Source organism: Vipera berus (assembly GCF_964194415.1).
Source record: "Vipera berus genome assembly, chromosome: Z".
In the NCBI taxonomy this organism is placed as follows: domain Eukaryota; kingdom Metazoa; phylum Chordata; class Lepidosauria; order Squamata; family Viperidae; genus Vipera; species Vipera berus.
In genome coordinates, this window is record NC_138205.1 from 13,039,647 (window position 1) to 13,164,802 (window position 125,156).

At 42.5% G+C, this 125,156-nt stretch overlaps 6 protein-coding genes across 6 annotated transcripts; all 6 read right to left on the reverse strand.

Moving 5' to 3' along the window:
* Positions 1-32,426: 32,426 nt before the first annotated feature.
* On the reverse strand, positions 32,427-33,362 carry LOC308678647 (olfactory receptor 10P1-like; the record flags this gene model as incomplete). Its single annotated transcript, XM_081345876.1, has 1 exon — positions 32,427-33,362. One exon carries the CDS (start codon positions 33,360-33,362, stop codon positions 32,427-32,429), a length of 936 nt encoding a protein of 311 aa, XP_081202002.1.
* Positions 33,363-39,933: 6,571 nt separating this feature from the next.
* Positions 39,934-40,875, reverse strand: LOC308676956 (olfactory receptor 10AG1-like; the record flags this gene model as incomplete). The annotated part of the gene is made up of 1 exon (XM_081343030.1): positions 39,934-40,875. The coding sequence occupies one exon, from the start codon at positions 40,873-40,875 to the stop codon at positions 39,934-39,936; it is 942 nt and encodes a 313-aa protein (XP_081199156.1).
* A 16,744-nt stretch (positions 40,876-57,619) lies between these two features.
* Positions 57,620-59,719, reverse strand: LOC308678648 (olfactory receptor 10AG1-like; the record flags this gene model as incomplete). Its single annotated transcript, XM_081345877.1, has 2 exons — positions 57,620-57,675; positions 58,783-59,719. 2 exons carry the CDS (start codon positions 59,717-59,719, stop codon positions 57,620-57,622), a joined length of 993 nt encoding a protein of 330 aa, XP_081202003.1.
* A 6,769-nt stretch (positions 59,720-66,488) lies between these two features.
* LOC308678649 (olfactory receptor 10P1-like) lies at positions 66,489-67,433 on the reverse strand (the record flags this gene model as incomplete). Its single annotated transcript, XM_081345878.1, has 1 exon — positions 66,489-67,433. The coding sequence occupies one exon, from the start codon at positions 67,431-67,433 to the stop codon at positions 66,489-66,491; it is 945 nt and encodes a 314-aa protein (XP_081202004.1).
* A 10,685-nt stretch (positions 67,434-78,118) lies between these two features.
* Positions 78,119-78,880, reverse strand: LOC308678650 (olfactory receptor 10AG1-like; the record flags this gene model as incomplete). The annotated part of the gene is made up of 1 exon (XM_081345879.1): positions 78,119-78,880. One exon carries the CDS (start codon positions 78,878-78,880, stop codon positions 78,119-78,121), a length of 762 nt encoding a protein of 253 aa, XP_081202005.1.
* A 9,317-nt stretch (positions 78,881-88,197) lies between these two features.
* Positions 88,198-118,727, reverse strand: LOC308678651 (uncharacterized protein; the record flags this gene model as incomplete). The annotated part of the gene is made up of 7 exons (XM_081345880.1): positions 88,198-89,159; positions 94,759-94,934; positions 99,911-100,127; positions 100,317-100,438; positions 108,095-108,366; positions 114,562-115,497; positions 118,704-118,727. The coding sequence occupies 7 exons, from the start codon at positions 118,725-118,727 to the stop codon at positions 88,198-88,200; spliced, it is 2,709 nt and encodes a 902-aa protein (XP_081202006.1).
* Positions 118,728-125,156: the final 6,429 nt, after the last annotated feature.

Sequence of the window (125,156 nt, forward strand, 5' to 3'; positions counted from 1 at the left end):
AACTATTTAACTCGTTTTTTTGCATCTGTCTTTACACAAAGGGAAAAAACAGTCCAACCTACCCAAACTAGTGCCATAAAAAAAAGAATAGAAACGCAAGTTAAGATAGGCAAAAAAATGGTAAGTGAACACCTGTCCAGCCTAGACGAGTTCAAATCACCAGGACCAGATGGATTATACCCCAAAGTTCTCAAGGAACTGGCAGACATGATCTCAGAACCACTGAGCTATATTTTTCATAGATCCTGGAGCACTGGGGAACTACCAGAGGAATGGAAGAGAGCTGATGTAGTTCCCATCTTCAAAAAAGGGGAAAAATAGATCCAGGAAACTACAGACCTATCAGCCTGACCTCAATACCTGGGAAGATTCTGGAAAAGATAATCAAACAACAAATCAGCGAACACCTTGATGCAAACAAAGTCATCACTAAAAGTCAACATGGGTTTGTCCAAAAAAACAGATCATGCCAGACAAATCTTATTACATTCTTTGACCAAGTGACAAAATTAGTGGACCAGAGGAATGCTGTAGATATAATTTACTTGGACTTCAATAAGGCATTTGATAAAGTAGATCACAACCTACTACTTGATAAGATAGAAAAATGTGGGTTAGATAGCATCACCACCAGATGGATTCGTAGCTGGCTGACAGGCCATACTCAGCGTGTGGTCCTCAATGGAACTGCATCTACATGGAAGGAAGTGTGTAGTGGGGTGCCCCAGGGCTCTGTTCTGGGCCCAGTGCTCTTCAATATCTTCATTAACAATTTGGATGAGGGGATAGATGGGGAACTCATCAAATTTGCAGACGACACCAAGCTGGCAGGAATAGCCAATACTCCAGAAGATAGGCTTAAGATACAGAAGGATCTGGACAGATTCGAACACTGGGCATTATCTAACAAAATGAAATTCAATGGTGAAAAAAGTAAGGTTCTACATTTAGGCAGGAAAAATCAAATGCACAGGTATAGTATAGGTGGTACCTTGCTCAATAGTAGTAACTGTGAGAGGGATCTCGGAGTCCTAGTAGACAATCACTTCAATATGAGCCAGCAGTGTGCTGCAGCTGCCAAAAAAGCCAACACAATGCTAGGCTGCATTAACAGAGGGATAGAATCAAGATCAAGTGAAGTACTAATACCACTTTACAATGCTTTGGTAAGGCCACACCTGGAATACTGCATCCAGTTTTGGTCACCACGATGTAAAAAAGATGTTGAGACTCTAGAAAGGGTACAGAGAAGAGCAACAAAGATGATTAGGGGGCTGGAGGCTAAAACATATAGGGAACGGTTGCTGGAATTGGGTATGTGTAGTTTAATGAAGAGAAGAGTGAGGGGTGACATGACAGCAGTGTTCCAATATCTCAGGGGCTGCCACAAAGAAGAGGGAGTCAAGCTATTCTCCAAAGCACCTGAAAGCAGGACAAGAAGCAACGGATGGAAACTAGTCAAGGAGAGAAGCAACCTAGAACTAAGGAGAAACTTCCTGACAGTTAGAACAATTAACCAGTGGAACAACCTGCCTCCAGAGGTGGTGAATGCTCCAACACTGGAGGTTTTTAAGAAGAGACTGGACAGCCATTTGCCTGAAATGGTATAGGGTTTCCTGCCTGAGCAGGGGGTTGGACTAGATGACCTCCAAGGTCCCTTCCAACTTATTATTATTATTATTATTATTATTATTATTATTATTATTATTATTATTATTATTATTATTATTATTATTATTAGTATTATTATTATTATTATTATTATTATTATTATTATTATTATTATTATTATTATTATTATTATTATTCCATTGCCTCTAAACTATGTAAGATAACAGAAAGGATTTTTTCCTTTTACCTGAGAAACTACAAGTCTGCCACTCAAATTCATTTCCCAGACTCATTTCTCCCATGTTTGATTGACGTGGATAAAAATTTTCTTTCAAAGAAATTAGGCTATAGTCAGTTTATCACTTTTTTATTTCTACCTAAATCCTAACTAACTAACACCTTTTCTGGAGCACTCCAGCTAGAAGCAATTTAGGCCTTTTTACTCATTTGGGAGAAGGAGTGAGTCCTTATTGTTTATTCCTCTTCTGATAGTGGGATTAAATATCTGGTTTGAGAAGGAGCCAAACCAGGATGGATTAAATTATCCATTTTCCCCACGGTGTTAAATTTAGCATCAATCTTCAATCAGTATCTCATTGGTGCATCTGGACTCTCAATTTCTAATTCACTTTAAATATTTGTATAAGGTATCTCCATTCTCTCAACATTCTTCTAAAAACATTCACTTGCTTTTCTTTGCAGTTTCAAAAGCTTATTGTGTTTACTAGTTTACCTCTCTTGTTATATCATGTATACTTTTGTTTTAGTTCTATTTTGGTTTTCTAAATTGTTTTGGTTTTAATGAATTGACCAATTTACTTGTGAGTACCTGCCAGGGAGGAACTTTTTGGAGATTCCATTGGCCTTGATTTCTGCTTCCCCTCTGTTTGTTCCTCCAGGAATACAAAGCATGGAGAGAATGTGCCACAAGATAAACAGCATTGTAGATGCTGTAACTCCAACCAGACATCCCCATCTCAAAGATAAAATCAGGAAGGCTATCCAGCTTCTCTTCCCCAGTGCAATTCTTCATGTTCTCTCCATAAGCTGCATGGACATTGAGTGAGCACAAGAATGTTGATGTCCAGAATTGAGACAGGAAATAAAATGTAGACTTCAGAGGATTTATTTTCTCAAGAAAATTCTGAAATCCTGACACAACTTTGGTATGGAGTGAGAATGATAGGGTTCCATTGAAGGATTTTTTGCTAAATCGTCCGGCAGCATTCCGAGCAGTGAAATCCCATTCACACGTTGTGATCCACACCTTCTCCAGAGGCTTCTTACGGCCAAATTCCATTGAGTATAAAACCAACTGTAATCCCTCCAGAGACTGACCATTTCCATATACAAGGAACACATTGATTTTACTTTGGGACATAACAGATTGCATTTGAAAGATTTTTTTCTCAAGTACCTCTCTTAATAAATATAGTGACACAATTGGGATCATCTGTATCCCAGCTATGCAAATATTATTTTGTAGAAGCTTCGGTCTCAGAGTTCGAAGAAAGTTTTCACCACTTTCATCGTCTGAAACAATTAGACTAACCCAGTTCCATCCAAAATATTTCAGAAGTTGAACTATCCCCATGTATTGCAAAGCTTCATTGGGAATCATACGGTAGAAAGAAGGAAAACCAATTTTGTCTCTTAACATGGGGTCAGAGGAGCCATAACTTAACTGGGGAAAAACATTTTAAGACACAGAAAAGCATTCAATTTTGTATACACACTTTTTAAATGGCTCCTAATATTAGATACAAATTTACTGGATATTCTTAAAAATCCACTTTACTGTATTGTTTGGTGGGTAGATGGACTCACATTGCCCATGGGTGGTCCTTTTGAAGTTGAGAAATACCAGTTAAGTAGCTTTCATATTTATGTGGTCACTAAGAATCAACATCAGCTTGATGGCACATAGTCAGATAATCAATCAATCAGTGTATTTAATTTGAAACTTGTGAAAAGGATGTGAAAGAAATTTGATTTCTCTAGTTTACATTTTAAGCTTGCAGCAAGCTAGGTCCTCAAGTAGAAATCACCACAGATGTAAAATGACATTTCAAACAATAGAAGAATTTACCTTTACCACTGAGACTTAACAGTTATTCTCCTTTCCCTTCTATATACTTATTTCCAAAAATTTACCTGAGGAATCTTGTAAGTACTTAAAATGTTGGCCATGTGGATAGAATTTTCAGAGGTGAGTCCCCCAATGTTGGCCATGACTTCCTCTTCAGTGTTACAGTAATAATTGAGTGGATCCCCTTGTCTTAGAAAGAGAAGATCAAAAGTGGTCCAAGTGGTTCTCCATGAATTGTAAGCATTGTCATAAATCTGGGACCCCAATGTGTTGTTGGGCAACAGATCAGGATTATTATTGATTTCTTTAATGGCAAAAAGAAAAGCGAGGACATGCTGGTAGTTTTTAGGGATTAGACTGCCAAGAGAATTTTGAATGTTAGATCTTCAGGGCTAATAGTTAAGTGACATACAGCTTATCATTGCTTGCCCATAGAGCTTGACTAAATATTGTTCTCTATATGATGGGAAATTCTTTCTGAAATAAATGGTTCAGATATTCCCTTAAAGCAAACTGAATAAGTTTCTTCCTTCTGTCATTAATGCACATTCAGTATATCTGTCTATATATTTTAAGTTTCTTTTTCAAAATTAATACTCTTTTCTTTTGTACTTTATTATATATCTCAATGGTGTGATTCATACAAGTTACAGATGTCATAAAGAAACTATTCTCTTAAATCAGAGAGATAGGGGAGACAGACAAAGGGACAGAGAGGATCTAATCTTCCTGGTAAGGTATATAAGGATATACAAAATTTTGGATGTATACTTTGGATATCCAAAATTGCTTCTCTCTTTACTCATCCAAAGTACATTATTAAATATCATATTGCCATAGACATACTTTGTCAGGGTTTCTAATGAGAAGTCTTGAAAGGAATTAGGGATGTAAGAATTCCTAATTACTCTCATTCAACTTGCCCAAGTTACTGTACCCTGCAAATGAAACAGTATCTTAGAATTAACATTTTTTTAAATCTTATTTATTCCCTATTGTCTACCAGGAGGTCTAAATTGTACAGAGAGAACTATTAGGGCTCTTAGCAAATCCATCTTCACACACAGTTCAGTATATATTTTTAGTCAAAAATTAATAGCTGAAACCTACCCCCCAACTCAATCTCTGGTATAAGTGTGCTTCACATCTAAAATGTCAAAACATGGAGAAAATTAGAAGACAGAATAAGAGATCTATCATTACTTAGAAATAGTCACTTAGGTGGGGAAAGTAAGAATGACCATCAGACCCAAACAGAATCTTCCAAGAATGAAAAACCACTGAAGGTTTTTTAAGGAAAGAATGCTTTGGGGTCAGAGACACCTTAGATAAAAATGAAGAATTACTTACTAAGATACTGCTGATGAAGAAATTGGTTCCCTAAACGTCTTTTCCGTATAATTAGCAAGTGTCATGGATACAAATTCTCCAATTATAATTTCATCTGAAGGATCTGAAGGATGGGTGGAAACTTTTCCCTGATAAGGATCTTTTAGGTTGAATTTTTTTCTGAAGGAATGATTAAGCTTTACAAGCAGGAAGATTAGAAAAAGAGCCAGGAGCTCTTGAGATAAGCCCCATCCCAATCTTACCACCATGATCAACAAGCACCCAGCACCTTGATCAAGAATTCAGGCAATAAAAGTGCATAATTGTGCTGTGGTCAAATGCAGATCAAAGAGTGATGTAAAAAAAACACCCTTTTGGCAGGGCTTTTATGCAGTAAGCACAACTTGTCTGAGCTGAACTGGCTTTGCAGTCATCAATATTCTACCTCTCACAATTTTCTTCCATTAATCACTATCATTATGGCAGTTGTAGGGCATCAAATCCCTGTTGACAAAGAAAATGATCTCAGCATAAACTCTGTACTGTATACCACCCAAAGTCACTTTGTTTGACTTAGGTGGCATTTATTTATTTGTACCATATATTTATAACTTTTATCATAAACAACTCAAGGGGGAAACATATACAACATACCTTCATCCTCCTATTTTCCCTGCAACCCTGTGATGTGACAGGTTGATAAAGAGCAACTTGCCCAAGATCATCCAGCTGGCTTTAACAGCTAAGTCTGGACTAGAACTCATGGTCTTCTGATTTCTAGCCTGATGCCTTAACCGTTAGACCAGGGGTTTTCAAACATGGCCCTTTTATGACTTGTGGACTTCAACTCCCAGAATTTCTCAGCCAGGCACACTGACTGAGGAATTCTGGGAGTTGAAGTCCACAAGTCATAAAAGGGCCAAGTTTGGAGACCTGTGCACTAGACCACACTGGCTGTTATAAATTAAGTAAATAAATAAGCAATGAGATGCTTCTCTTTTTTTTTATTGAAAAGTTTTAACATACAATTTTTCTTTAAAAAACCCCCTCCCCCTCCCTTCACCCTCCCCCCCTACCTCTCCCCCCTCCCCCCTCCCCCCCCGACTTCCCAGAGCTAAATACAAGGTATATATAAAAAAAACCAATCATAAACAATCATATACTAACAACTATAAACTCTAAAATCCATCACTCTCTAGCTTATATAGGATAAAACAAAGCTTAGTAATATTAAATATATATATAAAAAAAACTAAAAGAAAAAAAGAAGAAAAAAGAAAGAAGACTTATTCAAATGCTACATAAAACTTCTTAACCCTATACTTATTCTGGATAAACTCAATCCATTTTCTCCATTCCATAATATAGCGTTCTTGCGAGTGATCTTTCAGATAGGCCGAAATCTTCGCCATCTCTGCCAGGTCGGAAACCTTTAAAGTCCACTCTTCTATAGACGGCAATTCCTCTTTCTTCCAATACTGACCTATCAAGAGTCTTGCTGCCGTAATTAAATTCAACATCAACTTAGTGTCCACAACTGTAGCATCTGTAATTATTCCCAACAAAAAAAGTTGCGGACAAAACTTTATCCTCTGTTTAAAAATCTTCTGCATGTTCCACCAAACTTTTATCCAAAAGGCCTTAACCTTTTTACATGTCCACCATATATGAAAATATGTTGCATCTTCATCACCGCACCTCCAACATTTAGGCTGATAATTTGGATACATACTTGCAAGCTTTTTGGGATCTAAATGCCATCTATAAAACATTTTGTAAAAGTTTTCTCTTAAATTTTGAGCTTGTGTAAATTTTACATTCCTCACCCAAATCTTTTCCCACGTATCCATTGTAATAACTTCCTGGATGTTTTGGGCCCATTTTATCATACAATCCTTAACAAGTTCTGTTTCTGAATCAATCTCTATCAATGCAAGATATATCCGTTTAATATGTGCCGGTCCCTGATTTCTAATTTGCTTTATCAAATTTTCATCAGTCATTGTAAAACCATTTTTCTGATCTTCTTTCCACCTGGCCCGTAACTGAGTATATTGGAACCAGTTTTGAACAACCTTCTCTTCTCGCAAGAGACTATATGATTTCAAACACCATACATTTCTTTCCAAACTTAGGATCTCCTTGTACGTAGTCACATCATGTTTAAAACCAGCATGTATATTTTCTATTGCGTGTTTTGGAATTGCCCACAGTGGTATCTTGCAATCTAGCTTATGTCTGTACTTCTTCCAAACTCTCAGCAATGCCTGTCTTAAAATATGCACTCTAAACACATTATCTACCTTCTTGTCATACAACAAATATGCATGCCAGCCAAACAACAAATCATGGCCCTCAAGATTTAATAATCTCTTCTGTGTCAAATTAATCCAATCACTTATTCCTACTAATGCAGCAGCTTCATAATATAGTTTAAGATTGGGCATTTTAAGCCCGCCTCTCTCACGAGTATCCTGCATAATCTTAAGTTTAACTCGTGGCTTTTTCCCTGCCCACACAAATTTATTGATACCTCGCTGCCATTCCTCCAAATTAGAATCTTTCTTAAGAATCGGTATCATTTGAAATAGAAATAAAAATTTAGGCAGGACATTCATTTTCACTGCTGCAATCCGTCCCAACAAAGACAATTGCAATTTTTCCCAATTCTCCAATTCTTTTTGAATTTTCCCCCATAGTTTTTCATAATTATTTTTATATAACTTTGTATTAGAGGGCGACAAAAACACCCCCAAATATTTAACCCTTTTAGCAATCTCAAATCCAGTTAGTCCTTCTAAAAGAGCCTTTTGCGAAACTGTCATATTTCTGACCAAAATTTTGGTTTTCTGTGTATTAACTTTAAATCCAGAAACCTTCCCATATTGTGTTATTATCTCCATCAGGTCCACAACAGAGTTCTCTGGCTGGGTCACTGTAACAACCAGATCATCTGCGAATGCTCTCAATCTATAATCCTGATCTCTAATTTGTATCCCCTTAATTTTTTCCGAATTCCGTATTTTAACCAATAATATCTCTAATGTTAACACAAATAACAAGGGCGATAATGGACAGCCTTGCCTTGTGCCCTTCTCAATATTACATGCTTCTGTCAAGCTATTATTAACTATAATTCGGGCAGTTTGTTTTTGATATAATGCCCTAATCGGTTGCAAAAAATTTTCCCCAAAATCTATTTTGTCTAAAACTTTCAACAAAAATTGCCAATTCAATTGATCAAAAGCTTTTTCAGCATCTAAGAAAATTAGCGCCGCAGAAATCTGGTTGTTCCTTTCCAAAAACTCTAACACATCAACTATATGCCTCACATTATTTTTCATTTGCCTACCACTAATAAACCCCGTTTGGTCCCCATGAATCACCTGTTGCAGAACCCTCATCAATCTATTAGCCAAAACCTTAGCAAATATCTTGTAATCTGTATTTAAAAGCGATATCGGTCTATAATTTTTAACTTGAGTAGCATCTTGGTCTACCTTCGGAATCAAGGAAATAAAAGCTGTTCTCCAAGACGGTGGCACCTTTCCCCCCCTCTGGATTGTCTGGAACAGTTCCTTTAACGGTTTTATCATCTCTATTTGTAGATTTTTGTAATAGGCCACAGTCAAACCATCCGTACCTGGTGCTTTATCCACCTTCAATTCCTTAATTGCTGTAACAATTTCCTCTTCTGTAATCAATTGATTAATCCCTTCTTTTTGTACTTGCGTAAGAACCGGGATGCTAGCATTTTCCAAATATATATCAATGTCTTTTTCATTAATTTTCTCCTTAGCATATAATTTAGAATAAAAATCCACAAAAGCGTCCTTGATAAGGTCCTGTTGAAACACAACCCTTCCTTTATGCTCAATCTTGTCTATATTAGAAGCCCTTTGTTTTTTCCTCAATCTATAAGCTAACCATCTTCCTGGTTTATTAGCGTTGCAAAAAGTATTATGCCTGGCAAACCGCAAATTGGTTGCCACTTGGTCAGCCATTAATTTATCAAATTGTCCTCTTAACAATTTAATAGCCTCCTTAGTTTTCACATCCTTTGAGTTCAAAATCAAAGCCTTTTCTTTTTCCTTTATTTCATTCTCCAGTTCTTTCCTCCTAGCTTCCACAGCACGTCTATGTTTATTATTCATATATATCAACACCCCTCTCATGTAGGCCTTGCTAGCATCCCACACCATATCCATAGAGGTACCTTTGTTCATATTAGTTTCAAAAAAATCCTTCATCCGCTGTTTACATTCTTCCACATTTCTCTGATTTCTAAACAAATTCTCATTTACGCGCCACGAGCGCCTGTCTCTTTTCTCCTTATCAATCTCTAACCAAACTGGACTATGATCAGAGATAGCTCTTGCACAAATCTTCACCTTTTTAGTCCTCAAAAAAAAAGTCATTAGTCACCAAAATAAAATCAATCCTCGAAAAAGATTGATGTCTATCAGAATAAAAAGTATAATCCTTTTCCTGCAAGTGTCTCTCACGCCAAATATCTCGCAGTTCCAAGTCATCCTTCATTTCAAAAAAAGATTTAGGCAGTCTAGCATGACTTGGAATGTGCTTAAAAGCTCCAGCCTTATCCATCTGTACATCCAAAACACCATTCCAGTCCCCCATAAAAATAAAAGATTTATAATCCAACTGGGTAAGCTTTGTATGAAGTAAACTAAAAAAGTCAGCCTGTTGTTGTTGTTGATTAGGGGCGTACAGTCCAACTAAGAGCGTCTTTTTGCCTTCTAGCAACAAGTCTATCAGTACATATCTTCCATGCTTGTCTGCTTCAATTAAGTCCGCTGTTATGGCACTTTTAATATAAACAACCACTCCATTTTTCTTATTCATTGCAGAGGCAACAAAGTGCGTACCCAGTCTTGAGTTCAATAAAAGCTTTTGGTCCGTAGCCCTAATATGCGTTTCTTGCAAACATATAACATCTATCTTGAATTGTTTTAAATATTGAAAAACTTTCTTTCTCTTCTGTGGTGAATTTAGTCCATTAACGTTCCAAGTCAAAAATTTAGTTGCCATGCATATCCTCCCAAAGCTCTTGAAGCACTGCTTTGATAGGACTATCTTCTTTAGGCCGTGCTCCTCCCACTGCTTGGCTATGAGTACATTGTGAAGATTCCGAAGACTTTTGCTGGTCTTGTTCTTTTATTTTCTTTGCTCGTTTTAAAGCAGCACGCGTTACCCTTTGCTCTCTAGGATCATCCAAAGAAGCTATAGCTTGATCTCCTCCAGCACCGTTTTCCTCTACTTCAACCTCTTGATGTTCTCCCTCTCCAGATCCCTTTGCAGCTTCCAGAAGTGTTAATGAGGTTGCTTTTAAAACGTTATTATAGAAATCACGCGCTTGCTTCACAGTAATCAGCCGGTACCTTTTGCCTTCATACATCACCATCAGCCCATCTGGAATCTCCCATCTGAACCTTATATCTCATTGCTTAAGCTCTTGCACAAGAAATGTGAAGTCTTTCCTTTTCCTTAAAATCTTTGGAGGAATTTCTTTTAAAACCAAGACTTCTTGATCAGCAATCACAACTTTAGCATCATAGGCAGCTTGTATAACTTCATCTCTAATTTCTCTTTTTGCAAAGTAGACCACCACATCTCTAGGCAGCTTTCTCTGTCTAGCAATCCATGAATTCACACGGAACACTTTATCCATAGCTCCTCTTATTTCAGATGCTGGCTGATTCAATACCACTTCGAGAGCCTCAGAAATCAGCTGCTTTAAATCTTCCTTAATATTCTCTTTTAAGCCTCTGATTCTAACAGCAAACTGCATCTGGTAATATTGAGCAAGACTTAATTCCCTTTCCATTTTATCTCTTAAATCTTCATTCTCCCGTACTTTTGCTTCTAATATAGCATTCTTTTGAGTCAAATCATCCACTTTTTCATCCAAATCATCCACACATTCCGCCACTTTATGCACTGAAGACAAAATGTCTACCTTCATCACGCTGAGCTTCTGTTCCATCCTCTCTTCTATTCTCTCCTCCAGTTTCTCCAATTTCTCCTCCATCTGTGCAAATTTATCACCCATTGATTGATTAATTGATTCCAGAAGTTTATCCAAAGCATCTCGTAAGTCCTTCGGTGTCAATACATCAGGAGGGTGCAACGCCTGTAATAATGATTGTTGCACCGGAGAAGATCCACCACTCCGAAGAGTTTTAGGGGGAGGTTTAGCCGCCATCTTTTACTTTCAATTGTGACGCACTTTCACTTAGTTTAAAAAGTCCATCAAGCTCTAGAGTAAAATAAAATAATCCTCTTCACCTTTCCCTCTTGTACCGCTCTGCCTGCTCCTTTTAATCCATAGTCCTCTCTTCAGGCAGGGGTGGTCGCAGACGCCTGGCTCTGCTCCAAGAAATCCGGAGCAGAGACGCCGGCCAGCTGGGAGCAACCCAGGCTTCGGGGGAGTTCAATCCTTCAGCCGCCCAAGCTCCAAGCTCGGGCGGCCCCGGAGAACTCTACCCCTACCTGGGGCCTCACCCCCTCCTCTTCTCCCGAGGAGGGGGCTTCAAATTCGCCCGAACAGCTGATCGGCGCTGTTTCGGGCGAAAAAAACACTCAGCTGAGCCGCGGGCAGCCCGGGAAGGCTGTCTCCGTCGCCGCGGAGCCACCGGAAGTCGCAATGAGATGCTTCTCTTCCCTCATTCTTCCACTGTGGAAACTAACAAGCCTTTCCATTTTTGCCCATATAGGATTCTTGCTGCTGTCAACATATGTAATAAACTTCCTTTTTTTTTTTAAATTCTACATCCAATAGTTCTAAAACAGTGGTGTCAAACTTTAGGCCCACGAGCTGGATATTTCATCCCAAAACCACACCCACCCCATTGCTGGCAATGGTGAAAAAGCTCTGCTATGTTGTGCAATGTCACATGACATCGTGAGTTTGACATACCTGTTCTAAAAGAAAATCTTCTGGTTTCAATTTTATACAGTGGTACCTTGGTACTTATCCTTAATTGGTTCCAGTGAATACCAAACAATGAGTAACAAACAAATTTGGAATAATATAGTGAGTCACAAAGCAGCTGACACCAACAACTTTTAGCTCAATGAGTACTGAGGCAAGATTTTCACATCAAAATGTGTAGAGTACCAAATTCAATGAGTTTCAAAGCAGTTGAGTTTCATGGCACCACTGTATTTGTTTTAGGAATCGTGTGAATTAAAACAAAGATCTGGTCCCAATATTTCTTTGCTTTAACACAAGTCCACCAAAGATGATAAGGAATTCCATTTTTATTGTTACATTTTCAACAAACATTTGAAACATCTTTATACATCGTTGACAGTTTCCCAAGTATTATGTACCAATGATGCATCATTTTATAAAAGTTTCTTTCAGAATAAATTCAATGTAAATTTTAATCCACATATATTCCCATGGCTCAAGCATTACATTATAACCACTTTTTGACCCCTTGAATTTAACATATTCATTTTCCAGATTCAATTTCAACAACATTTTATAAACCTTTGAAATAATGTTTTCATCATCAGCATACAGTGAAATTTCAAATTCATTTTTTGTAAACTATAACTTTTCTTATCCAAAGTACTCCAAGTCTTTTGTCTTAAAATTAAGTTTACTTTGAATAAAAGATTATTTTACCAGAGATTCACTAAATTGGCTTCACCATCCTTTCTTTTCTAAAAAAAGGTTCCTGTAGCGACAACCAAAGAGATATTTTAGGAATGAGCCTTATTTTACATTTATTTCAAATTCTTAGGATGGCATTCCTAACAAAATGATTCTTGAAATCTATATTTATTTTATTTTAGTGTATCACATATGGGTATGCCATTCAAATCTCAATTCATGGTCCACATTTATTTTTTTCTTTGTACAACCCTGTAACCCCTTTTATCGGGGTGAGGTTGGAGTGACTAGATGGAGCTTAACATTTACTGCCCAGATGCCCTTCCTGATGCCAATGTGGAAGTAGATATTTTCTCTTCACAATCTGATAGAGAAACATCTGTCACTGCCTAGGGTTGAACTCTCAATCTTCCAAGTGGGAAGTGAGCAACAGCAGCCTATAATTTTTCATCGAACTAATAACTTGATTTTCTTTTGTCCATAAGACAATATTGGCTTCTTTCTAAAACAGGGTTATCCTAGATCCCTGCTATATGGAATTCATTATATCTTTCAGTGACTGTAGAAGTTGGTCTCCAAAACATTCATAATATTAAAAAGACCATTTGGACTTGATGCTTTGCCTATTTTTATCATTTTATTTGGTAGCATGCCAAACAATGATTAAGTCCATACCTTTTTCCAAATTATTATCAAAGCATTCATTGAGCTTCTTTTCTTATCATCTATAAATGTTTCCTTCTCATAAGAAGCCTCCCAGAAACCAACAGAAGAAAAGGCTGGCTAACTCCATGTCCAGTCATAGCCGAAAACAACAGAAGTCATAAGCTTTTAAACTAAGCGGATTTTAAACAGCTTGCTTGAATCTGGATAAGATTATTGATTTTCTCTATCCTACCTATTTTCCTGAAGAAGAAAGTTCCAAAAATAAGAGATCTCGGGGGGGGGGGGGAAGGAGGGGGATTTTACTCCCTCCTTTTGGTTACCAGAAGAGGCAAAACTTACCCTTTAGAGAGAGAGAAAAAGACTAGAAAGACCTGAAAAATGAGCAAACACTACTGGTGGGTGAGGATTTTTTTTTTCTCTGACCCTCAAAGTTCTTAAAAAATGCAGCTGTGTAAACAAAGTGAGAGTAACAAATCTGAAGCAATGAATACTTTACAAAAGGAAACGTATGATAAGCAGCAACAATTTCAAAGGACAATGATTTTAAACCACAAAGAAATACAGAACAACCTTGAGAGTATGAATCAACTTATCTCCAACTTAATTTCACTCCAAGAAATTTCCCAGGAAAATACAGTAGAGATGACTGAACATAATTCTGAGGATAGAGACTTAAAGATGGAACCGTATAAAATAAAAAAATCATGATTTAATTCAAATGGGAAATATTTCAACACATCCAAGCAACTTTGAAAAAAAGGAAAAGAATGAGAAAAAATACTTTACAGGGAAATGCAGCAAAACATAATGATTAAGAAAGGCAATGGCCAGAGAAAAAAGATTATAATAGATGATGGGACCTATCAGAGAGAATACTTTAAAAAGAAACATTTGTTATAATATGGCTAAAAATAGAAAAACTTTGGAATATATTACTCTTAGAGAGATGATTTTTTTTGTTAACTAATACAATAAGAAACATTTGTTTGAATATGGCTAAAGAAATGGAAAAACTTTGGAATATATTACTCTTAGAGGGATGAATATTTTTTAATTAATACAATATTTTTTTCTTTTTCCTTTCTGTAAAAAAAAAAGTTGAAATGATTTAAACAAAGTAAACGTTTTAGTTATTTAAATGTGACAATAAGAAAAGCAAAAAAAAATGTGTTTTGAATGAGAGTTAAAGGATTAGATGCAGTGCTTTTTTTGTAAAAGACAAAGATGCCGGAACTCACACATGTTATACAACATGCCTTGCCTACCCTACAAGGTTCCAACCAAAAAAGGTACCAGAACTCTGTTCTGAGCATTCTATGAGAAAAAAAGCCCTGATTAGATGATTAGATCTACTGAATGGAATGCTTAAAGTAAATAGATTAAATACATTCTCAGCTATGGTCAAAAAGAATAAAAAAAATTGAGGTAATAAATATATATTAATTTAGGAGGAATACATATTTTAAGTCATATATTTTTGTATCTCAGTGCTTTTGTCTTTTGTCTTTTTTCTTTCTTCTTTTTTTCCTCTTTTTTGTCTCTCTCCTCTTTTCTTTTCTCTTTCTACTTTTTTAGTTATTGATTAAGAAATATAAAAGTATGAGAAGGCTTATATGGAAAAAATAGAATTAAATCCACCAAGATAAATGTAGTGTCACTAGTAAGAATATTTAGAATTTGGAGGGAGAAATAAGCTGAAATAAGCATGGTAACAGGATTTACAATAAGGCAATTAAAATAACAAATAGGATTATTGGAAAAACTATATACTTAATTGTTTTTTATCAAAATAATGAGAATTGTCTTAATCTAATGTTTTGCAAAGAAAGATAGTTTGGGGAAAGGGGAAATCAAATGAAATTAACATATAGTATATAGTTTATACAAATCAATTGTTAAAGATTATCTTATAAATGTTATCCAGACAACATACTGTTTACAAATTACTGAATGATTTATGTTATGTTAAAAAATACCAATAAAATATATACAAAAAAAAGAAAAGAAAAAGAAAAATTGGTATTGAATTCTACAAAAAGTCATTTAAAAGTATGAATCTGTTCTGTACCAGCCTGCTACCGGCCTTGCAGAAAAGGCAACCCCTTTACAGACGGCAAGAGGCTGGAATACGTCTGCCTAATTTATTACAAAAACAAACAAAACACGAACCAAGATACCGGAGCTTTGAAACACTATCTGAGCGGTTGCTTTCAGCAAACCAGCCCTCCCCACACAAGTCCTTTATAAAGAGTTCAGGGCGTGGCTTCTCTCTCCCTCCTTCCGAGAAGCCCCATTGCCTTCCTCTGTTTACTCCTACTTGACTGCCTCCTGCGTCGGGCGTCCTTGAACAGGGCCAGCTGTGGGTCATCTTCATCCACGCTGTCAGGCTCACACAGCTGGGTCTCCACCAGGTGGGAGGGGCCTGGCTGGGGGCTCTGTGGAGCCTCAAAGCCATCATCAGCAAGTTCTTCAACACCCCCCTCCTCCCCCTCATCTGAGTCATCCGACCCAACTGCCGAACCCACAGGCTGACCCTGAATCACAACACTATCCCGCACTGCAGGGCCCTTCCCCCGGGTCTGCCGATCCGGATGCGGTTGAGATGGAAATTGTTCATGAAAAGCGGTCACCAACGCCGGGGCATGAACGGCGGTCGCGTCTTCCCAGGTGAAGTCCTCTGGTCCGTAACCTTTCCATTCAATCAGGTACTGGAAACTACCTTTCAGCCAACGGGAATCCCTGATGCTGGCGACCTCGTACTCGGGGGTGCTGCCTCCATCACGAGTTCCTGATGGGGGAGGTTCCGCTCGGCGGAGTGGACAGGCCGGTTGCTCGGGGACCAACAGAGACCGATGAAAGACTGGGTGCACGCGCAGGGAACGTGGCAGAGTTAAGCGATAGGCGACCGGATTGATGACAGCCTCGACTGGGAACGGTCCTAAATATCGGTGATCTAACTTTCTCACCGGCCGTGTTGACGGTAGGTTCCTGGTGGACAACCAGACCCGATCTCCCACCGATAGTGGAGGCGTATCCCATCTTGACCGATCAGCAAACCTTTTGTAATCGGCCTTGGCCTTCTCTAACTGATGTCACACCAATCGATGGATCGCCTGTAACTCTGCCATGAACTCGTTCGCTGCCGGCTCCGGTGAGTCCACGGGAGAAAGGGGAAAAAACCGGGGGTGATATCCCACATTGGCCAAGAACGGTGTCATCTGTGTGGAGGTGTGCTGCGAATTGTTAAATGCAAACTCAGCTATGGCCAGATAGTCCACCCAATTGTTTTGCTGCAGATTGATGTAGCAGCGCAGATATTGTTCCAGGATACCGATGACCTTCTCGGTTCCCCCGTCAGTTTGAGGATGATGCGCAGACGAGAGGCAAATCTTGATATCCAACGCATGCATCAACTCCTGCCAGAAGCGAGCTGTAAACTGGGGCCCCCTATCAGAGACGACTCTATCAAGGAGACCATGCAGCCGAAACACCTGCTGAATGAACATACGACTAGTGGCGCGGGCTGACGGTAAGCCGCGACAGGGGATGAAGTGCGCCATCTTGGTCAGCATGTCCACCACCACATACACTGTCGTAAAACCAGAGGATGGGGGTAAATCCATCAGAAAGTCCATGGACACAGCCCCCCAGGGTCTTTTGGGTGTCGGCAAGGGCTGCAGTAATCCAGGCGGGGCCCCTGTCACTGACTTGGCCTGCCTGCATGGGATGCAGGAGGTAACATAGGACTGGACGTCGTGTCGGACTCGGGGCCACCAGAAAGTACGGGAAACCAGGTTCAGGGTCTTGAACAGACCAAAATGCCCCGCCGCCGGGTTATCGTGACACTGGCTAAGGATGAGTCCCCTGAGTGGCCCTCCCGGAACGTAGAGCCGGTCACGATAATACAAGAGTCCATCCGTGACTGTCCAAGGAGAATCTGGCCCCACCTCCTCCTTCCGCTGAGCCACCCACACCTCCTGCTGCTGTGCCTCCCGGATCCGAGCCCGTATATCAACCGGCTCCTGCACCGCAGCAAAAGACTCGACGGGGATCACTGTCCTAGGCAGAAGCTTGTCTTCCACTCGGGAATATTCGGGCTTCCTGGACAGAGCATCCGCTCTTTGATTGTGCCCGCTAGGTATGTACCGAACCCAGAAGTCAAACCTCGCAAAGAAAAGAGACCACCGGATCTGGCGTTGGTTCAAATTCCGAGCGGTCTGCAGGCTTTCCAAATTCTTATGGTCCGTCCGGACCTCGATTTGATGCCGCGCTCCCTCCAGATGATGCCTCCAGGCCTCGAACGCCGCTTTGATGGCCAGCAGCTCCTTCTCCCAGATTGTATAATTGTGCTCCGAAGGGTTCAGTTTTCGTGAATGGTACGCGCAAGGGAAGAGGGTACTGCTGGGCGTCGTTGCCTGGAGTAACACCACCCCAATGGCAATGTTGGAGGCATCCGCCTCCACGACAAACGGCCGTTGCGGGTCAGGATGCTTCAAGATGGGCTCCTTCATGAAGGCTTCCTTCAAAGTCTGGAAAGCCCGTTGTTCTGGAGCGTTCCACTGGAACCGAGTCTTCTTCTGCAGGAGCCGGGTGAGGGGGGCTGTCAAGGTAACAAACCCAGGGATGAAAGTTCGGTAATAGTTGGCGAACCCAAGAAGACGCTGAACATCCTTCACGCGACGCGGGGGTTGCCAACTCTGCAAAGATTCAACCTTACTCGGCTCCATGGCGATGCCCTCAGGAGAAATGCGGTGACCCAGGAAATCGATGGTCACCCGGTAGAACTGGCACTTCTCCAACTTGTCAAACAGCCGATGTTCTCGGAGTCGCTGCAGGACCTGATGGAGATGCTGATGGTGCACCTCACGCGACGGGGAGTAGATCAGGATGTCATCCAAGTAGATCACGACAAACTGATCCAACAAATCCCGGAAAATGTCATTCATGAAATGCTGAAACACGGCGTGGGCGTTGGTCAGGCCAAATGGCATCACCGTGTACTCAAAATGTCCATAGCGAGTACCAAATGCCGTCTTCCACTCATCACCCGGCCGAACCCTGACGAGGTTGTAAGCTCCACGCAGGTCCAGTTTCGTGAAGATCTTAGCCTCCCGGAGTCGGTCCAAGAGTTCGGGGATGAGGGGCAGCGGGTAACGGTTGCGCACCGTGATGGCGTTGAGTTTCCGATAATCGCAGCAAAGCCGCAATTCGCCCGACTTCTTTTTGACGAAGAGCACGGGTGCAGACACTGGCGAGGACGAGGGCCGGATGAAACCGCGAGCCAAATTCTTCTCCAGAAAGTCCCGCAATGCAGCCAACTCGGGGTCCGACATGGAGTACAAACGCCCCACTGGGAGAGGCGCATCAGGGACTAAATCAATGGGGCAGTCATAGGGCCTGTGCGGGGGTAATTGATCCGCCTCTATCTCGCTGAACACATCAGCAAAGTCGGACAGTTCGGGAGGCAAGGAAACCCCTGGGGAACCCTCCACCTGGCCGGCACAGATATGGCGGGAGTGGTCCACGCACTGCAAGCTTGGGAAGGTGACCAGGTTCTGTGACCAATAGATCTGTGGGTCATGCGCCCGGAGCCACGCCAGTCCCAAGACCACGGGGAAATGCAGATCTGAGGTGATATAGAACTGGATGGCCTCCACATGGGAACTGATGGCCATACATAATGGTTGCGTGGCGGCCGTAATTGGCCCAGACAGGAGCACTCGACCATCGATAGTCTCCACTAACATGGGCGGATCCACCGGGCACTGGGGAACAGCCCATTTGGCTACAAATGCTGAGTCCATAAAATTTGTGGTGGCCCCAGAGTCAATTAAGACATGGACTGGAATCCCCTCTGGCTTGCCAGGAAGGATCAGACGTGCCTCCAAAATCAAATGCCGTGGAGGTCCACAGGCAGCATCGGAAAGACGTCGCTCAGTGTTGTTGTGGGACGCCCGATCTATCACACCGTCTAGATCGGGCTCGGGGCATTTCCCGACAGAAAAGTAGGAGACTTTCTCGGGGCAGGCTCGGTCACTGATGCCCGCTGTCGCTTCTTTGGGCAAAAAGCAGCCAAATGCACAGTAAAAACACAACCCCCCCCCCGATCATTGTCTGTTCATTTCAGTCACCGATAGACGAGACCTGGCGGCACCCAGCTCCATTGGCTCCTCCCTTTGAACTGGGGGCTCACGCACAACAGGGGCTGCAGGGGTCTGTGGGGTGGCACGGCGACTCCTTCGCTGCTGCAACCGAGCATCGATCTGCAGGCAGAGATGGACCAGCCCATTCAGGTCTGAGGAAATATCCACACGGGCCAGCTCATCCAGCATCTCCTTTGACAATCCATCCTGGAAGGCATCCACGAGCGCAGCCTCATTCCAGGCGGAATCCTGGCTAAGCAGCCGGAAATCGCTGATATAGCCCTGTAGGGGGCGTTGACCCTGCCTCAGAGCTTTCAGACGTCGAGTAGCAGTCTGCGTCTTAATAGGGTCCTCATACATCATACGCATATGATCACAAAACCCCACAAAGTTGTCCAACAATGGGCTTGGTTGAGCCAGCAGAGGCGTGCCCCAATGAGCTGCATCACCCGAAAGAAGGCTTAACACAAACCCCACCTTATCCCGGTCAGTGGGGAAATCAGCTGCTCTCACGCTGATAAAGAGCTGGCATTGTCCCAGGAAAGCAGGAAACAGTTCTGGAGTGCCTGTAAATTTATCCGGCATTGCAACTTGGCATTTTCTCCTGGGTGGGGGTGATGGTGGGGGTGCAGCATGAACCTGAGCTTGCAGTTGAGCCACCTGAGCTGCCAGCAAAGTGAGTTGCTGGGTGAGCTGGGCATTCTCAGCACATAGCTGCTCCATAATATTAGTAAGGGGTGGGAGGCTGAAAGCAAACTGTTCTGTACCAGCCTGGTACCGGCCTTGCAGAAAAGGCAACCCCTTTACAGACGGCAAGAGGCTGGAATACGTCTGCCAAATTTATTACAAAAACAAACAAAACACGAACCAAGATACCGGAGCTTTGAAACACTATCTGAGCGGTTGCTTTCAGCAAACCAGCCCTCCCCACACAAGTCCTTTATAAAGAGTTCAGGGCGTGGCTTCTCTCTCCCTCTTTCCGAGAAGCCCCATTGCCTTCCTCTGTTTACTCCTACTTGACTGCCTCCTGCGTTGGGCGTCCTTGAACAGGGCCAGCTGTGGGTCATCTTCATCCACACTGTCAGGCTCACACAGCTGGGTCTCCACCAGGTGGGAGGGGCCTGGCTGGGGGCTCTGCGGAGCCTCAAAGCCATCATCAGCAAGTTCTTCAACACCCCCCTCCTCCCCCTCATCTGAGTCATCCGACCCAACTGCCGAACCCACAGGCTGACCCTGAATCACAACAGAATCAGTATAAATGTAGCTTTTGAAAACACTATTCAAGAACAGCAGCCCTTCAGCTCGATCTGGGACAGCCTTCCAAACTGTCAGAGGAAAGACCAGCCATAGTAATATGGCCCGTCACAAGGCTGCAGACAGCCGAAATCAAACTCAGCACCAAGCAGTTCAAAAGCAATGCAGATGAAACTGGGTGAGATCTGACCTTCTCTTTACCCTAAGTACTTTCTCTTTCTGTAAAAGCTGCCTGAAGTATCTTTCTCCCTGTCAGGAGAAAGGGAAGGGAATTCTATCTCACCCTCTAAAAATAGCGGCATCTGACTACCCAGGACAATTAAAGCATTAAAAGAACAACTTTAATCTAATTGGATTTACCGGTATATGTTCCTGAAACTTGGGGACCAAAAATTTTCCTATTTTTCTTGAAGACTCTTGTTTTTATCTACAAAAAGAAACAGAATTGGAAAAAGGATTAAAAAAAATTTGGGAGTTAAAAAACCTTAAATGGAATCTTGAGGTGAAGTTTGTTATTACAACTTGTTATTTTATAAAAGAGTCTTGGCTTGAAGCCCAGACTTTAGATAAGACTTTTCTGACCTTGGCACCACCTGTGAGAGACTTAGCTGTAAGATAATAACTGGCCTACTTGAACTGTGAATGTAAACCTTTACTGACTCTCAGAGTTATATGTGGGAAATTGCTTTCTCTTTATTTGAGGAATATTGGTCACTATATGAGATGTTGAAATACCTTGGACTATAAAGTCTTGCTTGACAAACAACTTCTATTAGAAAGACTATTTATAAACATGTGAAAGAGATGGATAAAGACCAGGAAAAGATCCTTTCCATGTTGAAAGCAATACATGAAACCATTCTTTCAGCTTGTGATAAAATAAGACCTAACATAAAAGATCAAGACGCCAGCTTAGATACACAAACCCAAACTTTGACTACAACCAAATAAAAAACAATGCAGAAGAAAACAGAAGAAGTAGGACAATATTAAGACAGAGGACTCAATTGACCAACAATGGGAAATCCAGAAAAGGAAGTGACAACACTGAAAATGGAAATGACTTTCTATATAAATTAGAAGAAATTTGAGAAAGAAGAACAGATTGAATGGAAGACAAAAATATCAGGGCAAGCATGGGGAATTGAAATAACAGGGAGACAACAAATACAAATGGGCTAGTTCTTCTAAAAAAAGATGACAATTAAATGCTCTCCTTTATTTCAAATAACATATATAATAATAGAGGGAGATCTAGTTGACAATCTAAAAGCACTAATATGGAAGCGTAGTTGGCAAAGGAAGAAAGCCAGAATAAAGTTAAAGAAAATTGGGGTTTTGACTTATTAGAGGGGATTTCATATTATTAATTAGAGGGTTAAAGGGACAAGTTGACATAAGGAGAATTCTGGTCATTAGATATAAAATACTTGGAAATTAGTCGAAAATAAGGACTATCTGTTTAATGTTTAAAAAATAGACCTAAAAGAAAAAAGAAAATTAATTATTATGAATATGTTTGATTATTGATTAACCCAAGTAATATACATAATGGTTTTGATTTATTAAAGGGGATATTGTATTATTAAGTAGATGATTTAATATGGTGGGAAATAGATAACTCTTAGGAAATAGAACAAGATTACATTCAAATAGATAAAATATGTATTTTGGATATTATATTTTGTTATGAATTGAGACAAGGGAAAACTTGGTTACCTAAAGCCTGAAAATTATAAATATCAAAGGTTAAATTGGAATATTGATGAGAAACTAAGAATTGGGTAAAAATTAATAACAGGATATGGATTGTTTATGTAGATTGAATGTAATTAAGATATGTATAAGCTAAACATTTATTGATAAATGTAATAGTGATGTTTTTACTGAGCTGATATAATAAGAACTGTACTAGCTTGAATATAAGACAGTAAATGTTAAGGGAAAAAGAGAAGAAATATCTGATGTTGTAACTTGAGATTTGTACTAAAGATATTGTTATCGAACTAATAATAATAATAATAATAATAATAATAATAATAATAATAATAATAATAATAATAATAATAATAATAATAATAATAATAATTTAATTTCTATACCCAGTCATCATGTTGCTTTTTAAATACTTAAAAGGAAAATTGGAAAATTAATAAAATATTATTTAAAAAAGAACATAAATAGAAAAATTTATTGGTTAAGTGTGATTAGATACAAAAGAAATTTTTCTCTGGTGTAGAAGCACTCAGTGTACATGCAAAACAACAAATAATTTCAATCATAATAACAAAGGATACTAATCATAGAAGTGATACCAATAGAGAAAGTAGTGGAACAGAAGAGAAGGATAAAAGTAATACAGCCATACTACATACTACCTTTCCAGTTTCCACTTCAGAAAACCAAGCCGAAAAGGGACTGCATCCAATGGGAAGAAAGAACAGGGATGTGTGGTCCCATGCTGTGGATTGGCTGGGAACAAGTATCCTTTGGCAAATTTCCCAGGAGAAGAGTGCATTAGAGGAGTGCCAGCAAACTATTGGTGGGGGAGAAGCGCTGGCAGAGGGCCAGCTGATGATAAATGCCCACAATGGGTCAGCTGTGGTGGGAGACCCATGATGGAGTGGGTGGAGACATGTGCCTGTCTGAGGGACTGTCTTCTCCCACTTGTTTCTATCTGTCCAATCTGGTCCAGCAGGATTGGCATCATCACTCCCCTCAGCCAAAGTAAGTCAGCTGGCAGGGACTACGAGACATGCCTTTTCTGTCATAGTGCCTGCCCTCTGAATCTCAGCAGTTGCTGAGGTTCAGCTGGTTTGCCTGGTCAGGGGTCCCATGTTGCACTTCTGAGCTGCCTTGTTCCTCCTCGGAATCAAGTTCCACTGAGAAAGGAAAACCCTGGTGGTTCTGGTGTGGGCTGGCTTGGGCACCAGTTTGAGGACTTCGGGAGGGACTTGTGCCATAGTCCTCACTTAGTGACCATTCTGGAAACCTTTTCCTAAGTTGGTCAATGTGTCTTCTGACCAGTCACCCTCCCTCCAATCCCACTTTATAAGATAGGGGTCCAGATTCTTTGATCACCTCACCAGGAACCCACAAGTTTCCAAGCCCATAGTTTCTGGCCAAACCCAATCACCTATTTGCAGCCCCCTTGGGGGTTTTGGTTTAGAGGCTTTGGATGCCACTCTGTCTGGATGCAACCTGTCCAGTTTAGTAATTAAGCGCCTTCCCCAACAAAGCTCAGCAGTACTTTTACCTGTAGCTGTGCAGGGTGTAGAGTGTTGACAGGGCAAGAAATCTGCCAGTCTATAATGCCAGTCACCTGTGATGATGCGCTTGAGCGCCTCCTTCATTGTCCTCACCATGCATTCAGTTTGTCCATTCAAAGAGGGGTGAAATGGTGCAGATGTAGCATGTCTGATGAGGTTAGCTCTGAGAAAAGCCTGAAACTCAGCAGCAGTGAATTGAGCCCCATTATCAGAAACCAAAACATCAGGCAACCCATGTGTTGCAAAGAGTTTTCTCAGCACCTGGATGGTCCTAGCAGTAGTCATATTAGGGACTGGAACTACTTCCAGCCATTTTGAGTCGCTATCCACTTCTACCATAAGAAGCTGTCCATGAAAAGGCCCAGAGTAGACTTCCGGGTGGCACGCCTCCGTCGATGGCGGCCGTTTCGACCGTCAGCCCCGTTGCTCTCCGTTGAACTGCGAAAACAGCGACAATCAGCTGTTTAGCGGTTTGGAACACACACCCCTTGGGAAAAGAGGGGAGGGGAGCATTCAGGTAGGGGTAGAGCTCCCTTAGACCCCTAGAATTGTTATTCTGGGGGTTGAAGGGTGAGAGGCCCCCCCCCCCGCATCCTGAATTAGCTCCGGACTCGGGGACTCCTCTGCTCCAAGGCTTTGGAACAGAGCAAGACGCTACAACCATCCCTGCAATGAACATTGTATTTTGGATTACTTGGATGCAGGCAGAGCTGTGCAGGAGAATTTTGAAACAGCAAGTATATGATCTTTAACTCCGGTTTATACTAAAAGAAAGGAAGAAAGATGGTGCAGGAGTGAATTGTTAGTGAAAAATAAAAGGACAAAAGGACAAGGAATATATTATAAAATATAAAGACTGAGAAGGAAGAAATTAGTTTTTTTAAAGTCACTCTGCGCAAAATATTTGAAATTGGTTTAAAAGTGAACTTAAGGACTTGTACATTTAATAGGGGAGAAACAAAGTTGCAAGCTGAGTGGAAAAGTGAAAGTGCACAACGAAGATTAATTGGGTGTTAAAATGGCCTCTAAATCAGCTAAAGCTTCTGCTCCTAGAAGTACTGGTGCATCACCAGTTCAACATTCTTCATTACAGGCACTGATGCCACCCCCTGTGGTACCTGCACCTGCATTAACATTAAAAGATTTACAAGATGCTAGTTCGAAAGCACGTAAAAATGCAAGTAGAAAAATAGGGACCACTACGGTGGGAAGGTAACAGCGTTCCGTGCGCCTTTGGCGTCTAGTCATGCCGGCCACATGACCACGGAGACGTCCTCGGACAAGCGCTGGCTCTTCGGCTTTGAAACGGAGATGAGCACCGGCCCCTAGAGTTGGAAACGACTAGCACACATGTGCGGGGGAACCTTTACCTTTACCTTTACTTAAAAAATCAATCTCAGCAAATATCTGAACTTATCAATGAGAAGAATAATGTAATATGAGAGGACATTTTACTGGCCTTTCAGGGGCTGGCAGTTTGTATTGAGTGTTTGGATGAATGTGTGGAAGAGGTGAATCAAAATAATTTGAGATTGGATGCTAAAATGTCAGAAGCTGAGAATAAAATAGATAAGACTGAGGACAAGGTGGTTATGATACAATATAGAGATATGGAGTTTGCTTTGAGGATAAGAGGATTGAAAGAGGATCCAAAGGAAAACTTGAAAGTGTTACTGGCAGAAGCCCTGGAACCGGTTTTGGGCTGTCAAGCGGAAGAAATTATAAGGGATATAGATAAAATATTTCGTGTTAACTCTTGGATTGCCAGGCAAAGAAAACTACCTAGAGATGTGGTTGTTTATTTTACAAAGAGATCGATCAGAAATGTGATTATCCAAGCTTTTTATCACAATAGATTTAAAGTTGCTGATCAAGATGTTTTAATTTTGAAAGAAATTCCACCAAGAATTTTAAGGAGAAGGAAAGAATTTACTTTTTTGGCAGATGAATTAAAGAAACGTCAGCTTCAATTCAGATGGGAGGTACCAATAGGCTTGGTGGTGAATTATTCAGGTACGAGATACTGTCTCAACACAGTTTTGAAGGCACGAGATTTTTATTCTAATATATTGAAAGCAGGTTCTCTGCCATCCCCAGAATTTAAAGGAAGGAAGGAAGACGGAGGGCGACAGATACAAATGGAGAGTACACAGGGAGATGAAGAAGTCATCTCGTGGATGGTTAAAGAACTTCAGCAAACTTTGGAAACTGTGCAGCCCCAGGCATCGTTAGAAGAGGTTAAGGAACAAAGAATGACGCGGGCTGCAACCAGACGAATAAGACAAGAACAAGAAGAACAGAAATCCACAATTATATCTCAAGAGTCTACTTATAGTGAAGCAGTGGGAGGAGCGAGACTGAAGAGGCAGGTGCTTGTGGTTTTGCAAGATGCGCTCCGAAAGCTTCAGGTCGCAAAAGATGGTGACAAAGTTTCTAACCTGGAATGTTAATGGATTAAACTCCCCGCAAAAGAGAAGGAAAGTATTTCAGTATTTGAAACAATTTTAAAATGATGTTGTGTGCTTACAGGAAACGCATATTCGTGTATCAGACCAAAAATATTTGATAAATTCCAGACTGGGTGTACAGTTTAGTGCGTCTGCTTCAGATAAGAAAAATGGAATAGTTATTTATGTAAAGAAGAATTTAACAGCCAATTTAATTGAAGCTGATAAACAAGGAAGATATGTTATAATTGAACTTTTAATAGAAGGCAAGAAAATACTTTTAGTTGGACTATATGCACCTAATCAACAAGAAGGAGAATTTTATAAATTTTTACATAATAAAATAATTCAATGGGATTATAAATCATGTATTTTGATGGGAGATTGGAATGGAGTCCTGGACGCACAGAAAGACAAAAAAGGTCTTTTTAAAAGTACTCCAAATCATGCCAGATTGCCTAAATCCTTTTTTTGAGATGAAAGATGATTTGGAATTGAGAGATGTTTGGAGAGAACGAAATCTGGAAGAAAAAGATTTTACCTTTTTTTCTGATCGACATCAATCCTTTTCTAGGATTGACTTTGTATTAACTACTAATGATTTTTTTTTAGGGTTAAGAAGATTAAGATATGTCCAAGAACTTTATCAGATCATAGTCCAGTATGGTTGGAATTAGATAAGGAGAGGAAAGATAGAAGATCTTGGAGAATAAATGAAAATTTGTTTAGATATCAAGAGAATGTGGATGAATGTAAAAAACAGATGACAGAATTTTTTAATACAAATATGTATATGGGTACTCCTATTGAAATGGTTTGGGATGCAAGTAAAGCCTATATTTATTTATTTATTTATTTATTTATTTATTTATTTATTTAATTTGTATACCGCCCTTCTCCCGAAGGACTCAGGACGGTGAACAGGGCAATACATAATAAAAACAAGATACAAAAATTAAAAATTATTAAAAAGTAATTAAACAGTGATGCCCAGAATAAGTATAGGGTCAAGAAGTTTTATCTAGCATTTGAATAAGTCTTCTTTCGTTTTCTTTTTTCTTTTTTTATTTTGTCTTCTATATATATTTAATAATGCTAAGTTTTGTTTGATCCTATATAAGTTAGAGAGTGATGGATTTTAGAATTTATAGTTGTTAGTATATGGTTGTTTATGATTGCCTTTTTATATATATATACCTTGTATTTAGCTCTGGGAAGTCCGGGGGGGAGAGGGGGGTTAGGGGGAGGTGGGGGGGAGGAGGGAGGGGGGGAGGGGGGGGAAGGGGGGAGGTAGGGAGGGGAGGTAGGGAGGGGGAAGGGGGTTTTTTAAAGGAAAACTGTATTTTTAAAACTTTTCAATAAAAAAAAAAAAAAAAAAAAAACAGTGATGCCCGTAATAAATTAGTACAGATTAAAAGTTAAGGCCAATTTATAAAACCCAACCCCATCCCATCAGGTCAGGCCGGCTTGTTCAAAAAGGTGGGTTTTAAGATCACGCCGGAAGAAGCGAAGGTCGGGAGCCATCCGGAGCTCCACCGGTAAACGGTTCCACAGGTCTGGTGCGCCCACAGAGAACGCCCTCCCCCTGGGGGCCGCCAGTCGACACTCTTTGACCGACAGCACCCTAAGGAGGCCCTCTCTGTGGGAGCGCACTCGACGAAGGGAAGTTGATGCCGGCCGCAGGTGCTCCCGTAAGTAACCCAGACCCATGCCATTTAGGGCTTTATGAAGATTAAATAGAACTAAACATCAACTGCTTACATGTGTGTCATACAGGGGCTACTTTTTGAATAAGGTTTCAGACAATGTTGAAATAAATGATAAATACTGACTGAGTTACAAGCAATAGAAATTTTGCAGGATTCCTGAGAAAATCAATGGGTGAAACCTCTTGTACCATAAAAGATGTTTAATTAATTTGTATCTCCAAGAAATGTATTGATTGATGTCCTTTACTGTCTGTTGATACTGTGCTCTTTGCTTTTAAAATCCACAGCCAAGAACCTCTTTGCATAAATGTATCTTGTACAACATTTGCAGTCATTGTTGGTTTGGTAGGCAGTGCTCATGATCACCTGCTTTAGTCATTTCTCAGTTGGACAACTGCAATGAATTCTAATAATGGCTGATCAGAGAACATACATGGTCTCTTGCATCTCACCTTGTTTCTTCTGACCTTCATACCACCTCCTTCTTCTTCCCCTCTCTACATTGCTCTGAACTGTCTGGCAGCCTTCATTGTAAGAAAATGGCCAGTGAATTCTTTACTTTACTTACATATCACCAGAATAATCAACTTCAGTTCTCCTTGTTTTAAGCAAATCAATTCCCAGCTCTGTGTTATTCCAGAGTTGAGAGGAACACTTGCTCTGGTATTTTCTAAGGTTTATTCTATGAATATCTGTTGGACAACTGTAACCTTCCTTGTAATCCTTTACTTATATACTGCCAGAATAATCCATTACAGTTCACTTTCATTTAAGGAAATCTCTTCCAAGCTCTGTGTTACTCCAGACTTAAGAGGAACACCTGCAGTGGTAGCTTCTAAGGTTTTCTCTACAAATATATGTGGGAGAACTGTAACCTGATGAAACCAATTGATACAATTCAATTATTACCTTAGGAAGACTATTTCTTTCTTATTGATTTCATGAAGGCACCTTTTATCTCTTTATTCCTCAAGCTGTAGATGATGCGGTTCAAGCTTCGGGTCACTACTGTGTACAGCAGGGCAAATATCCTGTTACTGTCCGGAGAATCTGCTGAGTTGGGACGAAGGTAAGTAAAAAATGATAGTTCCATAGAAAATGCAGACAACCGTGAGATGTGAGGAACAAGTGGGAAATGCTTTGTGCCTATTCTTGGCTACTGGCATCAAGAGAATAGTGGAGATGATGAGGATGTAGGAATAGAGGATTAGCAAAAAGAGTATCAGGTTACTTAGTGCTGTTAATGTAGAAATGACCACCTCATTTTTGTGCGTATACGTAGAGGCCAGCCTCAGAACAGGCATAAGATCAAAGAAAAAATGGCTAATTTGATTTGACCCACAGAAGGGAAAGGTAAAGATTAAAACTGAGTACCGTATTTTCCAGCGTATAAGACGACTGGGCATATAAGACGACCCCCCAACTTTTGAGATGATTTTCAAGATTTTTCGTCTTATACGCCGGAAAATCAGCAAGCCCGGGAAGGCATGCCCTCCCCTCTCACTGTGGAGGAAGCAGGGCAGGCTGGCGTCTGGCGGGAGCCGGCAGGGCAGTCCTGCGCACGCGCGTGCTCCCCGGCTCCTAAGGAGTCCTCGGGGAGCCATGGCAGGCGCCTCACGCTCTTCCCTCTTGAGGCAGCATCGGCTGAGCCATCCGGCGTCGGGCGGGAGCCGGCAGGGCAGTCCTGCACACGCGCGCACTCCCTGGCTGCTAAGGAGTGCTCCTTAGCAGCCGGGGAGTGTGCGCGTGTGCAGGACTGCCCTGCCAGCTCCCGCCTGACGCTCTTCCCTCTTGAGGCAGCATCGCTCCCCGGCTCCTAAGAAGTCCTCAGGGATGCTGCCTCAAGAGGGAAGAGCGTGAGGCGCCTGCCATGAGCCCAAAATTTCTGTTGCTAAGAGAGACAGTTGTTAAGTGAATTTTGCCCCATTTTACAACCTTTCTTGCCACAGTGAATAACTGCACTTGTTAAGTTAGTAACATGGCTGTTTAGTGAATCTGGCTTCCCCATTGATTTTGCTTGTCAGAAGGTCACAAAAGGTTATCAGGTAACCACAGGACACTGCAACCGTCATAAATATGAGTCAGGTACCAAGCATCTGGCTTTTGATCATGTGACCATGGGGATGCTGCAATGGTTGTAAGTGTGAAAAACAGTCATATGTCACTTTTTTCACTGCTGTTGTAACTTTGAATGGTCATTAAATGAAATGTTGTAAGTCGAGCATTACCTGTATTAATCAGTCTTGGCTTTGTAATTTTGAAAGTGGATGAACTGCTGTCACAGTGAGAACTGATTTATCATGTTATTACATGGCAGGTGGCTGAGAAAGGATCCTGGCATAAGAAGCACTAATTGATATTGTACACTCCTCTAAATTTAACAAGAGCCCTCATCTAGCCAAGGTTCCAGGTAGCTTATATCACAAAACAAGATTATCAGAAATATCCATGAATGTATTTCCCATTGTTCATCATTAATCAATCCTGTTCACAAACACCAAAACCTTCCAGTCAGCTGAAAATGAGACAACAATGGACAGTAGTCTTCAGACACCTGTTATCTTTTGTCCTGAAAGCACTATAGAAAAGAAACATTTAATGATCTTGAATTATGAGATGACAGGACCATCCTGACTGAATGGGATAAGGTATATCCAGAGGGAAGAGGCATTATTATTTTGGACTCCCTAAGAATAAAGAGAACCATGGAATATGCTCTTGGCTCATATGTCCCATGCAAGCTGAATCATCTTGACAATGGTTTCTTCTAACACAGGGGTGTCAAACTCAATTTCATTGAGGGCCGCATCAGCATTGCGGTTGCCCTCAGGGGGCCGGGTGGGTGTGGCTTGGGTGGGCATGGCCTACTGGGTGGGCGTGGTTAGAGTGCGTATGGCCTACTGGGTGGGCGTGGTCAGCTCTACATCGTTCGCATCAAGGGTGCCTATGGGGGCCTGGGCAGGAGTGGGACAGATCTGGGGGTCTCTGGCAGGAGGAGGGTCTCTGGGCCAGGGCCAAGGCAGTGGGGGCCATTCCCTCACTGTTTCCAGGATGGCTTCGCGGGCCGCATGAAATCACTTCGCGGGCTGGATCCGGCCCCCAGGCCTTGTGTTTGACATGTCTGTTCTAACACATCAGGAGGACAAGAATTTCAAAGACGTTGATTGGGGGAAGAACCTGCTGTCATCTCATTCATCATAATTGAAGCACATTGCTTCTTTTTAATAATCAGGGGGAAAATATTCTTATCCATCTACCAAACACAGTAGAATTTCAGGAATTATGTGTTCTGCCTTTTAGAGAACTTGGTGACTCAGTAGCTTCTAAAGCAACACTAAAAATCTGCAGAAGATTTTCTAGAGAAAAGGGTAAAATTGAACTATTATCTTTCTTTTATCACATTTATATACCGCCCTTTCCCGAAGGACTCAGGGCGGTTTACAGGGTGATTAAAAAACCAAAATACAAAAGTTAACAACAAATTTTAAAAAAATTATATTTGTCCCTGCATAAATAAAACCCCAGTTAAAATAAGATTAATCCTCAGCCTGGGCCAGAGAGCTCGAAGAGCCAGGTCTTCAGCTAACTAACTAACCCATTTACATAGAGTATGGCATATTTTTTCAATAAGGTTTCAGATAGTTGAAATAAATTAAAAATGCTGAATGAGTTACAAACAATGGAAATTTTGCAACATTCCTGGGAAAGATAATGAGTGAAGATTCTTGTACCATAGAAGATGCTTAATTTGTTTTTATCTCCAAGGAAGAAAGTTATTGGTTGAGTTCCTTGACTATCTGTCAGCACCATGATGCGTGCTTTTAAAATTCTACAGCCAGTATAATGTACTCTGTGCACCATTATTGCTGATTTGGGAAGCAAGCTTATGATAACTTAGGCTTTAGACCCTTCCCAGTTGAACCACAACAATGGGTTCTGCATGCAGCTGATCAATGAACCTGTATGCTACCTTCTAGCATCTCATCTTGATCCTTCTGCCCTATGTCCTTCTTCTCAACCCCCACCTGAGCCCTTTTTCTCTACATTTCTCTGAACAACCTGGCAGCCTTCCTTGTAATCCTTTACTTATATACTGCCAGAATAATCCATTACAGTTCACTTTCATTTAAGGAAATCTATTCCAAGCTCTGTGTTAGTCCAGACTTAAGAGGAACACCTGCAGTGGTAGCTTCTAAGGTTTTCTCTACAAATATATGTGGGACAACTGTAACCTGATAAAACTAATTGATACAATTCAATTGTTACCTTAGAAGGTCTGTTTCTTTTGTAATGATTTCATGAAAGCAGCTTTTATCTCTTTATTCCTCAAGCTGTAAATGATGGGGTTCAAGCTTGGGGTCACTACCGTGTAAAGCAGCGCAAACATCCTGTTATTTTCTACAGAATAGGCTGAGTTGGGACGAAGGTAAGTAAAAATAATAGTTCCGTAGAAAATGAAGACAACCGTGAGATGTGAGGAACAAGTGGAGAATGCTTTACGCCTGTCCTTGGCCAGTGGCATCATGAGAATAGTGGAGATGATGAGGATGTAGGAATAGAGGATTAGCAAAAAGAGTATCACGTCAGCTACCACTGTCAATGTAGAAATGGTCACCTCATTTTTGTAGGTATAGGTGGAGGCCAGCCTCAGAACAGGCATAAGGTCACAGAAGAAATGGCTAATTTGATTTGACCTACAGAAGGGAAAGGTAAAGATTAAAACTGAGTACCCCAAGCTTACAAAAACACCAGTGGCCCATGACACAGCAGCAAGCATAGCACATTCCCTGAGGTTCATGATATATGGGTACTGCAAGGGTTTGCAAATGGCAACATAGCGGTCATATGCCATGACACAAAGAAGACAACACTCAGTGACACCAAAGAGAAGGAAGAAATACATTTGACATCCACAGCCCCAAAAGGATATAGTCTGCTTCTCTGATAATAAGTTCACTAACATCTTTGGGCTGATGGAGGAGGTGTAGCCAATTTCCAAAAAGGACAAGTTCCAGAGGAAGAAGTACATTGGGGTGTGAAGTGTGGGACTGACAATGGTGAGGAGTAAAACCAAACCATTGCCCATCAAGGCTATGAGGTAGAATATGAGAATGAGGGAAAACAGAAGTTCCTGCCAAGTCTGGAAATCTGAGAAGCCCAACAGGACAATTTCGGTGAGACAGGACTGGTTGTGTTTTTTCATGGTATCATTCATGTTAAAACCTGGGAACAAAAGAAGACTGTTAATAAAGAATTAAAGAATTATTCTTAACAATTCAATAGGATTCTCACACTAAAAACCTGTCTCTTGTTTCCTTCATTTTTATTCGTAAGGAGCAAATTGGATCAAATCTTTAGAATTGAGGACAACTGCAATTAAATTCTGTTTTTAAATTTATTTCATATCCACTTTGCATTTGATTATATCATGCTAGTCAACCATTCAAGGAACCTTTTCTGACAACTCATTTATGGATATTTTCAGAACTGAACCTGCTTTGAGATTATGACTAGCAATTGTAAAATCCTCAGGTACCTGGAAGATTGCAATTCCAAGGAAACCAATTTATGATAAAGCCAGCTCAATTTCCCATTAAACACAATTAGTTTTAATCATTTATCACCCATTGTAATCCATTCATGTTATATAAAGAATGTCCTTTTCCATCTAGACAGGAACATAAAAATCTGCAGAAATTTCAGGCATCATCTCTCTCTGGTTCAAAAGAATTAAATGCTAATGCATGGGCAAAAAATTTTAAGCTAAAACTCTCATAGCATTCTACTTAGCATCATTTAAAAATTAAATTCTCTGTCTTCAATATGCATAGTATCAGGAATCAAACTACCAAACCTGACCTTTGGTAAATTATGAGATTTGATCTTACTTTGTGAATGTTTTTCTGATGATTTCAAATAGATGAGATATTTCTTCTTAAAGAGAATTCAGAATGCTGTAGTATTTAGTGGCAATTTGAGGCTTTGAAGATTTGTCTGTCATACCTAAGTCTTTATGCAATCTGTCCTCTGGAAAAAAAATATTTGATACTTTAGGCTACATACATCGACTGACATCAATGACTCTGAAAGAGCCACTAGATTCCAAGAGGATCCCAAACTCCAGGGAGACTGGGGAACTTTTTCTCTAACAATGTCCCATGAGAGAAGCCCAAGGATTCATCCTGGGGATTTGGTAAAAGAATACCAGAGGGCAATCTAAACCTGGGTAAAATCATTCCTTTCAGCAGAGTTAATAAATCCTTTGGCCTCAGACACTGGATAGTTTTATGTCCAATTTCAATGGTTCTGTTTGCCATGTTTGCTTATATCAGGGGTCTTCCAACTTGGCCCTTTTATGACTTGTGGACTTCAACTAGAGCCTTGGTGGAGCAGTGGGCTAATGCCTCCTTAAGTAACACCAGCTGCCTGCAATTAGTGCAGGTTCGCATCCCACCAGGCTCAAGGTTGACTCAGCCTTCCATCCTTCCGAGGTAGGTAAAATGAGGACCCAGATTGTTGGGGGCAATAAGCTGACTTTGTAATAATGCCGCTTGGGGTGTGTGTGAAAGCCCTAACAAGCAGGCATATACATAGAATGAAGGCTACTGCTAAGCTTGTAAGCCGCCCTGAGTCTTCAGAGAAGGGCGGGATATAAATGTAATAAAAATAAATAAATAAAATAAATAAACTCCCAGAATTCCTCAGCCAGTGTGCCTGGCTGAGGAATTTTGGGAGTTGAAGTCCACAAGTCATAAAAGGGCCAAGTTGGAAGACCCTGGCTTATATGAACTGGAATGTCAGTTTGGTGTAGTAGTTAAGGCATCAGTCTACTGTAGATATGGAGAGACTGTGAATTCTTGTCCCATCTTAGGTATGATGTAAGATGGGTAACCTTGGACCAGCTGCTCTCTCTCAGGTGTAAGAAATAGACAATGGCAGCTTGTTTCAGAAAACTTACCAAGAAAAGTGCAGGGACATGTCCTGATAATCACCAAGAGCCAACACAAGTCCAAAGGATAATGCCTTGAGTGGCATAATTAATATTGTTGCTATATTTCCTGCCATAGACATGAATAACCACATAGAAGCTATTTGCACAAAACACTACTGTCTCACCTTCTTCCCAGAACTACAGATACAGTATGCCTATTAATTTAGTTCCATTCATATTTCTCCCATACTCATTGATACACTATTTTTGAATCTCAAATGCCGTGTTTCATCCTTCATAAATTAAACTGTTCCATCTTGCTGGTTTTAACAATAGTGTGTTACCAAAATTGTAAATGAGGAGCTGGCATTCATTTTAACCATCAGTCTTGACTTTTGCACTTGGGAATGCATGAACTGCTGTTCTCATAATAGCAGACTTATCATGTTAATACATATCAAGTGTTTCAGAGAGAATCTCAGCATAGGAAGTGTTTATTAATGTTATGCATGCATCTAAATTTGAAAAGTGGCCTCACCCAGCCAAGACTTTATATGGCTCATGTCGTAAAAGAAGACTGATTGAATGAACCTTTATTGTCAAAGTACAACCATGTATACATTGAGATTGGCTGAGCCTCCCTTCGTGCCCCCACCCCCAACTTACAGTGACACAAACTCTCCATCTTACTACACCATGTGAGCTAATTGCACAACACACCGGCCTTGCAAGTCAATCATACATAAGGTTTATAAAATTATATCCCGTTCAAAAGCCTAACAGCCCATGGATAAAAGCTGTTCTATATTCCTATATCTCCTACCGGATGGTAGGAGAGTAAAGAGATACCGTCCAGGGTGTGAGACATCCCTGAGAATCTTCCTCACTCTTCCAAGGCAACGAGCCCTGGCGATGTCATCCAGTGGTGTCAGGGAACAGCCCACAATGTCTTGTGCTGTACTCATCACCCTCTGTAATGCTTTCCTATCCGTGGCTGTCAGACCAGCATACCAAACCACAATACAATACGAGAGGACGGTCTCTATAGTAGACCAGTAAAAGAGGGTCATTAGCTGTTTTTCTACCCTGTTCTTCCACAAGTCCCTGAGAAAGTGAAGTCTCTGTTGGGCCTTTCTGGCCACCTGGGTTGTATTAACTTTCCAGGTAAGATCTTTGCAGAGATAGACTCCCAGAAATTTAAAGGAGGAAACTCTCTCCACACAGTCCTCCTCGATGTAAAGTGGGGCGGGTTCCTCCTTTTTCCTCCGGAAGTCTAGCACCATCTGTTTCATCTTGCCGATGTTCAGGTGCAAGTTGTTGTTACAACACCATATGGATAGTTTTTGTACCTTCTCCCTGTATGATATCTTCTGCCCTGAAAGTATTAATTAAAAGAAGCATCATAATGATCTTTATAAACATTGACAAGGACGTTCCTGACTGGATGAGACCAGGTCTCCAGAGGGAGAGCGAGCAGCCTGTTTCAGAGTCCCTACTATGAAGGAGAACTATAGCATATCTTCCTGGCTCATATGCTCCTGGCCAAAGTCTCTTGCAGATGATATCTTCTAACACGTCAGGAGGAATAAAACTTCAAGGGAGCTGATTCAGGGTAAAAAAAAAATCTGTTATCATCCCATTTATTGCAGATGGAACCTATTCTGCCTTTTCAATAGTCAGAAGATAAATACTTTTATCCATCTGTCCATCACTCAGGTTGACTCAGCCTTCCATCCTTCCGATGTCGGTAAAATGAGGACCCAGATTGTTGGGGGCAATAGGCTGACTTTGTAAACTGCTTAGAGAGGGCTGTAAAGCACTGTGAAGTCTAAGTGCCATTGCTAAATGCTGTCACAGCATAATTTCATGGATTATGTGTTCCACCCTTCAGAGAAGTAGGTGATTCAGTAGATTCTAAAATGACAATAAAAAAATCTCCAATTTTGTAAAATCATTTTTAAAAATGGCTTTTTAGACAAACATCTATGAGGGCAAAATGGAACTCATTGCTCAACACTCAATGCAACTAAACCCCCACCTGTTTACATAACTTATGGCACTCAATGATTAGATTTTGGGTCATGATTCAGATAAATTATAAATACTGATTGAGTTACAAAGAATGGAACATTTCCAGTATTCCTGGGAAACTCAGTTGGTAAATATTACTGTATCACAGAATATGTTTAATTCAATCTTATCTCAAAGGAAATTATTGATCAAGATCCTGTGCTGTCTGTTGACACCTTAATATTTACTTTGAAAATCCATGACATAAATCTGTAGTGGTAGTACTCGACGTACGATTACAATTGAGCCCAAAATTTCAGCTGTTAAGTGAGACATTTGTTAAGTAAGTTTTACCCCATTTTACAACCTTTCTTGCCAGAGTTGTTAAGTGAATCACAGCAGTTGATAAGTTAGTAACATTGCTGTTAAGTGAATCTGGCTTCCCCATTGACTTTGCTTGTCAGAAGGTCGCAAAAGGGGATCACATGACCTTGGGACACAGCAAAGGTCATAAATGTGAACCAGTTGCAAAGCATCTGGAATTTGATCACATGATCATGGGGGTTCTGCAAAGCTCATATCTGTGAAAAACGGTCATAAGTCACAATTTTCGGTTCCATTCTAACTTTGAACTGTCACTAAATGAACTGTTGTAAGTCGAGGACTACCTGTATTGTACACTATTTGCAGTCATTGCTGGTTTAGGAGGCACTGTCCATGATCACCCAAGCTTTACTCTCTTCCCAGCTGGAGTACCACAATGGAGTCTATATGCGGCTGCCCTTGAAAAGTGTCAATCTTGAAGTTCGCTTTGCTGGTGCAACAATTATTGTTTCTTAGCTTGCCAATGAACTTGGGGGGAGGATGAGGAAATGGAATACAGGCTACAGAGATAAAGAAGGCAGACCGTGAGAATCAAGGATGATTCACCAAGTGCCTGACCCGACTCAGAGACATTTTCTCATAACAATATAATTGCACCTAATTGGGCAATGTGACCTGTTCATCGATGGGAGGGGGAATTCTATTCGTTTAATTCTAAGGGTTTGGGCTGGCATTTGCTACAGCTGGTTTTGCTTTCATACATGCCGAAATGATATACACAATAAAGTTTTACATTAAGAGATCGGAATGTCTCAAAGGTGTTTGCTTGGTTGGGTTCATCAGTCGGAACCATGACAAAAAAGTTCTGTCTGGCCCACAATGTGGGACTCAGTGTAAATTTTCAGTACACAATGGGATGCCCAGATAAAATCCTTCTATGTGAGGTGCGCTTGCTCCCTGCATGACACAGGTCAGTAGCAAAATGGGTGGTGGGACAGAAAGCTTATTACTTTTTATTCCCTTTAATTTTTGTCATTCAACTCATAAATTTCTGCTTTAAAAAGTGTAATCAAACTGAGATTTGATTCTCTAAGGCATCAAATTCTTTTCTTTTTCTTCTCTGATTGCTTATACGTATGTGGCGATTCTATTGTATTCCATTAATAAATTCCTAATTGCAAATGTAGCAAATTTATAATTTATAATTCTTTCTTTTTTTATTCCACTCATCTGGCATATTCATTCCCCTCATAACTGTTTTATGAATATCCCAGTTTGTTCATACAAGTGGTCCTTGATATTCAGCAACAGCTGAGTCCAAAATTTCCATTAAGTTAGTAACATGATTATGGAGTGAATCTGATTTCACCATTGACTGCTTGTCAGAAGATTACATAATCCCAGGACACTGCAATCGTCATAAATACATGCCAGTTGTTGAGAATTTTGATCACATGACCATGGGGATGCTGCAACAGTTATACATGTGAAAAACAGCCATGTCACTTTTTTCAATACTGTTGTAACTTCGAATGGTCAGTAAACAAATGGTTGGAAGTCAAGGACTACCTGTAGAGACATTTGTATTATATCATTTTCCTGAAAAAGGTATTGAAAGATTGGAATATGTTGCTTAGCTGATGCCATACATTACAAAGCGGTAAGGGTTTAAAACCACCTATGGTAGAGGAATGTGGTTTAGTCCTCCATTTTAAAGTTACAAGCATAGGCACAATTTCTCCTCTCTGTAAATATTTTAGAGAAGTTTTATATACTCAGACATAATCTATTGTTAAATGACTGCCAGTGTAAAAAGCAAGCTCATCTGCTAAAAAGCACTCATGATTTCCACAACAGCTACAAAATCACATTTACACATTGAATTCTGAAATTTCTTAATTCCCATTCATTTTTTTTTATTTTGGGTAGGAAATAGACTGATACCTATAGATACTTTCACTATATTAATCTTAACATTATCTTCTCAGAGTGGACTTTAATATAACTGGTCCAAGTCCTTCGGGAGATAGGGCGGCACATAAGTCCCAATAATAAATAAAATAAATAAATAATAAATATATATATATTTAAAAATACACTTGTAATGGACAAAGAGTTATCAGTTCCTCAATAGGAAAGGATGTTGACATTGTTCTTGCAATGAGCCTGTATGATCTCAAGCTTCTTGTTGCCTACCTTGGTCCTTCTGCCCTAAACACTACCTCCTTCTTCCTCTCACCCTTTTTTCCTCTACATTTTTCAAGCTGTCTAGCAGCATTCCTTGTAAGGAAATAGCCAGTGAATCCTTTACTTACACACCACCAGAATAATCAAGTTGCATTTCCAGTCAGGGTTCTCTTCTTGTTTTGAGTAACTCTGTTCCCAGCTCCATGTTATTACATAGTTATTACACAGCTCTGGTATCTCCTAAGCTTTATTCTACCCATACATACATGTGACAAAAATGTAATCTCATGAAGTGACAAAACTAACCGATACAATTTGATTATTACCTCATGAAGACTGTTTTCTTGATTACTAATTTCATGAAAGCAACTTTTATCTCTTTGTTCCTCAAGCTATAAATGATGGGGTTCAAGCTTGGGGTCACTACTGTGTAGAGCAGGGCAAGAAATCTGTTAGTGTCCACAGAATATTCTGAATTTGGACGAATGTAAGTAAAAATGACAGTTCCGTAGAAAATGAAGACAACAGTGAGATGTGAGGAACAAGTGGAAAATGCTTTGCGCCTATTCTTAGCCACTGGCATTCTGAGAATAGTAAAGATAATGAGGATGTAAGAAACAAGAATGAGCAAAAAAGGTGTCAGGTCAACTACCACAGTTAAAATGGCAATGGCCACCTCATTTTTGTAGGTATTGGTGGAAGCCAGTCTCAGAACAGGCATAAGATCACAAAAGAAATGGCTGATTCTATTTGATCCACAGAAGGGAAGGGTGAAGATTGAAATTGAATGCCCCAAACCCAAAGATATACCAATGGCCCATGACACAGCAGCAAGCTTAGCACATTCCCTGTAGTTCATGATATATGGGTACTGCAAGGGTTTGCAAATGGCTACATAGCGGTCATACGCCATGACACAAAGAAGACAACACTCAGTGACACCGAAGAGAAGGAAAAAACACATTTGACAGCCACAGCCCCAAAAGGATATAGTTTGCTTCTTTGATAATAAGTTCACTAGCATCTTTGGGCTGATGGAGGAAGTGTAGCCAATTTCCAAAAAGGACAAGTTCCAGAGGAAGAAGTACATGGGCGTGTGAAGGGTAGGACTGAGAAAGATGAGGAGCAAGATGAAACTGTTGCCTACCAAGGCCATAAAATAGAACATTAGGACCAGGCAGAAAAGAAGTTCTCGCATAGACTGGAAATCTGAGAAGCCTAGAAGGATAATCTCGGTGAGACAAGACTGGTTGCCTTTTTTCATGGTGTCATCCAGATCAAAGGCTAAAAACAAGAAGAATATTAAATAATGAATTCAACAATTATTCTTTACAGTCGCTAACAATCAAATGTGTTTCTCACATTAGAGACCTATACATTGCTTCCTTTAGTCTCCTTCCTTCCTTTACTTTGTTTCCTCAGAAATAATAACTTGGATGGTGTCCTACATAAAAGGGAAACTACAGTTTTAATTTAGCACCATGTCTATTTTGGCTACGATGAATTCATCCTAATGAGTCATCTAAACAATTCTAGGATCTTGGACCAACCTAGATTGGATCATTCTAGGCTCCTTTCTCAGAAGTGATTTGTCAAAATTGTCAATCTTAAGACTTTTCAACTGATCTTCTTTTAGTTATTTAATTGAAGGTGCCACCCTTTTACATTTTCTTTTGTTGGTTGGTTGGTTTCAGTCCAAATTTTAGACTGTTTATGGAGATTCTGGCTGGAAATGCTGAATCCTGGAGTAGATGGAGTATTGGAGAAAACTGATTTAGATCAAAATCAGCTTCATTTTCCATCAAATGCAATTTGTACCCATGTGATCACTGGGTACATGTTATCATCAGTGATCAGCCATTCCTGTTAGATAAAGACTGCTTTTTTTCTATCTAGACTGAGCATCAAAATGTGCAGAAATATCAGTCATCATCTTTCCCAGGTTCAAAAGTATTAAATGACAATGCATGAGCAAACAGTTGAGAATAAAACTCTTGCAATATTTCACTCATTTAAAAGCAAAATTTCTTATCTTGAGCATGCTCCATATAAGGAATCAAACCACCAAACACAATCTTTGATAAAATATGAAGTATTAATCTTATGGCAAACTGCTTCTGAAAAACCTTGCCAAGAAAACAGCAGAAACCTGTCCAGACAGAGTCAAAGAATCAGACAGGATTGAACAGAAGAGAGATATTTATGTGGATTTCTAGAAGATCTGAAATCCCAGAGAAACTGGAGGACTTTTTCTTTAACAAGGTTTCAGAACAGAAGTACAAGGAGACTTCCTGGGGATTTGGTAAATGAATTACCAGAGGACAACGTGGATCTTGGGGAACATCTTACAGCAGAATAATGAAACCCTGTGGCCTCAAATGCTGGATGTTTTGTCCTAAAGTTGCTTTTCACAAGGCAACTGGACTTTCTTGTTTTTCTTTGTTTTGCTTCTCATCCAATAAGCTTCTTCAGTTCTGACTGGATGGTGAGGAATGGAAGCTCCATTCCTCACCATCCAGTCAGAGCTGAAGAAGCTTCTTGAATGAGAAACGAAACATCTTCAAAGAAAAACAAGGAAGTCCAGTTGCCTCATAAAAAGGCCTCTTTAGGATAACTATGACCTGGATGACTGAGAATCTCCATAGATATTCAGCTGGATATTTTGGTTTACAGTTACCTGATCATTTGCCATGTGGCTGGTCATACAGAAATTGTATTCCCAAAAAAATAAAACTTACCAGTGGCATAATTTATATTGTCCCACCACGGGGATCAAAAACCACATAGAAAATCTTCGGGCAGAGCATCATTTTTAATTTGTCTCATCCTGTTTCCTACAGAAACACCATATATTTTCAACTCCATTCATATTTCTTCACAATGGGAATCTTAAAATGTGTGGTTTGTTCTTCCTACTTCAATTATTCATAGTGTTGATTTTAACCCTGGTGAGTCACCCAGAATTGCCCTGTCACAGATCTTGAACCTCTGTCAATCAGTCATGGCTTTTGTAACCTTGAAAGTGCATGAACAGCTCTTTTTAAGATAGCAGAAGTTGAAAGAGGATCTTGGCAAAAAAAAGCATTTATTGATAATATGAAGTCATCTAAATTTAAAAAGCTATTCTTTTTTTAAAAAAATGTATTGGTTTTTATAGGGTTGGGAAAGGGAGTGAAAGGGTGGGGATTAGGGTTAGGGTACAGGGAAGGTTGGGGTGAGGGTTGGGGTTTCCCCCAATAACATTGAATATTTGGCAAACAGCATATTGTCTGGGTAAAGAGTAAAAAGAGCCTTGGTGGAGCAGTGGGCTAATGCCTCCTTAAGTAACACCAGCTGCCTGCAATTAGTGCAGGTTCGCGTCCCACCAGGCTCAAGGTTGACTCAGCCTTCCATCCTTCCGAGGTAGGTAAAATGAGGACCCAGATTGTTGGGGGCAATAAGCTGACTTTGTAATAATGCCGCTTGAGGGTGTGTGAAAGCCCTAATAAGCAGGCATATACATAGAATGAAGGCTACTGCTAAGCTTGTAAGCTGCCCTGAGTCTTCGGAGAAGGGCGGGATATAAATGGAATTAAAATAAAATAAAAATAAATAAAAATAAAGATATATATGAATAAGAATAATAAAACTAATGATTGATAACAATAATAGTTATAGTAAGTTATCATAAACAATGTTAAGTTTTCAATCCATAGTATTTTTCTTACTAAAATAAAGTCAAAATTACATATCACATTCCTTTCCCTCTAATGCTTTTATCTAGCCATTGATAAAATTTATTCCAAGTTCTATAATAAACTGAATGCTCTTTCTCTTTAATCTCTAAATTTAATCTATCCATTTCTGCACAATCTAATATTTTCTTAATTACTACTTCTTCATTCGGTAAATTTTCATTTTTCCAATATTGGGCATACATAATTCTCGCTGCTGTTAGTACAAGTAATATTATATATCCGCTCTCCTTATCATAGTTGAGACCTATCATTCCTAACAAAAACAATTTTGGTTTAAATTCTATTTGTTTTTTAATCATCTTCTCCAACCATAATTGTATCTTAAGCCAGAACCTCTTAGCTTTAGGACCAGGTATGATAATAAGTACCTGGTCTTTGATTGCATTTCCAACAAATATTTGAAGTATTTTTAAACATTTTTGCTAATCTCACTAGTGTCATGTGCCATCTATAAAACATTTTATACAAATTTTCTTTATATGATACAGCTTTACTTAATCTAATATTTCTGTCCTATATTTTTTCCCATTCTTCAAACTCTACAGTATGTCCAGGGCTTTTTTTCTCATAGAACGCTCAGAACGGAGTTCCGGCACCTTTTTTGGATGGAACCTTGTAGAGTAGGCAAGGCGGGTTGTATGACATGTGTGAGTTCCGGCACCTTTTTCTTTTACAAAAAAAGCACTGACTATGTCCAACATTTTTTGCCCATGTTATCAATGTTTCTTTGACTTGTTCTTCCTCCATCTTTAAATTAAGCAGGAATCTATAGAGTTTTTTAATCAGCTTTTCATCTGTTTTTAACAATAACAAGTGGGGCCCACTGCTTCTTTGCAATAATCAAGGGACGAATATTCTTTATCATCTACCCACTACAGCAGAATTTCAGAAATTATCCATTCCACCCTTCCTTCAAAGAACAACATGGAAGTAAACAGTAATAAAGCTCTGCAAATAAAACTCCCATTTCCTAACCAAAGAAACATTTTAAAAATGACTTTTAGACAAAAGACTATAAGGGAAAGATCTGACCAACCAAGCATGTAGAAATAATGTGTAGCACACGGTGGTTACTTATTTTTATTGTTTACAGTAATGTTCAAATAAATGATGCCTGTTGACCAAATTAAAAACAATGGAGATTTTTCAGCATTCTTTGGATATAGAATGCTGCATATGAAAGCATTGTAGAAGAGACTTAATTCAATCTTATCTCAAAGAATGTTATTGATCAAGATCTTTTGCTATATGTTGACAACTTGCTGTTTGCTTTTAAAATCAGTTAGTCCTACAAGATGAGTATTTTCAGAGAGATGACATGACTGTGACTTATAGGATTCAGGGATTCTGCCTAAAGAAGAGATGGCAAGTAGCAGCCATGGCCAGGACAACTTGTGTATAAATCCATCTTGTGTACCACTACTGGCCATTGTTGAATTAGGAGCCATTGCTCATTAGTACTCATGCCTTAGTCGCTTCTTGAAGGGACTACTTCAGGGGTCTTCAAACCTGGTCCTTTTACAACTTGTGGACTTCAACTCCCAGAATTCCTCAGCCAGCATGCCTGGCTGAGGAATTCTGGGATTTGAAGTCCACAAGTCATAAAACGGCCAGGTTTGAAGACCCCTGGACTACTACATGTGGCTGCCTTTCAGAAAACCTTCAGAAGCTTTTTTTTTCCCAAGATGGCGACGGCCGCAACCTAAGCTTCGGGCGCTCTTTAAGGGCTCCAAAGGAACTAGCTCAGGGAGGCCCATGGTATGCTGAGGCGACTCCGGGGGCTGGGGGATCTAAAAACAGCTGCTGGGCGCTGTATTTTCGTGGCGCTGAGCCCCCCCCCCCCGAATCTAGCGGCGTTGAGAACTGCCGGCCTGCCGACCTGCTGAGCTCCGCTATAACGCCGAGCCAAAGGAACTAGCTCAGGGAGGCCTACGGTATGCTGAGGCGACTCCGGGGGTTGGGGGATCTAAAAACAGCTGCTGGGCGCTCTTTTTCGCGGCGCTGAGCACCCCCCCTCCGAACTAGCGGTGTTGAGAACTGCCGGCCTGCTGACCTGCTGAGCTCCGCTACAACGCCGAGCACTGCTACAGCGCCGTGAAGTCCGGGACGCCCTGCCCTGCCTTCCCTTCTCTGCCTGCTCGCCGTGGACACCCTCTGCTTGTCGGAGGGGCAGCGGCGACGATCCCACCGGCTGGAGACCTATCTTTGGCCATCAATTGGCTGGCGCCGTTTTCGGCGGCGCGGAGCCCTCTTCTCCTCCCGGATGGTGGCTGCGGACTGCGGGCCTGATCATCGGCCTCGACGGACATGTTGGCGTATGGAAGATCGCTTGGACTGGCGGACGGGCGTTGGGGAGAGAATGCTTCTGTCCTCCCCCCCCAGACTGGCGGCGTTGGCCGGCGATGCGAGGATCGACGGAGGCCTGGCCTGTCTGTTCTTTACTTTCTCTGTTGACAGGCAGGCATTATGGCTAGCTCCATGCCTGATGGGAATTAAGATCCCCCTATTGACAGTCCAGTGTGGCTGGGACCTGACCGTGGTGGGAGGATGGTTTTGGACTGGTCAGCGACCACCTCACTGGTGTGAGAGACCAGCTGGGGTGGGCTTGGCTCAGGACCCCCCTTTCTCTCTCTGCTCCAGATTGGACTCCTCAGCCGGAGTGAGAGGACGACTGAGGTTGTCCCTTGGATTACCATCTCAGGTGAGAGCTGAGATGGCCTTGCGGACTAAGAGATATGCCTACTGGACTTCTTTTTCCAGCTATATACCATCATTGAGCGATTCTTTGGACATATTTATAACATCTGCCCTAAGAGACTATCCTAGCGCTGTATGGTTTACCGTTACTCCGAAGCGGACTTGTATGCCCTTAGGGGGGTCCCTGCCTCATGGGCGCGACCTGTCGCCTGTTTCCATACTCCCCTTAATGACGAGCCCAAGCTCTGGGACTCCAAGAGGTGGCTGGGCTTAGATAGGGGCCTCGAGTTAAGACGTGCTAAGAGGCCCCTGATAAAATTTTTAGCCGGTTATTTTAAAAGGTTAGGGAGGGGGAGGGAGGGGGGGTGGGGAGGGAATCTTTAACCGGCACTCAGTCTGGTCCTGTTAGAGGTCCTGACGGGACGGGGTCGGGGGAGGTGGCTGCTGGTTCTGGGAATGGGGGGGTGGGGCTTCAAATCCCCACGGCGATAGGGAATGGCAGCAGGTGTTTGCGCGGAGGGCCATATCAACATCTGGGATCGCGCCCCCGCTATCTCCGAGCAGTGGCGCGCTCTGACCCTCCGGTTAGCACCCTCTTACCCGGGGATGAGGGTGATCAGTCCCCTGAGCTCAGGCTGGTCTATTTTAACGCTAGATCCGTAGTTAACAAAGCTCCCCTCATCCATGAACTGATCGAGGAGGAAGGTGCGGATCTAGCGTGCATCACGGAAACTTGGTTGGGTTCGGAGGGAGGGGTGCCTCTCACCGAGTTATGCCCGCCAGGTTTCCGGGTGCTGCACCAGCCACGGGCTCAGGGCAGGGGTGGTGGGGTGGCAGTGGTTATTCGGGAGACTTTGTGTCCCCGGGAGGCCACCATTGTCCAGATGGCCGGGAGTGAATCCCTCCTCTTGAGATGTGGTCCTCGGGTTCAGTTGGGCTTGTTGCTTACATACCTGGCGCCCAGCTGTGTGGCAACAGCCCTGCCTGAGCTGCTTGACACCCTCTCAGAGTTGGCGGTGGAGTTCCCCAGGCTTATAGTCCTGGGTGACTTCAACCTGCCGTCACTGGGAGGGTCGTCGGAGTTAGCTCAGGAGTTCATGGCTTCCATGACAACCATGGGCCTGACCCAGGTTATTGAGGGCCCGACTCATGTGGGGGATCATACTCTCGACCTGGTATTCCTGTCTGGACAGTGGTTGGATGACCTGGGAGGGGGTTCCCCGTCCATCACCCCTCTGTCATGGTCAGATCACCACCTCCTGAGGCTGGTTTTCCGTCATGCCACACCCCGCCGCTGGGTGGCGGAACCGACCAGGTGGTTTCGCCCCAGGCGCCTAATGGACCCGGATCGGTTCCAGAGGGCACTTGGGCCTATACCTATCACCCTTACCCACAGCCCAGTCGATGCTCTGGTGGAGGCCTGGGAAACGGCTGCCACCAGGGCACTTGACTGTGTTGTACTCGTGCGACCTCTGACCCGGTGCAGATCCCGTTGGGCCCCATGGTTCTCTGTGGAGCTCCGGGAGATGAAGCGTCGGAGACGAGGTCTAGAGAGCGGTTGGAGATCCAGCCGATCCGAATCCGACCGATTGCAGTTAAGAACCTTTATAAGGTCTTATCTTGCAGCGATAAGGACGGCGAAGTCTAACTACTTTGCCGCCCTTGTCGCGTCCGCAGATAATCGCCCGGCCGCCCTGTTTAGGGTGACTCGCTCCCTCCTTAATCAGGAGGTGAGAGAGGATCCCTTGCAGGGACGAGCCGAGGAGTTTAGTCATCATCTGACGGACAAAATCGCTCGGATCCGGACCGGCCTGGACTCTGACTGGGCAGAGTCTGATGTGGAGGAATCAGGCGGTCTTGAGCACGTTATCTGGACTGAGTTCGACCCTGTTTCCCCTGATGATGTGGACAGGATCATGGGGAGACTGAGCACCACCACCTGTTTGTTGGATCCGTGCCCCTCCTGGCTAGTGTCGAGCCCTTCTGGCTCGACATGCTCACCGGGAGGGGGTTCCGGTCGCCGCCCGCAGCCCGCAGCCACAGCCGCAGCCGTGCCCGACAGCTGCTCAGCGGCCGATGAGGATCCCAGGCGCCCACACTGGGCCCGTATGGCAGCCGCGCCCAACAGCTGATTCGCGGCCGAAGGAAGCCCCGGGCGCCCACGCTGGAGCCGCGTCTCGATCAGCTGCTCGGCGGCCGACGAAGATCCCGGGCGTCAACACTGAGGCCGCGCTTGCTCGCACAGCTGATCGGCGGCCGGCAGCGCGGGGCAAAGGACCTGCCCCTGCCCGAACGGTTGTTGAGCAGCTAACAGCGGGTCTCGTCACACATGGGGAAGCCGCGCCAGCCTTAACAGCTGTGCGGTGGCCTGAAACGGGTGTGAGCCGGAACACCGGGTTGGTGGAGGGGAGCACGTTAGAGAATCCAGGGGGTGAGAGAGGGGGATGTTGGACTTACGCCTTCCTGCGCTCAGTATGGACTTCGGCGCCAGAGGCGGAAGCAGGGCATGGGGCGGCAGGATAGAGGGGTGGGGTTTTACGTGGTTCAGGCAGATGCTGGTCTGCGTGGGGGAGGGTGGGGCTGACGGGTGGGGCTGACGGGTGGGGCTAGTACTCAATTAGTAGTTACATTTAAAAGAAGCGTTGGGACGAGTGGTTCCCAACGCTGACTTTATTAATGCTTGGAGATCCTGATATTAAAGGTGCTCTCTGCAGTCATCCGTGCTTCGTCGTGGTTTTTCCTGAGTGCCTGTTATTCCCGGCGGAGACGAGGTTTTGACAGTAAGTCAGCGTTCAAACAGCACAGCGCTCCTTTCGCTGGGCTCTGGTTTTTGCCTGCCACCATGGCTGAGGGGACCCAGGGCGGTGTGCCCGTGGCAGGAGGGGAGGAACCAGCTGGGGTTGCTGTGCCCCTTGAGGTGGGGGAATTGGCAGAGGCCCCACCAGTGGTTCGGCCTAAGGTCCGGGACCTTGGACCAGCACCAAAGGGAGCTGAGGCTTCAGAACCGGCTGTCCAGGAGAAGCCTGGGGAATGGTGGCTCAGCCCTGTCTTGAGCCAGCCAGTGGCTGGACAAAATCAACCATCTAGAGGGAAGGGGTCCCTCTGGGAGTGGAGAGAGCGTCGTGCCACCGATGAGGGCGGAGAGGAGTGAAGCTACACCACGGCTCCTGGCAGTTATACTATGGACGTCCTGAGGGACCATTTTGGAGAACCCCGGCCGTGGACCCCTACTGATGCCAACCTGGAGACCGGTAGATGGACACAAACCAGGACCAACCCAGAGCGTAGGAGTCAAACCCGGTTCCGTTTGGCGAGTCCCCGCTTCCGGGCCCCGCAGGCCCCTGGTACCCCGCAGGTCCCAGGCCTTCCACCGCCGGGACCGGCGGCTGCTCCTGACTTGGGCCCCGCAGGACCTGGTGGAAAAAGGCCGGGGGGTACTGTACCAGCAGGGGTGCTGGGGTGGCAACAACCAGGGGTTGCACAGAGGCTGGGAGGCCCGGCGGGTCCTTGGGGAGGGCCTGCAGTTTGGGGCCCACCACTGCTGCCTGTGACCTTTGACGGCAACCCCGATCGTTTGGCCCTGTTCCTCGGACAAGCCATCCACCATCTGGACCAGTACGGTCCTTTGTATACTTCCCAGTGGGGAATGGTGATGGCTGTCACAACGGCCTTACAAGGGGAGGCAGCAGCCTGGGTGGCGAACCTCTACGGTGACCGTGCCCGTGAACTGGGGGACGTGGGCCTTCTCCTCGAAGCTCTGCGTACACGATTCGAGGATGTGACGCGCACGCACCGAGCGGAGGCTGAGATCGTTGGCTTGCGGCAGAACGGCCGTCCAGTTACAGCCTATGTGCAGGACTTTCGTGAAGTGGCCAGCAGGCTCAGTTCCTGGCCAGAGAGGATGCTGGTTCACCATTTCCGGGCCGGACTGGACGATTATCTCCTACGAGCTTGTATCGTCCGGGGGATCCCTCCTAGGCTCCAAGAGTGGCTGCGGGTCGCGGTCGAGCTGGATGTGGCCTTACGGGTTTGTCAACGGCATGTGCGGCCCGTAGGAGACTCCCGTCAGGTCCCGCCAAGATCGCATGGCCAAGTGCAGAAGCCGCCACCATCGTCGCTGGGTCCTGCCATCCAGCCACCACGGTCCGTTCTGCGTTGCTTCAGGTGCGATCAGCCAGGGCACCGCGTGGCCGCCTGCCCTATACCTGCATCCCGGGTGGTTGCAGCAGCAATCCCAGCAAGGAGCACAACCCCCGGGCGCTTTGCAGAGCGTTCCCGGGCTTCTCGGCAGGCTGTGGAGTCAACACCAGGGGGAAGCGGCCAGATGGAGGGGGACAGCGCCATCGATGTGAACGTGGAGTATTACGAGCATGGTGATAGGCCAGAGGAGGACCCCATGGTAAGTGCCCCGGTTAGCCCATTTTCAGTCCTGGTTATGTTAACAAACCCCGCCACAGGGGAGGTGATGGAGTTTAAGGCTTTAATTGATTCAGGTAGCACGAGGTGTCTCATTAGCCGGAAGGTGGTGGCCAAACTGGGTGTTGGGGTGGTACGGCTGAGGAATCCAATACGTTTCCAGCAGGTGGATGGGTCTCTTCTGGGGGGGGGGTGCCTATCACCCATGTCACAGAACTCGTGCGGCTGGATATGGGGGAGCACTGGGAATGGTTGCGGTTCATCGTGGTGCCCTCCATGACGGAGGAGGTGATTCTGGGGTTAACGTGGCTAGACAGGTGGGGGCCAACCATTTGGTGGGAGGGGGGTTGTCGACACCTGCGTTTAGGGATTGGGCCACAGCCCCCTGATCATGAACAGCCAGGCACGACTGGCCCACCAGGGAAGCCGGAGGAGAGTTGCAGGGCTGGGGCAGAAGTACACGTGCCGCCAGAGTACACCGAATTCCTCGAGGTTTTCAGTGAGCAAGAATGTGATCTCCTGCCTCCCCATCGACCAACAGACTGCGCAATTGAGCTGGAGCCGGGGGTCAAACTTCCTAAGCCCTGGATGTATGCCATGACCCCGCGGGAGATGACAGAACTCCGGAATTACATCGACAAGAATCTTGCACGGGGGTTTATACAACCAGCTCGCTCGCGGATGGCAGCACCAGTTCTTTTTAGGGAGAAGAAAGATGGGGGGCTGCGTCTTTGTGTGGACTACCGGGGGGTCAACGCAGTGTGTGTTGAACATTTGTATCCACTGCCCTTGATGAAAGACATGTTGTCCCACCTGGCTAAGGGGAGGGTGTTTACCCGCTTGGACTTACGCGAAGCCTATTATCGGGTGCGTATCAAGAGAGGAGACGAGTGGAAAACGGCGTTTAACTGCCCATTGGGCAGCTACCAATTTCGTGTAATGCCATTCGGACTCCAGGGGGCCCCCGCCGTGTTCATGCAACTAATAAATCAAGTTTTGCATGAACATTTATACAGGGGGGTGCTCGTGTATCTTGACGACATCCTTATATACATGGAGACAATGGACCAGCACGTTGCCCTTGTGCGCCAGGTTCTGCGGAAACTCCTAGAGGCACGGTTGTATGTGAAATTATCAAAATGTGAATTTCACGCATCCCGACTGTACTACTTGGGCTATCGGGTCTCAGCGGCCGGGATTGCTATGGATCCAAAGAAAGTGGAGGCTATATTGCAGTGGTAAGCCCCGGGGACCAGACGACAGCTACAGAGCTTCCTGGGGTTTGCCAATTTTTACCGCCAATTCATACCATCTTTTGCTGCTGTAGCTCTTCCATTAACAGACTTACTAAAAACCAAGAAATTAGCGGTGAAACCACGGCCAGGGTTGCGTGTAACGTGGACCATAGAATGTCAACGGGCCTTCGAGACCTTGAAGGGTTTGTTCACCCGAGAGCCCATACTTTTGCATCCCGACCCAGCAGCGCCATATGTTGTACAAGCAGATGCTAGCGACGTGGCGGTCGGAGCTGTCCTATTGCAACACAACAGTAAAGGCGCATTGCAACCTTGTGCTTATGCGTCCAAAAAGCTATCGACCACCGAACGCGCCTGGGCCATCTGGGAAAAGGAGGCCTACGCCGTTCGGTGGGCATTGGAGACGTGGCGGCATCTCCTAGAGGGGGCAGAGAAGCCCTTCGAAGTATGGATGGACCATAGGAACTTAGAAGCCCTACAATCCCCACGTAAGTTGGCCCCTAAGCATGTGCGGTGGGCTCTGTATTTCAGGCGGTTCAGGTTTACCCTGAAATACGTCCCAGGGGGGAAGAATTTCCTGGCGGATGCCCTCTCGCGGCTCCCGCAGTATGATAACCAGCAGGAGGAGGTGGTGCAAGCTCTTATCCCTCCTCTCGGCCCAGAGATGGTACGGGCTGTACAGAACAAGGTTGTGGATGACCTTGTACAGTGGCTAAAAAAGGCTCTGGTGGGAGATGACTGGCTACAGCTGCACCCGCGGCTCCTGACCCGGCGAGACGACCTGGCCTGGTATGGGAGTAAGATGTACATGCCGCAAACCCTGCGGGAGACCGTACTTTATAGGTGTCATGATTCCAAGCAGGCCGGACACCTCGGGTTCCTGAAAACCCTGCACCTTGCTAGACGTCAGTTCTGGTGGCCCGGGATGAGGCGGCAGGTCAAAGATTATGTTCAGCGTTGCCGCACGTGTGCTATGGCCAAACCCCAGCCCGGGAAGCCAGCGGGGCTTTTACAGACAGTGGCGGACCCCAGCCGGCCATGGCAGGACATCGGGATGGATTTCATCGTAGACCTACCGGAGAGCCGAGGGTACACTGTTATCTGGACCATAGTTGACCTGTTTTCTAAACAGGCCCATTTTGTTCCGTTGAGGGGCTTGCCCTCGGCCCGGCGTCTGGCCTGGCTCTTTATTACCCACGTGTACCGCTTACACGGGGCACCTAGACGTGTTATCTCGGACCGAGGAGTACAGTTTACCGCCAGGTTTTGGCGTGAATTCCTCCAGTTCGTCGGGTCATCACAGGGATTAAGCTCGGGGTATCATCCCTGCACGAACGGTGCTGCTGAACGGGCTAACGCGGCAGTAGAGCAATACCTACGCAGTTATGTCTCGTACCAGCAGGCAGACTGGGCTGACCTATTGGTGTTTGCAGAAATCGCCCACAACAACGCTGTGCACAGTAGTACTGGTCTCCCGCCGTACACAGTGGTGTCTGGCTACGACTTCCCTCCTGTTCCCGAGTGCGACCAGGGATCGGCTTCCCCTTGTCAGCCCCAGGAGTGGATGCTACAAGTCAGAAAGGCATGGGCAGCAACCAAGAAGGCCCTGAACAAGCAAGCCAGTATCGTAAAGGCCCAAGCAGATAAGAAGCGCCAACCGTTTTATACTCCAGGGGTTGGGGACTGGGTGTACTTATCTACAAAATACTTGAGGTTACAAATACCTAGCAAGAAGCTCGGCCCTAAATATATAGGCCCCTTTCAGGTCACCCACATCATCAACCCGGTCACGGTGCACCTCCGGCTGCCGAAATTTCTGGGCAAGGTGCATCCAGTGTTTCACGGCAGCTTGCTAAAACCAGCCCCTGTTCCTGTCCGGGGGGAGCCAGTAGGGCCGGGGCCTGTGAGTGATGGACAATATGAGATTCAGGAGATTCTAGACTCCAGGAGGCGGAGAGGGCGACTGCAATACCTAGTGCTCTGGAAAGGGTATCCGATTACTGAGGCATCCTGGGTGGCGGAATCGAATGTTCAGGCCCCTAGACTAGTTAAGGCGTTCCACCGGAGACATCCTGGTAAACCCTCGGGGGAGGGTAGAGGGGAAACCGCTGCTCTCCTTGATGCTTGTTTGACTTCTACGTCTTGCCTTCCAGGAGGAGCCTTGGTAGGAGGCGCCAACTGTCGAGCCCTTCGGGCTCGACATGCTCACCGGGAGGGGGTTCCGGTCGCCGCCCGCAGCCCGCAGCCACAGCCGCAGCCGCGCCCGACAGCTGCTCAGCGGCCGATGAGGATCCCGGGCGCCCACGCTGGGCCCGTATGGCAGCCGCGCCCAACAGCTGATTCGCGGCCGAAGGAAGCCCCGGGCGCCCACGCTGGAGCCGCAACGTCTCGATCAGCTGCTCGGTGGCCGACGAAGATCCCGGGCGTCAACACCGAGGCCGCGCTTGCTCGCACAGCTGATCGGCAGCCGGCAGCGCAGGGCAAAGGACCTGCCCCTGCCCGAACGGTTGTTGAGCAGCTAACAGCGGGTCTCGTCACACATGGGGAAGCCGCGCCAGCCTTAACAGCTGTGCGGTGGCCTGAAACGGGTGTGAGCCGGAACACCGGGTTGGTGGAGGGGAGCACGTTAGAGAATCCAGGGGGTGAGAGAGGGGGATGTTGGACTTACGCCTTCCTGCGCTCAGTATGGACTTCGGCGCCAGAGGCGGAAGCAGGGCATGGGGCGGCAGGATAGAGGGGTGGGGTTTTACGTGGTTCAGGCAGATGCTGGTCTGCGTGGGGGAGGGTGGGGCTGACGGGTGGGGCTGACGGGTGGGGCTAGTACTCAATTAGTAGTTACATTTAAAAGAAGCGTTGGGACGAGTGGTTCCCAACGCTGACTTTATTAATGCTTGGAGATCCTGATATTAAAGGCGCTCTCTGCAGTCATCCGTGCTTCGTCGTGGTTTTTCCTGAGTGCCTGTTATTCCCGGCGGAGACGAGGTTTTGACAGTAAGTCAGCGTTCAAACAGCACAGCGCTCCTTTCGCTGGGCTCTGGTTTTTGCCTGCCACCATGGCTGAGGGGACCCAGGGCGGTGTGCCCGTGGCAGGAGGGGAGGAACCAGCTGGGGTTGCTGTGCCCCTTGAGGTGGGGGAATTGGCAGAGGCCCCACCAGTGGTTCGGCCTGAGTGCCTGTTATTCCCGGTGGAGACGAGGTTTTGACAGCTAGCTTATGCGGCTCGGGAGGGAACACGAGGCTGGTTCCATGCAGTAATAATTGCTTCTTTGAAGGAGGGTGTCTTCCCTGCCACCTTGAAGGAGGCGGTGGTGAGACCCCTTCTCAAGAAGCCTGCTTTGGACCCGGCTGCTTTAGACAACTATCGTCCAGTCTCCAACCTTCGCTTTTTGGCGAAGGTTGTTGAGAGTGTGGTGGCACATCAGCTCCCTCTGTTCCTGGAGGAAACTGATTATCTGGACCCGTACCAATCGGGTTTCAGGCCCGGACACAGCACAGAGACGGCATTGATCGCGCTGGTGAATGATCTCTGGAGGGCAAGGGACAGGGGTTGCTCCTCTGTCCTGGTCCTATTAGATCTCTCAGCAGCTTTCAATACCATCGACCATGGTATCCTGCTGCAGCGTCTCAGGGGGTTGGGAGTGGGAGGCACTGTTCTACGGTGGTTCTCCTCCTACCTCCAGGGCCGCTCGCAGTCGGTGTTGATGGGAGGGCAGAGATCCGCCTCGAGGCCTCTCATTTGTGGAGTCCCTCAGGGGTCGGTTCTCTCGCCTCTCCTGTTCAACATCTATATGAAGCCGCTGGGCGAGATCATTCGTGGCTTCGGGGTGGGGTATCACCAGTACGCTGATGATACCCAACTTTTTCTTTCCACCCCGAACCAACCCAGTGATGCCCTCTCCGTGATGTCCCGGTGCCTGGAGGCGGTTCAGGTCTGGATGGGGAGAAACAGGCTTCGTCTCAATCTCGCCAAGACTGAGTGGCTGTGCATATCGGCATCTCGGGTTAACCAAGTTATTCCACCTCTAACGATGGGGGGTGAGGTGTTACCCCCCGTTGATAGAGCTCGCAACCTGGGCGTCCTCCTGGATTCACGGCTCAATTTTGAAGACCACATAGGAGCCGTGACCAGGGGGGCTTTTGCACAGGTTCGCCTGGTGCGCCAGTTGCGTCCCTATCTGGACCGAGACGCCCTACGCACAGTTACTCATGCGCTTGTGACCTCCCGTTTGGACTACTGTAACACTCTCTACATGGGGCTGCCCTTGAAAACCACTCGGAGGCTTCAACTGGTGCAGAATGCGGCCGCGCGAGTTGTAATGGGGGTCTCCCGATACTCCCATGTAACACCTCTACTCCGCGAGCTGCATTGGCTTCCGGTTGCCCTCCGGGTGAAATTCAAGGTGCTGGTTATCACCTATAAAGCCCTACATGGCCTGGGTCCGGGGTATTTGAGGGAACACCTGCTGCTGGCATCAAACGCCCTTCGCCCAGTACGCTCCCACAGGGAGGGTCTGCTCAGGGTCCCGCCGGTAAGAGATTGCCGGCGGGTGACACCCAGGGATAGGGCCTTCTCAGTGGGAGCGCCTGCCCTCTGGAACCAGCTGCCGGTGGAGCTGAGGACTGCTCCCGACCTCCGATCATTCCGCCGGGGCCTGAAGACCTGGCTCTTTGAGCTCTCGGGCCCAGGCTGAGGAGACATTCATTTTAATTGGGATTTTTAATAGTACAGGGTTGATTTAATATTTTTTAAATTGGGTTTTAACTTTTGTATGGATCTGATTTTTAACTCCCTGTAAACCGCCCTGAGTCCTCAGGGAAAGGGCGGTATATAAATGCAATAAAATAAATAAATAAATAAATAAATAAATAAATAAATAAATAAATAAATAAATAAATAAATAAATAAATAAATAAATAAATCAGTTCAGAAAAACTTTGTGCAATTTTCTGGTCCATTAAGGAACATCCACATAAAACCATTACTGTGTGAACCAGTCTGGCTCAGAAGGCTTCAGGTGCAGTTCAAATGCTGATTATCACCTTTTAATCCCTGCATGGCACAGAGATAAGTTACTTATAAGACCAAATGTCTCCAGTAGTTTGTGCTGGTCCCACCAGATCCAGCAGGACAGGCATACTATGAGTCCCTTCTGTGTAGCCATGATACTTTATTTTTATTTATTTTTTTTATTTTAATCCCATTTATATCCCGCCCTTCTCCGAAGACTCAGGGCGGCTTACAAGCTTAGCAGCAGCCTTCATCCTATGCATATGCCTGCTTATTAGGGCTTTCACACACACACACCCAAGCGGCATTATTACAAAGTCAGCTTAATTGCCCCCAACAATCTGGGTCCTCATTTGACCTACCTCGGAAGGATGGAAGGCTGAGTCAACCTTGAGCCTGGTGGGACTCGAACCTGCACTAATTGCAGGCAGCTGGTGTTACTTAAGGAGGCATTAGCCCACTGCTCCACCAAGGCTCTTTATGGGATACAGAAGGCATATCTTCTGCGCAGTGAGTGTGTCCTATGGAACAGCCTCACTTTGATGGTCAATGACACCATTGGCCTTCCTAAATTCCTGGGTTTTCCCTCACTCCTTAGGGAAGTATGTTGGTAGAGTCCCATGGGAGGGGTGTGTTTTATCTTGTAAGAATAGGTATACTTAGTGTGGCAGTTTTTTCTAATTACCTTGATTTCCTAGATCATTTAGGAATGCATGATGCCTTATATCAGCTATCATCCAGTAAATAACAAGCAGATGAGCATGTTGTGTGGAATTATTATTCCCATGTTTAACCATCTGATCTACATCAGACATGTCAAACTCGCAATGTCACATGACGTCGCGCAACGTATTGGAGCTTTTTGGCCATTGCCGTTAATAGGGTAGGCGTGGCTTACCGATGACGCAACCCGCCCACGGGCTGGCAGTTTGACACCCCTGATCTACATCCTTTGGAACAAGAAAGTGAAAAGGGCCTAACTGTTCACCAGCTTCAATAGAAGAGAATGTAGATAGCTTGGAGTCCTTGGTGCTCTCTGGCTTTGGGTATTGCTTGCAGATGTTTTATTACCCAACTAGGTAACATCACAAAAGCTGGTGAATGGGAGGTTTATTCCCTATTTATACACAGTAGCTTCCCCTGCCAGTGTTGGAGGAGATATGTTTTTTTCCATAATAGTTCCTTGATCAGGGCATTGTTTTCTACTTGATTGTTTGTCAAGTGTTAATTCCTGCTTATCTGGGTTGTTGGCGAGGATGTGCCCTAGTCTTAACACCAGGGATGTTAACTTTGTGAAGTAAATAAGCAAGTGGCAAAGAAAACATGAGTTCAACAACATGCATGCTCACAGCAGAGTCACCAAAAGTCAAGTAAGTTTAACTTAGGTGGGTTCTAATCCAAAACAGGAGGCACAAGACTGGTCAAACAAAGTCCAAGGATCCAAATGCAGAAGGTTCAAAAGCCATTCCTGGTCTAGAGTCAAAGTCCTGAGGTTTCAAGTTGGGAGACAAGGCATACAGTACAGAATCTGGGTAAACAAACAGTTGTTGCCAACAGAGACGCTGGACCTTGCTGTTCTTAAATGGAAGCAACCCCAATGTTTCTCCTTTGGAAGGGGAAGGTTCCTTTCTTGCATGGAGCCTTAAAAATGCTTTCACTCTCCTCTATGAGTCCTTGCTTTGGGAAGTGATGAATCCTCATTTTCAGAGACTAGCAGCAGCTGTGCCTGCTGGCTACTGAATGGCCCCATCTCTGTCTGCAGCTGCTCAGGCAGCAACTCTGGAACTGGATGCTAATTGTCAGTCTCCTCATCTGAACCTGACCTTGCTATGACAGTGACAGCCTTCCTTGTAAGGAACTTGCCAATCAAAATAATAAATTGAGGTTTCCTATCATGGGTCTCCCCTTTTTTGAATAAATCTAGCCCCATCTCTGTGTTCTTCTAAAGTTGACATTCCCTACTGTTATTTTCTAGAGTTGCTTCTACCCATAAACACGTGCACAAGAACAGCCACCATATGAAGAGATGAAACCAACTGATATAAGTGGATTTTTACCTAAGGAAGCCCATAACTTTGCTACTGATTTCTGGAAAGCAGCTTTTAATTCTTTGTTCCTCAAGCTATAAATGATGGGATTCAAGCTGGGGGTCACTACTGTGTAGAGCAGGGCAAGAAACCTGTTATTGTCCTGATAATTTGCTGAGTTGGGATGAATGTAGGCAGCAGTGATTGTTCCATAGTACAGGAGAACAACAGTGAGATGTGAGGAACAAGTGGAAAATGCTTTCTGCCTATTCTTGGCCACTGGAATCATGAGAATAGTAGAGATGATGAGAATGTAGGAAAAAAGGATAAACAGAAGGGGTACCAGGGCAAACACCATGGTTAGTATGGCATTAGCCACTTCATTTTTGTAAGTATTGGTGGAAGTCAGTCTTAAAACAGGCATAATATCACAGAAGAAATGGCTGATTCTATTCAACCCACAGAAAGGAAGGGTGAATATTGAAACAGATTGCCCCAAACCCATCAAAATCCCAAAGACCCATGATGCAGCAACAAATTTAACACATTCTCTGTAGTTCATGATAAATGGGTATTGCAAAGGTTTGCAAATGGCAACGTAGCGATCATAGGCCATGACACAAAGAAGACAACATTCAGTGACACTAAAAAGAACAAAGAAGTACATTTGACAGCCACAGCCCCAAAAGGATATAGTCTGGTTCTCTGATAATAAGTCCACTAGCATCTTTGGGCTGATGGAAGAGGTGTAGCCAATTTCCAAAAAGGACAAGTTCCAGAGGAAGAAATACATTGGGGTATGGAGTGTGGGGCTGACAATGGTGAGGATCAAAACAAGACTGTTGCCCATCAAGGCTATGAAGTAGAATATTAGAACCAGGCAAAATAAAAGCTCTTGTATTGTCTGGAAATCTGAGAAACCTATCAAGATCATCTCAGTCAAACAGGACTGGTTGCCTTTCTTCATAGTATCGTCCAGGTTGAAATCTAAGAAAACAAGAAGAATGTAACATTAAAAACTACATTCATCTCTTAGCAATTTCAGCTTTGAAAAATAAGAATGGAAAGAGTATTAAAGTCTCTGAACATTGGTTTTTGGAGAATATGCCTGAGTCTATCATGGACTGCCAAGAAAATAAACAAGTGGACCTAATAAACAAGTCAAGCCAGAGTTATCACTTAAGACACAAATCATCAGACTCAAATTATTTTACTTTGAAGGATTTTGTTGAATTTTTTAGGGTTAGGGATAAATAGGATCGGGTTAGGGATTAGGGTTTAGGGTGGGGTTGGGATCAGGATTGGGTTTGGGATTGGGATTAGGACAGGGTTGGGATCAACATTGTGGTTGTTCCCCAATAAAACTTTCATTCTTTAGCAAACAGGCTATTGTCTGGGTACATATGTTCAATTAACAATAGTTAGTATAGTAATAAATAACTGTAGAGAATGTAATAAACAATAATCAAAAACAGTATCAGTTAATCAATAGTCCTTCTTACTAATATATATTCCAAATAACATATCACATTCATTTCTCACTAGTTCGTTTTCCTAACCATTGGTAAAAATTATCCCATGTTCTATAATAAACTGAATCTCTAATGTCAGTCTATCCATTTCTGCACATTCTAAGATTTACTTAATTAAAACCTCTTCAGTTGGTAAGTTTTCATTTTTCCAGTATTGGGCAAATGCTATTCTCACTGCTGTCAATACATGCAATATTAAATATTCATTCTCCTTCTTATAATTAGATCCTAATATTCCTAACAAAAACAATTCTGGCTTAAATTCTATCTGTCTTTTAGTCATCTTTTCCAACCATATATAAATATCTTAACCCAAAACTTTTTTGCTTTAGGGCATGTCCACCAGATATGATAGTAAGTACCTGGTCTTTGTTTACATTTCCAACAATTATTCAAAGTGTTTTTAAACATTTTTGCTAATCTTACTGGTGTCATATGCCATGTATAAAACATTTTATACAAGTTTTCCTTATATGAGACTGCTTTAGTCAATCTGATATTACTATCCCATAGTTTCTGCCAGTCTTACAAGTCTATAGAATGTCCGAAGTTTTTTGCCAATGTTATCAGTGTTTCTTTACTTTGGACATATTATGAAAAAAGCTAGGTTTCTGGAAAAACTTTATTGCTGAGAAAGGTGGAAGGAAAGAGAAGAGGAAAACAACCAGCAAGTTATACGGACTACGTTGCAGTGGCAATAGATGCATCCTTAGAAAACCTGAAGGACCAGATTAGAGACAGATCATCATGCAGACAATTTACAGTCAACACTGACTTGATGGCACCTATTTGATGAATCGATTTTAGCAGTTATTAACAATTAATAGCCTTTTCATACTACATACTTATATCCTACATCCATCACATTTACTCAAAAGTGGTAAATTGGATCAAGTTCTTGAAAATTGGAAAATTTTAATTTAGTGTCCTACATATTTTTGTAATTATACCACTTTCATGAAATACGCAATCATTCTCACATTTTTTAAAACTGATTTGTCAGAATTTTCAGTGCTCAGAATTTAAATATGGGCCTCTTGAGTTTAGGGCACAGACTTGATTTCAAGATGACACATCTTTGTTTATTTAATTCAGAGATTCTGGCCATTAAAAGAATGAACTCAATTTTTATTGTATTTCCTTGAATTAAAAACTTGTTCTAACTATATTGCTGACAATAAAATTCTCTGAGTATTCCTCAGACTATCATTCAAAAATAAAACTCCCTTTCATGAAGTTGCATATCTGCAGGAACCATCCCACTAAATCTGACCTTGGTAAATTATGAGATATCAATCTTACTTTGTGAATGTTTTTCAGGTGGTTTTTTATAGAGCTGGAATATTTCTTCTTGCTGTAATATTCATTGGTAATTCAAGGTCTTGAAAATTCTCCTTCCTTAGATGAGTCTTTGTACATTCCTTCCTCAGGAAAAAAAATGATATACTGGAGGCTGTTTAGAGGAGCTGAATTAACAAGTCTGGAGAAGTCCCTGGACTCCTAGAGGTTCCAAAATTCCAGAGAGACTAGATGACTTTTTCTCTAATAAAGTCTCAGGAAAGTCTAAGGAAAAGCATTCCCTACAGCTGAGTTGACCTACCTTTATAGGGAATTTAGTTCAAAAGATGACTACAATGGCATTATAAATATTGTGCCTAAACTTCTTGCCATGGAATCAACAACTGCATGGAAAATCTTTGGGTTGATTTTAATACCTTTCCTCTTCCTTGAGCTCCAGAAAGTTCAATTTTATTTCAATTCTTTTCCCATTTCTGCCATACCACCTGATGTGGATCTCAAAAAGTATAATTTGTTCATAATTAAATATTTACATTGTTGGGTCAACTCTGGTGATTCACCTAGTATCTCATATGATTAAAAAGTAAAGGTAAAGGTTCCCCCGCACATGTGTGCTAGTCGTTTCCGACTCTAGGGGCCGGTGCTCATCTCCGTTTCAAAGCCGAAGAGCCAGCGCTTGTCCGAGGACGTCTCCGTGGTCATGTGGCCGGCATGACTAGACGCCAAAGGCGCACGGAACGCTGTTACCTTCCCACCGCAGTGGTCCCTATTTTTCTACTTGCATTTTTACATGCTTTCGAACTGCTAGGTTGGCAGAAGCTGGGACGAGTAACAGGCGCTCACTCTGCTACGCGGCACTCGGGATTCGACCCGCCAAACTGCCGACCTTCCGATCGACAAGCTCAGCGTCCTAACCCACTGAGCCACCGCGTCCCTTAAAAGGTAAAGGTTCCCCCGCACATGCGTGCTAGTCGTTTCCGACTCTAGGGGCCGGTGCTCATCTCCGTTTCAAAGCCGAAGAGCCAGCGCTTGTCCGAGGACATCTCCGTGGTCATGTGGCCGGCATGACTAGACGCCAAAGGCGCACGGAACGCTGTTACCTTCCCACCGTAGTGGTCCCTATTTTTCTACTTGCATTTTTACGTGCTTTCGAACTGCTAGGTTGGCAGAAGCTGGGACGAGTAACAGGCGCTCACTCTGTTACGCGGCACTCGGGATTCGACCCGCCAAACTGCCGACCTTCCGATCGACAAGCTCAGCGTCCTAACCCACTGAGCCACCGCGTCCCTTTCTCATATGATTGGGCAGATGTAAAAATTGAAATGATAAACAAAACAGTCCTGGCTTTGATAGTTTTAAAAGTGCATATTACTATTCCTATAATAGTAGTTTTATCAACTTAGTAGAAATTGGATAGTTCACACAGAATCTAGATGAGAGTATCATTTATTAATGATTTTACTGATACTGAAATTTACCAATTGCTCCATCTAGCCCAGATTCCCAGCACACATATTGATAAGGGACTGTTTTTATGTTGTTTTTACCTTTTTTATATACTTTGTCAACCCTCTTGTTGAAACTGAAATAATATTTGGAGAATATCCAGAGGAAATTCTGGATTTCTGCATCCAGTGGCAGAAGGGGAGATCTAAGTAGCTACTTCCTTGCATAGTTGTTATGTCATTCAAGTTATAACTACTCCGTCTGCGGATGTTAAATCAGGGATTCAATAGGTTTTTCAGTGAAGAATGAGAATAAAAAATATTTCAATACTGGATAACAAAACATTGATCTCATAAAAATGATAAATGGATACAAGGACTTTTAATAAGAAAGAAGAGAGTTAATTTATTGTTGTTACCATTCTAATAAGAGAGATATATGCAGGAATATTTTTTAAAAAATCAAAATTAGTCTAAAGTTCCTATGTGGTACCATCTCTGAATTCAGTGCTCAGTTGTATATATACTTGAATAAATAATACTGTCTGATATTCCTTTATTTCCCTTTCCATGAAAGTAGTAAATCTCACATGCCTGTTTCTACACCTCAAGTTAGAAGCTACTAAGCCAAATACATCTTCCCAGAAAAAAAAGCACTGGCACAATTTTATGGTTTCAAATAACACAACTATCCTTTCTAACTTTCTATCAGCTCAGGCACTGGGTGCTCCACCACTAGAGGTTTTTAAGAAGAGATTGGACAACCACTTTTTGAAATGGTATGAGGTCTTCTGCCTGAGCTGGGAATTGGACTAGAAGACCTTCAAAGTCCCTTCAAACTCTGTTATTCTGGTATAAAACTTTGCAAAGACCAAGGAATGTTGGTAAACTTGGAGAAGAAGAAGATAGCACGAGGTGTGCAGAGGTCTGGGAAAGCAAAAGATTGTAACTCCCTACACAGAAATTGTGTTCATAGAATATTACCTTCTTGATTTTCAAATTCCCAACTGACTCCCCATTGTTTCATTCTCACACCCTGACTGTACTGACTTCTTGAAAGCATCTTTTATCTCCTTCCTTTTTCCACCCTTTTCTTTAGACTTTCTGAGCAGGCTAGCAGCTTTCCTTTTCAATAAATGGACAGCTAACCTTTATCTGAATTCTATCAGAATAAAGAACTAAGGTTAACTTCCAGGGCTCTCTCCTTGTTTTAAATAAATCTGTCTGGATCATTCTGCTGTAAAGGGTAAAACATGCCACTAATATATCCATTATTCCTCATAGGTATGTTGATAGCATAGGTATGTTGAAGAGAACAAATCTGTGGATATAATACATTTATTCAGTAAAGAACATCTGTTTCCTTGCTATAGATTTCATGAGAGCAGTTTTTATCTCTTTATTCCTCAAGCTGTAAATGATGGGATTTAAACTTGGGGTCACCACCATCTATTTCCATCAAAGCAAAATTTCAGGAATTATCTGCTGTTCTCTCCAGAGAACTAAATGGTTAAAAAAAACTTTGTTTTTCATAACTTTGTTTGAGACTTTGGAAAAAAATCAGAGAAGAGGAACTAAGATGATTTAAAGGCTTGGAGACCAAAACATACGGAGAACAGCTGCAGGACTTGGGTTTGGCTAGTCTAAAGAAAAGAAGAAATAGGAGTGAGATGATAGCAGTTTTCCAGTATTTGAGCGGCTGCCACAAAAATTAAGGGGTCAAATTATTCTCCAAAGCACCAGAACACAAGACAAGAAACAGTGGATGAAAACTAATCGAGGAGAGAAGCAACCTGGAATTAAGGAGAAACTTCCTAACAGTGAGGACCATTAACCAGTGGAACAGTTTGGCTTCAAAAATCGTGGGTGCTCCATCACTGGAGATTTTTAAGAAGAGACTAGACAATCACTTGTCTGAAATGGTATAGGTTCTCCTGATTGAGCAGGGAGCTGGACTAGAAGACCTCTAGGGTCCCTTCCAGCTTTATTCTATTCTATTCTGTTCTGTTCTATTCTATACAAAAATCTAGCAATTCTCCTTCCCATTATCATTAGTAAATCTTTAATGAAAACAGAAACAGCATTTATTCAGAGCACCATAAAGATTACTTCTCTGAAATGAACATACCTCAATATATAAGGGACTATTTTTATGTTAAAAGTTTACAGTTCTCATATAATTTGTCAGTCAATACCACTATGGCTGAGGTCGGTTCTGGAATGTCATTTGGGGAATATCCAGAGGATGATCTGGATTTCTGCATCCAGTGGTAGAAGAGGAAACATAACTGGCAACCTCCTTGCATAGTTATTAGGCCACCCGAGTTATAACTACACCATCTGTAGATATTAAATCAGAGATTCAATAGGTTTGTCTGTGAAGAATGAGAATAAGAAATATTTCAATAAGGATAACAAAACACTGATATCATATCAATGCCCAAATGGATTACAGAACCTTTTAATAAGAACAGAATTAGTTTAGTTAGTTAGTTGCAATTATAATAAGACTAATATATCAGGGAATATTTAACAAAACAAAAACAAAAATAGACTACAGTTCCTAGGTGGCACCGTCTCTGAAATCAGTGCTCAGTTGTATATGTACTGTCTGATACTCTTTTACCTCCCTTTGTGTGAAAGCTGTAAATCTTTCTACAGTTCAAGTTAGAAGCTCCTAAAGCCAAATACATCTTCTCAAAGAAAATAAAGCATTGGCACAGCTATATGGTTTCAAATTACACAACAATCCTTTCTACAAAAGAGATACTTTTACTCTTTTCCAGAGTAACTAATTATCAACTCAGGCATTAGATGCTCCATCACTGCAGGTTTTTATGAAGAGATTTGACAGCCATTTGTCTGAAATGGTATGGGGTCTCCGGCTCGAGTTGGGGGTTAGACTAGAAGACCTCCAATGTCCTTTTCAACTCTGTTATTCTGTTATAAAACTTTAAGAAGACCAACGAATTGGAGAAGGAGAAGATAACACAAGGTAAGCAGAGGTCTGGAAAAGCAAAAGATTGTAACTCCCTATACAGGACATGAGGACAGGAAGGCCTGGAGGAACGTTGTCCATAGGGTTGCAATGAGTTGGACATGACTTCGCAGCTAACAACAACAACAATACAGAAATTGTGTTCGTGGAATATTGCCTTCTTTTTTTTTCAAAAACCTCCAACTATTTTAGGAGTCTTCCCCACTGCTTCATAGTCACACTATGATTGCTACTGATTTCTTGAAAGCATCTTTTATCTCCTTCCTTTGTACCAGAATAATGGACTTAGGTTACCTTTCAGGGTTCTCTCCTTGTTTTAAATAAATCTGTCACACTTCTGGGTCATTCTTCTATAAAGGGTGAAATATGCCTCTAGTATCCCCTGGCGTCCATTCTCCCACATAAATTTGTGCATGACAACTACATTGTGTTGAAGACATCAAGCCTATGGATCTACTTCAATTATCCTATTGAGAAAATCTGTTTCCTTGCTATAGATTTCATGAAAGCAGCTTTTATCTCTTTATTCCTCAAGCTGTAAATTATGGGGTTCAGGCTTGGGGTCACCACTGTGTAGAATAGGGCAAGGAATCTGCTACTGTCCATGGAATATTCTGAGTTGGGACGAATGTAGGTAACAATGCAAGTTCCGTAGAAAATGCAGACCACGGTGAGATGCGAGGAACAAGTGGAAAATGCTTTGCGTCTGTTTTTGGCCAGTGGCATTGTGAGAATAGTGGAAATTATGAGGATGTAGGAAAGAAGGATGAGCAAAAGAGGTACCAGAATAATTAGAACTGTTATTGTGACAATGGCCACCTCATTTCTGTAAGTATTGGTGGAAGCCAGTCTCAGAACAGGCATAATGTCACAGAAGAAATGGCTGATTCTATTTGACCCACAAAAGGGAAGGGTGAAGATTGAAATTGAATGCCCCAGACAGACAGAAACACCAATGGCCCATGATGCAGCAGCAAGCTTAGCACATTTCCTGAGGTTTATGATATATGAGTATTGCAAGGGTTTACAAATGGCAACATAACGGTCATATGCCATAACACAAAGAAGACAACACTCAGTAATACCAAAGAGAATGACGAAACTCATTTGACATTCACAGCCCCAAAAGGATATATTCTGGTTCTCTGATAACAAATTTAGTAGCATCTTTGGGCTGATGGTGGAGGTGTAGCCAATTTCCAAAAAGGACAAGTTCCAAAGGAAGAAGTACATTGGGGTATGAAGGGGACGATTGAAAATGGTGAGGATCAAAATGAAGCTGTTTCCCATCAAAGCCATGAGGTAGAATATTAGAACCAGGCAAAACAGGAGTTCTCGCATAGTCTGGAAATCTGAAAAGCCAAGTAGGACAACCTCAGTTAAGCAAGTCCTATTCTCTTTCTTCATGACTGAAACCTGAGAACAAAGAAGACCATTAAATGAAAAACTAAGTCATTAATTAAGTGATTTTTAAGAATGAATTAGCCTAACTCCGCTTGAAATCTAAATGACTAATACACTATCTTACACTATTAGTAATAAATTAGATCAATAAAACATTTCATAGAGATGTACAACAGGAAGAACCAATCCCCAAACATGATGCTAAGGAACATATTGACCTTACTTTGGAATTGTTTTCTGATATTGTGAGAAAGATGGAATATTGCTTCTCATGAAAAACATGATATGCACTAATATGCACTAATAATTGAAGGTCTTGGAAACTGGCTTGCCATACAGTAAGTGAATCTTCATGCATCCCTTTATCTAGAAAAAAAATATATTTCTTATATGCAGACATTCTGGATCAGCCAACAACAAAGACTGTGAAGGAGCCTATAAAATCACTTGATTCCTAGAGGACCAGAAATACTGGAGAGACAAGAGGACTTTTTTCTCTAACAAGATCTCCTGACAGAAGCCTGAGGATTCATCCTGGGGATTTGGTTAATGAATACCAGAGAATAAACTGGATCATGGGGAAACATTGTTTAGAAGTGGTAGGAAACCCAGTGCCTTAAGATGCTAGCTATTTTGGTTTCTATTTCCAGGACTCTCTGGCCATTTCAGTCTTATAGTTATGGTAGTCCAAAGGTAAAAGATAAAGTTTCCCCTGCACATACGTGCTAGTCGTTTCCAACTCTAGGGGCCGGTGCTCATCTCCGTTTCAAAGCCAAAGAGCCAGCACTTGTCCGAGGACATTTCCATGGTCATGTGGCCGGCATGACTAGATGCCAAAGGCATACGGAACGCTGTTACCTTCCCACCGTAGTGGTCCCTATTTTTCTACTTGCATTTTTACGTGCTTTCGAACTGCTAGGTTGGCAGAAGCTGGGACGAGTAACAGGTGCTCACTCTGTTACGCGGAACTCGGGATTCGACCTGCCAAACTGCCGACCTTCTGATCGACAAGCTCAGTGTCCTAACCCACTGAGCCACTGCGTCCCTTTCGGTAGTCCAAAAGGCAATGGCAATTAGTGGGATAATTTATATTGTCCCTGAACACACTATCTATCATGATGATCACATGGAAAATCTGTGAGCTATGAGTACTTTTAATATGTCTCCTACTCCTTGGCTATAATAATGGCAATTTATTCCATTCATATCACCTCCATATTGTCTGATGTTAACATGATTTCAGTCTCAAACAGCAGGGGATGCTCCACATAATAAAATTATGCATTCTGCCAATTGATGTTCTTATATGTCTCCAGTCATCATCCATGAAGGAGATCTACAGCATACTGTATATTCTTGACTTGTATACCCCAGAAGCTCTTAAAGGGCTGAAAAGATAACTGCAGACTCCTCACATCCTGGACATGAACTGTTTCAATTCCTCTCCTCAGGATGGTGTGATAGGGCATTGTGTGCCAAAGCAACTAGACACAGGGACAGGTTTTTTTCCCTTGTGCCATCACTCTTCTAAACACCTAATTCTCACAATATTAATATCTATGCGGTGGCTCAGTGGGTTAGGACGCTGAGCTTGTTGATCAGAAGGTCGGCAGTTTGGCGGGTCAAATCCCGAGTGCCGCGTAGCAGAGTGAGCACCTGTTACTCGTCCCAGCTTCTGCCAACCTAGCAGTTCGAAAGCACGTAAAAATGCAAGTAGAAAAATAGGGACCACTACGGTGGGAAGGTAACAGCGCTCCGTGTGCCTTTGGCGTCTAGTCATGCCGGTCACATGACCACGGAGACGTCCTCGGACAAGCGCTGGCTGTTCGGCTTTGAAACGGAGATGAGCACCGGCCCCTAGAATCGGAAACGACTAGCACGCATGTGCGGGGGAACCTTTACCTATATTTACCCATGTAGTATGGCTATAATGTCATTATTTATTCTTATTATCAGGGCTTTTTTTCTCATAGAACGCTCAGAACGGAGTTCCGGCACCTTTTTTGGATGGAACCTTGTAGGGTAGGCAAGGCGGGTTGTATGACATGTGTGAGTTCCGGCACCTTTTTCTTTTACAAAAAAAGCACTGCTTATTATTATCTTCTTTGCTCCATTATTATTATTATTATTATTATTATTATTATTATTATTATTATTATTATTATTATTATTATTATTATTATTATTATTTTGCTTTGCATGTTCACTGAGAGTTTCTGTACTGGAGGCAAATTCCTTGTGTGTCTAAACACACTTGGTCAAATAAAGTATTCAATTCAATTCAATTCAATTTGCTCTGCAATGTCTAGGTAGTCCTGCTGGCTATGGATACTGGCAACATCTGGACAGAGAGCAAGACAGATTGAAGATCAGAAACCTTTTGTCAAAAATAAATGAAACAGTATGATTCATGAACATTTAGCTCTTGTAGTGCACATACAGCCTTCTCTTATCGTTGCCTAAAGCTTCTCCCATTTTCAATACAATTTTTTTGTAATTTGAAATGCTGGAGAATTTCACGACAGAGTACAATTCTATTTCTTTTTCTGGTTGTTATAACTCTACTTCCTAGTATTTTTGGCAGAAAATGAACTCTTCCTCTTAACCATCATTATCTAGGATATCTATGTGGCTTTATGCAATTCTTTGCCATACACACTCATTGTGAAAGACTGAGGGAAGGGACAGTTGCACTGATACATATTTTTCATGGGTATTTATTTATTTATTTATTTATTTATTTATTTATTTATTTATTTGATTTATATACCGCCCTTCTCCCAAGGGACTCAGGGCGGTGTACAGGGCAATAAAAATAAGAATACAGAATACAAGATTTAAAGTTAAATGTTTGTGCCCAATGTAGTAAGTTAGTTAAAAACAATGTTAAAACCCCAAACCCATCAGACCAGGCCAGCTTGTTCGAATAGATAAGTTTTTAGATCACGGCGGAAGGAGCGAAGGTCTGGGGCCATATGTAGTTCAGCTGGTAAGCGGTTCCAAAGGACTGGTGCGCCCACCGAGAACGCTCTCCCCCTGGGGGTCACCAGTCGAGGCCGCATGATATTTGTAATTCACTGAAATTCTTTCTATAGTGTGTGACATCTTGAGGATTTTAAGATTTTCATCTTAAGGAAGATTATACACATAACATACATTCTATATAGTGTACGCAGAAAATACTGCTTCATGGAGAGTGTTTATGGAAACAGTACTGCTTTCTGGGGGAGTAGATTTCTAGGAGATACTTCACACATGACAATGATGACCCCATAATTCATGCTCATTCCAATGAATGATAAGTCAAGACTGAGAAGATCTTTTATATTTCTGCTGAGGATATGCTGAACATAGTCAGTAAAATGCAGGGATGCTACCAGCTACCATAATAAACACCAAGGGTGTCAAGATCACATCTGAGCAAGGAAGAGGGACACACATTTCAGGTAGGATGGCTGTTCTGCAAGGAGAAGCTACTAATAAATAAAAATGTTTGATTCCCTTGATCTGCAAAAATGTAAAATGAACAATGTCTGAATTGCTGGAGATACTATAACGGGATCAGATTATCAGGAAGCAGCTATTACCTGGGAGAAGACCTTGAAATTTATAATGAGCTTATAAATTAGTAATTCTGTGATCATAATGAGTTAAGATTCCCCATAAGTAAACATTGTACAATGAATATATAAAGGTAAAGTTTCCCCCGCACATGCGTGCTAGTCGTTTCCAACTCTAGGGGCCGGTGCTCATCTCCGTTTCAAAGCCGAAGAGCCAGTGCTTGTCCGAAGACATCTCCGTGGTCATGTGGCCGGCATGACTAGACGCCAAAGGCGCACAGAATGCTGCTACCTTCCCACTGTAGTGGTCCCTATTTTTCTACTTGCATTTTTACGTGCTTTTGAACTGCTAGGTTGGCAGAAGTTGGGATGAGTAACAGGCGCTCACTCTGCTATGCGGCACTTGGGATTCGACCCGCCAAACTGCCAATCTTCTGATCAACAAGCTCAGCGTCCTAACCCACTGAGCCATCGTGTCACTTAATGAATATATACAGTATATTATAATATATATATAATGTCTGGGTTCATGTGTTTAACAAAAAATAATAGATAATAGTTAATTATATTAAGCAATACGTTAATTAATCATTTGATAGTCTTCTTCTTGCTAAAATTAATATTTCTTGATGCACAGAAAGTGTTTGACAATCTAAACTGGCAATTCATGTTCCAACAACTAGCAGAAATGGATTTTGGAGAAAACTTTATAAATTTAATTAAAACAATTTATTGTAAACAAACAGCCAAAATAATTGTAAATGGAGATTTTACATAAAACGTTAACATTAAAAAGACACAAGACAGGGATGCCCATTATCTCCATTATTATTTATACTAACACTGGAAGTATTGAATAGAAACATCAGACAAGATATAGAAATTAAAGGACTGGAGATAAAGGATGAAAAATATAAACTACAAGCATTTGCAGATGACTTGGTTTTCATATTGGAAGATCCACTGGAAACAAGCACTAAACCTATGGATAAAATAGAAAAATTTGGAGAAGTGGCAGGGTTGAAAATAAACAGAGAAAATACTTAAGAATTTAACATAAAAACAAAAAAATCAACTAGCAAAAAAAACAAATCTTCAAATAGTTAAAAAAAGTTAAATATTTGGGAATTTATCTAACAGAAAGATGTGTAACAATAAAAGAGGATAACAATGTTAGACTGCTAAAACAAATAAAACTGGATCTTGAAAAGTGGAAAAACTTACAAATTTCAACGCTGGGGAGAATAGCAGCAGTGAAAATGAATATCTTACCAAAAATACTCTTTTTATTTCAAATGATTCCTGTAAGGCTTTTTTTTGATGAACTAAATATAACAATACTGAAATTTATCTGTCAAGGGGGAAAAAGCTAGAATTAGACTGAAAATGCTATAAGAAGCAAAAGAAAGTGGAGGATTTGGACTGCTGGACTGGATGTTATATTACCAAGCAACTATTTTAACATGGCTTAAAGAATGGATAATGCTTAGAGACAAAAAAGCTATTATTTATTTATTTATTTGATTTGTATACCACCCTTCTCCCTAAGGACTCAGGGCGGTGAACAGTGACATAAATATCAGAATGCACAAATACAGATATTGAAAACAAATTAAACCCTAATTTTGCCCAAATGCAGAAGATAGTTACCTTAAAACAATAATTACAACAGAACCCGTCAGACCAGACCGGATTGCTCAAACAGATATGTTTTTAGGTCGCGTCGGAAGGAGCTATAGGGGCATGACCTACAAATTGGCATGCCGTTTTGTGGTATGGGAAGAATAAAATACATAATAAAATACATAGATACTTTCAAAACCACTTTATAAGAAATACACTTCTTTCAGAATGGGGGAAAAATAAAAGTAAAAATTTACATCAAAATACCTGGATGGCTTTCAACAATGTAAGTTTTTGCTTACCCAAATTTAATTAATTACGATGAAGTTGTGACCTATAAAAATATCTTGGACAATGAAGGAAAATTGAAAGACCGACAAGATTTACAAGAACAAAGTATTGATCTATCATGGTTGCCATATTTGCAAATTAAAACGAGATATGAAAAAGATGCTATAATAATGGGATTCTATAAACATATATACATAGTATTGTTCTTGTAGATATCATATTCTCCATCTGAGTTCAATGCATAATTTGCTTTATAAGAAAAAAACAGGGTAACAGTGACTTAAAGTAAGACATTATGACTTAAAGTAATTAATTATGATTAATGGTGATTTGTCAAAGAGATGAAATTGATTGATATAATGGGATCATATCAATTATTGGATTATTACAGTACATCAAATTATTACCTAAAGGAGACCCATTTCCTTGCTACTAATATATTAAAAGCAGCTTTTATTTCTTCATTCCTCAAGCTGTAAATGATGGGGTTCAAGCTTGGGGTCACTACCGTGTAGAGCAGGGCAAGGATCCTGTTATCATCCTCAGAAGATGCTGAATTGGGATGAATGTAGGTAACAATGATGGTTCCAAAGAAAATTAAAACAACAATGAGATGTTTACTTTGCAAAAAGAGAAATCAGAGATGAAGTTATACAAGCTGCCTATGATGCTAAAGTTGTGATTGCTGATCAAGAAGTTTTGGTTTTAAAAGAAATCCCTCCAAATATTTTAAGGAGAAGGAAGGACTTTACATTTCTTGTGCAAGAGCTCAAGCAACGAGATATAAGGTTTAGATGGGAGATTCCAGACGGGCTGATGGTGATGCATGAAGGTAAAAGGTATCGGCTGATTACTGTGAAGCAAGCGCGTGATTTCTACAATAATGTTTTAAAAGCAACCCCATCAACACTTCTGGAAGCTGCAAAGGGATCTGGAGAAGGAGAACATCAAGAGGATGCAACAGAGGATAATGGTGCTGGAGGAGATCAAGCTATAACTTCTTTGGACGATCCTAGAGAGCAAAGGGTAACGCGTGCTGCTTTAAAACGAGCAAAGAAAATAAAAGAACAAGACCAGCAAAAGTCTTCAGAATCTTCACAACGTACTCATAGCCAAGCAGTGGGAGGAGCACGGCCTAAAGAAGATAGTCCTATCAAAGCTGTGCTCCAAGAGCTTTGGGAGGATATGCATGGCAACTAAATTCTTAACCTGGAATGTTAATGGACTAAATTCACCACAGAAGAGGAAGAAAGTTTTTCAATATTTAAAACAATTTAAGATACATGTTATATGTTTGCAAGAAACGCATATTAGAGTTTTGGATCAAAAGTATTTATCGAACTCGAGGTTGGGTACGCAATTTGTTGCTTCTGCAGAGAATAAGAAAAATGGAGTGGTTGTTTATGTTAAAAGTGCCTTAACAGCAGACTTAATTGAAGCAGACAAGCATGGAAGATATGTTATGATTGAGCTGCTGGTAGAAGGTAAAAAGACGCTTTTAGTTGGATTATATGCACCTAATCAACAACAAGCTGACTTTTTTAGTTTACTACACACAAAGCTTACCCAGTTGGATTATAAATCTTTTATTTTTATGGGGGACTGGAATGGTGTTTTGGATGTACAGCTGGACAAGGCTGGAGTTTTCAAGCGCATTCCAAGTCATGCTAGATTGCCTAAATCTTTTTTTGAAATGAAGGATGACCTGGAATTGCGAGATATTTGGCGTGAGAGACATTTGCAGGAGAAGGATTATACTTTTTATTCTGATAGACATCAATCTTTTTCGAGGATTGATTTTATTTTGCTGACTAATGATTTCTTTTTGAGGACCAAAAAGGTGAAGATTTGTGCAAGAACTATCTCTGATCACAGTCCAGTTTGGTTAGAGATTGATAAGGAGAAAAGAGATAGGCGCTCGTGGCGCGTAAATGAGAATCTGTTTAGAAATCAGAGAAATGTGGAAGAATGCAAACAGCGGATGAAGGATTTTTTTGAGACTAACATGAATAAGGGTACCTCTATGGATATGGTTTGGGATGCTAGCAAGGCCTATATGAGAGGGGTGTTGATATATATGAATAATAAACATAGACGTGCAGTGGAAACTAGAAGGAAAGAACTGGAGAATGAAATAAAGGAAAAAGAAAAGGCTTTGATTTTGAACTCAGAGGATGTGAAGACCAAGGAGGCTATTAGACTGTTAAGAGGACAATTTGATAAATTAATGGCTGATCAAGTGGCGACCAATCTGCGGTTTGCTAGGCATAATACCTTTTGCAACGCTAATAAACCAGGCAGATGGTTAGCTTATAGATTGAGGAAAAAACAAAGGGCTTCTAATATAGATAAGATTGAGTATAAAGGAAGGGTTGTGTTCCAACAGAATCTTATTAAGGATGCCTTTGTGGATTTCTATTCGAAATTATATGCTAAAGAGGAAATTAATGAAAAAGATATTGATATATATTTGGAGAATGCTAGCATCCCGGTTCTTACACAAGTACAAAAAGAGGGGATTAATCAACTGATTACAGAAGAAGAAATTTTTACAGCAATTAAGGAATTGAAGGTGGATAAAGCACCAGGTACGGATGGCTTGACTGCGGCCTATTACAAAAATTTACAACTAGAGATGATAAAACCGTTAAAGGAACTGTTCCAGACAATCCAGAGGGGGGGAAAGGTGCCACCGTCTTGGAGAACAGCTTTTATTTCTTTGATTCCGAAGGAAGACCAAGATGCTACTCAAGTTAAAAACTATAGACCGATATCGCTTTTAAATACAGATTACAAGATATTTGCTAAGGTTTTGGCTAATAGACTGATGAGGGTTCTGCAACAGGTGATTCATGGGGATCAAACGGGGTTTATTAGTGGTAGGCAAATGAAAAATAATGTGAGGCATATAGTTGATGTGTTAGAGTTTTTGGAAAGGAACAACCAGATCGCTGCGGCGCTAATTTTTTTAGATGCTGAAAAAGCTTTTGATCAATTGAATTGGAAATTTTTGTTGAAAGTTTTAGATAAAATGGATTTTGGGGAAAAATTTTTACAACCGATTAGGGCATTATATCAAAAACAAACTGCCCGAATTATAGTTAATAACAGCTTGACAGAAGCATGTAATATTGAGAAGGGCACAAGGCAAGGGTGTCCGTTATCGCCCTTGTTATTTGTGTTAACATTAGAGATATTATTGGTTAAAATTCGGAATTCGGGAAAAATTAAGGGGATACAAATTGGAGATCAGGACTACAGATTGAGAGCATTCGCAGACGATCTGGTTGTTACAGTGACCCAGCCAGAGAACTCTGTTGTGGACCTGATGGAGATAATAACACAATATGGGAAGGTTTCTGGATTTAAAGTTAATACACAGAAAACCAAAATTTTGACCAGAAATATGACAGTTTCGCAAAAGGCTCTCTTAGAAGGATTAACTGGATTTGAGATTGTTAAAAGGGTTAAATATTTGGGGGTGATTTTGTTGCCCTCTAATACAAAGCTATATAAGAATAATTATGAAAAACTATGGGGGAAAATTCAAAAAGAATTGGAGAGTTGGGAAAAATTGCAATTGTCTTTGTTGGGACGGATTGCAGCAGTAAAAATGAATGTCCTGCCTAAATTTTTATTTTTATTTCAAATGATACCGATTCTTAAGAAAGATTCTAATTTGGAGGAATGGCAGCGAGGTATCAATAAATTTGTGTGGGCAGGGAAAAAGCCACGAGTTAAACTTAAGATTATGCAGGATACTCGTGAGAGAGGTGGCCTTAAATTGCCTAATTTTAAATTATATTATGAAGCTGCTGCATTAGCAGGAATAAGTGATTGGATTAATTTGACGCAAGGGAGGTTATTAAATCTTGAGGGCCATGATTTGTTGTTTGGCTGGCATGCATATTTGTTGTATGATAAGAAGGTAGACAACGTGTTTAGGGTGCATATTTTAAGACAGGCATTGCTGAGAGTTTGGAAGAAGTATAGACATAAGTTAAGTTGTAAGATACCGTTGTGGGCAATTCCAAAACACGCAATAGAAAATATACATGCTGGCTTCAAACATGATGTGACCACGTACAAGGAGATTCTTAGCTTGGAAAGGAATGTTTGGTGTTTGAAATCATATAGCCTCTTGCGAGAAGAGAAGGTGGTTCAAAATTGGTTTCAATATACTCAGTTACGGGCCAGGTGGAAAGAAGACCAGAAAAATGGATTTACAATGACTGATGAAAATTTGATAAAGCAAATCAGAAATCAGGGACCAGCACATATCAAACGGATATATCTTGCATTGATAGAGATTGACTCAGAAACAGAGCTTGTTAAGGATTGTATGATAAAATGGGCCCAAAATATCCAGGAAGTTATCACAATGGACACCTGGGAAAAGATTTGGGTGAGGAACGTAAAATTTACTCAAGCTCAAAATCTAAGGGAGAACTTTTACAAAATGTTTTATAGATGGCATTTAGATCCTAAAAAGCTTGCAAGTATGTATCCGAATTATCAGCCTAAATGTTGGAGGTGTGGAGATGAAGATGCAACATATTTTCACATATGGTGGACATGTAAGAAGGTTAAGGCTTTTTGGATAAAAGTCTGGTGGAATATGCAGAAGATTTTTAAACAGAGGATAAAGTTTTGTCCGCAACTTTTTTTGTTGGGAATAATTGCAGACGCTACAGTTGTGGACATCAAGTTGATGTTGAACTTAATTACGGCAGCAAGACTTTTGATAGGCCAATATTGGAAGAAAGAGGAACTGCCGACTATAGAAGAGTGGACTTTAAAGGTTTCTGACCTGGCAGAGATGGCGAAGATTTCGGCCTATTTGAAAGATCACTCGCAAGAACGCTATATTATGGAATGGAGAAAATGGATTGAGTTTATCCAGAACAAGTATAGGGTTAAGAAATTTTATGTAGCATTTGAATAAGTCTTCTTTCGTGTTTTTTTTTCTCTTTTCTTATTTTAGTTTCTTTTTATATATATTCAATATTATTAAGGCTTGTTTTATCCTATATAAGCTAGAGAGTGTTGGATTTTAGAGTTTATAGTTGTTAGTATATGATTGTTTATGATTGCTTTTTATATATATACCTTGTATTTAGCTTTGGGAAGTCGGGGGGGGGAGGGGGGGAGGGGGGGAGGGAGGAGGGAGGGGGAAGGGGGGATTTTTAAAGGAAAATTGTACCTTAAAACTTTTCAATAAAAAAAACAAAAAAAAACAATGAGATGTGAGGAACAAGTGGAAAATGCTTTGCGCCTGTTCGTGGCCACTGGCATTGTGAGAATAGTGGAGATGATAAGGATGTAGGAAAATAGGATAAGCAAAAGGGGAACCAGACCAAATATCACAGTTAGGGTGGCATTGGCCACTTCATTTTTGTAAGTATTAATGGAAGTCAGTTTCAGAACAGGCATAAGATCACAGAAGAAGTGACTGATTCTGTTTGACCCACAAAAGGTAAGGGTGAATATTGAAATAGATTCCCCTAAGCACACGGAAATTCCAAAAACCCATGAGATGACAGCTAGTTTAGCACATTTCTTGTAGTTCATGATACAAGGGTATTGCAAGGGCTTGCAAATGGCAACATAACGGTCGTACGCCATAGCACAAAGAAGACAACACTCAGTGACACTGAAGAGAAGAAAGAAACACATTTGACATCCACAGCCCCAAAAGGATATAGTCTGGTTCTCTGATAACAAATTCATTAGCATCTTTGGGCTGATGGAGGAGGTGTAGCCAATTTCCAAAAAGGACAAGTTCCAGAGGAAGAAGTACATTGGGGTGTGAAGGGTGGGACTGGCAATGGTGAGGATCAAAACCAGACTGTTGCCCATCAAGGCCATGAAGTAGAATATTAGAACCAGACAAAACAGAAGATTTTCCACAGACTTGAAATCTGAGAAGCCAAGCAGGAGAAACTCAGTCAAACAGGAGTGGTTGTCTTTTTTCATGGTCTCATACACATAACTTCCTTTTTAATGATCCTGTAATCCCTTAATTCAGAGTAGAGCCAGGACGATTGGATGGAAATCAGCGTTTATTGACCTGATGCCCTTCCTGAAGCCATACAGAGTTTGCAACAGATTTTTTTTTCTTTGCACCCTAGGAGAAAAACATCAGCCACTACCAAGGATTGAACTCTCAATTTTCCAGGTTGGAGTCGAAAGTCTTCACCACTAAGCCACCAGACCACTCTTTCATGGTATTGTGTACATAATAGCCTGAAAACAGAAAGGGAACATTAAATAAAGAATTAAAACCTTCTTCTAAATAATTCTTAAAATTATATTGTTTTCTCAAACTAGATACCTATATCCAGCTTCCTTTCTATTACTCAGAAGTAGTAATATGGATTAAATCTTTGGAAATAGGAAAGGAAGCCTGCAATGTTAATTTAATGTCTTATGAATTTATTTGTGATTATATCATCTTAGTGAATCAAACAACCATTTTAGGATCTTTTCTCAGATCTGAACAATCTTCAAGCTCTCTGTTTGGTCCCTCAAGTCTGTGTGTGTTATTTTTTAATTGGTTGGTGTGCCATCAAAGAGTTTCTTGTTACTACTTTAGAGATTCTATCAAAAATGAAATTCAGTAAGAATAAGTAATATTTTTACACACTTCCTCTGAAACGTATCCTTTCTATATCTGAAACTTTGCAATAATATTGCTCTTAGGAAATCAAAAATACTAGCGGTTAAGACATTATGGTAGAAACTGGCAGATGAGTAATTCTACTCCCACAAAGGTCATAAAAGGCCACTCAAAAGACATAAGTGTTAAAGCATAAGTGAAAAGCTGACAATGAAACTCTCTTAATATTCCACTGGATATCCTTTGAAAATAAAACATCTTCTCATGAAGTTGCCTAACATGAGGATCCACACTATGAAATATTGATCTTACTTTGTTGATCCTTTTCTGATTATTTTTAGGGAGGTGGGAGTCTTCTTAAGGAAAGCCTGAAATTCTGTAATATTTGCTGGCAATGTAAGATTCTGAAGATTCCTCTACCATAGAAGAATCTTCATATAGTCTTTCCTCTAGAAAACAAATGGTTGATATTAATGGAAGCTGCTTACATAAATCCACCTCAAAGATGGTAAAGAGCCCCTGGATCCTAGAGGATTCAAAACTCCAGAGAGAAGAGAGAACTTTTTCTCTAACGAGTCTCATGGCAGAAGCCCAAGGACTCATCCTGGGGATTTGGTAAAAGAATACCAGAGGACAGCTTGAATCAGGGGGTAGAAATTCTTGGTCCTCCTGAAAGCCTTGAAAACCTGGTTCTTCCCTCATCCTCAGGGGCAGGATCTTAGTAGATCCTCACATGAGGTTTTTGTATTATGTTGTAAAAGGTAAAGGTAAAGGTTCCCCCGCACATGCGTGCTAGTCGTTTCTGACTCTAGTGGCCGGTGCTCATCTCCGTTTCAAAGCCGAAGAGCCAGCGCTTGTCCGAGGACGTCTCCGTGGTCATGTGGCCGGCATGACTAGACACCAAAGGCGCATGGAACGCTGTTACCTTCCCACCGTAGTGGTCCCTATTTTTCTACTTGCATTTTTGCGTGCTTTTGAACTGCTAGGTTGGCAGAAGCTGGGACGAGTAACAGGCGCTCACTCTGTTACGCAGCCCTCGGGATTTGACCCGCCAAACTGCCGACCTTCTGATCGACAAGCTCAGCATCCTAACCCTCTGAGCCACCGTGTCCCTTATTATGTTGTAGGGAGCCCCAATTTTTTTAAATTAGTGTTGGCTTTAGGTTTTATATTGTGTTAGCTATTCATTTATTGGTTGAGATGGGTAGCTATGTACATTTTCCAAATAAATGAATAAATGAAATGTTATCAAGATTAGCTAAGCATTTTCTTGTTCATATGACAAAAATATGAGGAACCATACAGGCATCTCAAACAGGGAGTGGCAAGGTCAGAGAGTTGGCTTTGTAATGAAAATGTGGCCATCTGTTATTGTTGCCTAAACTTTTCCCATTTTCAGTAAACCTTTTTATTTGAAATGCCAGAAAATCTCCCCTCAGAATGCAGTTCTTTTTCTGGCTGTTACAACTCTACTTCCTGGTGTCTATGACAGGAACTGAATTCTTCCTCTTAGCCATCATTATCTATGATCTCTATGAGGCTTTATGTAATTTTTGCAATACATGCTCATTGTGAAGGACTGTAGACAGTGGTATGATTTGGGATGTTTTTCATGGACATCTATGTCATTAAGGCTGCATGACAATACTCTGTAATCCACTGAAATTCCTTCCATAGTGTGTGACATGACCTCATACTTGACAATGATGATCCCATAATTCATGCACATTCCAATGAAGTGGAAATTCAAGTCTGTTTCTGCTGAGGGGAAGCTGAAGTTGGCCAAACATTGCAAGGATGTTCCCACAATAAACACTATGGGTACCAAGGTCACATCTGAGCAAATTACCTGGGAGAAGACCTTAAAGTTTATAATGACCTTATAAATTAGTAATGCCATGATCATAATGAATTAAGACACACTGTAAGCCAAATATTGTACTATGGAGATATATGGTATATATAGCATGTCTGATACCTTCTAATTCTTGTAATCACATTACTGTTTTGAATTTAACCTATTGTTTGCTTGATAAGAAAAAACACAACAGTGGTCTCCTCGCTCTCAGGCAATTCTACAATGAAGTCCATGGCTATTTCGTCCCAAGGTTGGGAAGGATCTACCACTTGTTGTAACAGACCAGGAGGTTTGCCGGGATGCTTTTTCATAGTGGCACAGGTAGAAACAGCTTTGTACATAACTTTCAATGTCTTTCTTCTGTCTTTCTTCTCACTGCACCAAATGCAAAGTCTTCAAAAACCCAAAGTGACCAGCTGGCTTTGTATCATGGCTATGCTGGATGGCTTGAATTCTGAGGGAGGCCGAAAAGTACAATTTAGAGCCCTTCTAGGCCAGGCCATTTCGCTAGGTCGATAGTGATCTATTGTCGTTGAACCAAGAGTCTGTCTTTAGCTCCTCTTTGAGCTTTCATGTCAATGGACTATCAGGTTTGTCAGATCTACTGCATGTTTGACCTCTCATACTTACCTGAGAGGTTGACTGGGGCAGAGGAATGATGGAATTAACAACCTCCTCATGGCGGCTTTTATATTGGAACATCCTAGACAGAAAGTTCTTCCCCCCAGGGATGTATTTGAGAGTGAAATTAAAACAGTTGAAGTACTGTGCCCATATAACCTGCTTGAGAGATAATTTACAAGGGGTCCTCAGTGCCTTTAGATTTTTATGATCAGTCCGTACTTTGAAAGGCACATTACTCCCTTCCAAGAAATGGCACAAATTTAATAATGCCCACCTTACCACAAAAGCCTCCTTTTCCCAGACTGCCCACCTTCTCTCTGTCTCTGAAAGCTTATGCAAAGTGTAGATACAGGGCTGCAGACCTCCCCCACTGAGGGGTTTTTTTTTTGCAGGGGAGCTACATCTACAGCAACATCACTAGCATCAGCTTGGATGATGAAAGGTTCCTCAGGATCAGGATGCTTAAGCACTGGTTCTGCTGCAAATAATCTTTTTAACTGCTCAAATGCTGCTTGGCACTGCATAGTGACATAGTCCATTGTAAAGGCTGACATGATTGGGGTTTCCTCCCCTCTTTTTTTCTGGTTTTTAACACTTCGGTAATAGGCAGGGCGATATTTGCAAAAGAGGGGAAGAACTGCCAATAGAAATTCGCAAACCCCCCAAAAGCGCTGAAGTTGCTTGCGGGTTCATGGAGGCTGCCACTCTAGCATGGCTTTGACTTTTGCAGGGTCTATTTCCACCCCCTCGTTTGAGATCCGGTAACCTAAATAGTTGAGGTGCATTTGATGGAACTTGCATTTAGCAAGTTTGACATAGAAGCTAGCTTTTAACAGTTTCTTAAGCACCTCTCAAACCAACTTGATGTGCTCCTCCATGGTCTCAGTATAGATGAGGATATTGTCAAGGTAAACCAAACCCCCTTTGTATAGGTGGTCATGCAGCACTTGATTGATCAGTTGCTCCTTGGAGCCTGAAAGTCATTACTTTAAATTGGAAACTCTTTAAGGGGCAGTTGAAAGCTGTCTTCCACTCATCCCCCTCCCTAATTTGCACTCGGTAGCAGGCTCCCCTCAAGTCCAATTTCATGAAAAATTTTCCTTTACCCAGGTGGGCTAACATATCTTTCATCAGGGGAAGGGGGTACATGTTTTCTACGCTGATTTTAACCCTTTAAAATCCACACAGAGCCTCAAAGACCCATCCTTCTTTTCTTTAAACAACACCAGGGCAGCCACACGTGATTTTGCAGGCTGGATGAGCCCTCTGGCCAGATTCTTGTCAATAAAGTCCCTTAATTCCTTAATTAAGTCTCTAGGAGTCATCGAGTACATTTTGGGTTTTGGAAGCTTGGCTCCTGGCAGTATTTCAATTGTGCAGTCGGTAGTCCGATGAGGCTGGAGGATGTCGCATTTCTTCTCCCAAAAAGCCCCCACCAAATCACGATAATCACTGGGGATAAGATGGATCCCCAGTAGCTGTTCCACAGCAGCTTTTAACGTCTCAATAGGCTCCCTGTGGGCTCCAATGGCAGCAGCCCTCTTGATCTCACTAGATTCCATTGATGGGAGAAGTCCTGTGGCTAATCTCAAAGTTCACACACCATTCTCCCAACAAATATTGGGGTGCCATTTGTCCATCCAAGCCAATCCTAGTATCACTGTTTCTTTCATCTTGGGAACCACTACAAACGAATAATCTCCTGGTGTTGTCCCATTTCCAGACACAACGGCTCTGTTAAGTGTGTTGCTGGGGAATCACCAATAAGCGACCCATCCACTTGTTCAAATTTCATGGCTATGGGCAGTAATTTGGTGTGAATTCCCAACTTAAGGACAGTTGGCAAGTTAATTAAGCATCTGGTGTAACCTCAATCTATTAAAATGTCCAAATCCATCTGAGCCCGTCTTTCATAATATAATCTTGGTGGGAATAGCGAAAGGTGGGATGGGTGAACTTACAATGGGGTCATCCTCATCATCCTCATCAGTCTCGTAAGACACCGGTGCTTGTTGTCACTCAGGCGGGGCTTTCTCCTCACCTTGGTAGGAGAGGAGACCTCCATGACTGGATCCTGATGGGCCCAATTGGATTTCTTTCTTTCCCTCCCTCCCTCCCTCCCTCCCCATGGAGCTCTACATGGTTTAGAAGTGGCAGCAGGTGTGCTTTGGGCCTGGGGGGATAGGAGCTGGGCATTCCACAGCATGGTGACCCACTTGATCGCATCAGTAGCATTTGATGGGGCCTCTGGTAGATGCTTGGGGAGCACTGGTGACCACTGTGGCTTGGGAATGTTGGCCAAAAAGATGCTTGTCTTGAAGATGTCATGGTTTAGATTAACTTTCTAGGGCCAATTCGATGTCTAGAGTCACTGCCAGATTGTACCACTCTCGTAGCTGGTTGGGAATGCCCCAATAAATGCAGGATTGGAGTAAATCATGGTTCAGTCCTTGCTTGAAATAGTTGATTAGTGAACGTTCCAGCCACTGCCCGAGTCAACCAGCCACTCTTCTGAACTCTTGAACGTATTATTTAGCAGGGTGGTCTCTTTGCTTTAAACAGTGAATTTCCTTCTCTGCCATTAGGATTAAAGATTCATCTTCAAAACAGGCCCTCAGCTGTTCCATGAATAGGTTAGCATCCTGCAGCTATGGAGCCCCTTCATCAGCCGCCTCTCCCTCTAAATTTGCCACCACAGCGTTCACCATTGTGTCATCACCTGGATGGGTATAGGCAGAGCAATCTAGGTGAGGCCATACTTGATTTAGGAACAAAGGTAATTTCTTGGGGTTTCTATCAAAAGTTGGCTTAATGGGGCTAGATACATCAGCTGCTGGGCTGGCTGCTGATTTTGGGGACATGGTTGAATCACTCTCCAGATTTCTCTCAGCTGGGCTCCAGGACTTGTAGCTCAGCAGGGTGACCAAGGGCTCAGTTGGATCAATCCAAGACTGGACATCACAGCCAGTTAGGGAACGAGAGATGTGTGGGCTCCTGCAACTGGACTGGGACTCCAGTGAAGGTGGATAAGGGACAGATAATTCTTGATTTCCCCCCCCCCCATACCACACACACATTGTTCAGTAGAAGGTATCTCCTTTACCTCTAACCAGTCAAATTTCTCCTTCAGCTGCTAGACTGAAGGGGCTGAGGACTGCAGACTGAAACTTCCAGTCCCCAGAGTCATCCCATTCAGTAGACCCCTTTCCTTTCTTCAGTGCCACTGATGAAGGGCCCTGAGATGAAAGTAGTAGGAGATCCTTTTCAGCAGCAACAGGAGTTGCTCCTGTGCTGAGGGGCAGCTTCAGCTTGGTAGAGATCTGCCAGGGTTGTAGTTCCTTCCTTTAGTACCAGCTTCTGAGGTTGGATCAACCTGGATTTTAGCCGTGCCCCTGCCAGTGATGCCTCCTCAGTGACCGGAGCTGCGGCTTGCACTCCATTGGCCAAAGTTCTGTGGTGGCCAGCATTGGTTCTGCTTTTCTTCTCCATCCTCAAATCTTTACTAAGTCTTTACTGTTCTCCCAAAAGCAATGGGTAGGTGGACGGGGCCCAGCACCCCAAAGAATGGAGAGGTTTTAGGAGACTTTTTAGTGTCATGGCTCCAATAGACAGAGATGAACAAAGCAGAACTCCGAGGCTTGTAAATTCCTCAAAGAACATCTTTATTAATACAGAATATTGGCACGTCAAAAGTGAAACCAAGTCTGAAGTTCCCTTCAGAAGCAACAATATTACAAAGTTGAACTCCCCTCTCCAGAGCTAGGCAATCAGCTACGTTCCCCAATAGAAGAGTTTTGTGGGCTTTCTAACTAAAGGTTTCAACCCCTACCTAACTGACAGAAATGACCTTGGTTCCCATGGGACAGTAAAATGTTTTGACTAGGAGAAATTCTGCTTTCCCTTCCCAATCCTGTGGCAACTTAGAACAAAAGAAATGGCTGCAGCCAGGCTTGTTGTAGAGTTGACAGTATGACAATAAATTATAATTACTTTCAGGATTGGAATCTAAGTGACTTATTGTAAAACTTATTTAATTTCTTCTGTTTGGGGATGAATAAATAATTTTATATACAGTAATCCAAACCCAAATCTCTTTCTTTCTTTTAACTTTTTATGGGGGGGGGGGGTTTTCAGCAGGAATACTGAAAATAAACAAATAGAGGAATACAAAGAATAAACAATAAAGGAAATAATGGAATATAAAAGACAGGTAACCATTTTTGCATAAATGCTAGAAGAATCAAGAAATAAAGAACCATGGGAAAATGCCAATTATTGAAATTGTGGTAATAATTTTAATTTCATATTCAAAGCTGTACTGTTTTCCTAAATGCTATGAGTCACTACGATTTAAGTTTATTGTTTGCCAAAACAAGAGCATCTGTATATAAAGTGTCCACTAGAAATGGGCAGCAAATCAATTTGAATAAATAGATAAATAAATAATGACTTTGTGTTTTAGAATAAGTATCATATTATTTCTCCTCTTGTTGTCATGCAGTTATAACAAATTTAATCCCAAAATTCTTATGATTGAAAACTGATATAATGTTATTTCCTTTCTGCTCGTTTGTTCTCCTACTAAAGAAATAGCTCAGAGAAGGTGAGTGAGGCACAAGGTTTATTTTATTTTATTTATTATTATTTTATTAAATACATAATTATTATTTTATTAATGCATAAATATTCTAACATTGCTATTATACATATTTGCAATTTACTCAAATTCTTGTATTGTAGTGCACTAATTTATACTTGAATTGTGGAAAACCGCACAAGAGATTTTTTTTTTTCTGACATAGGATATCAGAAATTAGATGGAATATTATAGAGAAAAGATAAGTGGGAATATTGGATGTGGAGATGGTTTGCCCAATAATTTGGTGTTAAATTGGGAGGAAGCATTGAGGGGATTGGGGGGTAAAATAAATAAATAAATGTGTGTGTCTGTGTGTGCGCACGCATGCATACTGTATATATGCAAATATATTTAAATGCACATATTAACAACAAATTGTCACATTCATAATAATGTTTATTTCTATGTTTTAGTTACATCTACTTCCTATGTGATTGTTATGTTGATGCAATAATAATAATGAAAGAGATTTATAAGCATATATGGTTTAAGTCACTATATCCCTTGTGGGGATCCTTATGGCTCCTGTTTCTACCTGATTTTGACATCACTGTTCCAAGAAAATGGCCAGTCAACACTTTTCTTGCATTCAATCATTATAATAAATTTAGCTTTCCTTTCAAGAGCCTTGGCAGCATGATGTTTAGAATGTAGTATTGCAGGCTAACTCTGCCCACTGCTAGGAGTTCGATCCTAACAAGCTCAAAGTTGACTCAGTTCCATCCTTCCAAGTTCAGTAAAATTAGAATCCAGATGGTTGGGGGCAATATACTGACAATGTAAATATTTTAGAGAGTGCTGTAAAAAAACTATGAAGGAGCATATGTCTAAATGCTACAGCTATTCCTATTCAGGTGTCTTCCTGTCTTTAAATAAATATATCCCCAGATCTGAGTCATTCTAGAATAAACGCTAATAGTAGCCACTGGCATTTCTAGAGTTCCTTCTATTGCATAAATGTTTGGATGAGATGGTGATTTCTCAAAAAGATGAAACTGACTGATATAATGGGATCATGTCAATTATTATTGGATTATTATATTGGATTGTTACCTTTAAAAGTGTTCTGTACCAGCCTGCTACCGGCCCTGCAGAAAAGGCAGGGACAACCCCTTTTACAAGAAGGCAAGAGGCTGGAATTACGCCTGCCAAATTTATTGCTACAAAAACAAATAGAACAAGACACAAACCAAGAAACAGGAGCTTTTCAAGCGGTTGCCTTCAGCAAACCAGCCCTCCCATGCATTCCCCCTTAAATACAGTTCAGGGCGTGGCTTCTCTCTGCCTCCTTCCGAGGAGCCCCATTGCCTTCCTCTGTTTACTCCTGATTGACTGCCTCCTGCGTCAGGCGTCCTTGAACAGGGCCAGCTGTGGGTCATCTTCATCCACGCTGTCAGGCTCACACAGCTGGGTCTGCGTCGTGACCAGATGAGAGGGGCCTGGCTGGGGGCTCTCATCAAGCTGTCCAATCCCCTCAGCAAGCTCTTCAACACCCCCCTCCTCCTCCTCTGAGTCGTCCGACCCAACTGCCGAACCCACAGGCTGACCCTGAATCACAACAAAAAGACCCATTTCCTTGCTACTGATGTTTTGAAAGCAGCTTTTATCTCTTTATTCCTCAAGCTGTAAATGATGGGGTTCAAGCTTGGGGTCACTACCGTGTAGAAAAGGGCAAGGAACCTGTTATCATCCTCAGAAGATGCTGAATTGGGATGAATGTAAGTAATAATGATGGCTCCAAAGAAAATGAAAACAACAATGAGATGTGAGGAACAAGTGGAAAATGCTTTGTGCCTGTTCGTGGCCACTGGCATTGTGAGAATAGTGGAGACAATGAGGAGGTAAGTAAAGAGGATGAACAAAAGGGGTACCAGGACAAATACCACAGTTAGCGTGGCATTGGCCACTTCATTTTTGTAGGTATTGATAGAAGTCAGTCTCAGAACAGGCATAAGATCACAAAAGAAATGGCTGATTCTGTTTGACCCACAGAAGGGAAGAGTGAAGATTGAAATAGATTGTCCCAAACTCACAAAAGCACCAAGGGTCCATGAGATGGCAGCTAGGTTGGCACATTTCTTGTCATTCATGATACAAGGGTATTGCAAGGGTTTGCAAATGGCAACATAACGGTCATACGCCATAGCGCAAAGAAGACAACACTCAGTGACACTGAAAAGAAGGAAGAAGCACATTTGACATCCACAGCCCCAAAACAATATAGTCTGATTCTCTGATAACAAATTTACTAGCATCTTTGGGCTGATGGTGGAGGTGTAGCCAATTTCCAAAAAGGACAAGTTCCACAGGAAGAAGTACATTGGGGTGTGGAGTGTGGGATTGGCAATGGTGAGGATCAAAACCAGGCTGTTGCCCATCAAGGCCATCAGGTAGAATATTAGAAGCAGACAAAACAGAAGTTCTTTCATAGACTTAAAATCTGAGAAGCCAAGAAGGATAAACTCATTCAAACAGGACTGGTTGTCCTTTTTCATGATATCATACACATAGAAGTCTGAAAACAGAAAAGGAACATAAAATAAGAATTAAACAATTCTTCTGAAAAATTATTAAATCTTATATAGCGTTCTCAAACTAGACACGTATATGTTTTTCCTTTGTATGTACTCAGAATTAGTAATTTGGATTAAATCCTTGGAAATAGGAAAGAAAGGCTGCAATTTTAATTTAAAATGACCTGTGAATTTATTTGTGATTATGTTATCTTAGTGAATCACACAGTCACTTTAGGATCTTTTTCTCAGAACTCAGAACTGAAGTGTGGATGTGTTTTAATTGGTTGCTCTGCATGTAGTAATTTCTGTTACTGTTTCTGGGATTCTACAAATCATGAAAATTCAATAACAATTACAAGCACTTTTACATATATCCTTTGAAATACATCCCTTCTACATCTGAAACTTTGCATTAATATTCCAGCAAGGAAATAAAAAATACTAGAGATTTAGGCATTAGGGTAGAGACTGGGAGACTGGGAATTCTAGTCCAGCCCAAGGGATAAAGACAGCTGGGTGACCTTGGGCCAATCATTTTCTCTCAGCCCGTGGAAAAACACAAGGGCAAAACACTTCTGAAAAACCTTGCCAAGAAAACCAAAGGTACATGTCCAGGCAATCTCTGGAAATCAGACAAAATTGAATGGAAGAAAAAAATGTAGGGGAAGGATTGGAGAAAAGTGACTTAAATCAAAGGAAAGTTAATTTCCCATTAGATGGAATTTGGCTCCATTACATACCACCAATAATCAGCCATTCCTAGATGGCCTTTTTTTATCTAGACAGAGCATCAAGAAGTACAGGCTCAAAAGATTTAAATGTTAAAGCATTAGTAAAAAGCTGACAATAAAACTCTCTTAATGTTCCACTGGATATCCTTTGAAAATAAAACATCTTCTCATGAAGTTGCCTAACGTGAGGAACCAAACTATAAAACATGATCTTACTTTGTCGATCCCTTTCTGATTGTTTTTTAGAGAAGGACGACACTTCTTAAGGAAAGCCTGGAATTCTGTAATATTCGCTGAAAGTCCTGATGATTCCTCTGCTATAGCAAAATCTTCATATAATCTTTCTTCTGGAAAAATAAATGTTTGCTGTTACGGAGGCTGTTTACATAAACCCACCTCAGAGACTGAAGGAGCCACTGGTCTCCTAGGGGGAGTCAAAACTCCAGAGAAACTGGAGGACATTATTCTCTAACAAGTCTCATGACAGATGCCCCAAAGCTCCTCCTGGGGATTTGGTAAAAGAGTACCAGAGGACAACTTGGACCAGAGGAAAGAACTTCTTGGCCTTCCTGAAGGCCTTGAAAACCTGTTTCTTCCCTCATTCCTAGGGGCAGGATTCTCAAAGATCCTCATCTGTAGGGTTTTTATATTGTGTTGTAGGCAGCCTCAATTTCTTTTAATTGGCGTTGCTTTTAGTTTTTATACTGTGTTGGCTGCTCAATGGTCAGGGACAATATAAGTTATTCCATCATTGGCACTGGACTACACTTCCTATAAAACTCAGTCAAGAGGGGAAATGGTTAGAAAGTCCTGCAAATTGAAACCAAACTATTCAGCATCGCAGGCCAATGAGTTTCCTAACCCTGCTCTAATCAATGCTCCCCAAGGTCCAGGTTGTCCTCTGATATTCCTTTACCAAATCCTCAGAATGAATCTTCGGGCTTCTGTCAGGAGATCTTGTTAAAGAAAAAAGTCCCTTCGTCTCTCTGCAATTTCTGATCCTCAAGGAATCAAATGATTTTAAAGGCTCCTTCATAGTCTTTGATGTTGGCTGCTACAAAATGCCTGCATAAATTGTTTATTATTATTTTTATTTAATTATTTCATTTTGTTCTCAGGCTTTGATCTGAAGGATACCATGTAAAATGACAACCAGTCCTGCATCACTGAGTTTGTCTTGCTGGGCTTCTCAGATTTCCCGTCTCTGCAAGGAATTGTCTTTTGTCTGGTTCTAATATTCTACACCCCTTCATGGATTACTGCCTTGTCGTGGCGAAGGGGCTTGCGTAATTCAATGAAGCTATGAGCTATGCCGTGCAGGGCCACCCAAGACGGAAAGGTCATAGCAGAGAGTTCTGACAAAACGTGATCCACTGGAGAAGGAAATGGCAAACCACTCCAGTATCTTTGCCATGAAAACCCTATGGACAGTACCAAAAGGCAAAACGATATGACGCTGGAAGATGAGCCCCTCAGGTCGGAAGGCGTCCAATATGCTACTGGGGAAGAGCAGAGGGCTAGTACTAGTAGCGCCAGAAAGAATGAAGCGACTGGGCCAAAGCCGAAAGGACGCTCAGCTGTGGATATGTCTGGTGGTGAAAGGAAAGTCCGATGCTGTAAAGATTTTTTCTCCATAGGAACCTGGAATGTAAGATCCATGAATCAAGGAAAACTGGACGTGGTCAAACAAGAGATGACAAGACTGAACATTGACATCTTAGGTATCAGCGAACTAAAATGGACAGGAATGGGTGAATTTAATTCAGATGACCATCAGGTATACTACTGTGGGCAAGAATCCTTAAGAAGAAATGGAGTAGCCTTCATAGTCAATAAAAGAGTAGGAAAAGCAATACTGGGATACAATCCTCAAAATGACAGAATGATCTCAGTTCGAATCCAAGGCAAACCATTCAATATCACAGTAGTCCAGGTCTATGCCCCAACCACCAGTGCTGAAGAGGATGAAATTGACCAGTTCTATGAAGCCCTACAGCACCTTATAGAACTAACACCAAAAAATGATGTCCTTATCATCATGGGGGATTGGAATGCTAAAGTAGGAAGCCAAAAGATAACCGGAATAACAGGCAAGTTTGGCCTTGGAGTGCAAAATGAAGCAGGGCACAGGCTGATAGAATTCTGTCAAGAGAATACGATGGTCATAGCAAACACTCTTTTCCAACAACCCAAGAGACGGCTCTACACATGGACATCACCAGATGGTCAACACAGAAATCAGATTGACTATATGCTCTGCAGCCAAAGATGGAGAAGCTCTATACAGTCAGTAAAAACAAGACCAGGAGCTGACTGTGGCTCAGACCATGAGCTTCTCCTTGCAAAGTTTAGGCTTAAACTGAAGAAAGTAGGGAAAAGCACTAGGCCACTCAGGTATGAATTAAATCATATCCCTGTTGAATATACAGTAGAGGTGACAAATAGATTTAAGGAATTAGATCTGATAGACAGAGTGCCTGAAGAACTATGGACAGAGGTTCGCGACATTGTACAACAGGTAGCAACCAAAACCATCCCAAAGAAAAAGAAATGCAAGAAAGCAAAATGGCTGTCTGAGGAAGCTTTGCAAATAGCTGAGGAAAGGAGGGAAGCGAAAGGCAAGGGAGAAAAAGAAAGATACACCCAATTGAATGCAGAATTCCAGAGAATAGCTAGAAGAGATAAGAATGCCTTCTTAAATGAACAGTGCAAAGAAATAGAAGAAAATAATAGAATAGGGAGGACCAGAGATCTTTTCAAGAAAATTGGAGAAATGAAGGGAACGTTTAATGCAAAAATGGGCATGATAAAGGACCAAAATGGCAGGGACCTAACAGAGGCAGAAGAGATTAAGAAGAGGTGGCAAAATTACACAGAAGAACTATACAAGAATGAGCTTAACGTCCCAGATAATCACAATGATGTGGTCACTGACCTCGAGCCAGACATCCTAGAATGTGAGGTGAAGTGGGCCTTAGAAAAGCTGAGCAACAACAAAGCTAGTGGAGGTGACAGTATTCCAGCTGAGCTATTCAAAATCTTAAAAGACAGTGCAGTAAAAGTGCTACACTCAATTTGCCAGCAAATTTGGAAAACTCAACAGTGGCCACAGGATTGGAAAAGATCAGTTTACATTCCAATTCCAAAGAAAGGCAGTGCCAAAGAATGTTCAAACTATCGCACCATTGCACTCATTTCTCATGCTAGTAAAGTCATGCTTAAAATCCTACAAGCTAGACTTCAGCAGTATGTGGATCGAGAACTACCAGAAGTGCAGGCAGGATTTCGAAGAGGCAGAGGAACTAGAGATCAAATTGCCAACATACGCTGGATCATGGAGAAAGCTAGGGAGTTCCAGAAAAACATCTACTTCTGCTTCATTGACTATGCTAAAGCCTTTGATTGTGTGGATCATAACAAACTGTGGCAAGTTCTTAAAGAGATGGGAGTACCAGACCATCTTATTTGTCTCTTGAGAAACCTATATGCGGATCAAGAAGCAACAGTGAGAACTGGACACGGAACCACTGATTGGTTCAAAATTGGGAAAGGAGTCCGGCAAGGCTGTATACTGTCGCCCTGCCTATTTAACTTATATGCAGAGCACATCATGAGAAAGGCAGGGCTAGATGAATCAAAAGTTGGAATTAAGATTGCCGGAAGAAATATCAACAACCTAAGATACGCAGATGATACCACTCTAATGGCAGAAAGTGAAGAAGAACTAAAGAGCCTCTTGTTGCGGGTGAAGAAGGAGAGTGCAAAACTTGGGTTGAAACTTAACATTAAGAAAACCAAGATCATGGCATCTGGCCCTCTCAATTCCTGGCAAATAGATGGGGAAGAAATGGAGGTAGTGACAAATTTTATTTTCCTGGGCTCCAAGATCACTGCAGATGGGGACTGTAGCCAAGAAATTAAAAGACGCTTGCTCCTGGGGAGGAAAGCCATGGCAAATCTAGACAGCACACTAAAAAGCAGAGACATCACCCTGTCAACAAAAGTGCGTATAGTCAAGGCTATGGTCTTCCCAGTTGCAATGTATGGCAGTGAAAGTTGGACCATAAGAAAGGCTGAGCGCCAAAGAATTGAGGCCTTTGAACTGTGGTGCTGGAGAAGACTCCTGCGAGTCCCTTGGACTGCAAGGCGATCAAACCGGTCAGTCCTAGAGGAGATCAACCCTGACTGCTCTTTAGAAGGCCAGATCCTGAAGCTAAAACTCAAGTACTTTGGCCACCTAATGAGAAGGAAGGACTCACTGGAGAAGAGCCTAATGCTGGGAAAGATCGAGGGCAATAGAAGAAGGGGACGACAGAGAATGAGGTGGCTGGATGGAGTCACTGAAGCAGTAGGCGTGAGCTTAAATGGACTCCAGAAGATGGTAGAGGACAGGAAGGCCTGGAGGAATATTGTCCATAGGGTCGCGATGGGTCGGACACGACTTCGCAGCTAACAACAACAACAACAACAATATTCTACATGATGGCCTTGATGGGCAACGGGCTGGTTTTTGTCCTCACCGTTGCTAGTCCTCGCCTTCATACTTCTATGTACATCTTTGTTTCGCACTTGTCTTTTTTGGAAATCAGCTACTCCTCGTCATAAGCTTAAAGTTGCTAGGGACCTTGTTATCAGGCAATCATACCATATCATTTTGGGGTTGTGGGTGTCAATTATGTTTCTTTATTCACTTCGGTATCACTGAGTGTTTTCTTCTTTGTGCTATGGCATATGACCGCTATGTTGCCATTTACAAACCCTTGCAATACCCATATATCATGAACTACAGGATATGTGCTAAGCTAGCTCCTGCCTCATGGACCATTGGTACTTTTTTGGGGTTGGGGCATTCAGCTTCAATCTTTACTCTTCCCTTCTGTGGGTTGAATAAAATCAGCCATTTCTTCTGTGATCTTATGCCTGTTCTCAAACTGACTTCCACCAATACCCATAAAAATGAAGTGGCCAATGCAATACTCAGTGTGATATTTGTCCTTATTCCCCTTGTCTTCATCCTCTTTTCTCACATCTTCATCATATCCACTATCCTCATGATGCCAGCAGCCAAGAACAGGTGCAAAGCCTTTTCCACTTGTTCCTCGCATCTCACTGTTGTCTTCATTTTCTTTGGAACCGTCATGGTTACCTACATTCATCCCAACTCATCGTCTTCTGTGGGTGATAAAAGGTTCCTTGCCCTGCTCTACACAGTAGTCACCTTAAGCTTGAACCCCATCATTTACAGCTTGAGGAACGAAGAGATAAAAACTGCTTTCAAGAAATTAGTAGCAAACAAACATGTTTTCTTTAAGGATTAACCCAAGTATATCAAGTTTCATCTCTTCACCAGATCAAAATCTTACACAAGAATTTAAGGGGTAGAATGAATTCAAGAAAATGCCAGTGGCAGATGTGACTTTAAGTCCAAAATGATCCAAAGTGTGTAATAGACTTATTTGAAGAGCTGTGGTGGTGCAGTGGTTAGAATGCAGTATTGCAGGCTAACTCTGCTGATTGCCAGGAGTTCAATACTGACCGGCTCAAGGTTGACTCAGCCTTTCATCCTTCCAAGGTTGGCAAAATGAGGATCCAGATTGTTGGGAGCAATAGTCTATAAACCACTTAGAGAGGGCTATAAAGCTGTGTGAAGCAGTATATAAGTCTAAGTGTTATTGCTAAAGAAAGGGAGACACCTGAAAAGATCCCTATTTCTTATTTGGATATTTTGAGAATTTTATTTACTCTGGGAACATGTTTTGCAGCATGGGTAGATGTTTAATTTAAGACCATATAGCCAGGCCAGTGCTTTTTTCCCCTGAGAAAACATATTTGAGTTCAGGACTTTTAATTTGACACTGAAAGGCTTAGGCAGAAGAAAGAGACAGAAGATCTCAACTGTGGGACAGCTATATGTGTGGTTTGAGGCTTAGAGTGGGCAGTTCCAGGTTTGTTATTCTTTTCTCATGTCCGTAATAATAAATTATCTGAGTGAAGCCGAATAGATAAGTGGAAAGTTGAATAGAACAAAAATGAGAAAAAAATAAATGGAGGTGATCAAAATCTAGGTAAGCCAGAAGGAAATTAATCTGCGAGTTAATGAGCTGGTAAAATGTACCCTCCCCATCTATATGTAAACTGTATTCATTACTGAACCTGGTTTGTCGGCAGGAAGGACAAGGGAGACGCGTCTTCGTTAACAGGTTTATTTAGTCAGCCCGGACAACGGAACAGTGAACAAACATGCTTTATATAGGTAGCTGTCGAACGGGACAGCAAATCAGCTGGGCGCATTTTCCCTCCAAGAACAGGGGGCCAATCAGTCAGCTGTTAGGGCAGAATTCCCCCCAGCGACAACGCTTAGCGGGTAACTAGGCAGGGAATTCTGTCAGCTGGATTTGGCGGGCGGCCGGCGTTTTGACAGCTCGTTGTCGCGACTGCGCATGCGCCAGTTTTGACAGCTCGCGGCGGTCGCCGGGGGCTTGCCCCGAGTTTGACAGTTGGGCGTTGAATGCGCATGCGTCAGTATTTGACAGCTTGCGGCTGTCGCTGTGGGATAGCCGCGGTTTTGACAGCTCGTGGCTTAAAGCGCATGCGCGGCGTTTGACAGCTGTCAAACGGCCGCGTGTACTCGCGGGAGCGTCTGCGCATGTGTCATCTTGACAGCTGTCAGTGCGGCCGCGTAAATGCGGCCTGTGACAGCTGTCATTATAGTTTGCAGTATATTGCACCCCTTTCCCCCCCCCCTTGAACTGAACAAGTAATTTGAGTTAACTTTTAACAGTGTTGGAACTTGTTGGCGCACTCCCGGCCCATTCGAAGTCCAGTAAGTATGCTGGCGGCCTTTTCTGTCGCGTGGATCTGCGAGGTGAAGGTTTTTCTATTGTTGCGGGGGCTTCCCTGGGAGGGAGATCGGCTGGAGCGGGGACATTCTCTGGGTGAACGGTGCTGGGGGGTGCAGGTTCTTCCGCCGCTGTTTCTGGCGTGGAGGTGTTGGGGGATGACCTGGGTCGGAGTTGATCTGCGTGTCTCCGTAGTGTGAGTCCCGTGCCAGCATTGATGGTGTATGACAGGGGGCCGGTTTGATCGAGAACCACCCCCTGGGTCCATTTATCCCTTCCCCCATAATTTCGGGCCCAGACATTTTGTCCCTTAGAGAATGTTTTGTGTGGCAAGTTGTTGGTTTTTTCGGCCGCTGGTCTGTCTGGGTGCAGTCTGTCAAGTCGAGTGACCAGTCGGCGACCCCATCTTAGTTCTGCTGGGGATTTACCGGTGGTGGACACGGGAGTGGAGTGGTGAGCGAGGAGGAAGCGGGCGAGTCAACGGTGCCAGTTTCCGACGATCATTCTGCGCAGAGAGTCTTTGGTGGTCTTTACCATGACCTCTGCGAGGCCATTGCTGGACGGGTGGAACGGAGCCGATGTTGCGTGTCTAATACAGTTCCTCCTCGTGAAGATCTGGAAATCACAGGAGGTAAATTGAGGTCCGTTGTCAGTGATTATGACATCTGGTAGACCGTGGGTGGCAAAAACTCCCCTTAAGGCTTGAATAGTGGCCTCTGATGTGGTGCTTGAAACCGGGAGAACCTCCAGCCATTTAGAGTAACTATCTACAATAATTAAAAATGTTTGTCCCTGGAACGGTCCTGCGTAATCGAGGTGGATGCGGGACCAAGGATTGGAAGTGGTTTCCCATTTGTGGACTGGGGCGTGTGGAGGGGAGGGTCTGGTTTGCTGGCAGAGATAGCAGCCGGCTACATGCTGCTCGATGTCCCTGTCTAAGGATGGCCACCAGATGTAGCTGCGTGCCAGAGCCTTCATTTTTGAGATGCCAGGGTGGCCCTCATGTAGTGTTTGGAGAACTTTTGCTCTGTGGCATGAGGGGATTATTACCCTGCAGCCCCAAAGGATGCAGCCTAAATGTGTTGAAAGCTCTTGTCTTTTTGCAAAATAAGGTTGGATGGAGGGTGAGGGGCAGGTTGATTGCCAACCTGATGTGACCCATGAGAGTACCCTGCTGAGGGTGGGGTCCCTGGTTGTGGCAAGTGCGATGTCTTTAGCTGTTACTGGGCATTCAGTGAGTTCTTGTATGGCCAGGACTTGGCCGGCTGGGGCTGGATCAGGGTCTATTTGGGGGAGTGGGAGCCTGCTAAGGCCGTCTGCGTGGGACATTTCCTTCCCAGGCTTGTAGATTAACTGATAGGAGTAGGCAGAGAGGAATGTCGTCCAGCGAAGCATTCGCGGGGATAAAATTTGCGGGGTTTGGCGGTCCCATGTGAATATGCCCAGGAGAGGTTTGTGGTCTGTATAGATTGTAAAAGGTCTGCCGTAGAGGTAATCATGGAATTTTTTAATTCCAGCCACAATAGCCAGGGCTTCTTTATCTATTTGCGCGTAATTGCGCTCGGTTTTTGAAAGTGTCCTTGAGTAGTAAGCGATTGGGGCTTGCGTGCCATCGTTAAGGGAGTGGCTGAGGACTGCCCCGATGCCATAAGGTGAAGCATCGCAGGCGATGCATAGAGGTTTGGTTTCGTTGTAGTGCGATATGGTTGTATCGCTGGAAAGTAATTGTTTTAGCTGTTTAAAGCTGTCATTGTGAAGTGGAGTCTACTTCCAGGGGTCCCCTTTGTCCAGGAGCCTATGAAGGGGTTCTGCTATTGTGGCTTTTGCGGGTAGAAATGAATGGTAGAAATTTAGGAGCCCTAGGAATGCCTGGAGCTCCGTTTTATTTTTGGGGGGGGGTGCGGCTTGTATTGCCTGTATTTTTGCGTTGGTGGGGTGAATGCCCTTGCCGTCTATTTTGTACCCCAGGAATTCTGCGGAGGGCACTCCGATTGAGCACTTCTCACGTTTTAATTTTAAGCCAGCTGCGCGGAATCTCGAGAGGACTTCGTGCAGCCTGGTTGCTAGGGACTGGGTGGAATCGCCCGCGATGAGGACGTCATCAAAATACGGGCAGACTCCGGGGATGCCTTTGAGGGTGCGCTCCATGACTTCCTGGAATATTCCAGGTGCCACGGAGATGCCAAATTGGAGGCGGTTCACTTTGAACGCCCCTCTGTGCGTCACTATGGTTTGGGCTTCTGCGGTTTCCCTGGTTACAGGGAGTTGCAGGAAGGCATGTGCCAAGTCTAGTTTGGCGAAAATGGAGCCGGACCCTATTTCTGATAGAACATCTCTTACTGACGGAACTGGGTACGCATGCGGGTTGAGTGCGCGGTTGAGGGTCGCTTTATAGTCTGCGCAGATTCTGACGTCACCATTGGGTTTGACAGGTGTCACTATGGGGGTTTCCCAAGTTCCGCTGTCAGTGGGTTCTAGGACTCCTAGTTTGAGCAAGCGGTCTAATTCCCTGTCTATTTTTGGTTTTAGGGCGAAGGGAACTTTCCTGGCTTTTATTCTAATTGGTCCGACCTCTGGTTTGAACTTGAGGTCGATGGGGGGGCCATTGTATTTGCCCAGTGAGCCGTCAAACACATCCGCAAATTTTTTGCAGATAGTATCTAAAGAGTCGGTTTGGATGCGGTTTGTTCCCTCGAGGCGAATGCCTAATGCCTCAAACCAATCTAGTCCTATTAAACTAGTTCTTGGTTGCTTGGTTATTTGGGCTGTTAAATGGCCTGAAAATCTGCCAGCAAGACCCTGGAGGGTTGGATAGGAATGCGGTGATTTGTTTTGGTGGCTATCTTTTGGAGGGTGTCTCCTGACAGGATTGAAACGGAGGATCCTGAGTCGACCTCCATTTCACAGGGGATTCCCTGTATTTTGACCCACGTCCTAACTTTGGCTCTGGGGATGTTGTTAGCGGGGGTTTTTGTTAAGGAGCATATGGACCCTATGACCCTTGGTTGAGGGCGGGGAGGGACTGTCCTACCTGCGGGGATCTCGTCAAGGTCGTGGAGGGTCTCCCGGTTTAGGCTGCGACATGCTGATCGGATGTGGCCGGTCTTGCCACAGCCGTGGCACTTCGCGTTCCTAAACCTGCAGGTGGCTCGGGCATGGCTTCCGCCGCAACTGGCACACTTTGCTCTGGCGTTGGTCTGCGGCTTCTTCGTGTTGGGGCCCGATTGTCGGTCTTGGTTGCGGCTCCTTTCCCGGCCGGCGGTCATCCGGTTGAAGCGGGAGAGGATCGCATCGACCCCGGATTCGGGCTCCGGCGGCCCCTGGCCGAGCTCCCTGGCCTGATGGACAGTGTTGCCCGGGTTTTCGCCAAACGGCTCGATTTCGTCGCGATGGCTATCTTCGTATGCCATTATCTCCAGCGTGAGCTCTGCGAGGTCCATTGTGGGCTTCGCCACAAGTTTCCTCTGCAGGCGCGGGTTCTGGAGACCGGCGATAACTTGATCGCGGATCCGGTCCTCCAGGTCGGGGAAATGGCATTTGCGGGCGGCGTGCCTGACGGTCGCGATGAAAGCGGTGGTGGTTTCACCTGGCTGCTGCTTCCGTCGGGCGAACGAGAGCCGCCAATACAGTTCGGACCGCCTTGGCACGAAGTGTTTGCTGAGGCGGTCCGTGAGCTCGGCAAACGGAATGGTAGTGACCGGGTCCGGGCTGCAGAGGCCAACGGCGATATCGTACACCGCTGGCCCGCTCAGGCATAGGAGCGCGGCGGCCTTGTGGCGGTCCTCCGTGATCTTATTTACAAGGAGGTACCCCTCAACCTGGCCCAAATGCGACTCCCATCCTTCAGGGTGCCGGACGTCGAACTCCCTTATGTGTCCTAGGGCTGCCATTCCGGGTCCGCGGTACTTTGGGCGCCTGGTAGGTTGGCTTGTCCGGTCAGTGACTTAGCAAGTGACTTCAGCGGTTGACCGGACAGCAACACTCCTGGCCCGTGGCTTCAGCTAGTACCGGGATCCCACCTTCGTCGCCAGGTGGTTTGTCGGCAGGAAGGACAAGGGAGACGCGTCTTCGTTAACAGGTTTATTTAGTCAGCCCGGACAACGGAACAGTGAACAAACATGCTTTATATAGGTAGCTGTCGAACGGGACAGCAAATCAGCTGGGCGCATTTTCCCTCCAAGAACAGGGGGCCAATCAGTCAGCTGTTAGGGCAGAATTCCCCCCAGCGACAACGCTTAGCGGGTAACTAGGCAGGGAATTCTGTCAGCTGGATTTGGTGGGCGGCCGGCGTTTTGACAGCTCGTTGTCGCGACTGCGCATGCGCCAGTTTTGACAGCTCGCGGCGGTCGCCGGGGGCTTGCCCCGAGTTTGACAGTTGGGCGTTGAATGCGCATGCGTCAGTATTTGACAGCTTGCGGCTGTCGCTGTGGGATAGCCGCGGTTTTGACAGCTCGTGGCTTAAAGTGCATGCGCGGCGTTTGACAGCTGTCAAACGGCCGCGTGTACTCGCGGGAGCGTCTGCGCATGTGTCATCTTGACAGCTGTCAGTGCGGCCGCGTAAATGCGGCCTGTGACAGCTGTCATTATAGTTTGCAGTATATTGCAGAACCTATGGATTGATCCTCCCATTTTGACTGCTTATAGTGCGCTTGCAAGAAAGCATTGACAGGAAGCTGAAGTGACGGGAAGAAGATTCCGTCAGAAACTTGTGGCTCAGTAAACCAAATGGTGTATATTAGCCAGCCATATCTCAGAATAGTATGGCTGTCATGCTTACTTGGTAGGAATGGATTATATAATAATGAAGTCAGTTTTAAAAAAAATGTAAAAAAAAACCACTCTTTTTTATAAAAAAAAACAAAGAGCCATTTTTAATAAAGCACAAAAAATAAATGCATCATTTATTTAGTGTATGGCATCTACAGAGATCATGCAATCACTGATATATAAATATAAGTTCAAATAAAGTATCAGCAAATTTTGTGTGTGTGTGTGTGTGTGTGTGTGTGTGTGTGTGTGTGTGTGTACATACACACAAGGGTGATGGTTCATTCTCCGAGCTTGTGGATTGGTTTCCGAACGTTTCATTATCAGGCTAGATAACATCTCCAGTGGGGTTTAGAGAATGTCAGTGTCAGTGTTCTGTTTATAAGGTCTTCAGGTGTGCATGTGTCAAGTGAGGGTCTTGTGATAGGTCAGGTATGAGTCATCAGTGAGAGGCTTGTGATGGTCTTAAAACAGTTCTTTTAAGAATTTATTTACAAAAGTTATTGGATCACAAATCCACATTTTGCAACTAAATATAGAAGGCCTAAGTAGAAATAAATTGAGTATGTAAGCAGACTGGTCATAGATAATAGGATGGAAGTGGTATCACCACTAAGAGCCTTGGTGGAGCAGTGGGCTAATGCCTCCTTAAGTAACACCAGCTGCCTGCAATTAGTGCAGGTTCGCATCCCACCAGGCTCAAGGTTGACTCAGCCTTCCATCCATCCGAGGTAGGTAAAATGAGGACCCAGATTGTTGGGGGCAATTAAGCTGACTTTGTAATAATGCCGCTTGGGGGTGTGTGTGAAAGCCCTAACAAGCAGGCATATACATAGAATGAAGGCTACTGCTAAGCTTGTAAGCCGCCCTGAGTCTTCAGAGAAGGGTGGGATATAAATGGAATTAAAATTAAAATAAAATAAAATAAGATACTCATTTTGCTAACAACAAACAGATTAAAGCTAAAGGGAAGATCCCAGGGTACAAAATTGCACCCGGCATAATGTCTAATCTTCATGGCTCCATAATGCATATAATGAGAATGGGGAAACATTAACAAACTGGATACAGCAGAATGAGCTTCACCTAGAACTGAAGAAGCTTCTTGAATGAGAAGCAAAACGTCTTCAACAAAAAAACGAAGTTCATTTGCCTTTTGAAAAAAAGCACCTTTGGGACAACCATGACCTGGATGATTGAGAATCTGCATAGACACCCATCTTATGGTGCCAAAGACAGGAAGACCTTCCATTCTGCAAAATGGCGAAATTAAACAAACCCAGATGTATCACTGAAAGAAGAATCCCACTATCCCTTCAAACAATATTATTCTGAATGTTTTAATGGTTGATAAATAATTGAAAGAGATAGAATATATTAAGTCAGATTACTCACTCACTCTGACTAAGGTCTTATCTTACCGAGACAAGAATTCAGAAGAAAGAGAATAACAGGTAAGATCCCATTTGCATGATGAGTTTTGGAGTGGCAGCACTATGATTTTCTAGTATGCCAATTCATACCCACTCCTCAAAAAGACAAAATTCTCATCAGATTAATGAAGTTTCCCCTCAAGGTTTGTTGGTTCTAATCAAAAAGGAGGTGTTAATGGAAAGATTTGTTTTAATTAATTTTTATTCTGATTTTCTTCTATAAACCCAAAAGAAGGGTGTGACCTAAACCCAATAATGTGATAGAGACCGTGTTTACAATGTATCAGAAATGTTTCGGTGATTCAAACTTGGCCCAGAAATGAAGGAGATAAAAAGGCAATTAATTTTGCCAAAAAAAGAGAAAGATTCATGGTAATTTTGCTTGCAGTTAGTGTTAACTTTTTAAAACCATGGCATTATTGACTTAAAAGAAGACAATTCTACACAAGGGCATCATAAATGTCATGATCTATTTCAAGTTAGTAGCTACTTCCTGGTTAAGCGGTTTCACTGGGTTTTCTAACTCTACTCTACAGAATCTTTCCCCTAAGGTCCATTAAAGTCGACTGGTTCTAATCCAAAAAGGAACTGTTGACAGTTTATTTTAATTCATTTATTGTTGTCTTCTTCTATAAACCAAAAAGAATGGCATGACCTAAATCCAATAATGTGATAGATAAAAAGCTTAGAAAGTATCAGAAAAGTCTTGGTGATTCAAACTCAGCCCAGAAATGAACAAGATAAAAAAGCAATTTATTTTCTTCCAAAAAAATAAAGAGATATATTTTATTCTCCTTGCATGGTGATTTTGTTTGCAGTGAATGCTAACTCCTTATAGTTATGGCATTATGATTTAAAGGAAAAATATTCCACTGCAATGTCATTATGAACTTCAACATCATAATTTGGAAAATATCTACTACTGGTTAGTAGCTACTTCCTGGCTAAGTGGTTTTCACTGGGTTTTCTAACAGTACTCTGCAGAAACTTCCCCTAAGGTCCATCCATTTACCAAATTCCCAGAATGAATCCTTAGGCTTCTGTCAGGAGATCTCGTTAAAGAAAAAAGTCCCCTCGTCTCTCTATAATTTCTGATCCTCTAGGAGTCAACTGACTTTAAAGGCTCCTTCACAGTCTTTGATGTTGGCTGATGCAAAATCACCAGTGTATATGAGTACATCCAAAGGTAAAATATTCCTTCTTTCCAGAAATATCAGAAAAAAATTCAAAAGTAAGATTAATACTTACTACCTTTCCTAAGGTCCTGTTTGGTGGGTTGGTTCTTCCTGTTGGGCGACATTATTGAATATGTTATTGATCTAGCTCATTAACAGCAGTAGAAGGAAACAGAAGCTAGATTTCAATGTTAACACGCTTATTTCCTCTTGAAGGATTGCTTAATTCTTTATTTAATGATCCTTTCGTATTCTCAGGCTTACCATGAAAAAAGACAACCAATCCTGTTTGGTCGAGATTGTCCTTCTAGGCTTCTCCGATTTCCAGTCCATGCGAGAGCTTCTCTTTTGCCTGTTTCTAATGTTCTACCTCATTGCTTTGATGGGCAACAGTCTGATTTTGATCCTCACCATTCTCAATCCAACCCTTCACACCCCAATGTATTTCTTCCTCTGGAATTTGTCTTTTTTGGAAATTGGCTACACCTCTACCATCAGCCCAAAGATGCTAGTGGACATATTATCAGAAAAGCGGACTATATCCTTTTGGGCCTGTGGTTGTCAAATGTGTTTCTTCATTCTCTTTGGTCTCAGCGAGTGTTGCCTTCTTTGTGTCATGTCGTATGACCGCTATGTTGCTATTTGCAAACCCTTGCAATACCCATATATTATGAAATACAGAAAATGTGCTAAGCTTGCTGCTGTGTCATGGGCCATTGGTATTTTTGTGAGTTTGGGACAATCTATTTCCATCTTCACCCTTCCCTTCTGTGGATCGGATAGAATCAACCATTTCTTCTGTGATATTAAGCAAGTTCTGAGATTGTCTTCCACTAATACCTACAAGGATGAACTGGCCATTGCCATACTAGTTGTTCTAATTATCTTGACACCCCTTTTGCTCATCCTCTTTTCCTACATCCTCATCCTCTCCACTATTTTCAACATGCCCGGGGCCAAAAACAGGCGCAAAGCATTTTCCACTTGTTCCTCGCATCTCACAGTGGTCTGTATTTTCTATGGAACTGCCATTTTTACCTACATTCATCCCAACTCCATGGACGGTAACAGATTCCTTGCCCTGCTCTACACAATGGTGACCCCAAGCCTGAATCCCATCATTTACAGCTTGAGGAATAAAGAGATAAAAGCTGCTTTCAAAAAATCTGTAACAAAGAAACAGGTCTCCTTTATGGAATAATCCGAGTATATCTGCAGAAATAACCTCTTCATTACAATGTGGTTGTCATGCACATATTTATGTGGTACATTGGATTCTAGGGGATATTAGTGGCAGATTTCACCCTTTAAAGCAGAATCACTTAGAGATTGATAAATTTATTCAAAACAAGGGAGAACCCTGAAAGGTAACCTCAATGTATTGTTGTGGTGGAGTTCAAATAAAAGGTTGATGGCTCATCTGCTCAGAAAATCCGCAAAAGGAGACTGCAAAAGGAAGGCCATAAAAGATGTTTTTTAAGGAATCATTAGCAAGGAGATGGATCTTATTTATCTAATAATACAAGAATGCAGTTGTTTTCATCCCTTTATCAGAGGCAATTCTTGTTCACATATTATTTGTAAAAATGAACTCCAGCAGGTACTCCTAATAAATGTTTCTCTTTCCTTCTGTATGACCCCAAGTTGGTAATAATTTATTTCAAGAAGCTAAGAGCCCTGACAGGAAACCTAATTTTTTGGTCTGGTAAAACAAGTAAATGATTGAAAAGCCATTTCCTTACAAGGAAGGAAACCAGACAGCTGAAGGAATGTGGGAAGAAAGAAGAAAGAGGCAATGTGTGGAGAAAGAAGGACCAGGTGAGAAGCAGGGTGTATGACACAGGTTAGGAGAAAAAGAGGCTAAGCTGAAAGGTAGGGTTAAACATGTCATCAGTTTAGAATCATTAAAGGTAAAGGTTCCCCCGCACATGCATGCTAGTCGTTTCTGACTCTAGGGGCCGGTGCTCATCTCCGTTTCAAAGCCGAAGAGCCAGCGCTTGTCCGAGGACGTCTCCGTGGTCATGACTAGATGCCAAAGGCACACAGAACGCTGTTACCTTCCCACCGTAGTGGTCCCTATTTTTCTACTTGCATTTTTACGTGCTTTCAAACTGCTAGGTTGGCAGAAGCTGGGATGAGTAACAGGCGTTCACTCTGTTACGCGGCACTCGGGATTCGACCTTCCAAACTGCCGACCTTCTCATCGACAAGCTCAGCATCCTAACCCACTGAGCCACCGCGTCATCTCTCATATCAAAGCAAAGAAGGGCATACCATTGCCATCATTGGTTGAGTGTGACCAAATACCAGACAACAGGGAAGAGATTCCCACTCCAGAAGCTGCATATCACCATCCCCACTTAAGGCACCTGGCTACTGAGATTTCTCCAATGGACATGGATGCTGACATCTTAGTCTTGCTGGGAAGAGACATTCTCAGAGTTCATAAAGTACGTCAGCATTGCAATGGACCTGATGATGCCCCATATGCACAAAGACATGACCTAGGCTAGGTAATAGTGGGAGATATATGCGTAAATAGAACGCGCACACCATCAGAGATCAACTCCTTCAAAACTCACGTGTTGAGGAATGGGAGTGTATCTCACTTCAGACAATACCCTCACCACCATGAAGAAAAGGAGAAGCCTCTTCACATCATCCAGGTATCTGATGTTATTCCCATCACCTGTGATGATAACTTAGGCAGCACAGATACTACACACTTTGTCACAAAAGACCTGACTCTAGCCCTCCGTGAATTATGTTGACCTTTATCTAACACCAATTTAGCTTTGCCCATTAGTTTACTAGATTCTGGTATCAGATATAGCAATAATAAGCTCTTCTATCCTTTGAGCTCAACAAATATCCTGGTTATTTGCATTTGAAAACAGGTTCATTGAAAGAACAGTGCATGAGTATCAACCACATCTCCTGTTGAGGAACAGAAGGAGTATGATTTCATTGGGTTATGTTTGAACCACGGGACATGATACAAGTACATTGAAATATTGATTGATTTACTGACAGCTCTGGATTAAAAGATATGCATAAAGAGGAATGGGGTTAAAGTCCCTCCTGATAGACTAACTCAGATTAGAATCAAAATGTGATTGGCTATAGTTGGGGGTTTTGAAAAAACAAGGAGGCAATATTCTACAAACACAATTTCTGGATAGGGAGAAGGAAAGATAGGGAGTTACTATTGCTTGCTTTTCCAGAACTCTGCTCACCTCATGGTATCTTCTCCAAGCTTAGCATCATTGCTTGGCCTTTTCAAAGTTGTATGACTGAACTGATAGTTTTACTTACTCTTGAAAAATGTTTTTGCAGAAGGGATAGTTGTCTAATACGAGCTTACATTGCTGTGCCAGAGCTTTGTTTTTGCTGGGAAAGTAATATTTGGGTTAGGAGCTTCTAATCTGAACTTCAGAAATACTAGCACGTGTGACTTATTACTTTAATGCAAACGGAAATAAAGAAGCATCAGGAAGTATTATTTATTCAGGTATGTATACAACTGAGCACTGAATTCAGAGATGGTACCACCTAAATACTTTGAACTAATTTTGATTTTTTTAAAAAAATATATTTCCATGAATATCAGTTTTTTAATAAAATTGCAATAATAAACTAATTATGTTTCTCTGTTCTTCCTTATTAAAAAACCCTCTGCTATCCATTTATATATTTATATGTTATTAGAGTGTTATTATCCTGTTTTGATGTATTTCTCTCCACATTCTTCTCATTCTTCACTGACAAATCTATTGAAGCCCTGATTTAATATCTACAAATGTAGTAACTGCAACTCTGGTGACATAACCACCATTCTCAGCGCATAGAAATAGATAACCATATCAACAGATCCTGAGAATAGTAACAATATTGTAAACAGGGCTTTTTTTGTCATAGAATGCATAGAACGCGTTCCAACACCTTTTTTTGACAGATTTTCAACTTCCACAGAAACAATAGTTTCTCACGCTGCTTTGGGGGAAGACCTCTGGCTCCTGCTGCCCCCAACAGGGGAACAGTGTGTGGTTAGTCCCGGGACACGATTCACATGCTTGCGCCCGCCAGACTCAGCTGCTGTCTCCTGCATGGGCTGTGCTACTCCCTCTGTTGGCTTCCCAAAGCCAACAGGAATTGCCCGGACCTGATTGTTGACAGCTGTCTCTGCACCGTTGAGCGCTCCGAGCAGAGGCGAGTTGGCAGGAACTTTGCACACCTCCCTGCTGCCCAACCACACTGTCTCCTTGTGAGTATAAGAGAGGACCGGGAATGGGAGGTGGGGGGAGCAGTGCTTAATTCTACGTAGAGGCTCAGATCAAGTCCCTGGAAATATTACATGGCAGGGCGGCACTTTGGGCATGGTCAGAAGCTTCTTCTTCTTTTTTTTTTCTGGAGTCTCTGATATAGCCCTAGCATTTCCTCTAGATTCTGTGTCTAGAAAGATCTGTGAGTGGAACCCTTGGGTGGAATCTGCTGCGTTTGTGGGTGAAACATGGATTAAGTATTATTGGTTTCAGACAAACCCAGTTCCAAGACAGCGGGTTTAAGGGTTGTGTAGCTTTTTAATTCTTAAACAAGTTTGTAATCTCCTCATGAACTTTGTTAATAAAAAAAGAAACAACTGAACAAAAATGTTTATATTATCAAAGCAAAGTTGAATATATATAACACAATTTATTTGCGATTCATTATCTTGTCAGTAACATGGCTCCATCAATTAAACACCTATATGTTGAAGGCAGCATATGCATTTGTATTACAGACATCTATTATCTCCCACTACTAGTCCTTCCAAAAGGAACTCAATATACTGTATGTCAGACTATATATGCAAAAGGTGTCCCCTCCTCTATTAAAGAGCAACACATCACTTTCCAAGTAGACAAAAAAATAATATTCCATCTTTAGTATACCCACCTGCACTATATAAACATGGGGTAGCTATCCCACAATTTTTCACCCCTATGGCAGCCTACTATGCTGTCTTCATGATTAATTTGATAAAATAAAACTTAGTGTTCTAAGTTCATCATGAACTAAGTCTGATGAAAATAACCAACTATTTTGGCAGGGATGAATTAATAGCATGCATTTTGGGTTATAGGAACATCTCATTCACTTGAACCAATGTGATCATATCTTTAAAATGGTATGTACGAGCCATCAATAATGTGGTTGCTAATATAGGTAAATAAAGCTTATGAGCTGTTTGTATTTAAGGAGATGCTCACAACAACTTCTAGTTTATTTGATGAATGCCTGAAAGATGCATTATTTCATCTAAGCCAAAAACAGATGGAAAAAAAACTAAAGGCAATTATGAATTAAACTTGGCTCAAATCTTTAAGATGCAGCATTAGAATGTCCCAAGGGTGAAATCACAAACCATCTGCAATAAATTCAGTGTTCTTAGTCTGACAGGAACATTTATTTATTTATTTATTTATTTATTTATTTATTTATTTATTTATTTATTTATTTGATTTGATTTGATTTGATTTGTATACCGCCCTTCTCCCCAAGGACTCAGGGCGGTGAACAGGGACATAAATATCAAAATGCACAAATACAGAAATTGAAAACAAATTAAACCCTAGTGCCCAAATGCAGAAGATAAATTACATTAAAACAATAATTAAAACAAAAACCCGTCAGACCAGACCGGATTGCTCAAACAGATAGGTTTTTAGGTCGCGTCGGAAGGAGTGAAGGTCGGGAGCCATCCGGAGCTCAATCAGTAAACGGTTCCACAGGTCAGGCGCACCCACAGAGAACGCCCTCCCCCTGGGAGCCACCAGACGGCATTCTCTTGGTAGTAATAGATAGGGATAGAATAGAAAATGTCAATGGCTGGTGTTGTTCTTATCTCTGGAATGACTTATATCTGAAAATAGATTATTTGAAGAAGGGAAGAGCCCCCCCAAAAAAATTTATTTCAATTTAATTTAAATTTATTTTTCTGACAGAATGCAAGTAAAGGTTCTCTGTCCATTTTCTTAGTAGGAAGGATGCTGGATAATTCATCCTTAGTTCTAAGTTGGTTCTCTCCTTCATTAGTCTCCATCCGTTGTTTCCTGTTCTGCCTTCAGGTGCTTTGGAGCAGGGCTTTTCAACCAGTGGTACATGTACCACCTGCGGTACATTGGCACCTGGCAGGTGGTACGCGACCATCCTAGAAAACTGGTACCGTGGGAGGGGAATGAGCTGAACTGGTGGCAGCAGTGCACAAGCTTGAACGAGAGATGGTTGGAGCTGCAGGGCTGTCAGGGCTCAGCGGTTAGCACCAGGATCAGCACCAGGCTCCAGCTGGAGCTCGGCGCTGATCCTGGCACTTCTGCTGAGCCCAGAAGAAGCTTCGATCAGCTGGCATGTTGCAGCATCTCCAGGATCTTGTGATTTACATTCAGATGCTTGGCAACTGATTCATATTTATGACGGTCACAGTGTCCCATGATCATGTGAAGTGACCAAAACCTGTTGCAACCACCTAGCAGAGGGGGGGAATAAAAGCCAAATACACCCCCCACCCCACCCCCACTGCCAATCCTCAACAGAAATGCTTGGACAATGAAAACCTCGGACAGGAGGAAGAGCACTGCCGGGTGGGCAGCCAGGTGTCTTGCTAGGCTGTGGCTTGGGGGGGGCACTTTTTTCAGTGCCATTGTAACTTCGAACAGTCACTAAGCAAACTGTTGTAAGTCAAGGACTACCTGTACTTCATCACTTTTTTCCTTTTTTTTTGGTCAAGTTTTTGACACCTTGCTAGGCGATTGGTGGTACTCGGATGTTGTCATATCCTAAAAGTGGTACAATGGGTGAAAAGGTTGAAAAGCCCTGCTTTGGAGAATAGGTTGAACCCCTCTTCTTTGTGGCAGCCCCTCAAATATTGGAACACTGCTATCATGTCACCTCCTAGTCTTTTTTTCCCCACTAGTTTATACATGCCCAATTCCTGCAACTGTTCTTCATATATTTTAGCCTTCAGTCCGCTAATCTTCTTTGTTGCTCTTCTCTTCGCTCTTTTTAGAGTCTCAACATCTTTTTTTATATTGTGGTGACCAAAACTGGGTGCAATTTTCCAAGTGTGGTCTAACATTTGATTTGTGTAAAAGCTGACAGACAAGTTAAAAATTGGACGACATAAAAAGTAGGGAAAGGAAAAGTAGATGATTAGTAACTATATAAAGCAGAAAGAAAGAGGCTATAGATTTTGCAATTCATCAAGCATTTGGAATAAAGCAGAAAGGAGTTTGGGTGATGCACTTCTTCAAAAGAAGCAAGGTTCTTCATGCAATGTTATTCTGAATGCTTTAATCCTTCAGATGGAGTATAATAAGCCTTCTGCTCCACTCAGCTTCTCTGAATTTTATATATTCTGGAGGAAACTGCAATATAAGATCTCTTTGCAGCGTAATGATTTCTGAGGTTTGGGCCATCATCCCCCAAACCGAATAAATTTGCTTTCCTGAAATTAATCAAGTATCAAGAGCCCCTTCTATTTCCCATTGCAAAATAAAGACCTAAATGAAGTACCTATTTTAATTTATTTCTGTTCTGCTTTCTTCCTATAAAGCAAAGAGAATGGTGTAAACCAGGGATTTTTAAACACGGCCACTTTAAAATAAGTGAACTTCAGCTTCCTCTTTTTCAAGTCTATATATCTTAAAGCAGCCAAGTTTGGAAAGTAGTGATGTAAACCAAAATCATGCAAAGCTTAGAAAGTCTAAAAATATCTTAGAGGGTTCAAAGTCAAGGATGAGTCTTTTCAGATGAGTCTTCTAGGACAGTAGTCCCCAACCTTTTGGGCAACAGGGACTGGTTCCGTGGAGAAAGATTTTTTTCTCGGACTGGAGGGTGTGTGGTTTTGTGTGCTGCCAGCATCCCATGGATGGGGCTTTGCTTGTTTGCGCAGACCGGTTGCTGACATGCTGCGGCCCAGTATCAGTCCACGGACCGGGGGTTGAGGACTATGCTCTAGGTCTAGGAAAGATAAATAAAAGCTAGACAGTATCCCTAAAGATTGTCTCATACAGGTAGTACTCAACTTATAACCATAATTGAGCCTAAAATTTCTGTTACTGAGACATTTGTTAAGTAAATTTTGCCACCTTTTTGCCACAGTTGTTAAGTTGTTAAGTTAGTAACACAGTTGTAAAGCAAATCTGGCTTCCCATTCATTTTGCTTGTCAGAAGGTCACAAAAGGTGATCACATGACCCCAAAACACTGCAACTATCATGAATGGGTCAGTTGCCGAGGGACTGCATTTTCATCATGGGACCACAGGGATGCTGCAGTGGTTGTGTGAAAAACGGTCAGAAGTCACTTTTTTCAGTGCCGTTGTAACTTCAAACGGTCCCTAAATGAATTGTAGTAAATCAAGGACTACTTGTATTAAAAGCTCCACATGGAAAAATGCTATTATCTCTGGACAGAGTTATAACTTAGCTTGCTCTGTATGTACAAAATTCTGATGGATGCACGTTTTAGATTTGAAATCTGCCTCAACTTATTCTGAAGTAGTTATAAACTTGGGAATGAGACAGCATTATCACCGGTTGTACTAAATCGTCAAAAATGGGTCTTGAGTCAATGTGAGAGACAAGGGCGCGAATAGTCTCAAATACGGACTGGATTTATTCATTGCATTTCATCTTCAACTTCAGGGTCCAAATTTTCTATGAACTCAAGAAAATCTACCTAATAAGGAAATATGTAAGGACCTACTTCAGCTAAGCCTCCCAAGAAAGCAGAACTCTTGAAACAAGCATTGTCCCAAAAGCAAACTTTTATTAGGGGCTAGTGACAGCAGGGAATCAAGGCGAGATCTGAGAGAAAAACCTGTAAAGTGATATATTATAAGTAGCATTCAATACTCCTCCCCCCCAGTGTCCCAGTGTTCATTTGAATCCCAGCCAATCCACAGGTGGCATTGTGTTTTGATAACTGGTCTTTTTGGCGAGCTCTTCAAGGTCTCTCTCACTTTCGATTTCTTCTGGCTTCAAGCACAAACTGTTTTTCAGATAAAGGCGAGATATTCCATCCCCCAGGGGAAGGGCAACAAGACAACAAAGCACAGTGCAAAGCATCCCTAAAGGCTCGCCCCCTCCCAATAGAATGACAGGCAACAAAGAAAGCTACAAAGCTGAAATAACTGAGGATACATTTCTTTGGGACCTCACAGTCTGCTTTTCACTACACTCCAGGCAAATGAAGATAAAGTACTATCAACCAATATTTTGTTTTCTTTTACAGTGCATATTGTTGTTGTTAGCTGCGAAGTCGTGTCCGACCCATCGCAACCCTATGGACAACATTCCTCCAGGCCTTCCTGTCCTCTACCATCTTCTGGAGTCCATTTAAGCTCACGCCTACTGCTTCAGTGACTCCATCCAGCCACCTCATTCTCTGTCGTCCCCTTCTTCTCTTGCCCTCAACCTTTCCCAGCATTAGGCTGTTCTCCAGCGAGTCCTTCCTTCTCATTAGGTGGCCAAAGTATTTGAGTTTTAGCTTCAGGATCTGGCCTTCTAAAGAACAGTCAGGGTTGATCTCCTCTAGGACTGGCCGGTTTGATTGCCTTGCCGTCCAAGGGACTCGCAGGAGTCTTCTACAGCACCACAGTTCAAAGGCCTCAATTCTTTGGTGCTCGGCCTTTTTTATGGTCCAAATTTCACTGCCATACAGTGCAACTGGGACAGTACATATAGAACTGAGCAATTAATTCAGTATGAATTTTCCTAATGTATCAACATTATTAAAAGCACCAAGATTAAAGCAAATATATTTATATAATATTGATGTTTCATTGTACAGAATTGAAATATTTCACCCCTTTCCTCTCTTGTTAGAGTCCAAAGCCAGACATTTATCTCATTTCTTCACTGAAAAACCCATTAAATACACTGGGAAAATTGCAACTCTGGTGTCACAACTACAAGAATGTCACTATATGCAGAATTTTGGATCTCCCCTCGCAGGGATGTTCTGTCTAAGCCTTTAGGTACAGAAATCTGGATCACCCCCAAATTTCTGGTGATGGCAAGATAAGGGTTGTGCATCCATCCTTGCCCAATTTGGCTTCTCAGAGGCTTTTGATACCATTAATCGTGGTATACTTCTTGCCCAATTTGGCTTCTCAGAGGCTTTTGATACCATTAATCGTGGTATTCTTCTAAGCAGTGTGATGGCCTAGAGGTGGAACTCTCACCTCACAATCAGGAGACTGTGAGTTCAATCTTTGGTAGCGGCAGATATTTCTCTTTCTGGGTACAAAGAGAAAATATCTGCTATTAGCTTCCTGTAGGCATCACGAAGGGCATCCAGCCAGTAAATTCTCAGCTCCATTCAGTTGTCCCGACTCTACCCTGACGCAAGGGAGTACAAAATATCTTTTCTGACAGTCTCATTAAATTCTTCTGATGTTAATGGAATTGACGTACTATTAGGCGCTCAAGGGCCTTTTTCACTTCTTTGTTTCTAAGGCTATAAATCAAGGGATTTAGCATGGGAGTAATCATCCCATAGAGCATGCTCACTAGCCTATCCTGGTCTGGATGGTAACTGGAGGAAGGTCTTATGTAGGTGAATATGGTGGTTCCATAGAAAAGACAGACCACTATTAAGTGGGAGGCGCAGGTAGAAAAGGCCTTCCGTTTTCCCTCGGCAGAACGGATCCTCAGAATGGTGGCAATGATGTGAGTGTAGGAAATCAAGGTGATTATAAAAGCCCCCACACCAAATATGCCACCAACAATGAGGACAACCATCTCAGCCACATAGGTGGAAGCACAAGATATGGCCAAGACTGGTGGGATGTCACAATAGAATTGGTTAATTCTATTGGAGTCGCAGTAAGGTAGAATGAAAGTCAAAGTTGTATGCAGCAATGAATTGAGGAAGCCGGTGACCCATGTTCCAGCAGTCATCTGAAGGCACAGCTTTTTGTTCATGATGACAGTGTATCTCAAAGGGTTGCATATGGCCACATAGCGGTCATAGGCCATGACGGCCAAGAGGAAGACCTCCGTCCCTGCCAGGGCCACTAAGAAGTAGAGTTGTAGCACACAGCCAGCGAAGGAGATGGAACTGCATTCTGTCAAAAGGTTCTCCAGCATCTTGGGCACTGTAGCTGTAGGGCAGAAGATGTCCAGCAAGGAAAGATTACTGAGAAAGAAATACATGGGGTTGTGCAGTTGAGAATTAGCTCCTATGGCAAGGAGGATGGCGCCATTGCCCAATAGCGTGACTAAATAGATAAGCAAAATGATGACAAACAGGGAGAACCGGACGGCTGGGAGGTCCGAAAGTCCCATTAAAATAAATTCTGTCACTTGGGTCCTGTTCTCTGGTCCCTTGCTCAAAGGGTAGCATTCTCCCTGTAAAAGATTTAAAGGGAAAAACATGTAGAAAAATATGTAGAAAAAGTAGGAGGCTTCCAACAGAAAGCCATGCTGTATTTCTGTTCCAAGAATGGAACACTGCCAGATGTTGCCAATACCTATAGTTGACAATATTACGTAGATATTAGAAAGCAGAAAGTAGAATAAATGCAAAATGTTTAAAACATTAAACTTTCACTCGTGCAGGACAGAGTAATTAGCTCATATGAGTACAATAGTCTTTACTTGGGTCTACAATTCTTCTTTCAGGAACAAAATCCATCTTGCCCTATAGGTTTCCATATCAATGGCTTTAAAACTATTTGCAGTAAGAGACCAAAAACAAAAGAAATTACATTTTAAAGTTAAATTGGAAAGACTCCACTTCACGGGGGTTTTCATGAGAAGTGGGCAGTGAACTCATTAATTCTTTCTGTGTCTTAGGAAAATAACAACTTTCATTTTGATATGTTTATTCTGATGGAAATAAGGGAAGTTTTTGTTAAATGTATAAAAAAAATGTATAAATGTATTAAAACCATCAGATAGCCCCGGAGCTTTACACAACATCATAATTCAGATGGCAATCACTGATTTCTCTACATCTTGGTCCATTAAATCCCATCCTGTTCTGATAAGGGTTTTAGGTCAGTTTGTTGCAAAATCATTCAAATTTTCATTTGGGAGCAGTACATCACTTAGTTAAAAAAAATGAAGTTCATTTGCTTGCTTTATTTAAGATGAATCTTAATTTACACATTTAGCCTCAAGCTAGCCATTTTGACTATATATTATTATATTCATCATCTGTTTGTTTGCAGATGTAGCAATCATAGTATTATCCATTTCTATTAAATCCAATTATTTTTTTTCCCTCCAAACATTGGAGAAACCTGTAACCTTCGATCCATTGTGAAATATTTATTTCAGTCTGAACAAGTTGTTTTCATCTATCCTGGCATCTTATTCCTGAACTCACCTGTCTGTGGGTTGGGAGAAGGTGAGGAAACATTCTTGAAGACACTTTTGCAGAAAGATTTGGGTAGGGGTGGGGAACCTAAATGAATTTTCTAACAAGGCAGCATTAAAGCTTTGGGGGGAAAAAACGCTTTTCAGACATCCTTTGAGACTGAGTCAGAAAGACCATATAAGGAAATGCATGGTATATACATATAAAATTATACATGGTATGTGGAAGCTGCAAAATATAATGAATGAGTAATTCATCTACATTAAAAAAAAAGAATGTAGTATCTGGAAAAGGGACACGGTGGCTCAGTGGGTTAGGAGGCTGAGCTTGTCAATCAGAAGGTCGGCAGTTTGGCGGGTCGAATCCCGAGTGCCGCGTAACAGAGTGAGCGCCTGTTACTCGTCCCAGCTTCTGCCCACCTAGCAGTTCGAAAGCACGTCAAAATGCAAGTAGAAAAATAGGGACCACTACGGTGGGAAGGTAACAGCGTTCCGTGCGCCTTTGGCGTCTAGTCATGCCGGCCACATGACCACGGAGATGTCCTCGGACAAACGCTGGCTCTTCGGCTATGAAACGGAGATGAGCACTGGCCCCTAGAGTCGGAAACGACTAGCACGCATGTGCGGGGGAACCTTTACCTTTTACCTAGTATCTGGAAAGGTAGAAGGACTTTAGTGCCATACGATAGCCATCAAGTTGGGGGACTCGCAAAGCGTATTTGGCAAATACATTTTACACCACCACGATGTAAAAAAGATGTTGAGACACTAGAAAGACTGCTGAGAAGAGCAACAAAGATGATTAGGGGACTGGAGGCTAAAACATATAAGGAACGCTTGCTGGAATTGGGTAAGTCTAGTTTAATAAAAAGAAGGACTAATGGGGACATGATAGCAGTGTTCCAGTATCTCAGGGGTTGTCACAAAGAAGCTATTCTCCAAAGCAACTGAGGGCAGGACAAGAAGCAACGCATGGAAACTAATCAAGGAGAGAATCAACCTAGAACTAAGGAGAAACTTCCTGACAGTTAGAACAATTAACCAGTGGAACAACCTGCCTCCAGAAGCTGTGAATGCTCCAACACTGTAAGTTTTTAAGAAGAGACTGGACAACCATTTGTCTGAAATGGTGTAGGGTTTCCTGCCTGAGCAGGAGGTTGGACTAGAAGACCTCCAAGGCCCCTTCTGACTCTGTTATTCTATACTATTCTATTCTACATTGGAGGAGAAAACTCTCACAGCTACTAAGCATGAGTGTGCTCTGTTACATTTTGCAGTTGCTGAGGGCAGATGAGAATAGAGCTATAGTGCTCTTGTCTTGCTTGAAGAGCTTCTCAAAGGTCTCCAGTTAATCACTGCAAAAACAAAAGCCTCTGCTATCTAGACATTGGCCAATTTCAGTGTTACTCTTCTATTTTGGATTCTGATGGAGATGTCTGGGCCTCCGAGCTTCTTTTTCAGATCCTTCCTTGAACCTCTTCTGTTCCAGGTATTCCTGTTGTGTTTGGCTGGTCCTAGTGGGTTAAATCAAGGGACGCGGTGGCTCAGTGGGTTAGGACGCTGAGCTTGTCGATCAGAAGATCGGCAGTTGTTTTTTTAAATCCCATTTATATCCCGCCCTTCTCTGAAGACTCAGGGCGGCTTACAATCTAAAGCACAATGTGCTTAGCAATAGCCTTCATTCTATGTATATTCCTGCTTATTAGGGCTTTCGGGGGGCCCCAAGCGGCATTTTTACAAAGTCAGCTTATTGCCCCCAACAATCTGGGTCCTCATTTTACCTACCTCGGAAGGATGGAAGGTTGAGTCAACCTTGAACCTGGTGGGATGCGAGTTTGGCGAGTCGAATCCCGAGTGCCGCGTAACAGAGTGAGCGCCTGTTACTTGTCCCAGCTTTTGCCAACCTAGCAGTTCGAAAGCACGTAAAAAAATGCAAGTAGAAAAACAGGGACCACTCCGGTGGAAAGGTAACAGCGTTCCATGCGCCTTTGGCGTCTAGTCATGCCGGCCACATGACCACAGAGATGGTCCTCGGACAAGCGCTGGCTCTTCAGCTTTGAAACGGAGATGAGCACCGGCCCCTAGAGTCAGAAACGACTAGCACGCATGTGCGGGGGAACCTTTACCTTTACCTTTTAGTGGGCTAAATCCTAGCTGTCCCATTTCCTTTCTTCCTCCTTCTCCTTCAGACCTGGCCCTCACAATACATAAAATTAGTATCTCTCAGTACTCACTGTCGACAGCTGCTGTTTGTCCATCTTCTTAACCCCAAAAGCCAGGAGGGTGTTTTTTTTCCCATGTGCTCTGAAAACACACAAGAGGGAGACTCATCTTTTTTATCACCAGCCCAATTTCCTCTGTGAAGTCTGCAATGCAGTGGGAATTACTGGGGGCTGGGGAATTGGAAGCTCTAAGGATTTTGCAACAATTTTGTCTTTTCTAGCACAAATATCAACAGAGCAACGGAAGGTCCCAAGGTCAGGATGATATTCTCCATGGTGCTGCTATTCCTCATGTGGCAGATTGCTGCAACATACAGTAGGAGAAAGCAAAGGAAATCTTTAATGAGGCACCATTGAATGTACAATTAACTGGCTCTTACCGTGAACTAAGCCAGGGCTTCCCAAACTTTATCCTTCATTACCCAAAACCACTTATCAAAAAGTCTTATCAAACTCTTTTGAGGCCTGGTCGAAAGTTGCTTCAGTATGGTCATACTTTCCAACAGTTGCTAAACGAATGGTCATAACTTGAGGACTCCCTGTATTATTAAAAACAATATCACTAAATGCCCCTTCATGGATTACTGCCTTGTCGTGGCGAAGGGGCTTGCGTAATTCAATGAAGCTATGAGCTATGCCGTGCAGGGCCACCCAAGACGGACAGGTCATAGCAGAGAGTTCTGACAAAACGTGATCCACTGGAGAAGGAAATGGCAACCCACTCCAGTATCTTTGCCATGAAAACCCTATGGACAGTACCAAAAGGCAAAACGATATGACGCTGGAAGATGAGCCCCTCAGGTTGGAAGGCGTCCAATATGCTACTGGGGAAGAGCAGAGGGCTAGTACTAGTAGCGCCAGAAAGAATGAAGCGACTGGGCCAAAGCCGAAAGGACGCTCAGCTGTGGATATGTCTGGTGGTGAAAGGAAAGTCCGATGCTGTAAAGATTTTTTTCTCCATAGGAACCTGGAATGTAAGATCCATGAATCAAGGAAAGCTGGACGTGGTCAAACAAGAGATGACAAGACTAAACATCGACATCTTAGGTATCAGTGAACTAAAATGGACAGGAATGGGTGAATTTAATTCAGATGACCATCAGGTATACTACTGCGGGCAAGAATCCCTCAGAAGAAATGGAGTAGCCTTCATAGTCAATAAAAAAATAGGAAAAGCAATACTGGGATACAATCCTCAAAATGACAGAATGATCTCAGTTCAAATCCAAGGCAAACCATTCAATATCACAGTAGTCCAAGTCTATGCCCCAACCACCGGTGCTGAAGAGGATGAAATTGACCGGTTCTATGAAGCCCTACAGCACCTTATAGAACTAACACCCAAAAATGATGTCCTTATCATCATGGGGGATTGGAATGCTAAAGTAGGAAGCCAAAAGATAACGGGAATAACAGGCAAGTTTGGCCTTGGAGTAGAAAATGAAGCAGGGCACAGGCTGATAGAATTTTGTCAAGAGAATACGATGGTCATAGCAAACACTCTTTTCCAACAACCCAAGAGACGGCTTTACACATGGACATCACCAGACGGTCAACACAGAAATCAGATTGACTATATGCTCTGCAGCCAAAGATGGAGAAGCTCTATACACTCAGTAAAAACAAGACCAAGAGCTGACTGTGGCTCAGACCATGAGCTTCTTGTTGCAAAGTTTAGGCTTAAATTAAAGAAAGTAGGGAAAAGCGCTAGGCCAGTCAGGTATGAATTAAATCATATCCCTGTTCAATATACAGTTGAGGTGACAAATAGATTTAAGGAATTGGATCTGATAGACAGAGTGCCTGAAGAACTATGGACAGAGGTTCGCAACATTGTACAACAGGTAGCAACCAAAACCATCCCAAAGAAAAAGAAATGCAAGAAAGCAAAATGGCTGTCTGAGGAAGCTTTGCAAATAGCTGAGGAAAGGAGGGAAGCGAAAGGCAAGGGAGAAAAAGAAAGATATGCCCAATTAAATGCAGAATTCCAAAGAATAGCTAGAAGAGATAAGAATGCCTTCTTAAATGAACAATGCAAAGAAATAGAAGAAAACAATAAAATAGGGAGGACCAGAGATCTTTTCAAGAAAATTGGAGAGATGAAAGGAACGTTTCATGCAAAAATGGGCATGATAAAGGACCAAAATGGCAGGGACCTAACAGAGGCAGAAGAGATTAAGAAGAGGTGGCAAAATTACACAGAAGAACTATACAAGAATGAGCTTAATGTCCCTGGTAATCACAATGAGGTGGTCACTGACCTCGAGCCAGACATCCTAGAATGTGAAGTGAAGTGGGCCTTAGAAAAGCTGAGCAACAACAAAGCTAGTGGAGGTGACAGTATTCCAGCTGAGCTATTCAAAATCTTAAAAGACGGTGCAATAAAAGTGCTACACTCAATTTGCCAGCAAATTTGGAAAACTCAACAGTGGCCACAGGATTGGAAAAGATCAGTTTACATTCCAATTCCAAAGAAAGGCAGTGCCAAAGAATGTTCAAACTATCGCACCATTGCACTCATTTCTCATGCTAGTAAAGTTATGCTTAAAATTCTACAAGCTAGACTCCAGCAGTATGTGGATCGAGAACTACCAGAAGTACAGGCAGGATTTCGAAGAGGCAGAGGAACTAGAGATCAAATTGCTAACATACGCTGGATCATGGAGAAAGCTAGAGAGTTCCAGAAAAACATCTACTTCTGCTTCATTGACTATGCTAAAGCCTTTGATTGTGTGGATCATAACAAACTAGACAGCACACTAAAAAGCAGAGACATCACCCTGTCAACAAAAGTGCGTATAGTCAAGGCTATGGTCTTCCCAGTTGCAATGTATGGCAGTGAAAGCTGGACCATAAGAAAGGCTGAGCGCCAAAGAATTAAAGCCTTTGAACTATGGTGCTGGAGAAGACTCCTGCGAGTTCCTTGGACTGCAAGGCGATCAAACCGGTCAGTCCTAGAGGAGATCAACCCTGACTGCTCTTTAGAAGGCCAGATCCTGAAGCTAAAACTCAAATACTTTGGCCACCTAATGAGAAGGAAGGACTCACTGGAGAAGAGCCTAATGCTGGGAAAGATTGAGGGCAATAGAAGAAGGGGACGACAGAGAATGAGGTGGCTGGTGGCTGGATGGAGTCACTGAAGCAGTAGGCGTGAGCCTAGATGGACTCCAGAAGATGGTAGAGGACAGGAAGGCCTGGAGGAACATTGTCCATAGGGTCGCGATGGGTCAGAAACGACTTCGCAACTAACAACAACAATCATTAAATGATTTTTACACCATCTCAACAAATTATAATGGATAATTTCATCCATTTTTAATCTTAATAGGAATATTTTGGGAGATCTTTTTGAATATATTTTAGCACAGATGGCAATTTAAATTTAATTTGATTTTTTTAAAAAAATTTACATTTTAAATTGAAATTAAATTTAAAGCCCATTTAAAATTCCTTGTTGTGATGGGTAATTAGTCCAGGTCTCTTGACCCAACAGAACCATATATTAATTCAATTTGGGTAATTCTCCCTTGTTTAAGAGGCGCTGGGCTGGGTAAACTATGATTCCCAGTTTATAAACCATGAGCATTATAAGCCAAGGAGGGGCCAGGGTTAAGATGAGGCCTTATTTTTGTTTACAATGGGGCTGCATTTCTTTACTTCTGAAGACATTTCTCTCAGCCTGAGGAGAACAAGATGGTTCAGTGGTAAAAGTGCTGGACTAGAAATGAGGAATTCCATGTTCTGCTCCCCCCTCAACAATGGAAGCTTCCTCTGACTGGGCCAGTCCACTTCTATCAGACTCTCAGGGGCAAGATGGTTCAGTGGTGAAGGTGTTAGACAAAAAAAATGGACAAATCCAAGTTCTAGTCCCCCTTCAACAATGGAAGCTTCCTGCGACTGGACGGGTTCATTTCTCTCAGAGCAAGGGGCAAGACGGTTCAGTGGTGAAGGTGCTGCCCTAGAGGTTCAAAGATCCAAGTTCTAGTCCCCCAACAACAATGGAAGCTTCCTGTGATTGGGCCAGTCCATTTCTCTCAGTCCAAGGGGCAAGATGGTTCATTGGTAAAAGTGCTGGACTAGAAGTGGGGAGATCCATATCCTAATCCCCCCCAACAATGGAAGCTTCCTGTGATTGGGCCAGTCCATTTCTATCAGACTAAGGGACAAGATGCTTCAGTGGTGAAGGGGCTGCCCTAGAAGTTGAGAGATCCGTGTTCTAGTCCCCCCTCAACAATGAAACTTCTTGGGTGTCTGGGTCAGTCCATTTCTCTCCACCACCGGAGGGGGGGCGGTATAGAGAGATGGTTCATTGGTGAAATTGTTGAACAGGGAGAGTCCATCATCAAACACAGAAGCTCTCTGAGGACTTTGGGCTAATCCTTCCTCAAGTTTTTCCCCCAGAGTTGCTGTTGTGGGAGAAGAATTGAGAGCACTGGGCATCCCAACTTTAGCTCCTTTATGTAGGCTGGACTATCATAGATCTAACATCTAAGGGATGTTTTTGTTCATTCCAGCCCAGCTGTCAATAAACTCAGCTTATTTCTGTGTTTTTTTGTTTTTAATTTTCACATTCAGCTCCTCGAGTCTTCATTTGTAACAGATGCCTCCGCATTACTTTGGAATCCATTCTGGATATAGGAACTGCTCTTGGTCAATTCTGGATATAGCAACTGTTCCTAGGGACTTCTTCTTTTAATTTAGACTTTATTTTATTTTCAACCTTGAATTGCACAGCCGCAGACAAGCAAGAGACCTTTGAAGAATACATTGAGAAATGCTGCACTCAGATAAACTCCAAAGTACATCTGCATCATTTTCAAAGTGTGCGCAGCCCTGATATTAAGCTTTAAAAAGAGAGAAATGTAGGAGTTCTCAACCATTTTGTTTAGTGACCCCCATTTGAAGTTGCAACGTCACTGAAAACAGTGACTTATGACCATGTTTCACACTTAAAACCGTTGCAGCGTCCCCACGGCCATGTGTTCAAACGCTTGGTAACTGGCCCGTATTTATGACAGTTGCCGTATCTCAGTGTCTCAGTGTTTGGAACGTGGCTCGCGATCCCAAAATAAACAAACTCACTTGGAATTCCAGCAACAAAGTTTTATTTAAAAAGAAGCGTTTGCAAAGGCTTGGTGAGCTGAAGCACACGTAGTAGTCCAGCCATACCTTAAAGAGCTGTTTGATACATTATTATATCCTACTCATGACGCAGATTCCTCTCTCTCCTATCACTCTCAACGCCCCTTGTCTAATCATCCAATAAACTAATCCGGAGTGCCTAAAATCACTTTATAGGTGATGACCTATAAAGCCCTACATGGCATGGGTCCGGATTACCTATGGGAGCACCTGCTGCCAGCGTCAACTTCCCTTCGTCGAGTGCGCTCCCACAGAGAGGGCCTCCTCAGGGTGCCTCCGATCAGAGAATGTCGACTGGTGGCCCCCAGGGGGAGGGCATTCTCTGTGGGCGTGCCAGACCTTTGGAACCGCTTACCGGTTGAGCTCCGGATGGCTCCCGACCTTCGCTCCTTCCGCTGTGATCTAAAAACTTATTTATTCAAACAAGCCGGCCTGGTCTGATGGGTTTGGGGTTTTAATATTGATTTTAATTAATTTATTGCATCGGGCACAATTATTTTATTTTTTTTAACTTTTGTATCTTGTATTTTTGATATATATATACCCTCCCATGTTCCAGGAAGCCCCTATGTGCACATGTTATCTATCACCATCTAATTTTCTGTTAAGACAGCTCGGCTTCTATAGTTATTTCTATATTTCCTCTGCATGCGGTTTCAGTTAGCCAGCAACTTCTGCTTTTCTTATTGGTATATAGTTAACTTGTCTGAGTTTATGACTTGCAGGTGGCTTCTCCTACAGAACTTTAGAGTCATTAGAAATTTCTGATTAATAATCTACTGCTGTCATCAGGGTCATGGGATCACCTGGCAAATAAAGTCAATTGCCAGATTGACTTAACAACTGTTAAGTTAGTAACACTTAACTAAAGTGATTCACTTAACAATCGCGGCAAGAAAGGTCATAAAATGGGGCAAAACTCACTTAACGACAGCCTTGCTTAGCAACAAAAATGTTGGGCTCAGTTGTGGTCGTAAGTCAAGGACTAGCTGCATACAGTAAAAGAAACCGCAATGTTTCGGATTTTTCATGCATTCGCGTTTTTAATTTTTATACATACACATGTATTTTATGGAGTCACATGAGCAAAAGCAAAAACAGACCCTTTCCCAAATCTCTTGATAATACTAATTTTAATATATTTACAGAACAGAACGAATAAAGCTCACGTGGAAAATGCAATGAGCAGAACCAAGGGATATTAACTTGGGTTAAGGATTGAAAACCAGGAGCACCTTTCCCAATTAGCACATCTGATTAAAAAACAGAGGGGTTGGGGGGGGGGTTTGAACTGCAGTTGATGTCATCAGATGCATCGTGCCT